Source organism: Lactuca sativa, chromosome 1, assembly GCF_002870075.4.
Source record: "Lactuca sativa cultivar Salinas chromosome 1, Lsat_Salinas_v11, whole genome shotgun sequence".
In the NCBI taxonomy this organism is placed as follows: domain Eukaryota; kingdom Viridiplantae; phylum Streptophyta; class Magnoliopsida; order Asterales; family Asteraceae; genus Lactuca; species Lactuca sativa.
In genome coordinates this window covers 76888499-77032677 of record NC_056623.2, presented here as the reverse complement: position 1 = coordinate 77032677, position 144179 = coordinate 76888499, and the positions used below count along the sequence as shown (strand labels likewise).

The following is a 144179-nucleotide window of genomic DNA, read 5'->3' as shown; positions in this document are numbered from 1 at the left end:
AGTCTTAGTACTAGAACTTAGAAAACAAAAAAAGGGTAAACGTACAGTCCGATTCGTCGGAAGAGGCGGCTGGAGATTAGTGCGACTACGAGAGAAGAGATCCATATTGTTACTGCTGTTGAAATTCTCAGATGCGTTAAGGTCGGCCATCTAATTTTTTTGAATTCGAGGTTTTAGATTTGGTCGACGCCATTGATGAGGAGACCTCGCAGATCAATTATGATTCACCTTCGCTTTATCTTCTTGTTCTCCTCTTGATAATTTCAGACTCCGTCTCTACGACTTTACATGATATTTTTTAGAAAAGGAGTCTTTGTGGAGCATTGGGGTTTTTCTTTATTTCATAACCCTCACACGTACTGGGTTCAGAGAAAACAAGAGAAGCGGAAGCTTGGAAGAAAATAAAACCCTAGCACGTGCTAGAGAGGAGGTGGCGATGGCTTAGGGTTTACAGAGAGACAGGAGGTAGAGAATGAAGGGAGATCTAGAGGAAAGAGTATCAGAGAGGGGAGAGTCGAATGTAAGGATGAAAGATGGATAGAAGATAGAAAAAACGAGGCGGGTTTTCAAAATTTTAGGGATTTCGTTTCCCCCCTTGTCTACTAAAAGCGCGTTTCATTAAAATTATAAAGCGACAGGTACAGACGACGTGCGTTTAAGATAAAGTGCCCTCCGTGCTTTTAATTTTTTTTTCTTGAGACACTAAATTAAGGGCACATAATAATGCGTGACGTAAATCCTTAAATTTTTTGGAGAGATGACACTATTTTAAGGGCACGTCCTTTTGCTTATCATTAATCAGTGCGTGTCATAAAAAGCGCGTCATTAAAGGTCTTTTTTCTAGTAGTGAGTTCAAGGAAATATCCCAACCACATGAAGACGGACTCGAGGAGTTCAAGGACAAACTCGGCGAGTCATAGACTGAACACCTTCATACGGATGAAGATGGACTCGACAAGTTCAAGGAAGAACTCAGCGAGTCAGTTGAAGAAGGTCCCGATGTCTTGTTAAAGGAGAACTCGTCGAGCTCTTTCTAGACTCGATGAGTAGGGACGAGGCTGTAGCATTTCGTGGAAGTGGGGAATCGACGAGTTGGTGGACCAACTCCGCGAGTTGAGTCAACCAGATGTTGACTTTGACCAAGGTTTTGACCTTTACTTTGACTTGGACTTGAGTGACCCTATTAAGGGTTATGAGTATGAATTGATAACTTAGAAAAGTTGTCGTGTAGGGATTGAGGAGTCCAGGAGAGTTGGTTCCATACCGAGAACGGTGCAGACACTACCCGACGTCGAGGTGAGTTGCCTTCTAGTAGAAGTGGGTCTAAGGCACCAAGGCCGACCCACTAGTAGTTGATTATAGTTGAGATGATTGTATTTGTGATAATTGTCTGGTTTGCTACTACCTAATGTGTTCTATATGCATGTATGATATGCTATAAGTGTTAGTGGTAGTAAGAGGGGAATAGTCCCTTGATTCGGTCGTTAGGACCGAAGGGTAGGTCGGACACCGTAGATATGTCTGACATCATGATTATGATATGTTATTATGTGATAGTGGTGGGGGTGAAATAGTGTGACCGGGTGAGATAGACCTGAGGGTAGGCAGGCACCCCAGAACGGCCTGAAATGGGTAGATCAACACCCCAGAATGGCTTGACATGGGTAAGTCCCCCCATAATAGCTTGACATGGGTAGGTCGGGCACCCTATAATTGCCTGGCAATATGTATGATTGTATGGTATTTTGTATGATGGGGGAACTTACTAAGATTTGTGCTTATTGTTTTCAGTTTTGGTTTCAGGTACCTCTTCATCTAAGGGGAAGGAGCCGGCAGGGTAGCAGTGCATCGCACACACATGATTCCGCATTTGAGAACCCTGGGATTGTACTCTGGCATTATACTATTTGACACTATGATTTTTGGAAACATGTAACTATGTTATGTGGTTTAATGTGATATTGGTAATGTTTTACTCAACTAGTTTTACAAGTATTATAATTAAAAACAAAAAATTTTGGTCTTGATTTTTGGGATGTTACAAGTTGGTATCAGATCCTTGGTTTGAGGGATTCAGGCACACCCTCGGGGGTGTCTGGACTCAAATTGAGGGCTTGAAGGATTTTTACAAGAAAAATAGTTTTCTAAAATTTGAAAATAAGGAGTTTTAAGAAAGAACAAGGTGTGTGATGCGTGCGACCGGCCGAGCTCAAGTAAGTTTTCCCCAAGATACCCATACATGTTATGTTATTTCATATGATATGATTATGAGATCTGCATGCTAGACTAGGGCTAAGGATCTAGGGAGGATGCCTTGTATGCCTGTTATGTTATTATGAGAACTGCATGCTAGGTTAGGGCTAAGGATCTAGGAAGGATGCCTTATATGCCTATTATATGAACTTATTGAGCTATATGTTAGGGTTGGTTAGTCAGCAGTATGAAAGCCTACTTAGGTTATGCTTGGTTACGGTTACTCAATGCACGAATGCTGCTTGCTTTGTGCTTATAGGGGTTCCAGCTAGCTTTAACTAACTAGTAAGCGAAAATGTAATAGTATTCGCAAGCTAGTTATGGAAAGATGGTAGGGACTCCTTGTGCAGCTGATGGTGGAGAGTAGGTTGGAGAGTGCCCTAGGACAAGCCTAGGATGAGATTAGTTTGGAAAGCAATATTAGTAGAAGGGACTTGGTAAAGTCGAAGAAATCCTTGAGGAAAGTACGGATAGATGTGGAAGGTAGTATGGGCACGTACTACTAGAAGCAAAGGATTCGTACTCGAATCAAGGAGGGATAAATAGAACCAGGAAACTTGGAGGGAGTGTGAGACCTCTCGAGAGTATGTATGACCCTGATGTTTACATGTTTTATTTCAGTATGGCGATTATGCGACATGGAGCAGGAGGTTTAGGGTCTGGATCAGGATCAGGATCAGGCTCGGGTGCAGGATCCCAGCAGGTTGATGACGGGCTATGTGAGTTCATCGCGTCTGAGATCAAGAGATGTATCCTTGAGGCAACCCCGGTCATTTTGGATCGATCAAGGAGGGGATTATTGAGCTGATGGAGGATCGCCTCTAGTCATTCAGGAGTGACGTGGCGTCTAGCCAGTCGGGTACACGCACACTGTCCTTTAAGGACTTCAGGGGGAGTGGTGCGCCAGAATTTCATGGGGCGAAGCACCCCATTGCTTCTAGGAGATGGATCGCAGACATCGAGTCTGCGTAGTTGACGAGCTTCTGCCCGGAGGGGTCAAAGGTCCACTTTGCTGCGGGATGTTTGAGAGACATGGCTAGGGATTGGTGGGAGTCGGTTGGTAACTCACTGGGAGCCCCAGCTATCGAGGCCATGACCTGGTCGGATTTTGTGACTAGGTTCAGGGCTGAGTTTACACCAGCTGTGGAGCTTCAGCAGCTGGCCAAGGAGTTTCTTGATATGAGACAGACTATAGAGATCGCCGCTAAGTTTCGAGGGAGGGATTTTTTGATACCTCAGTATGCAGGGGATGAGGAGATGCAGAAGACCCGCTATCATGACATGTTGAGGGCTGACATTCGAGAGCTTGTCAGCTACTCAGCCTACCCGACCCAAGAGTCCATGATTGCCAGGGGAGGGAGAGGGAGATTGATTTGGAGCACCTTAGTAAGAGGAAGGAAGAGGAAGAGCAGGTTACTGGGGTTTCGGGGAAGAAACCTAAAGGATCCAACACTAGCTCGAAGGGCTAGCCAGGCCAGAGTCGTTGCAGGAAATGCGTCAGGCCACATGAGGGAGCTTGTAGAGCGGGATCATCAGGCTGCTACAAGTGTGGAAAGACGGGGCACTTTGGCAGGGATTATACTGCTCCTGTCCCACTATTCAGATGTCATACCTGATTTGCTTACATTGTAGTCAGAGGGGCCATAAAAGGGCCAACTTCCCCAGGTTGACAGCAGCAGCAGGAGCACCGGTGGTGGCGCCAAATCCAGCGACTACGCGGGTTACGGATGGCCGGAAGGTCAAGTCAGAGGCTCCAGTGGTGAGGAGCCGAGCCTTCCAGTTCCCAGCAGAGGAGGCACGCACCTTACCCGATGTGGTGATGGGTATGGTTTAGGAACGTTCCATGTGAACGGTATCCCAGTTTAGGTGTTGTTTGATTCGGATGCTACCTGATCATTTGTCTCTCTTGCGCTTAGCAAGAGGTTCCCTGAATCTAGGCAGTTATAGTGGTCCAAAATCAAAAATCAGTCAAGATCCGATATTTGGGATATAGGTTATCGTGGTGGGATATCGGTATTTTTATATCATGCATAATTAATATATATAAACATAAAACATATATAAAAGTAATATAAAAAGTCAAAAATCAAAATTGTTAGTGTTTGAAACATAATCTTATGTAAGCCATGGAATCTTCCTCCAAGTCCACATCAATAAAGGCATCCAATTATTTTATCTAGATCATCCACATCAACTTTAATATCATCATCATTTAAGAATTATGTACTTAACACATCAACATGATCAAATCTATAGAAACTAGCAAGTTAACACTTAAGTATGTAACAATTAACATAACAATAAGATTGGATAATACCTAAAACATGATTCTATGACCTAAAACTAACAATTAAGTACTTAACATAGTAGCAGGTTCAGTTAAGTTAAGTCCATAAGACTTAAAGCCATGACTTAACACTAAAAAAAGCAAGTAAAATTACTTAACCGATATCCCACCTGGAAATCGCCTAGAAATATTGGTAAATATCGGTAAATATCACTGATATTTGCGGTCCGATATTTTGGACCGATATTTGACACCGCTATTTTGAAAAGTACCGATAACCGATATCCCACTTGGAAATCACCGATATTAACTACTTAGCCCTGAATCTTCGGCCATGTTAGATTGCCATCTAGAGGTCGAGATAGCGGACGACCAATCAGTGCGAGCATCCGAAGTTTTCAGGGATTGCGTTTTTATGTTGTTCGAGGAGCGCTACTTGGTAGACTTGGTTCCCATACCATTGCGGGGGAAAAGGTTATTATAGGCATGGATTGGTTGAGTCCCAATGGGGCGGTGATCGATTGTTCGCAGCAGTCGGTCCGGGTCAGGACCCCAAGTGGGGGAGAGCTGGGGATTCAGGGCGAAAGGCCACAACGTGCACCAGCTTTATGTTCAGCAGCGAGAGCTAGACGCTACTTCCAACAGGGGTGCACATGGTATGTCGCCTATGTCTTGGTTACCCGGGAGACGGTCGAGGCGACGGTGAGTGGCGTGCCGGTGGTACGAGAGTACGCAGATGTATTTCCAGAGGAGCTGCCTGGAATACCTCCGGAGAGGCAGGTAGAGTTCAGGATCGACCTAGTCCCTGGTGCAGCTCCGATAGCCAAGCACCGTATCGGATGGATCCTCCTGAGATGCTGGAGTTGTCTACACAGCTGCAGGAGCATTTAGACAAGGGATTCATTAGACCGAGCAGTTCACCTTGGGGAGCCCCGATTCTATTTGTGAAGAAGAAGGATGGGTCGCATCGGATGTGTATAGATTACCGGCAGTTAAATAACATAACGGTGAAGAACCGTTACCCACTCCCGAGGATTGATGATCTCTTTGACCAACTTCAGGGAGCATCTTGGTTCTCCAAAATCGATCTTCATTAAGGTTATCATCAGATGAGGGACAGAGAGGAGGATGTTCAGAAGACTACCTTCGGACGCGATATGGTCACTATGAGTTCGTGGTGATATCTTTCGGGCTCTCCAATGCTCCTGTCGCGTTCATGGATCTCTTGAACCGCGTGTGCAGACCGATGTTGGATCGGTCTGTGATAGTTTTCATTGATGACATCTTGGTTTATTCCAAGACACAGGAGCATCATGAGGAGCTCTTGCGAGAGGTGTTGGATACTCCGAGGAGGGAGAGAATGTATGCCAAGTTCTCTAAGTGCGAGTTCTATTTGCGCGAGGTGCAGTTTCTTGGGCACCTTGTCAACCAGAACGGGATTTCGGTTGACCCGGCCAAGGCAGAGGTCGTGATGTGGTGGGGGGTTCTGAGGTCTCCATCTGATATTCGGAGCTTCCTGGGATTGGCAGGTTATTATCGGAGATTCATTCAGGACTTCTCCAAGATAGGCGTGCCCTTGACCCTGTTGACAAGGAAAGTCGTGGTCTGTCGTTGGGGGTCTGAGCAGCAGACCGCATTCGAGATACAGAGATTGTGTAAGGTGCTAATCCTAGCCCTGCTAGAGGGTGTGGAGGATTTTGTAGTGTATTGCAATGTGTCCATCTTGGGACTGGGCACGATATTGATGCAGAGCGGGCATGTTATCGCCTACGCGTCGAGGCAGCTGAAGCCTCATGAGGCAAACTATCCGACACATGATTTGGAGTTGGAGGCAGTTGTTTTCGCCCTCAAGATTTGGCATCATTACCTTAATGGGGTCTGTTGTACCATTTACACGGACCATAAGAGTTTTAGGTACCTTATGGATCAGCCGAATCTGAACATGAGACAACTTCGATGGATTGATGTGGTGAAGGATTACGATTGTGAGATCCTCTACCACTCGAGGAAGACCAATGTCGTGGCCGATACGCTTAGCCGCTTGGCAGAACCGATCAGAGATATCTGCATGAGGATAACCGTGGTGTGAGCATATTATGGGTCAGGTTTCCTCCTTTGATTATGACAGTCATGGATTGTTGACTCTACACCGTAGGGTGTGGGTCCCATATCATGGAGCAGGGTGTGCGCCAAGTATTAATGGAGTAGGCATACAAATCTAGGTTTTCTATCCATCTCGGGGCGACGAAGACGTACAAGGATATTCTTCTTGATTATTGGTGGCCCTGCATGAAGATGGATGTAGCTTTGTTTGTTGAAAGATTGCTGACCTGCAGGAAGGTCAAGGCCAAGCACCAGAGGCCTCACGGCAAGAACCAGCCGTTGGATATCCTGCTGTGGAAATGGGAAGATATCACTATGGATTTCATCACGAAGCTTCCCATGACCGCACAGGGAGTGGATTCGATTTGGGTCATCGTGGATCGGTTGACGAAGAGCGCCCATTTCATTCCGATTCAGGAGAGAATTTCGGCCGAAAGGTTGGCCGAAATCTATATCAGAGAGGTAGTGGCTCGGCACAGGGTGCCAGTTTCGGTGATTTCCAACGGAGATGTGCGGTTCACTTCCAGATTCCGGAAGAAGTTTCACGATGAGTTGGGTACTCGTTTACACTTTAGCACCGCTTTTTACCCCCAGACAGATGGTCAGAGTGAGCGAAGCATCCAAACTCTGGAGGATATGTTGCGGGCATGTGTTTTATATTTAGGAGGTAGTTGGGATACTTACCTTCCTTTGGCATAGTTTTCCTATAATAACAGCTATCACGCGAGTATCGACCATCCTCCCTTCGAGATGTTGTATGGGAGGAAGTGCAGGACCCCGATATGCTGGGGTGAGGTTGGACAGAGGGTTATGGAGAGTACCAAAGTGATACTCAATACTACAAAGAAGATCCAACAGGTTCGGAGCAGGCTTCAGACTACTCAGAGTCGGCAGAAGAGTTATGTCGACAGGCGTCGTTCGGACCTGGAGTTCTAGGTCGAGGATATGGTGCTTCTGAAGGTTTCGGTGTGGAAAGGTGTCATTCGGTTCAGGAAGCAGGGCAAGTTGGGCCCCAGGTACATTGGAGCTTTCAGGGTTGTAGCCCGGGTGGGCAAGGTGGCTTATAGGTTGGACCTGCCAGCCAAACTCAGTCATATTCATAGTACTTTTCACGTCTCCCAGTTGTGGAAGGGTCTGGTGGACGACTCGGCAGTGGTGCCTTTGGAGGATATTCAGGTGGATGACAGCATGAACTACATCGAGCGGCCAGTGCCGATCCTCGACAAGAAGTCGAAGGATCTGAGGAACAAGAGGGTGGAGCTAGTGAAGGTCCAATGGCAGCACCGCAAGGGCTCATAATGGACTTGGGAGTCGGAGGACGAGATGAGGGAACACTACCCCGAGCTTTAGCTGGATTTAGCAGTAGACTTTGAGGACGAAGTCTAAAATAAGTGGGGGAGATTTGTAACACCCGGTTCCTGGTACATATTTTAATTAAATTAAACTCATGTTTTTCCCTGGTACTCGGCGAGTTGGAGGCCCAACTCATCGAGTAGACTCGACTTTGGATCGGTAGGATAAGTGACCTACTCGACGAGTCGGGAGACCGACTCGACGAGTAGGACTATCTGGATGAAACCCTAGTATTTGGGGCTTGCACCCTATTTAAATAACTTATAATGCCTCAACCCAGCCTCCATTGTTCCTCCCTTTCCTTAGAAAACCTTAACTCGAACCCTAAGCCTCTTTTGAGTGTTCTTGAGCTTTTCGGTGACTTTTGTGTGCATTTGAAGTTGGAAGAGAAGAAGGAAGCTTGGGAGCTCAAGTGGAAGTTAGTAGATCCAGAGGTTTTGCTTCATTCTCTATTCAATCAAGGTAAAATGCTTAAACCTTGACCATATATCTCTTAGATCTTGTTTTGGGGCTATTTTCTACCCTTTTTATGAGTTTGTGAAGCTATAATCGGATTTTGTGAGTGTGTTTGGAGTTACACTTTAGATCTGGAACCATTGAGGGTTCCCATGGCATAAAGGTGCCAACTTTATGGTCATGGGAGACCCAATCTTCTTATATGCCTCTTTTTATGGCTTTTTGAGCCATAAAACCCATGCATGGACATCAAGATTGGAACTTTACGTATAAAATGGACCTTAGGAGGTCAGATATATGGTTTTGATGCATTAAGACCCATTATAATCGACTGAATAGTTTTGGACAAAGAAGGACTCGATGATTCGTTTGGGAGACTCAGTGAGTCGGGTCACATTTTCCCCCGAATGTCTTCTGGTAATGGTCTTTGGTTGAGCGAAAGGGTCATTCAGCCTGTTAGGGGTTTGTTATGGACTTGAAGATCGAAGGACTCGACAAGTTCATGGAGGAACTCGGCGAGTTCAAGGCAATATCCCAACCACATGAAGACGGACTCGACAAGTTGAAGGACGAACTCGGAGAGTCATTGACCGAACACCTTCATACGGATGAAGATGGACTCGAAGAGTTCAAGGAAGAACTCGACGAGTCAGTTGAAGCAGGTCCCGATGTTTTTTTGAAGCAGAACACGTCAAGCTCTTGCTAGACTCGATGAGTAGGACGAGGTTGTAGCATTTCGTGGAAGTGGGGACTCGACGAGTTGGTGGACCAACTCGGCGAGTCGAGTCAACCAGATGTTGACTTTGATCAGGGTTTTGACCTTGACTTTGAATTAGACTTGAGTGACCATTGTAAGGGTTATGAGTACGAATTGATAACTTATAAAAAGTTGTCGTGCAGGGATTGAGGAGTCGAGGAGAGTTGGTTCCATACCGAGAACGATGCAGACACGACACGACATCGAGGCGAGTTACCTTCCAGTAGAAGTGGGTCTAAGGAACCAAGGCCGACCCATTAGTAGTTGATTATAGTTGAGATGATTGTCTTTGTGATAATTGGCTGGTTTTCTACTACCTGATGTGTTCTATACGCCAGTATGATGTGCTATAAGTGTTAATGGTAGTAGGAGGGGAATAGTCCCTTGATTCGGTCGTTAGGACCAAATGGTAGGTCGAACACCCCAGATATGTCTGACAGCATGATTATGATATGTTATTATGTGATAGTGGTAGGGGTGAAATAGTCCCCGTGACCGGGTGAGATAGACCGGAGGGTAGGCAGGCACCCCAGAACGGCCTAACACGGGTAGGTCAGCACCCCAGAATGGCTTGACATGGGTAGGCTGGCACCCCAGAATAGCTTGACATGGGTAGGTCAGGCACCCCAAAATTGTCCGGCAGTATGTATGATTGTATGGTATGTGGTATGATGGGGGGACTCACTAAGCTTTGTGCTTACGGTTTTTAGTTTTGGTTTCATGTACCTCTTCATCGAAGGGGAAGGAGTCGACAAGGTAGCAGCACATCGTATACACATGATTCCGCATTTGAGAACCCTAGGATTGTACTTTGACATTAAACTATTTGACACTATGGTTTTTGGAAACATGTAACTATGTTTTGTGGTTTGATGTGATATCAGTAATGTTTTACTAAACTAGTTTTACAAGTTTTATAATCAAAGCAAAAAATTTGGTCTCAGTTTTTTGGATGTTACATCGAGGACCTCTCTTAAGAAGTGAGTGTGTCATGAACTGGAGGATCAGGCGACATAGATGAGTCTCGAGCCTCTATATCCTCATTAAAAGGATCAATATGTAGGGGATCTTACTTTGTTACATTGAGGGTTGTAGCAAGAATCGAGTAGAAAGGAATATGTTCCAAAAAAGTGACATGTCGGGAAACGTATAACTTATGACTCACAGGAGCATAACAACGATATCCTTTCTGACCAAAACCATACCCAAAGAATACATAAATAGCAGATTTCGGTCCCATATTGTTCCTCTCAATATGATGATGAAAAACAAAACAAGTACATCGAAAGAATTGTAGAGCAGAGTAGTCTGGTAGGTGACCATATAGCTTCTTAATAGGAGACATTCCTAAATTCAATATAGTAGGGATACGATTAATCACATAAACAATAGTTAAGATTGTTTATCCACAAAAGGCACTAGGAACCTGCATACATAAGAGCAATGAGCAGGCTATCTCAACAGTTAAGCACTTTATCCCTTAAGACCTATTGTCTAGAGCTTAATTCTAGGTCCAAATTAACACATTAAATCATAAAGTTTCCAACTTTATGATTTTGCATGGCTAGGAAGAGTCCAAATCCAAAACCCTAACTTATCATAAGATTCTAAGCTTCATAACACATGCATGAATGGAAGGAAAACATCAAGATATTATTTTTATAACTTAATATCCTCATATACACCTGGAAATGCACCTCACAAGATCTGGAACAACCCACACTCAAATGGACCAATTTGTCGGAGAAAAAGACAAAACTTTAACACCTAAGCTAAATATATCAATGGGGGCATAAAGGTACAACCTTTATACCTTCTGGATATAAATAAGGGAGGAGAAATTCCAGATCCAAAGTTCCTTCAAGCTTCTAAGCACTATCACCATCTTCTTCTTCCTTCAAAGGTACCAAAAGGCACACTCTTTAACTTACAAGGCTCAAACTAGGCTTAAGGTTTCAGGGGAGGACCTTGGAGAGATAGAGGCTGAGAATGGAAGAGCTTTAGAGGAGTTAAAGAGCATAAATAGGGCTCAAAATACCAGATTTAGGGTTTGGGTTTTGATCGCATGCACCCTGCGTACGCTCTTGAATGCATGACTTTAAGATATTGGTATCGCCAACATACCACCCTCCTTCCAAATTCAACACACTTTCAAACTACCATAACTTCTTCGTTTCAACTCTGATTTTAGTGTTCTTCATATGCACATTAAGGTATTGAAGAGCCCCACATTATTATCTAGATATCTTGGACTAAAAACTTCTTGAACTAAAACTCGTAATTCATGAAAGAACCTGGTATATAACTTTTCCCTTTTCTACCCTTCGGCCCAAAACAAAATTCAAGGGTTTAGATCTCACAGCCATCACTATCACCTTCCAAAGGGGCTAACTTTACCCCTTAAGGCCCAAAGCCTTTAAACAATTGAATTTCATCCCATGACCATGAATAAATAAACGACTAGAAATAGGATGTTACACAATGACATTGGCAAAGGCATCAACATGTGTGTTGGGATTATTATTGTTGTATCAAATATGTCTCGTATAGGTTTTTTTATTCCGAGATGGGCTTGTCCATTCTCGTTTTGGTTTTTCTAATCTTAGCCTATACATAGTGCATGCATGTAACGTTAGGGTTAATGCTTTTTACGCCTTAGCAACCCTAACAGCCATTTTTACACTCTTACAAAGAAGTTCTTGTGAGCACTTCTAGAGTTGTTTAATTAAATCAGTTGGCACACGTTTGATCTTCATTGTTCTTGTCTTTAATTCACTCCATTATTATAGAATCTTTCGATCTTATTTATTGTTCCTATAATTGGTATCAGAATAGGAGATAGTGTAATTAATCATTACTCTTCTGTCGAGTTCTCTTTGGGTTTTACATGTTTCTTGGATCTATTCTAGATCTAGATCTTTGGTTTTTACCCCTAAACTTGATTATCATTTTACACATCTACTTCTATATCAGTTTATGTGAATTCTCGACATCATGCAAAACGAAGATCCTCATTCTATATCGTTCAATCTCTCTAGCAGTATTAGATCCATGACAAGGATTCCAATCCTCTTCCCGCAAGATTATGAAGTCTAGGCATTGCACTTTGAAGACTATGTTCTTGGTATTAAAGAACATGGTTCAACCATATGGCAAGCAATGACATAGGAGACATTCATGCATACAGCGACCAGGAGTGATCAAGACTCAGGCTTATTACAAGACACTTCTTGTTGAACACACTATATTTCCTCAGGATGAAAAAGATAAGCTAATGAGAAACATAAAGGAAATGAGAATCATACGGTTTGATCTTCCTCCAGACTTTATCACCAAGTTGTCGAAGAGGGCCAAGGGATTTGATGTTATATGGGTCATAGTGGATCGGTTGACCAAGAATGCCTACTTTTAGCCATCCGGGAGAGCTCTTCGGCCGAAACATTGGCCGATGTGTATGACCGGGAGATCATCGCTTGTCATGGGATTCCATTCTCCATTGTTTCAGAGTGAGATGTTTGGTTCACTTCTTGTTTTTGGTAGAAGTTCCACGAGGAACTGGGCACGAGGTTTCATTTTAGCACAACATATTATCCACATACTAACGGCCAGAGTGAGCAGACTATACAGAACCTTGAGGATATGTTGTGGGCCTATGTTGTTGATTTTGGTGGGAATTGGGATTCCTACCTACCTCTTGCGGAGTTCTCCTACAATAATAATTATCACTCCAACATTGGTGCTCCGCCACTTGCGCTCTTGTATGGTCGGAGATGTCGTGCCCCAGTTTGTTAGGGACAGGTTGGTCATAGGATTATGACAAGGACCGAAGTAGTCCTTCATACCATAGAGCTTATTCATCAGATCAGGCAGATACTGCAGACCGCTCAAAGTTGCCAGAAGAGCTATGCTGATCGGCCCCGATCAGAGTTGGAGTTTCAGGTCGGTGGTAGGGTGCTCCTAAAGGTCTCACCATGTAAGGGTGTGTTACGCTTTAGGAAGAGGGGGAAATTAGTTCCCTGGTTTATTGGACCTTTTTGGGTAAGATTTTCTGAGAGAGCTCAGTCAAATCCACAACACTTTCCACGTATCCTTAGTTGCGGAAGTGTGTGTTGGACGGTGAGGTAGTGGTTTCATTGGAGGATATCCAGGTCGATGAGTGCCTAAACTATGTCGAGAGGCCGGTAGCTATTTTTGAAAGAAAGATGAAGGCCCTGCATAACCAGGAGATACCTTTGGTAAAGGTATACTGGCAACATCGTAAAGGCTCCGAGTAGACCTGGGAGCCGGTGGCTGAGATGCGGGAGCATTATCCTGATTTATTCGTTGTAGCCGACTTCGAGGATGAAGTCTAGATCAAGTGGGGGGAGAATTTTAACATCCTAATGATAAGGTATTTCTAAGTTTGACCCTATAATTGAATTATATTGAATTTTGGTCCCTAAGTGTAAGAAAGAGTGCAAAAGGGCCCATAGTGGCATTTTGGTAAAAGTGGGACTTGTGGAGTACGTTGTGTGTGCATGTGTACGCTATGCGTACTCAGACGCGCCTTAGTATGTTGGGTGCACACCTCGTACACAGGGAGTATGTGGAAAAGCATGCAAACCCTAAGTTTAGGGTTTTAGCTCATGTTTAAGCATCCTTAAGGCCTCACATTTCATTCTTATCGAGTCTCCTTCTGTGATATCAACCCTCAAGCAACCCTAGAGCATGAGAGAGAGCAAATTTTGACCCTTTAAGTGAGTATTAGTTGAGTAAGTGTGTGTTGGACGGTGAGGTAGTGGTTTCGTTGGAGGATATCCAGGTCGATGAGCGCCTAAACTATGTCGAGAGGTCGGTAGCTATTTTTCAAAGAAAGATGAAGGCCCTGCGTAACCAGGAGATACCTTGGTAAAGGTACACTAGCAACATCGTAAAGGCTCTAAGTGGACCTGGGAGCCGGTGGCTGAGATGCGGGAGCATTATCCTGATTTATTCGTTGTAGCCGACTTCAAGGACGAAGTCTAGATCAAGTGGGGGAGAATTTTAACATCCTAATGATAAGGTACTTCTAAGTTTGACCCTATAATTGAATTATATTGGATTTTGGTCCCTAAGTGTAAGAAAGAGTGCAAAAGGGCCTATAGTGGCATTTTTGTAAAAGTGGGACTTATGGAGTACGTTGTGTGTGCATGTGTACGCTAAGCGTACTGAGACGCACCTTAGTATGTTGGGTGCACACCTCGTACACAGGGAGTATGTGGAAAAGCATGCAAACCCTAAGTTTAGGGTTTTAGCTCATATTTAAGCATCCTTAAGGCCTCACATTTCATTCTTATCGAGTCTCCTTCTATGATATCAACCCTTAAGCAACCCTAGAGCATGAGAGAGAGCAAAATTTGACCCTTTAAGTGAGTATTAGAGTGGTTTTGAAGAAAAAAGAAGGTGGTGAGAAGATCTTGGAGTTGAGTGCATTTTGGATATGGGATTTTTAGGTTGTTTGCAACCTCTAGAAGGCATAAAGCTTGCATATTTACCACTTCATCTTGTAGATCTAGGTTTTGTTCTTTTAAGTCACTTTTTGGTCCCAAAATGATGATTCATGAACATAGCATGTTCTTGACCCATTAAGCTGTTCTTTCAGACCTTTGGAAGAGCCTTGAGTCATAAAAATGGGTTCCAAATGGTTGGTTTTGCTCCATGCATCACTTAGAAGGTCTTACTAGATTAAGAAGTTGAGTTAAGCACTTAATGGACATGGAAAGTCATAAAGTTAGAAACTTAATGGACATGCAGTGTTCATGTAATGCTCCTGAAATAAGATTTAAGTATTGGATTAAACCCACGCTCAGTTGAATCACTTCATGGATTTTTATCTCGGGTGATTAGTGAGACGATAATGTCTTATATTCTTGGAACCGAGACATGTGAGTTGTAATTTAGAAGTCGGTTGCACATTGATAATATGTAAACGCACCGGTAACTTGGTGTCATTAAACATATTGTTTTGTGTGATTTGATAAGTAGATACAACCAAGCATTTGAGTCGAAGTTTATCCATTCCTTTTACCCAAATTAGATAAAAGCGATATTTGTGGGCCTCTCGATGATTTTGTGAAGACACCCCTAAGCGCTTGGCCAAGCCTAGACTAAGTTGATGTGTTCAATTGTAGTCTGTTGTCAGTCGTCTTAAATCAGAAATTGGGAAACAACACATGAATAGTGAGTATGATTAAAATCCATATCTCAGTTCATATGATATCTAGAATGGAGGAATATATGATCACTTATCTAAAGGACGCGGTGCTGATAAGATCAGAGTTCGACAGCGGCTTTTGAAAGCTATGATTGCTAATCAGGTTCTGAAGTCGTACTTGCAAAATAGTTATTAGACTTTTGGATTAGGTGTCTAAGCCCATAACTATTTTGGTATGTACTTGACCAAATTATGAGCATGGTCCTTTTAGGTTGCCTTCACCTTAGCAACTGATAGGACGAATTAAGGAGAAAGAGGATTAATTATGATTTATTAATATATTATATGAATAATATATTAAAGGAGAAATCATATTGTTTAATTAATATTGATCAAGAATTAATTTGTAATTAATTTTGTGGTCAAAAGAGATTAATTAAATTAAGGGGACTGATACTGTAATTATAAGATAGTTACAGAGCTGGGCTTAAGATCCATAAGGAAGCAATGGACAAATTATATATGGGAGCCCATATAGAAATCCTCCAAAGGGCCTTCTGGAAGGATCTTTGGGCTGCTTAGGGCCTAAGCAACTGGATTAGGGTTTCCAAGTTGAAAACCCTAGTAGCCTCAACTATATAAGGACCCCTAAGGCTCCCAAAAACGTGGCTAAGGATTCCTAAGAGGATCTTGGACGTTTTGGTGCCTCCTCCTCCCTCTCCTAAGTCATCTTGTTGCTAGTGGTGTTTGTGACACTATTAGAGGTGCAATATTTGAGGTACTAGGCTTTCAGAAGTCAAGATCAAGAAGGATTGGGATTGTTATTGCTACATAACAATCAAGGTAATGTTTCTAACCCTAATCATATGTCAATTTCGAATTATATACTAGTTCATAGGGTTTATTGCTTTGGTATTCAATGTTGTATGTTCAAATTAGAAAAACCTAGATCAAAGCAATTAGGGTTGCATGAACACCATAGGAATGATGTTATGCTCATAACCCATCACGATGGTGGTAAACATGCGTGTACGCCCATCATACATTTGGAGTACGCCCTACGTACTCACTTTGTGGTGACTCGACTGGGTTGACTCGGCTAGGTTGACACAGTTGAATCAGTTGATTTGACCAGTTTGGATTTTACTTCGACCAAGTTTGACCTTAGGGGATCTTGGTTATTTTGGGACTTTGATTGTGATGTGTTAATTAGCTAGATAGGTGACGGTTAGAGTTGAGATTCAGAGTTGAGACCTCATCAGCTTTTGTCTAGTCTGTGAGGTGAGTTTTCCTCACTGTACATGTGGGTCGAAGGCACCAAGGCCAGCCCATTGGATTAGATATCCAATCATGTGATAGTATTTTATCATGTTGTAGTGATTGGTTTGATCGGTATCCTGGTATATAGGATGGTGTTATGCTTAGTGATTTGTAGATCTTCCTGGTTGTCTGTTGACTGGTTATATGTATGTTTATCTGCTATGTATATGTCGACATGTTATGTGTGGTTGGGTTGAGGCAGACCAGTGTAGACTGAAGGCCAAGAGACCCAGATCAGGCCGGATAGACTGCAGGCCTGAGAGGCGTACCAGTCAGGCCAAAGGCCCAAAGAACAGTCCAGATAGGCTAAAGGCCCGTTGAGGCGTTCCAGTCATGCTGAAGGTTCTATGAGCGGTCCAGATAGTCTGTAGGCTGGTGCGACATTCGAGTCAGGTTAAAGGCTCTATATGCATGTTGTTTATTATTATTTTTATGTGGTGGTAGTTTGGGGGAACTTACTAAGCATTGGCTTACAGTTTTGGGTTATATTTTTAGGTATTTCGGATGACGGCAGGAAGGCGAAGGCATGACCGTACACATCCTCTTGTTTATAACTTATGATTTTAGGAGACTCTGATGTTTGGAAAATGTTTTGAAAATGATGATTTGTAAACATTTTATGAATTTTGGTTGCTTTTAAAAATTTAAATTTTTTGTGATTTTTATGGATGTTACACTTAGTGAGTTCCCCAAAATACCTCATACCAAACATATCTTCCAGCTCAAGGTTGTGCCAGGTCTATTTCACCCCCGAGTTTATTTCACCCCCGAATCTATTTTAACTCATGCGTCGGCTGAAGGCCGTACCGGGTCTATTTTACCCCCGAGTTTATTTCAACTCATATATCAACATAAGGTTGTACTGGGTCTATTTCACCTACGGGTCTATTTCACCCCCGACTCTATTTTAACTCATATATCAGCACAAGACTATACCGGGTCTATTTCACCACACATATATATAACAAACAGGCATATAACACATACAACAGTAGTCACAAAGACTACAAGCAGATAACGTATCCTAGTGTCCTATAATATAGTGAGCAAACTTGCCTTAGTCTATTGTCAGTCAAACAAATGATCAGGTTGTTGAATCGGAAAATCCTCGTGCTAATTAATCAAATAAAACTCCAATTAGTAATTAGGCCATAAATCATAATTGGGAATGTAGTTCATTTGTCCAACACCCAAGGTAAAAGACCATTTTACCCATTCCAAACTTGGCCTCTTAGCCAAGGCCCAACTCAATGGCACCCAAAATCCCACTATGGCCCAAATTCCTAAATGATGCCCAAACCCATTATGGGCCCAAATCCAACAAGGCCCAAAGCCTAATAAATACCCAAAGTTAGAAAGACTAATGGCCCATCAAGGCCCAAAACCCTAGTTGTCCAAATATGGCCCAGATCGCGAAAGTCAACAGAAGTCAACAGTTGCTGAGTATGCCTTGCGTACTCAGACTTATGCCCAATGTACACTACCTATGGCCAGTACGCGCCTTATACGATCTAGGTACGCCCATCATACTTCACAACATTCTAAACTTGCCATTAAGTGCTTAATATGTTAAGCCACTAAGTTCACTTCTCAAATTTGACCCTAAATGATGTCTTAATACGTAAAGTTGGCAACTTTACTTCTTTGCATGTCTTAATGGGACCTAATACTCAATAAATCCCATAATAAGAACCATAACTCATGCATGGTCCAATATAACACATTCAGATTGCATTTTTATGCACAAGGGACCTTAAAAAATGCTAAGATCTACCGTCCCTAGCTTCTGGAGTAGCTCATACTCTCATGGATGACTTAAAAGACCATAAAAAGCATAATAACAAACCCTAACTAGATCTTATCAAAAGAACCATCAAGTTAAGAGCTTTATACCTCCAAAAGCTTTCCAAGTTGGAGATGATTCTGGATCCACAAGCTTTAGCCACACTAGTGAAAATTCCAAGAGTTCTTCTTCCTTCAAGAAACATCTTCAAAGTTCACTTCCAAGCTCAAAAAACTCAAATGGCAATTAGGGTTTCGTTCTTAGGGTTAAGAGAGTTGGAGAATGGTCATCAGAAAGTCCATGAGCAACTTAAGGTGTTTAAATAGGACACATGTAACGACCCAAGTTTCTATACTATTAGTGAGAATAGTATTCTTTCAAGTTTATTTATTATACTAACCATTTCTTTTGGTTAACATTAAGTTATGGGGGTCAAAGTGTAATAAATAAAGTTTGATCTTATATATGGGTCATGGGGTCATTTTCTCACATTTTAGGGGCCTAAAATGAAAGTTATCAAGTATTTAAGGAGGCTAAACCCTAAAGTTCGAGAATCAAATCATTTTTAGCTACCAAACCCTAATTATCAGCCTCTAAGTGTCTTCCAAGTGAATCATTAAGTGTGGTTTCCATAAATGAAGATTTGGTGCTTTTGATGCGAGATAATTCATTATAGAGATCAAGACTTCTTCGTTGCTTCTTCTCCTGTAAATTCATCACATTTCAAGATGTATAAATGAATTTCTTACCATCTATCTCTATTTTTCTAGTCCTTGTCTTAATCCTTGAAGTATTTGGTGATGTTTGTGAAAGTTAGATATTTGGACAGAATTATTGATCTGTTTTGCAAGGGCTTTAGAGATCGATATGGTCCGAATTAGACGATCCTCTATAAAAATGAAATTGTTGGAAATCGTGTCTATTTTCCTGAAACTCCAATAAACCCCTTTTTGGAGTTGTAGATTCTGTTTTACGCTCAAAATACTAACAGGGGTCGGGTTGTGAAACTCCAAGATATGAAACTTAGACATTGTTTTCTATTTTGATTGCTTGTTTCTATGTGCGGTTACTTTTTCAGCATTATTGAGTGTGTTTTGGTTGTTAGGTGGCTTCCAAAATATTTTCATGAACACTCTCAAAAGTGTTATCAATCAAGTCCATGGATTGCTCAAAAATTTGGAATCATTACCTTCTTTGTTCTTGCAAAAACTCATGTTGAGTTTATCTCAATTATACTGAGTATTTTTATGTAGAAAGACCATGTGCTGCACCATCCAAAAGTTCTTCAAAATAGTCCCTAAGTGCCTTTTTATGTGTCTTAATGGTGAAGAAAACCCAAACCCAAATTGTGTTTTCTCTTTTTGCAACATACATTGTTTTTCCCATAAAAGCAATGTACTTTAAGTCATGGTTTAAGGTTGAAATTGTTATTTTAACTTCTTGACATGTTTCTACTGTTAATAACTCAATTTCCATCTTTCTAGTTGATTTTGTTTATAGCTTAGTGGGTTAAGTTGTCAATTAATCCTTAAAATGCATTGCTGAGAAATTCTGAAAAATTCTCATTCTGCCCATGTTTAAAAAACAATATAGAAAAATCATCAAGAGTTGGATTGGTGATCCAGAAAATATAAAAGTTGGAATTTTGAGTCTAGTTTGTCCATGATTTTTCCCAAGACCTGATATTGTCGGTAACCAAGTTGAAAATCGTCTTTTTCACTGACTGGTTAGAAATTAGTTGCACGGACATGCTGTCTTGTAAAATTCATAGAAAATTCTAGAAAAATCATATAGACTTGTGTGAGCACTTTATGAAAAGCTAAAAGTCTAGTATACTAGAATATAAAAAATAATTTCAACATATACAGGTTTAATTATGGCTAAACTAGGCTCAAACAGGCTGCTATTTTGGGTCAAAATATGGGAATTTGGCCTAATAACTAATTTGCATGTTTTGGGTAGTAGATTGCTATTCTTTGTTCATGTAAACTTCTAGTAACCCATTTATTTGTGATTTAATAGGGTAAGGTTTGATAACTCAGTTTCTACAAGAGTTGAAGTGTAGAGAGGGCACGTCTTTGGCAAAGGTGAGTTAATCTTGTGGATTTTTAAAGTACTTTGTTTGGGAATTACACATCTTAGATGGATTGGAATGAACCTAGGCTATTTAGTTTTTATGTTTCCCTATTATATGTCATATGTTTATGGTTACCATGTTACATTATGTGTATAAGAATTTTTGATGCTTAAATGATTGATTCTTATTCTTTTGATGTGAGAGGCGTGTTAGGGTTATCATAGAAAGAGTGTTTTGAGATGATTATATGGGATGGATGCATGCCATGCTTTCTTGGAAACACTTGTCTTTGATGATTAGGACAAGCATGCTAGTGATGTTTTCAAGCCACAATGATGATATATGCATGATCATGTATGTTATGTAAAATGTTTTAATTTGTAATTACTTGTTTATATGTTTACATAAGAAGTGACGTGGGAAGTAATATGCTATAAAAAGATGATAATAAACATGCATGGTTACTTATGGATGTTGTTGACGTATGTCATCAAGAATACACCGAAGGATAACACGAGCGTCAACCAGAGAGCAACCTGATCAAAGAGTGCCACCTAGGCGAGCGATAGATCTGGGCCATTGCCTAAGAGCCTTTGCACACTCATCCATCAAACGCCACAAATCATAGAGAACCCTACAAAATTAGTACCTATGTCTCCCACAGGACAGAAGAGTACTTCTGGCTCCCACGGAGAAAAGTGTAGTACTCTGAAACCTGCCTCTTGACGATGCTACACTAATAGCAAACAACTATGTCCAGGACACATCCCGCCAATGAAAAACCTCCACGACATGCAAGGCCTGAAAAGGTAAAAGATATTGTCAGGGATGTGTTCCCTCAAAGACAGGTATCAAAAGGTCCCTACTCCTCTAAGAGAAAGGATGAATAATCCTCCACTACCCTCCTCCTCTTAAATAGACTAGAAATCTCAATGAAAGGAACTAACTTGACCGTCGGAGCTTTGTTTCAGGATGTCCCCCGGATGAAGTCTAAAAGATTTCTTCTCTTGTACTATGATTCTCAGGCATGTCTTCTCCAGCCACCAAAGAAGATGGAGTCAAGACGGAGATTTTTCACAACATTTGGTGCCATCCGGACATGTACTCAGTGCTACACAACCCGATATACTACATTATATGTCTCGATGGTGAACACAAGACCTGTCTCATCGCAAAATGACAACACCGAATCTGCAAGAGAAACACTATCAACCATCAAAGTTGCCCGCTCAGCATTAAACATTGGGAAGACCGGTATCGTCATAGAATTTGCATCGAGTACATGGAGCTCATCGCTCGCCATCACAGATAACAACATTGCCACGTCAAAAAAGAAACAATACCATGAAAGAGTGCTCATGATCAACAGACCACGCAAAAAGCATACACAACACCAAGCAAACCACGATGTGGCAGTGCTGACCCAAAAATTCCAAAACATCAGCTACTCGTAGAAAGACCCGAGAGCTCTAGACTGGAATCCCAAAGACACACTTCTTATAACCACTTGTATATGCCACAAACAAATCCACGAGTCTACATAGACAATGGCAGCAACACGGACATTCCATACAAACATTGCTTCCGGTAATTACCGGATTCCTGGAAGGAGAATTTGAAGCCCCCAGCAGGTGGAACCTTGGTAGGTTTCACAGGACACAACCTGTGGCCACTTGGAACAATACACCTCCCACTCATGTTAGTCAGCCATGACGGAAGGGAGAGTGGGATGTAAATCATCAAATTCTTTATAATACGTCACCTGCCAGAGCAGAACATATTGTTAGAGCGTCCGACACTCTTCGAGCTGCAAGCTGTGCCGTCAAAAATCCATGGAATATTCAAATTTAGCATGTAGTCAGGATCGGAAATTATTGACGCCAGCACCCCACGCATGCAGATGTGCCACCAAATCGTCGCGGCATCAGATTTGGTCAGAGCTCCTAAGAAGTCTAAAGCAGATCACCCATTAGAAAAGCATGTAATACATAGTGGTCACCTAGAACAACCAATAAAGATTGGGGCCGATCTCACGGAAAAAACCAAAGCTCAGCTAGTTGCACTCCTAACATAGTTCTTTTGGGTATTCGCGTGGCAGCATGCAAATATGACTAAAGTGGATCGAAAGATCATCGATCACAGTCTAAACATTATACCGAGTAGTTCCCCAATAAAGCTAAAGAAAAGGGGGCGAGCAGGCAACGGAAAAAGGCAATTAATGATGAGGTTGCAAAGCTCGTGGACGCGTGCATCCTTCGGAAGGCAATATTCATGACATGAATAGCAAACCCGATAACAGTAAAGAAACATGACGGCTCGTGACGAATGTGCATCAACTATTCCGACAGTAATAATGCATGCCTAAAAGACCACTTTCCTCTCCCGGATATAGACCAGAAGGTCGAATCCTTGGAAGGTTTCCAACTAAAATGTTTCCTTGATGCCTACAAAGGCTATCACCAAGTCCAGATGTGTAGGGAAGATGAGGATAAGACAGCTTTCCATATAGACCAGTGAACGTTCTGTTTCCAAAAAATGCATTTCGTCCTCAAAACGCCGGTGCAACATACCAATGCCTGATGGAAAAAGTCTTCGCAGAACAGATTGGGCAAAATGTGGAGGTCTACGTCGATGACATGGTCATTAAAAGTCGAAACGAAACAGTGTTGCTCCAAGACATCGAGTAGACCCTCCACAACCTGGTGCAAGCACAGATGAAACTCAACCCAGGAAAATGCACTTTTGGGGTGGAAGAAGGCCAGTTCCTGGGCTACCAGATAACTAAAGAGGGGATAGCACCAAACCAGGCTAAGATCCATGAGTTTCTCGATTCTAAGGCTCCGCACAACATAAAAGGATCCAAGAAATCAACGAAAGGCTACCAGTGCTAGGCAGATTTATAGCCAGATCGGCTGAAAAGGCCTTACCAGTTTTCCATACTCTGAAAGGGTGTGTCAACAAAAACCACTTCAAATGGACAAAAGGGGCTTATACAGGCCTCCAATGTTTAAAGGAGGCTCTCCGTCAACTGCCAACAATGACGAGTCCTCTGCCAGGCGAAACTTTATAAGTATACCCTGTAGCGGCCAACGAAGCCATATCATCGGTTTTAACATTAGAAAGAAACAAGAAGCAGTTACCAATACATTTCGTAATCAAGGCATTGGAAGTCCCGGAAAACAACTACCCGGTTCTAGAAAAATTAGTGTTGGCCCTAATCTACACAACCAGGCGCCTCCGATGCTACTTTCAAGTGCACAAAGTTGAAATACTAACCAGCTTTCCAATCAATCAGATCCTGCTAAGACCGAAAAAGTTAGGGCGACTGCAAAAATGGGCAATAAATTTGGGGAGCGTGACATAGACTACCACCCACAGATCAGCATTAAGGCCTAGGCTATAGTATACTTCTTAGCAGAAATACCAGACAACCTCAGAGAAATACCAAAGGTTGTATCGGCAGATCCATTGGAGCCCGAGGCAAGCAAACATGTCTGGGAGCTACACACTGATGGTGCAGCAACTAAAGAAGGGACATGCATGGGCCTAATCCACAACAATCCCAGGGGAGACGAAAATAACATACGCTGTAACATCCTAATGTCAGGTACTTCTAAATTCATCCCTATAATTCTATTTCATGACATTTTGGTCCGTAAGTCAAAGAAGTTATTCCTTGAAGCCTTAGTGGCAATTTCGTAATTATGGCAGGAGGAGAATGCCATGCGTACATGTATGTACGCTGAGCGTACTAGGGCGCACCCTAGTACGTTGGGCATCCACTTATGTGCGCGGGGCATACTAGCTTCATGAGGAAACCCTAATTTTTAAGGTTTGAGTGGTATTTAAGCAACCTTATGTCTCATTTCTCCTCATCTTTTCAGCCACCACGTCCTTTGATATGTTTTTGCAAACCCTAAACCTCTTAGTTTGTGTTTTGAACTCAAGAGTGTGTTATTAGTGTGTTGAAGTGTAGCACCTGGTTCTTGGTACGTAAAATTTATCCAAGTATTTTACATTTTAGCCTTGGACTCGGCGAGTTGTAGGCCCGACTCGCCGGGTAGAGACGGGTTTGGGGGCACGTTTAAGTTGGCGACTCGGCGAGTCCACATTCTGGACTCAGTGAGTCCACGCTGTCTAAAGAAACCCTAAATTTCAAGGGTTTGCACCCTATTTAAACCCTCTTATCCGCCCCCAAGCTCACTCCTTTCACCCTCAGAGCTCTATACTTTGTTCAAGCCTTGTTCCTTGTGAGTTACCTTCCAGTAGCGGTGGGTCTACGGCCACAATGTCGGCCCACCAGTAGGAGTTGTATGTTAGATGGAGTTAAGGATTGACCTAGTTCCTGGTGCGGCTCCGATAGCCAAGGCACCCTATAAGCTGGCTCTTCCCGAGATGCAGGACTTGTCTACGCAGCTGTAGGAGCTGCTAGACAAGGGATTTATTCGACCGAGCAGTTCACCCTGGGGAGCCCCGATCCTGTTTGTGAAGAAGAAGGATGGGTCGCACCGGATGTGTATAGATTACCGAGAGCTGAATAAGGTAACGGTGAAGAGCCATTACCCACTCCCGATGATTGACGACCTCTTTGATCAGTTACAGGGAGCATCTTGGTTCTCCAAGATCGATTTGCGTTCCGGTTATCACCAGATGAGGGTCAGGGAGGAGGATGTACAGAAGACCGCGTTTCGGATGCGTTATGGCCATTATGAGTTCATGGTGATGCCGTTTGGGCTTACCAATTATCCTGCCGCGTTCATGGACCTCATGAACCGCGTGTGTAGACCGATGCTGGATTAGTATGTGATAGTTTTCATTGATGACATATTGGTTTATTCCAAGACATAGGAGGAGCACGAGGAGCATCTGAGAGAGGCTTTGGAGACCTTGAGGAGGGAGAACTTGTACGCCAAGTTCTCCAAGTGTGAGTTTTGGTTGCATGAGGTGCAGTTTCTTGGGCACCTCGTCAACCAGAACAAGATTTCAGTAGAACCGGCCAAGGTGGAGGCCGTGATGAGATGGGAGGTTCCGAAGTCTCCAACTGAGATTCGGAGTTTCCTAGGATTGGCAGGCTACTATCGGAGATTCATTTAGGATTTCTCCAAGATAGTCGTACCCCTAACACGGTTGACTAGGAAAGACGTGGTCTTTCGATGGGGGGCTGAGCAGCAGGCATCGTTCAAGATTTTGAGGCAGAGATTGTGCGGGGCGCCAATCTTAGCCCTGCCCGAGGGCGTAGAGGATTTTGTGGTATACTGTGATGCGTCGATCTCAGGCTTAGGCGCAGTATTGATGCAGAGGGGGCATGTCATTACTTATGCCTCGAGGCAGCTGAAGCCTCACGAGGCGAACTATCCGACGTATGATTTAGAGTTGGGAGCGGTGGTTTTCGCCCTTAAGATTTGGCGGCATTACCTCTACGGGGTTCGTTGTACCATTTACACGGACCACAAGAGTTTGAGGTACCTCATGGATCAGCCAAATCTGAACATGAGGCAGCATCGGTGGATGGACGTGGTGAAGGATTATGATTGCGAGATCCTTTATCACCCGGGGAAGGCCAATGTGGTGGCCGATGCGCTTAGCCACAAGGCGGCGCCGATCAGGGATATTTGCATGAGGATGACTGTGGTGACTCCCATGTTAGAGCAGATTCGGGAAGCTCAGTAGGAGGCTATGAAGGAGGAACATCGAAAGAGTGAGCGAATAGTGGGTCAAGTCACCTCTTTCGATTATGATAGCCGAGGGTTATTGACACTACACCGTAGGGTGTGGGTGCCGTATCACGGAGGCGTGCACCAGATCTTGATGGAGGAGGCGCACAAATCCGGATTCTTTATTCATCCAGGGCGACGAAGATGTATCGGGATCTTCACCTAGACTATTGGTGGCCCTACATGAAGTGGGATGTGGCATTGTACGTCGAGCGGTGTTTGACCTGTAGGAAGGTCAAGGCCGAGCATCAGAGACCGCACGGCAAGATGCAGCCGTTGGATATCCCGTTGTGGAAATGGGAGGATATTACGATGGATTTTATCACAAAGCTTCCACGGACGGCGCGAGGAGTAGATTCGATTTGGGTTATCGTGGATCGGTTGACCAAGAGCGCCCATTTTATTCCGATTCAGGAGAGTATCTCACCCGAAAAGTTGGCCGATGTCTATATCAGGGAGATAGTGGCGCGGCACGGGGTGCCAGTGTCAGTGATATCAGATCGAGATGTGCGGTTCACTTCCAGGTTTTGGAAGAAGTTTCATGATGAGTTGGGCACTCGTCTGCACTTTAGCACCGCCTTTCACCCGCAGACGGATGGTCAGAGTGAGCGGACCATCCAGACTTTGGAGGATATGTTGCGGGCATGCGTGCTAGACTTCGGTGGTAGTTGGAATACATATCTTCCCTTGGCTGAGTTCTCGTACAACAACAACTACCACGCGAGTATTGACCGTCCTCCATTCGAGATGTTGTACGGTCGGAGGTGCAGGACCCCGATATGTTAGGGTGCAGTTGGACAGAGAATCACGGGGAGCACTGAGGTGGTGCTCAAGACGACCGAGAGAATCCAGCAGGTTCAGAGTAGGCTTCAGACTGCGCAGAGTCGGCAGAAAAGTTATGCCGACAAGCGTCGATCAGACCTGGAGTTCCAGCTCGGGGATATGGTTCTCCTGAAAGTGTCGCCTTGGAAAGGCGTCATTCGATTCAGGAAGCGGGGCAAGTTGGGCCCGAGGTACATTGGTCCGTTCAGGGTGGTAGTCAGGGTAGGCAAGGTGGCATACAGGTTGGATCTGCCAGCCAAGCTCAGTCAGATCCACAGTACCTTCCATGTCTCCCATCTGCGGAAGTGCCTAGTGGATGATTCAACGGTGGTGCCGTTAGAGGATATACAGGTTGATGACGGCCTGAATTACATTGAGCGCCCAGTCGCAATCCTCGACCGAAAATCGAAGGATCTGAGGAACAAGAGGGTGGAATTAGTAAAGGTGCAATGGCAGCACCGAAAGGGTTCGGAATGGACTTGGGAGCCGGTGGAAGAAATGATGGAGCACTACCCCGAGCTGCTTCGGGATCGAGTAGCAGACTTCGAGGACGAAGTCTAAAATAAGTGGGGGAGATTTGTAGCACCTGGTTCCTGGTACGTAAAATTTATCCAAGTATTTTACATTTTAGCCTTGGACTCAGCGAGTTGTAGGCCCGACTCGACGAGTAGAGACGGGTTTGGGGGCACGTTTAAGTTGGCGACTCGGCAAGTCCACATTCTGGACTCGGCGAGTCCACACTGTCTGAAGAAACCCTAAATTTCAAGGGTTTGCACCCTATTTAAACCCTCTTATCCGCCCCCAAGCTCGCCCCCTTCACCCTCAGAGCTCTATACTTCGTTCAAGCCTTGTTCCTTGTGAGTTACCTTCTAGTAGCGGTGGGTCTAAGGCCATAATGCCAGCCCACCAGTAGGAGTTAAATGTTAGATGATTATCTTTGTGATATCATCTAGGTTGCTACTACCTGATATGTTATATGCTGGCATGATATGTATACGTGATAGTAGTAGAGTTCGGTTGTCAGGACCGAAGGGTAGGTCAGACACCCCAGATATGTCTGACAGTATGTGATAATACGTTTATATGCTAGCATGATGTGTTAGACGTGATAGTGGTAGTAGGAGGGAATAGTCCCCAAGTTTCGGTCGTTGGGACCGAAAGGTAGATCGGACACCCCAGATATGTCTGATAATATGTTATGTTATGATATATGTGATAGTAGCAGTCCCCGAGGATCGGTTGTTAGGACCGATGGGTAGTCAGCACCCTAGAATGGCTTGACACGGGTAGTCAGCACCCACGGGTAGGTCGGCACCACATAATGGCCGTATCGAGTAGGTCGGGCACCCCAGAATTGCCCGGCAGTATGCATGATATGTGATTGTATGATATGTGGTATGTTGGGGGAACTCACTAAGCTTCGTGCTTACAGTTTTCAATTTTGGTTTCAGGTACCTCTTCTTCGAAGGGGAAGGAGCTGGCACGGTAGCGGTACATCACACACATGCTTTGTATTCCGCATTATGATATCTTCCTGGGGAATTGTACTCTGACACTTTTACGTTTATGACAATGTTTTCCTGACATGCAACATCTTTTGTGAAATGATATGATCGTCGAATGATTTATTCCAAAATGTTTTGCTAAGTACCTGTTTTAAAAATGAAATTTTTGGCTCGTATTTTTGGGATGTTACATGAAGAAGGAAGAAGTTGCATTAAGGAGCCTTGAAGTGGAAGCAAGCTTGTGGATCTGGGATCTTTTCCTTCTTGAGAAGATCCATAAGGTATAAAGTCTATACCTTGATGTCTTGGTTGTTAGGTCCCATTTTTGGGTGTTTTATGTTGCTTTTCTTGTCCCAAAGGTCCCATATTGTGCATGGTTTGTTCTTTTCATTCTGAGTTGTCCTATCAGACGTAAGGAAGGGTCCTTAGCCATAAAAATGAAGTCCATTTGGTTAGATTTGCTCCATGCATCTTGTATAAGGTCTTAATGGATTAAGACCTTGTGTTAAGCTCCTGTTAGGCGTGTAAAGTCATAAAGTTGGAAACTTCATAACTCTAGGGTATGTCTTAGTCATGGATCTAAAATATGGACTTTAGTGCTTAAGCCATTAAGCTCTAAATGGAGTTTGGAGGCTTCAAGGGTATGCCCCACGTATATGGGAGTATGCCCCGTGTACTCGGTCAACCACCCTAATGATGGTCTTTTGCGAGGCTTCGCGTATGCTAATCATACCTCTAGAGTACACCCCACGTAGTCGCTCTGGGTCAGCTCGATTGTGCCAGGTGCAGCCCTGATTGCCAAGGTTTCGTAGCGCTTGGCATCTCCTGAGATGCAGGAGTTGTCATCACAACAGCAGGAGCTGCTAGGCAAGCAGTTCATCAGACCGAGCAGTTCTTCGTGGGGAGCGTTGATACTATTCGTCAAGAAGAAGGATGGTTCAAACCAGATGTGCATTGATTTTTCAGGATTTGAACAAGTTAACGGTGAAGAACTGTTATCCCCTCCCGTGGATCGACGACCTCTTTGATCTGTTGCAGGGTGCATCTTGGTTCTCTAAGATAGATCTGAGGTCAGGGTATCACCAGGTCAGAATGAGAGAGGAAAACGTGGAGAAGACTGTGTTCCGGACTCGCTATGGGCATTACGATTTTGTGGTGATGCCATTTAGGCTCACCAATGTGCTTGAGGTGTTCATGGATTTGATGAATCGGGTATGCTGTCCAATGCTCAATCATTCCGTTATTGTGTTTATCGATGAAATTTTGGTGTATTCCAAGACCAGCGAGCAGCATGAGGAGCATCTTTACGGACTTTTGGGGATTTTGAGGTGAGAACGACTTTATGCCAAGTTCTTGAAGTGCGAGTTCTGGTTATGAGAGGTCCAATTCCTTGGACACCTCGTTAACTAGGATGGTATTTTGGTCGATCCATCCAAGATCAAGGTCGTGATGTAGTGGGAGGTTCCGAAATATACCTCGGATATCAAAAGTTTCTTGGGTTTAGCAGGGTACTATCAGAGATTTATTAAGGATTTCTCCAAGATTGCAGTACCCCTCACTCGTCTAACTAGGAAGGGGGTAGATGTTTGATGAGGCCCTAAGCAGCAGTCGGCATTTGAGACCCTTCGAGAAAGGTTATGTGAGGCCCCGATATTGACCCTCCCAGAGGGAATTGAGGATTCGGCGGTATTCTGTGATGCCTCCATCACTGATCTGGGGGCAATCCTAATGCAGAGAGGACGGGTGATTGCTTCTGCTTCGCAGCAGTTGAAGTCGCACGAGACACGATATCCCACTCATGAATTGGAGTTAGGGGTAGTGGTATTTGCCCTCAAGATTTGGAGGCACTATCTTTATGGGTCCGTTGTACTATCTTTATGGGGTCCGTTGCACTATCTTTATGGGGTACGAACCTGAACACGAGGCAGCGCAGGTGGTTGGACGTAGTCAAGGATTATGACTGCGAGATCCTTTACCATCCGGGTAAAGCGAATGTTGTGGCGGATGCTTTAAGCCGCAATTTGGATGGATTTTCGGATAGGGAGATGTGTATGAGGATATCAGTCGATTCCCTGTTATAGATTGGGGTAATAAAAGGATTGGAAATTCTGAGAATCGTGTGTACAATTTTAGATCAAAGTATTTGGGTGGTACTCCCAACCTTTAATCGGGTAAGACTCAGAAGAGTTTCAAGAACAGAGAATATGAAGTATGATTTTCATGATTGTTGTACCAGCAAAATGATGACCAAAATGATTAAGTACTTCATTTGTCTGAAAACTGTCATGGTAGTTTTCTTTGTCCAAAAACTACTCCAACTGTCAAAATAGTCATAAACTGTCACAAAATCGGATCATTAATAAAGGTCAAAACGAAGTAAAAAAACCGAGTTCATTTACAAAAAATTCAGATTTCTAAGGCGCTTTTTTATATAGTAATATAACTCAAAATCGGATAGGCCCCAACTTGGGGCTCTGTCCCTAGGACCCCACTCCTAGGGGCGCTGCCCCCGGACCCCCGTTCGTTTAGGGGGTTCGCCATTAAATTACAGTATACTTTCAATCTTGAATGAACTTAAACAAGTGTGCACTCTGCACCTTCCTTGCTTGTTTAATATTCATCAAGATTGATTTTTGGTCAACAACTTAATGCATTACACTTAAATACACATTGATGATCCAAAATCACCAACATTCCCCGCTTTTGGGATTGATCAGGGAGGCTCAGGTAGAGGGTGTTTGGAAAGAGAATTGGAAGAAAGAGAGGATCGGGGGTGAGACTGACAAATTTGCCACAGATATTCGAGGGTTGTTGACTTGGTGTGTGTCACACCCCGAAAACCAAAGGCGGAAACGTTCCCGGGGTTGACTCCATGTTGTGTATCAAATCCAATGTACATAGTAATCACAGTAAACAACCATTACATTACATATATATGAAAGTTTACATTTGGTTCAAAAGTAAATTGTACAAAGTTATACATATATCACATGAACAAAAGAGACGAGTCTTCAGAGCACTCCATCTTCACCAAAAGATATCGTCGGGTACCTGTCTAACTTGGACCTGAGAATACAAGCGGTTTGAAAATCAGCATAAAGCTGGTGAGTTCATAAGCGGTTTTGTTTTGTGAAAATGTATCGATTTCCTTTAATTTTCTGAAAAGATTTGATATCCAAGAAAATCCCATATTTTCTTATGTAAAGTATTTAAATTATCTTTCATTACAGTTCTGTTACAGTTATAAGTTAACCCCAGGAAAATCCCATATTTTCCTAATTGTAAGATTGATTGAATAACACATAGTATAGTTTAATACATAAAACTATAATTTAGACGAACTGTAAATAGAAAGTATTTTGAAAACCTTGGGACTACATCCCGAACCAGTTATAAGATAATTCGATAAAAACCATGGGATCACTATCCCGAAAGTAGATATAAGATAGTTTGATGAACCATGGGATCACTAACCCGAAACTAGATATAAGATAGCTTGATAACCATGGGATCACTATCCCGAAACTAAATATAAAATAGCTTGATAAAATCATGGGATTATCATCCCGTATAAGATTTAGTTTCAAAACCATGGGATTGCCATCCCGAACGAAATATAGACACAAGATCATGGGATTATCATCCCGAACGAGGTATAGACATAAAACCATGGGATTACCATCCCGAACGAGATATAGATTACAAGACCATGGGATTACCATCCCGAACAAGATATAGATTCTAAACAGATCCTAGCTGTGAATAAGTTTATATTAATACGTATTGTGAGTCGGGTAACCATGCTGATATGACAACGAGACCTCCTTGACGTTAGTCAGACGTCGAATGATATCCAGAATTTGTCACCCCAGGCGTGCCCGCCTAACTGTAGCTAGCAGTTAAGGTGTGGGATTGTCAGTCCCGAATAGATCTATTCACAAACTCTTCGCTCTCCCTCCAGGAGACTCTGGTTACACTTCCGGAGAGGATTTACGTGATCATCCATAAAGGGTAGTGACTATCTCACAAAGTAGTATTTAACTATTCACAGGATTCTTATACGATTACAAACATACATAGACTTTAAGACATGATACAGTGAAGAAATAAATACATACAATGAAATTATCTGGCAAAAACATTCGAATAATACGGAGATAAACTGAATCAGACATAGTTTATCTAATAACTTAATACAGATATCAATACATGATATAAAGAGAAACATAGAACCCCAAATTATTCCCATAATAATTTGATTAGTTTGATTATTTTCTTAACTAAAATCCATTTAGTTGAAATTAATAAATCATTCCTTATGCTCAACATAATACATAAGGAGTAAAAGAGTTTATATATTTGCCAGATATTATTTGAAACACATCAATGTTATGATTTGAAAATAGTTTTGGTTTGCTTGTATTCCCCCCCTGAAAACAGTTAAAAACAGTGAAAAAGGCGTAGGGGTATGAACTCACCGGACGAGAAGTATGACGATTTGGATGCTAAGAGTGGATCCGGGGCTTGTAAATACACGAGGTTCCTAATTATAATGTAGAGATGCACATTTGTATCTAATTAGGACTTAGATTGATGGTTGGATAGGGACAATTGCTTCAAGTCGCGAAAACACTCCGATACGAGTGTTTGGAGGGACCCGGGTGGCGTTTAAGGACGTGAAATGACACTAGGGACTTGGGACTTGAGTTTACTCCCCATGAGTAAACTTATACAAGAGTTTTAGGTCCAAAACACCCATTCCCCATGAGTTTACGGCCGTAAACTCATGGTAGGGTGGTTTAGAGTGCAAATTTGGGTTATAAATGGATATGGACACTTGGAAATGCTTGGATTAATTTTTCTTAAGGCTTGGATTAATTTAAAAACATCATTTACAACACATAAAGGAGTTTACGGCCTAGGCATGGGTTCTTTGGCCGTAAACTCTCAATTCTCCAAGATTTAGTGTTTTTAAGTTGTTAAAATCAATCACATGTGATTCTAAAAATTCCCACAAGCCTAGAAATGAGTTTACAAGTGACATATGAGGCTTTTATGGAGTTTACGGCCTATGAGAACCCCCTCTTGGCCATAAACTCTATTATATGGTGCTACAAGGTGTTTCAAGGCCTAAAACTTGCATGAATGGACTTCTAAAATTCATCTAAGGGCCTTAGGGGTGTGTAGTTTGCATTCTAACACCAAAATTTTTGGAGTTTACGGCCCAAGAACATGTCTTGGCCGTAAACTCTTAGAAATCCCATAAAATATGTGTTTAAGGCCTTCAAAGTATTTTTGGTTGGTCCCTTGATTTATTCCAAGGCTTTTGGTGGTGTTGGATGGCTTTCTAACACCTTAGAATGAGATTTATGCCAAGTTTTTGTGGAGTTTACGGCCCAAGTACTCTCCTTGGCCGTAAACTCATCTAAGTCCCTCAAAATTAATGTTTCAAGTGTCCAAATGCAAGAATCAAAGTCCTATAATTCATATCTAAGCTGTAGGGGTGATTTGGAAGGGTTTAAAGACATGAAAAACACCATTTTCATGAGTTTAAGGCCCAAGCTTATGCCTTGGCTGTAAACTCCTTCAAAGTCCACAAAATTATAGTTTTAGGTGTTCTAAGTCCATATCTTGAAGTCCCTTAGCCATATCTAAAGTCCAAACAAGTCTAGGAAGGAGTTTAAGGGCTAAAAACCCTTCTAAATGGTGTTTACGGCCTAGGCTGCCTCCTGGGCCGTAAACTCACATATATGGTCCATTTTTATGTTTAAGTGACTAATTTGGAAGCTAAACATGCTATAGATTAAGGCTAGGAAGGTACCTTAAGGATTTGAGGCCTTAAAATTGAGTTTTGGACACTTAATCTTTGGATTTAGGAGAGAGGTTAGAGAGAGAGTAGAGAGAGAAGGAAAAAGCTTCAAATGAGTGTTTAAACACTCTTATATAGTCCCTAAAACTTGGACACGGAGGAATTCTACCCGATACCGGCCTTAAACGATGCTTTGGGTCGCACCCGATTGAGTTTTCGTCACCCGACGAGGATATTTCTAAAACTTAAGAAATAAATGTTTTGGGCTAAATTCATGAGTTCCTAAATGATTTGGACCCTCATTGAATAAAAATAAATATATAATTTTAGATAACTAAGCCCAAAAATGATAACGGGACATTTCGATTTCCGACGAGTTATACGGGTAGAACGGGTTTTCGGCGATGAACAACTTCGGGTTGTTACAGTGTGGTCGTGTTTGGGTTTCGATGTCTGGTGGAGTCAGACAGATTATGTTGGAGGAGGCTCATAAGTCTCACTTTTTATTCATCCAGGGGCCCCCAAGATGTATCAGAATTTTAGATTGAGCTATTGGTGGTCATGTATCAAGAGAGATATAGCCAGGTATGTTGAAAGATGCATGACCTGCATGATGGTCAAGGCTGAGCATCAGAGGTCGCATGGAAATTTGTAGCCTCTGGAGGTTCCCATATGGAAATAGGAACAAATTTCGATGGATTTTATCACTAAGTTGCTGAAGATGGCAAAGGGTATCGATGCTATCTGGGTCATCATGGATCGATTGACCAAGAGTGCCCACTTTCTGGTAATTCAGGAGATTTCTTTGACCAAGAAGTTGGTCGATGTGTATGTTCGCGAGATTGTTGCTCGTCATGGGGTTTCAGTCTCCATTGTTTCAGACCGTGATGTTCGGTTCACCTCTCATTTTGGCATAATTTCCCTGAGGAACTGGGCATGAGGTTGCACTTCAGCACTACTTATCACCCGCAGATCGACGGCCAGACAGAGTGGACGATACAAACCCTTGAGGATATGTTTCGGGCTTATGTTATCGATTTCGGTGGGAGCTGGGACTGCTACCTTCCTCTTGCAGAGTTTTTCAACAAAAACAGTTATCACTCCAGCATTGGTGCTCCGCCTTTCAAGCTCTTGTATGTACGGAGATGTCGTACCCCGGTTTGTTGGGGGAGGTTGGTCACATGGTTATGGGATGACCGAAGTGGTCCTTCAGACCGCAGAGCTGATTCAGCAGATCAGCCAGAGACTATAGACCGCCCAAAATTGGCAGAAGAGCTTTGTCAACCAACGGCGATCTGAGTTGGAGTTTCAAGTCGGTGACATGGTTTACTAAAGGTCTCGCCTTGGAAAGGTGTGATACGTGTCAAGAAGAGGGGGAAGTTGGGCCCCCAGTATATTGGGCATTTTCAGGTGATTGCTAGGGTTGGCAAGGTTACTTACAGATTGGATCTTCCTGGGGAGCTCAGTCAGATTCACAACACTTTCCATGTTTCGTAGCTATGAAAGTGTGTATTGGATAAGGATGCAGTGGTTTCCTTGGATGATATTCAGGTCGATGAGCGCCAGAACTATGTTGAGAGGCCGGTGGCTATCCTGGAAAGGAAGATGAAGGTTTTGCTTAACAAGGAAATACTTTTGGTAAAGGTACGGTGGCAGCACCGGAGGGGCTCCAAGTGGAACTAGGAACCGGAGGCTGAGATGCGGGACCATTGTCCTGAGTTGTTCACCGCGGTAGACGAAGTGTAGTTCAAGTGTTGGAGAATTGTAACATCCCGATTTTCAGTTACTTCTAAATTCATCCCTATAATTCTATTTCATGTCATTTTAGTCCCTAAGTCCAAGAATTTATGGCTTGAAGCCCTAGTGGCAATTTTGTAATTATGGCAAAAGGAGTATGCCATGCGTACATGTGTGTACGGTGAGCGTACTAGGGCATGCCCTAATACGTTAGGTATACACTCATGTGCACGGGGCGTACTAGCTTCAAGAGGAAAACCTAATTTTTATGGTTTGACTGGTATTTAAGCAACATAATGTCTCATTTCTCCTCACCTTTTCAGCCTCCATATCCTTTGAGATGTTTTTTGCAAACCCTAGTCCTCTTGGTGTGTGTTTTGAGCTCAAGAGTGTGTTCTTGGTGTGTTGAAGGAAGAAAAAGTTGCATTAAGTATCCTTGAAGTGGAAGCAAGCTTGTAGATCTAGGATCATTGCCTTCTTGTGAAGCTCCTGAAGGTATAAAGTCTATACCTTGATGTTTTAGTTGTTAGATCCTATTTTTTTGGTGTTTTATGTTGTTTTTCTTGTCCCAGAGGTCCCATCCTATGCATGGTTTGTTCTTGTCATTTTGAGTTGTCCTTTCAGACCTTAGGAAGGGTCCTTAGCCATAAAAATGAAGTCTCTTTGGTTAGATTTGCTCCATGCATATTGTATAAGGTATTAATGGATTAAGACCTTATGTTAAGCTCTTGTTAAGTATGTAAATTCATAAAGTTGGAAACTTTATGACTTTAGGGTATGTTTTGGTCATGGATCTGAAATACGGGCTTAAGTGCTTAAGCCATTAAGCACTAAATGGAGTTTAGAAGCTGCGAGGGTACACCCTGCATACATGGGAGTATGTCCTGCATACTAGTTTAACCACCCTGATGGTTGTCTTCTGTGACGCTTCGTGTACGCTAAGCGTACCTCTGTAGTACGCCCCGTATACTCGTACTGGGTCAGATCGGTTGGGTTGACTTGGTTGACTTTGTGGGTTTGATTAGTTGAATTGGTTTCAGAAAGTTTGGCCTTGAAGGCATTTTGGGTATTTTGGGATTTTGATGGAATTGGTCATTTGGTGGAAATAAGTATCAATTAGAGAGCTAAGATTCGGAGTCAGGCCACATTAGTTATGTTCAGTTTGCGAAGTGAGTTTTCCTCACTGTACTTGCGGGTCGAAGGCACCAATGTCGGCCCATTGGATTGATATACTGTTATGCATGTTATCATACTGTAGTGATCTGTTAGATCAGTATCTTGGTTAGGGGTGTTCACGGTCCGGTTTTTTCGGTTTTTATGTCAAACCGAAGCCAAACGGTTACTAATGGTTTTTGTCAAGCAAAAACCGAAGCCGAACCGTTGAAAATTTAAAACCGAACCAAACCAAACCGTTACTAACGGTTTGGCTCCGATTTAGTTTCACGGTTTGGGATTTTTAGGCCCATTTTAGTCGAGTCCATTAAAGTAATTTAATAAAAAAAAAAGTGAACTATTAAAGGTATTGAAGCAGTTAAAATTCTATCAAATATTGTTAAAAATACTGCAAGATTAAAGTTACCAATACAAAAAAATTTCTGCCTAATACTGTTAAAAAAACTGCAATATTAAAGTTGTCAAAATAGCAAAAAATTGCCTAATATTGTTAAAAAAAAAACTACAATAATTAAACATTGTGGGTTTTAAAGTTTATTATTTGTATATAAAAATTTAATATATAATACAACAAAATACAATTACATATAAAAAATTAATTAATATATATACAAATCCTACCGTCCGGTCCGGTTTTTATACGGTTTGAAATCTTAAAAACCGTAAGCCAAACCGTTCAATACGGTTTGAAAAGTTCACAACCCCAAGCCAAACCGTAAAGAAAAATACAAACCGTAAAACCAAACCGATGACCGGTTTGGCCGGTTTCACGGTTTTAAACCGAATCGCGAACGCCCCTAATCTTGGTATATAGGATGATGCTATGCTTAAGTGATCTATAGATTTCTTTGACTTGTGTATACTGTTATATGATTATCTGTTATATATGCACATGTTTGGTCGGTGGCTGATGCTTCACTGCTTTGTGCGTAAGCCAACAGGTCGGGGCATACCAACTCGATGGTTGATTGGGCCCGAGGGTATTCCATCCCGAGGATGATTGGATCCATAGTATGTTGGCATTCCAACCTAATGATTGAGGGCCTAGGGTATTCCAATCTAATGGTTGATTGGACCCATAGTTTGCCGACATTCCAACCCAGTGGTTGAGGGCCAGGGGTATTCCAACCCGATGGTTGATTGGACCCATAGTATTTTGTTATTGTATGTGTGTTATTTTTCTTTGTGTTGGTACTTTGGGGGAACTCTCTAAGCTTTGGGCTTACAGTTTTGGGTTATGTTTCAGCTACCTTAGATGATCATGGAAGGGCGAAGGCGAGATCGTGCACCTCCTCGTGTTTTGATTTATGATTTTGGGGAAAACTCTGATATTAAACATGTTTTGAAAACTAAATTGTAAACAATGATGATTTGTGGATTCGTTTTAAAAGTTTAATTTTTTCATGAATTTTTTGGATGTTACATACGCCTTAAGATTCGACTTCCAGGTTTCGAATAATGAATCCGAGTACGAACCACTCCTTGCGGGCCTCATATTGGCACAAGAAGTTGGAGCAAAACAACTTTGGGCCTTCAGCGTCTCGCTGCTAGTAACCAACCATGTCAACGACACATATGAAGCCGAAGACCAAAGGATGCAAAAACACTTGGAAACAACATGGAAGCTACCACACTTATTCAAAAGCTTCGAAATTAGGCAAATATCTAAGGGGAGAATACAAGATTTGACGCTCTCATCAAGTTAGCCTCGACATCTTTCGACCACCTAACTAAGAAATTATTGGTAGAAGTCCTCGGGGAAAGGAGCATCGAGAAAAAACAAATCAATGTCATGGCAGAACCACCGAACTAGACAAAACTGTACCTAGACTACCTGCATCACAGGATCCTCCCGGAAGAAGCCAGACAGGTAAGGATCAAAGCCCCCCAATTCACAGTAAAAGGCATGCAGTTGTACAAAAGAGGATACCTAGCGTCATGACTCAGATGCATCTCACACAGTGAAGAGCAAGCCCTCTTGGAAGAAAGCCACTCAAGGGATGTGGGAGCACATGAAGGGGCATGGGTACTCATGGGAAATATACTTCGTCTAGGTGTATACTGGCCCAACATATATAAGGATGCGGCCAAAGTTACCAAGAAATACCCAGAATGCCAGGCGCTCGCCCCATTTCAGAACCAGCCGGCAACGATCCTGACCAGCATTAGTAGCCACGACCCTTCCACCAATGGGGAATTGACATCGTAGGACCATTCTTGGATGCCTTGGGAGGATTGAAATTCCTACTAGTCGCAGTTGATTACTTCACGAAATGGATTGAAGTGGAGCCCTTATCCACATTCACGGGTAAGCAAATGATCTGGTTTATGTGTAAGAACATCCTAACCCGGTTCAGCACTCCCAAATCCTTAATAAGTGACAACGTCACCCAATCTGAGGGAAGTCCCTTCAAAGGGTGGTGTGAGGAGAAACTAATCCACCATTGCTTTACCTTAGTCGCGCAACCCCAGGTGAACGGCCAGACCAAAATATCAAACAAGATCATCATCAATAGGCTCAAATAATGTCTAGTGAAAACAAAGGGGGCCTGGACGGAAGAATTGTCATTGGTGATGTGGTCGTATTGTACCGCTGCAAAATTAGGAAGAGGAGAGACACCCTTCAGCCTGACATACGACATAGAGGTGGTGCTCCTACTTGAGATCCTAAGCGAGTCATCGTGGGTAACCGGTTTCGACGTAGAGTAAAACGAGGCAGAACGATGACAAGAACTGGACATGGTCGACAAGAAACACGAAGCCACCCAGCTACGAAAAGCAACCTACAAAGCCCGTACATAAAGCTTTTACAACAGGCGGGTGTGGATAAAGAACTTCAAAATAGGAGAATGGGTGCTAAGGAAGAACGAACACAGCCCTCGGAGCCAATAGACAAGCTAAGTGTGGCCTGGGAAGGACCGTATAAGGTGGTAGGGGTGCATCGGGACAAAGCATATACGCTAGAAGCACAAAACGGGAGGCCAATACCTCGAACATGGAACACATACAACCTGTGCCATTTTATTCGTAAAAATGGGGAGATGTAGTGGTGCCCGGGCAGCTCACCCAGGAACCACACCTCGACCATGCTCCAATGCAGCTATCTCCCAGTTATCACCAAAATGTTCCGGTTAGCAAAATTTCATGAACCCTGAATAAAATAACAGTGACCAAGTTTATGTGCCAACATACGTATGTACGGGGGCACACATATAAAAAACAGAGAGAAAAGGTTGTGCGTTTTACCAAATGACAATATGGGCTGATCACCCAACTCACTTAAGCAACACAAACCGCTAACATGTAACCACAAGTCTCAGAAATTATAACCCCTCTCTGTAAACATGTTGATTCAAACAGCAACAAAGCCTCCAGGCTCTTGAATCAGACACACCCGAAGGGTTCGAAGGATCATAACCTTCCCCTCACAATTTAATGTACAAAAGTCCAAGGAGCCTAGAGGTGACGACCTCGACTCACTTTGGTCACCCACAAAACAGATGCAATTGGTTGCTTGACCAAAAGCCAAAAGCAAATATACATACCATAAAGGGGTGAACGCTACGAAAAACCAATCAATCTTTAAACACACAACATTAAAATCCACAAAGAGTCGGATACATAAATATTTTAGGAAATACATATAAACACAAGACAGCAAAAAATACACAGAAACATATAAACAAAGATCAATTATGGCGAGGAAGAGCCAAGGTAGCACCATTGGCCCCATCGTCTGAGGCAAATTCCTCCTTCTCGGAACATAGCCGGTGAAGGTCAACGAGACTGAGCTTGCCCAAACAAAGATAGGACGCAAAATCCTTCTCAGAAAAAGATTTGATGGCAGCTTGCATTGCTTCAATAGATCGTGCTACAACATTTGGCTCTAAAAAGACAGGATCGCCGCTAGCTAGCCAACCTCACGCCACCTGCTTCCTACTCTCTATACCAGCAGCTACACATGGCCTTCACACATCGGATCCCAAGTACGAACTCACTGCTCTCAACAACACAGTCAACCACGTGAACCACCCCCTTTTGGAGGACCCGAGCCAGATCAGCCTCCAAGACCTTCCTCCTTGAAATCTCAGCCACCAATTGATCGTACCGTTGCGCCGAGTGCTCTGCCAATGCATCTTTCTCCGAGCTCAAACTCTAGACCTGCTGGGATAGTCGATTGACCTCCCCATCCAGAGTTGTCAACTAATCCTCAGCAGCAGACTTTTCCATGGAAAATACAAGGATACATTCATCAAACTTGCACCGCTCCTCCTCGAGGAGCCAAATCTTCTTTGTAAGCTCGTCACTTCTGATTTGACGGCAACTAGTTCCGTTAAATTGCCCCCCACGTAAAGAAGACGTCCAACAGGCGCCACTAAGTAAGGGGCAACCTAGACAGCAACATACTGAAGATTGTGTCTCCATATGAGAGTGAGAACGAAGGTTAAGGGACTCTAAGGTAGCCGAAGGAAATGCGTGACGACACCACTCACGAGCAAGGCCCTGTTATGATAGAAGGGAACCATGAGTAAGATTCCAATCATGAAGATATACACCAGGAGTGCTTAAAGGCGAAGGATCAGCCTTCGTGTGGACATCACCCAAAGTAGAAGGTGGGTTGGAACAAGCGCCCATGCCCCCCGGCTCCCGGCTAATGCAGTTCCACCGCCTCCATTTTTTGTGGTATGTCACCATCAGCAGTTTTAATGACAACATGTAACTTAGAAAGCAAATAGTCGATGTTGCGCCTTCAACGTAAGCGCCTATCGATGGTGTTGCTACCAATGTCCTCCACAAGGGTAGCATCCATATCAGCTAACCGACGTTTGGAAGACACTTAGTTGATGGATGCGCCTGGTTCTCCATCTGAGGGACACATTGAGAAACCCATCAGACAAGGCTAAACCTGAGAAACAGGCCTTGACCCAGTGTCAACGGCTAGGGCACCGGTCGCGAAAGAGTGTCTCCACCAGAGGGACCTCATGATACTGAAGATCCCCTTTAAAATTCCCCTGCGGCACTTTTTCAAGAGATAGAAGCTTCTCACTACCTGCAACAGTAACAAAGCAAGTCCACATTTGCTTCAGCAAAGAAATTTTACGCAAACAAAAGAGAGGGGGGGGGGGGAAGAAGGTAACACTTACCGTCACTTTCTACGAAAAAACTGAGGCATCATCCCACGCGACCTCCAAGCAACACTCATTTCATCCGCTGCCAACATGCAATCTGGCCAATCCTCGCCGTTGAAACAAAATCCCTCTAAACACGCAAGCCATCGACAGACTGGCCACCGACAATTGGGGCACCCAATCTGAAGACATGGTCACACGAGTATAGCTAGGCCCGACTGAATCGTCGTTAACCCACAACCACCGATCCTTCCAGTTCTTTCGCGGCGCCTATTGATTAACTATAAATGTGTGTGTACTGCGACGCTAAGAAAAGGTGTGAACACCCGAATGGGTAGACGAATTGAAGAAAGATTGGAATGCTCAGAGTTAGGGAAGGATGCCCAACGCCCAACACCCTAACTCAAACCCCACTATCTTATTCACATCGTTAGGGGTCAAGTTGTGAATGGAGAATCCATATTCTTGCATAACCTCGTCAAAGATGTCTGAAACAGGAGGACGAAACCCGACCTCAAAAATCGCCACCGAAATACCAACTTTCCCCGCCGACAGTTGATAACTCGTAGACCCCTCTAGCAGGAATTGAACTCCATGCTCGGGCGTGAACCAAAACCAGAACTGAAGAGACTCAAACTCCTCAGACGTAGGGTGGATCCAGATTTGATGGAGGCCATCGAGAATCAGAAAAGAAAGGCACAAGAGAAAGAAAAACCGACAAAGGAGAACAAGATAGCTAGCATACCGTCATAACCGTTAGGGGACCTCTAAATAAGTTGCGAAGTGATGGAATCAAACCATTCCGACGGTGGAAAATGTCTAACCAAAATGACTATATTACATCAGAAATGCATCACAAACCGTTCGCACTAAACACGTGCCCAAATCCACTCTAGAACAATTCAACTAGCCCGAGCAAATGCTAGAATTTACTATCCTAGGGGACTTGTTGACGTATCTAATCAAGAATGCATCGAAGGATAATAGGAACGTCAACCAAAAAGCAACCTGATCAAGGAGCTCCACCTAGGCGAGCTCCAAATCCGGGCCATCGCCCAAGAGCCTTTGCACACTCATCCTCGAAAGCCCACAAATCAAAGACAACCCCCCAGAATTGGGGCCCATGTCTCGTATGGGACAGAAGATTACTTCCATCTCCCATAAAGAGAAGGTTAGTGCTCTGAACCCCGCATCCTAACGACGCCACACTAATAGCAAAAAAGCATGTGCAGGATACGTCTCGCCGGTGAAAAACCTCCACGACCTGAAAAGGTAAAAGATATTGTCATGGATTTGTTCTCTCAAAGATAGGTATAAAAAGGTCCTTTCTCCAAGAAAAGGAACAAATAATCTTTCACTACCCTCCTCCTCTTAAATATATACTAGAACTCTCAAGGAAAGGAACTAACTTGATCATCGGAGCTTCGTTCCGGGATCACCCCGGACGAAGTCTAACGAATTTTTTCTCTTGTATTGTGATTCTTAGGCTTCTCTTCTCCAGCCACCAAAGAAGACGGAGTCCAGCCGAAGACTTGTGACAACAGATGTCATATGTGTAATCCCTTAAAAGATGAATTAATAATTAATTAATTAAAAGGGAAATACACTAGTGGGGCGAAGGGTAGCAACCTAGACTTAGGTGTGTATCCTATTCGGATAATGTGACGGCCTTGTGGGTTGAAAGACAACTATATGATAAGAGCTTATCCAACTTTGACGTCGAATGGTTTTTCTAGACAACCACTTGGGACATGGTCCTGGTGCACATTAGTATACCGGGACTGGAGTCGTGTTGACGATTTTTGGAACATCTGTGCAAACACCAGGGGGATTTGGGAGGTGTAACTTGATGGAATTGGCATCGCTCGTACCAATCCTTAACGATAACACATGTACTAGTATATCCAATGTCAGAGTAGCGAACGCAGCAAACCGGGAGCAATGGGTGAGAGTCGCGCTTCACTTAGTGCATTAGGCCGTGTCGGTCATGTTAGTAGCGAATGACATACTTACCTTGGGTTATTGAGGAATATATAGACACATAACTAGGAAGTATTATGACAACAATTACAAAGATGAATAAGAGGAAAGTAATTGTTAATGATGAAAATGAAAATGAAAATGAAGATTAATATTATTTAATAATATTATAGTGATTAATGATGTAATAAAAAGTTAGTTACAAAGATGAACAATGAAGTTTAACTAAATGAACAAGCACTAAAGATGAATAATATTAATTGAGCTTAATTATGTTGGATATGTGATGTATGTGATGTCATGCTACGTGACTTTTTGGATGCATGTTTTCATGATGTTTTGTTTGACTCATTTGAAATATGTGCGTTCCATAACACTGTACTTATGATTAGCTCACTTAGCATTTGCTGACACTTGTTTCTTTGCTTGTTGTTTGCATTGCATTCGTACAGGTAGCATACTTTGATGACTTGATGTGGATGGGGTCTAATGGGTAGCTACTTTTAGTATTATTTTAGTGATGATACCATTTGGACATTTCGTTAGAGTTTTCATAACACTAGTTTTAAGAACTTGGTTTGGATTGGTTTATGAACTTTAATTTGGATGAATGATGTATTTCGTAATAAAAGTAACATTGGTGATGTTTCTATAAAATTTGAAATAAGACTTCAACTAATGTATTTTGCTAAATAAATGTTTTAATAATAAAAAAATTTAGGTGAAAAATCACGGTGTCACTGCACAAACCCTAAAAATTAGGGTTTGCCCCTAGTGATCATACGCCCCGTATACCTCCATGTACGCCCCACGTATGTGGGTGCCTTCGCGACCAAGCCGTCGAGCCAGTACGCTCAGCGTGCTCCTAGCATACACCCAGAGTACTTGGCTAGGGACTAAAATGAAAAAAATAAGTTAAGGGAAAAAAAGGAAAAATACCTGAAATGCAAATGTTACAATTCTCCCCCACTTGAATCAGACTTCGTCCTTGAAGTTCATTGCTGCGAATAATTCCAGATAATGCTCCCTCATCTCGTCCTCGGGCTCCCATGTCCATTCTCAACCCTTGCGGTGTTGCCATTGCACCTTTACCAAATCCACCGACTTGTTCCACAAAGCCTTCGCCTTCCTGTCAAGGATGGCAATCGGTCTCTCAATATAATTCAGGTGATCATCCACCTAAATATCCTCCAATGGAACCACCGTTGAATCTTCAACCAAACATTTCTGTAGATGAGAGACGTGAAACGTGCTATGGATCTGACTAAGCTCCTCGGGAAGATCACTATGATAAGCAACCCTGCCTACTTAGGCCAAAACCCCGAAAGGACCGATATACCCTGGGGCTCAACTTGCCCCTCTTCCAAAATCGGATGACACCTTTCCAAGGTGACACCTTCAGGAGAACTATATCCCTAACCAGAAACTCTAGATCTGATCTACTCTTATCGGCATAGCTCTTCTGCCAACTTTGTGTTGTCTGAAGTCTACCCCAAACCTGTTGAATCAACTTAGTAGTCTTGAGTACCACCATAATACACCCCATGACTCACTGACCGACCTCACCCCAACATGTCGGGGTCCTGCACTTTCTCCCATAAAGCATCTCAAAAAGAGGTCAATCAATGCTTGTGTGATAACTGTTGTTATACGAAAACTCCGCCAAAGGGAGATACGTATCCTAACTCCCACCAAAATCCAATACACATACCTGAAGCATATCCTCCAAGGTCTGTATAGTCCGCTCTCCTTGTTCGTCATTCTGTGGGTGGAAGGGCGTGCTGAAATGCAGATTAGTACCCAGCTCCTCGTGAAACCTCTTACAGAAACTGGTAATAAACCGTACATACCTGTATGAAACCACTAAAACTGGTACCCCATGTTGTGCCACAACCTCCCTGATGTAGATGCCAGTCAACTTCTCCGTAGAGATACTCTCCTGAATCAGAATGAAATGCGCGCTCTTGGTCAATCGATCCACAATGACCCATATTGAATCCACTGTGCGCTATATGTGGCAACTTCGTGATGAAATGAATAACAATCTCTTGGGATGTCTAACAGCTACATCTTGTCGTGAGGTCGCTGATGCTCGACCTTGACTTTCCTGCAAGTCAAGCACCTCTCCACATACCAGGACACATCTCGCTTCATGCTTGGCCACCAATAATCGGGACGAAGATCCCTATACATCTTTATTGCTCCGATATGAATAGAAAACCTCAATTTATACACCTCATCCATCAATACCTAGCACACACCACCCAAATATGTAACCTACATACTTCTATGAAGGGTCAATAACCCTTGATTATCATAATTAAAGGAAGCCACATGATCCACTATGCACTCACTCTTCCCATGCTCTTCCTTCATAGCCTCAAACTGAGTCTCTCGGATCTACTCTAAAAGTGGAGTAATCACTGTCATCCTCAAACACATATCCCTGATCGGAACTGTGACCGCCTTGTAGCTGAGAGCATTGGTCACCACGTTGGCCTTCCATGGGTGATAATTATGTAACACCCGAGTCTCGAGGTATGAAGTAATGATTTAATCTATTTGTTTTAATTTAACTTAAAGGTGATGGAGTTTGTGAGTATGATGCGTGTACATTTGGTACGCATGATGTACTCGTTGCATGTGTGCCATCGGGGTGATCCCGACGTACGCTGGGCGTACTCAAGCCAGAGGAAAACCCTAAGTTTTAGGGTTTGCACCTTATTTAAGCATCCCAATCCTTCACCTTCCTTACCTTATCAGCCACATTACCCCCTTTTAGTGTCAACTTTGAAACCTAGCCGTTTTTAGTGCATATTGAGCTTAACTTGAGTATTTGGGTGATCTTCAGTGGTTTTGAAGAAGAAGGAAGCTTGGAAGGAGAGAAGGATAAGAAGGAGCTTGAAGATCCAGAGTTTGTGTAACATTTCTTGTCCATTGAAGGTATAAAGTCTGAACCTTGATCATTCCAAGCTTAGATCTAGGTTTAGAGTAGAATATGGCATCTTTTGGTCCCATAGCTTGGTTTCTTGGAGTTTGAGCAACTCTAGGCCTTTTGAATTGTTTTTTACCCTTGGGAGTGTTTTGAATCATAAAAATCGTATCTTGGTGGTTTAGACCCAACCATGCAAGTGTTACTGACCATCTAAGTGAGTTAATGGACTTAATTCATGGTTTGAGCCCCATCCATGCATGCAAAAGCATAAAATTTTCAACTCTATGGCTTAAGACGTTATTTTGAGCTTGGATATAAGATTTAGACGTAAAGGTTGAATGGATTAAGACTTGGGAATGAAAATGGGTTGACTGACCGGTACGTCGGGCGTACTCTAAAGTACGTTAAGCATACTGGGCCAGGGTCCCGACTCCAGATGGACATCAACGTACGTTGGGCGTTCGAGCTGTCTACGTTGTGTGTACGCAGTCTGTGGGCTTAGATGATTTTAAGCTCGATTAGTGTTAGGATTTGGAGTTGTTTAAGTTGGGCCTCGGGCCCACCTGAATGTAGCAGGTCATTTTTAGGCTTAAGGCCATGTTAGGTGTTCTTGGGCCATATTTATTGGGTTTTATGTACTCTAGCATTCCTATGGTGCACATACAACCCTAATGCTTTGGATCTAAGTTTTCTCTAACTATACATGCAATAAACATTTTTCCAAAGCATGAAGCTTAAACTAGCATGCAAGGTAACATTTAAATCATAAAAACAGTTAGAAGAATGCCTTGTGTAGTAGCTTGCTTGTCTTTGACCTTTAGGAGCCTAGCACCTCAAGTTTGATGCCTTAAATGTCTTATAACAATCCAAGAACAAGAGAACGGATTTGAGAGAGAGGTTTGGGAGAGCAAAATCGGCTAGCTACAACTAGTGTGCATGGGGGTGCCGATTTTAAGTGTTAGGGTCTTCTTATATAACTTAGGACTACAACCATGCAAACTCTAATGACTCTTCATATTTCTTAGTCTTTTGGGCTAAACCTTTATGGACTTTCACATAGGTTTAGTCCAACTCTAATCGACATGAGTCATGAGCCCAAATAAGAAGTCTTACTGGTTTACTTAATCAGTCCCTATAACTTTAATTAGTTTCTTTTGATCACTAAATTGATACCAAATTAATTCTTGATCAATACTAATTAAATAATGTGATTCCTCAATTAATATATTATACTTATAATATATTAATAAATCACAATAACCTCTTTCTCAAGTATCCATCCTATCAAATTGTTCCAGAGTATTACAACCCAAATGGACCATGCTATTATCGGGTCAAGTACATACCAATTATAGTTATGGGCTTAGACACCTAATCCAACAATATTGGGCCTTAGTGGCCTTGTAGTTGGGCTTGGATGCCTTTTTGGGCTTTTGTTAGATTTGGGCCTTAGGGGAAGGGAGGCCCATTAAGGCAAGGGTAAAGGAGCCATTTTGTCTTAAGTCAAGAATTAGGGTTTTGGACTTTCGAGTTAGAATGTGACCTAATTTATAATTAAGGTTTTATGCTTGTGCTATGGGGAGAGGATTTCGTGAGTCATCTGCTGAGTGCGATTTGATACCTACAGTCTGAGGTGGGTATTCCTTCATAGTATTCGTGAGTCGAAGGCATCAATTCCGGCCCACTAGTTCATGATTTAGAATGATGATTGTCTTTGTGACAATTGTCAATTATGCATGTGTTTACTTGATGACTCTATGATTTCTGTTATGATATTATGTGGTAGTAGTAGGGGTGAAATAGACCCGATATCCAGTTGAAATAGACCGAAGGAGATTGCAAACACCCAGGTATGTTTGATAGTATATGGTTGAAATAGACCGAAGGGGACTGTAAGCACCCAGATATGGATGATGGTATCCGATTGAAATAGACTGAAAGGGTAGGCAAGCACCAAAAAATGCTTGGCAATATGTTTGTTTAGTATGTTGAATTTTGGTGGAACTTACTAAGCTTTGTGCTTATAGTTTTCAGTTTATGTTTCAAGTACTTCCAGTTCGAAGGGGAAGGGCCCGGCCTGATCACAACGCATCACCCTATGATTTCTACATTTAGAGATTGTGGGAATTTATACTCTGATAACATTTTACTATGATACTATTTTGTCTATTTTGATGTTAGTATCTTATGATTTGAATGAATTTAAAAAACAAAAATTTATCCATATTTTTGGGACGTTACAAAAGGATCTCACAATTATAATCATTCACCACATCTAACCATCTATGTTGCCTCATGTTCAGATTCGGCTGATCCATCAAATACCTTTGGCTCTTATGATTCGTGTAGATAGTATGACGAACCCAATAGAGGTAATGTCGCCAAATCTTGAGGGCAAACACCATAGCCCCCAACTCCAAATCATGTGTAGGATAATTCACTTCATGAGGCTTTAGCTGCCTCGAAGCGTAAGCAATCACATGAACCTACTGCATCAACACTACTCCCAAACATGTGAACGACGCATCACAATATACCACAAAATCCTCAACACCCTCCAGCAAGGTCAGAATCGGAGCTACGCATAATCGCTACCTTAGAGTCTCGAATGTTGCCTGCTGCTCAGGCCCCCAAAGAAATATGACAGTCTTCTTCGTCAACCGAGTCAGAGGAACTACTATCTTTGAGAAACCATGAATAAATCTCCGGTAGTAACTTGCCAATCCAAGGAAACTCTGAATCTCAGATGGAGAGCTCGGAACCTCCCACATCATCACCGCCTCGACAGTTCGACCAGAATACCGTTCTGGTTGACAAGGTGCCCCAGAAACTGCACATCATGCAACAAGAACTCACACTTTGAGAACTTCGCATACAACCTATCCATCCTCAAAGTCTCCAATACCTCCCTTAGATGCTCCTCATGCTATTTTTGGATCTTGGAATAGACCAAGATGTCATCAATAAACACAATCATAGATCGATCCAACATGGGTTTGCATACGCGATTCATGAGGTCCATGAATGCGGCTGGAGCATTGGTGAGCCCGAAGGGCATCACCACAAACTCATAATGACCATAACGAGTTCAAAAGGCCCTCTTTTGCACATCTTCATCTCGCACCCTCATTTGATGATAACCCGAACACAGATCAATCTTGGAAGACCATGATGCACCCTGAAGCTGGTCAAATAAATCGTCAATCCCCAAGAGTGGATAACGGTTCTTTACCATTAGCTTATGCAGCTCCCGGTAGTTGATACACATCCGATGTGATCCATCCTTCTTCTTCACAAACATGATCGGTGCTCCCCATGGCGAACTACTCGGCCAGATAAATCCCTTGTCTAACAGCTCCTACAACTGTGTAGATAACTCTTGCATCTCAGGAGGTGCTAATCGATAAGGTGCTTTGGATATCGGAGCTGCACCAGGGACCAAGTCAATCCGAAACTCTAACTTCTTCTCCGGAGGCACTCCAGAAAAATCATCTGGGAACACATCTGGATATTTCCGCACAACCGGTACATTATCCACTATCGCGCTACCCTTCTCCCGGGTATCCATCACATAAGCAACAAATCTAGAACAACCATACTGAAGGTAGCACCTGGCCCTAGCTGCTGAACATAAAATCGACCCGTGTTGAACACCCTCTCCCTGAATCACCAACTCTCCTCCACTTGAGGTACGGATACGCACCAACTGCTGCTTACAATCAATCATTGCTCCATTAAGGCTCAATCAATCCATCCCTACGATGACCTTGCTCTCACGTAGGGGGAATAGGAACCAAACCAATCGGATTTCGCTCGTTGAACAACTCTAAGACACAACCCCGATGAACCCTAGATACTCATACATGCCTATCATCCACAATCTCAACCTCTAATGGACAATCCAACTCCTTTAGAGCATCGACAAACCTCTTGTTAAACGCAAGAGATACAAAGGATCGGGTAGCCCCCGAATCAAACAATACCAAAGCAGAGATACTGTTCACAAGGAACGATCCCAAACTCGCCATTAAGTGCTTAATCTGTTAAGCCACTAAGTCTAATTCTCAGATCTGACCCTAAATGATGTCTTAATACGTAAACTTGGCAACTTTACTTCTTTGCATGTCTTAATGGGACCTAATACTCAATAAAGCCCATAATAAGAACCCTAACTCATGCATGGTCCAATATAACACATCAAGATTGCATTTTTTTTGTTTTTGCACAAGGGACCTCAAAAATGCTAAGATCTACCATCCATAGCTTCTGGAGTAGCTCATACTCTCATATATGACTTAAAAAGCATAATAAGAAACCCTAACTAGATCTTATCAAAAGAACAATCAAGTTAAAAAGTTTATACCTCCAAGATCTTTCCAAGTTGGAGATGATTCTAGGTCCACAAACTTTAGCCACACCAATGCAACTTCCAAGAGTTCTTCTTCCTTCAAGATCACCAAATACACCTTCAAAGTTCACTTCCAAGCTTAAAACACTCAAATGACAATTAAGGTTTCGTTCTTAGGGTTCGGAGAAGTGGGGACTGGTTGTAAGAAAGTACATAAGCAACTTAAGGTGTTTAAATATGGCACAAACCCTAAAAATTAGGGTTTGCCCCTAGTGATCATATGCATTGCGTACCTCCACATACACCCCACGTAGGTGGGTGCCCCTGTGACCAAACCATCGAGCAAGTACACTCAACGTACTCCTAGCGTACGCCCAATGTACTTGGCTTGGGACCAAAATGCAAGAATTTTTAAGTTAAGGGCAAAAAGGAAGATACTTGAAACGCAAATGTTCCAGAATTTCTTATTAATGTTACTAAGCTTGCTCATGACTACCAACTTAGAACGGAATCTGCCATTAACTCCAACCCGAAGGCGACTCCACACGACGTTATGTGCATAAATGGGCGATAAGCAAAATCATTTCCTCATATTGTGGTGTTTAGGGAAAAAATTTACAAGAACTAAGGAAGGACCAAACTTGTTAAAATTATACTTGAAGGGCTTTTGTTGATATATACTAAGGGCAAATGATAACTTCATTCATTACTTTATTAGAGAACGAAAGTGATTGGATTGGGTTAGAAGCATTCATGCCTCCAACGCAATCTTTTTCAAAATCTTCTAAAAAAATCTATATCTCCACACCTCCTCAAATTCTCTCCAACAAAGAATCAATCCCTCCTTCATTTCTGCCCCCCTCTTCGATCTTTCATAAATACCCGATGTATACAACTCGACAACTTGGTCGGGTCGCTGTTGCATTTTAGTTATTCGGTAAAAGTACTGAATTCAGGGAAAGCAAGTGGGAGAGAAGAGAGAAGGAATGCGGGCATATTTTCTTGCCGGAAATCCGGTGAAGTTGATCATAACCGGCACCGCCGTCGCCATTTTATTACAGGCGGCATTTGTTCTTTCTGGGTTTCCCACGACTCTTACGTTGGAGAGAGCTTTTCCGACGAACCATCTTGTTGAATTGAATCAACTCAGAGTTAGAGATAGTTTCAGGCACCCTAGAATCTTGCAGCAGCAGTCTTCTGTAGCAAGTGTTGTTAATTTCCAAGTTCAAGGAACATATGATCCCTATCGTGTTGGGTAATTCCTTGATTCACTCTATTTTATCTGAAAATTAATCGAATTACAGAAGTGTATATCTTTAATATTCGGTTGAAATTCTAAAAAATTAGGTTGCTGTGTATTCAAGCTGTGTTGTTTTCATAATCGTTAGTTGCCTCAATTGAAAACCAAAAGCAAAAGATTCTCACTTTGCTTCTTGAATTTTTGGGCTTCCTGTAAACTCCTATCTTGTTCTTGTTCTTGTTCTTCCTGATTACTATGTATTACCTTCTTCAATTTCATCTGTAAATGACTAAATTCCATTCACCATGTAGGCTTTACTACACAAAGCTTCATTTGGGTTCTCCTCCGAAGCAATATTACGTCCAAATCGACACCGGAAGTGATGTATTGTGGGTGAGTTGCAGTTCATGCAACGGTTGCCCTAAATCCAGTGGACTTCAAGTATGTTTTTCACCATTTCTTATCACAAATCTCATTCTCGAATACTATTTTTATCTTTATCTTTTCCAATCAACAGATCCCAATTCAGTTCTATGACCCTTCAGCCTCATCAACAGCTTCTTTAATCTCTTGTTCAGACCAACGATGTCTTCTCGGAACCCAATCTTCCGATTCCAGCTGTTCCGGTTCCAATAACCAGTGCAGCTACACATTCCAATACGGAGATGGCAGTGGAACATCCGGCTATTACGTATCAGATCTAATCAATCTCGAGACAGTTGTCGGAAATTCAGTAACATCAAACGCTTCCGCATCTATCGTATTCGGGTAACTTCTCGCCTAATCGGTCACCCCCTTCAAATTTTCTTCATAAGAACCCTAATTAACTTCTCAAACTTACGAAACAGTTGTAGCACATCTCAAACCGGAGATTTAACCAAATCCGATCGAGCAGTTGATGGAATTTTCGGATTCGGTCAACAAGGATTATCTGTAATAGCGCAACTATCTTCACAAGGGATATCCCCAAATGCATTCTCCCATTGTCTCGTCGGAAACGGCGCCGGCGGTGGTATTCTGGTTCTTGGTCAAATAATCGAGCCCAACATGGTGTATACTCCATTAATCGCGTCACAGTAAGTTCTCTTTCATGGAATTTCGATAATCTATCAATAAAATTAAATAAAAAATCAAAACTTGATTATCTTTAAAGGATCCAAATTCATCATCATCATCCAGGCCACATTACAACATAAATCTGTTGAGCATCTCTGTAAATGGACAAACATTGTCCATAGATCCTTCAATGTTTGCAACATCAAGCAGTCGAGGAGGAACCATAATTGATTCCGGAACTACCCTCGCATACCTTACAGAAGAAGCTTATGATCCTTTCGTGGATGCCGTAAGTTCAAAAGGGTGAAATCGTCAAAATCATCAAAATTCGTTTTCACTTTGAATCTTGAACTCATTGTTGAAATGAAAGGATTTTACTTTTACCATTGTTGCAGATTACACAGTCTGTTTCACAATCAGTTCAACCTCTTGTATCCAAAGGAAGTCAATGTTATATCGTCGCCTCAAGGTTTTTCTTCATTTTCCAAAATTACCAAAATCCCAGATTAATTTTTTCACGAATTTTTTATTTTAATAATATAAATAATCTCAGTTCGCCTGAGATATTTCCCACAGTTAGCTTGAACTTTGCTGGTAGTGCTTCGATGCTTTTAAGACCCCAGGATTATCTTTTACAACAGAACTCTGTGGTAAATCACTAAATTCTACATTTTATTAATTTAAATAAAAAAAAAATGTGATTTGATACTAAAAACAAAATAAGATTATATGTTGAAAATTACTTTATGATATTCTTTGTAGGCTGGGGCTTCAGTATGGTGCATAGGGTTTCAGAAAACTCGAGGTCAAGGAATCACCATTTTAGGAGGTAAAAGAAATTTAGCAAAAATGGCATAATCAAGATTATTTTTTGTGTATTTTTTTTAAAAAAATTTGAATTATTATTAATTACATTATGAACAATGCAGATCTTGTTTTAAAAGACAAGATTATTGTTTATGATCTTGGTGGTCAGCGAATTGGTTGGGCTAATTACGATTGTAAGTAATCTTATAACATTAATTTTTATCTTTAAAAATGAAATAGTGGATAATTATTATTTGACTTTGAAAAGTCAAATACGGATGGATTATTATTTATTACAAATTTGAAATTTGTAATCTTGTTTTATTTATGTTGTTAGGTTCGATGTCTGTAAATGTGTCGACTATGTCAAGTGGTGGAAGAAGTGAGTATGTGAATGCTGGTCAAATTGGTAGTAGTAATTCATTGCAAGATGAATGTAAGAAGATGATATTCATGGTTGTTGTGTTACAATTATTTGTATTTTTTGTTTTTTCATAATGAAAATTTGAGCAAAAGTTGTTAGAGGTTTTCTAGGGTGGTTTATTCTTTTATATGTATATTGGGAAAAAAAAATGAAGTGTTTATTGTTAAATTATTTTATGCCATGGGAAATAGACTAATTGGAACCAAGATTTATACATGTATATGTACAACTTGAATGTTGTACTCATATATATATATAGAGGAACTGCATGTTCAATAATATAATGCTTATCATCACTTGAGACTTTTGTGTTGTGGATGTATAATTTTAATGCAATTATATATAATCAGTAATCACATGGGTAATGCCATAGTGAAGAAGTAAGGTTTTCATTTTTCAAGGGCGACTGATATTAGTAAAAGAAGTGGGGTTTAGCTAACTATAAAGATTAGATGAGATCCACTAGTTATGGAATAATGATTTAAAAGAGAAAAATAAAGTAACGTGGTTGTTTTTGTCATTTCCATTATAAAGTTACACTTTTTACCTTTGTTGTGTTCTAGCTTGTATTATTGAAGCCATTTGTGGCAACAAGCGGGTACCCATGATGATAAGTTGTTCTTCCCCTACAACAAACGCATCAAGTGGATATACAGCTATGACGAACAACTTATTCACACGCTTTACTATAAAAGAAGCGACCTCCATCAAGATCATCTTCTTAGTTCTTACATTCATCTTGCAATGAATTAGAAAGAAGCACTAAAAGCTTGTGGATGACAAAGAACTACGGGGTCCACACACATCTTAGAAAGATTTCCAAAGTGAGTGTTAGAATAAGAGTCTATTTTCATACTAGTTGAATGAGAGTTGCTCCACCCATTCCCATTGTATATGTATATGTTATCTGAAATCACAAAGATAATATTTAGGGATGTTAATAAAATTAACCATTATGAAGGAAGGTTTTAATTAATAACCAAGTTTTTTGTATTTTACAAAATGACCATGTTATCCTAAATGAGGTCATTCCGGATAAAAAAAATATATATATAGTGTATTTTTTTCTTATTTGCACCAAAAAAAAACTTTATACTTATGTCCGAAATATTTATTTCAAAGGGTCTAATATCACTGTTTTCAACAAAATGATATATTTAATCCCATGTATAGTATACACTTCCTATTTGTTATGTATTTACATTTTTGTTAGATTTTAGTTAAAAAACAGAGTTTTTTTAAATTCCAGAAATGTTGATCAATATTTGGACTTGTTCATTAAATTCTGGAATAATTTTTTACTGTTTGAAATCTGGAATGTTAGTTTGTATTTTTTGTTTGAAAAATATTTTTAATTTGACATAAAATAGTTTAGAACGCCCCATTTGGAAAAGTTGTGTATTTTGTAAAAAACAAAATTGATTATTTTCTCATGTATTAAATTCAAAAGTTGATAGTTTTATAAACATCCCCTGTTGATCTATAAAATTAATATGAACAATCATAACGCCAATCAAATTAAATAGGTTTAAAATTTTGAGCAAAAGATCGACATGACCCGTTTAAACAACTTATGTCCCCTTCTTAAAGCTTGATATCACAGACTCAAGTTTAGCACTACTTTTTGCCATTGTGGCGTCTCGAGGTCCCCCATAAAACCTCGAGAGAAGCCCTCCCAGATTACGCATGACGATTGGTTTCTCTCTGCCATCAACTCACAAGGGAAGCGACACTAGCTCCCGACTAATTGTGTCTAACCCGCTATTATCCCTTCATTGCCAAAGTGTTTGGGACTCAGCTAGATGAAAACGACTAAACTAAGAACGCCCTTAGTCTAAACGCCCCCTTTTTAACCCAATAACAAGTTAATCTAATGTCATGATATTTGTCTTCTCAGTCAACACCGTCACGAGTTATTTGATATGTGATATTATGTAACCTCCCAAAAGCCATGATATTTGTCTTCTCGGTCAACACCGTCACGAGTTATTTGATATGTGATATTGTGTAACCTCCCAAAAGCCATGATATATATATATATATATATATATATATATATATATATATATATATATATATATATTAAATTTAAGGGTAAACAAAACCATTCCCATAAAAACCAATATCACAAAACACTTGTTTTCTCAAACTCATAAGACATAAAGCAATATATCATCAAAACAAAATCATAAATCCCACAGTCGTTGAAGAATGTGTATAATCACACCTTCTTCTTTCCTCAATCATCTAAAGTGTTTGAAACATTTAAATCTACAAATTGTAAGCTAAAGCTTAGTGAATTCCTCAACATACCAGATGTCATTATATATACGCAATGCATACACACAATGGCTTACAACACAAAGTTGGTATGTCTGTGGCCTTCAACATAAAGATGGTCCGCGCATTCATCATACAATTGGTTTGTCTGGGTATCTTGGCCTTTAGCATATAGCATGTATGCCCTCAACTCACCCAAAATATATTGATATACAAATAAAATGAGAATCCATAGCAATCCAACAGCACAAGAAAATGTCCAAACTAGTCTACTTACTTGGATACACCATACAACTACACAACCATGTTGAACATATGAAGAACTCATACAATACTCTATGTTATTTTTGGAAACCACTAGATGAATGCATAATTATACACACCCAATGACCCAAGGATAAGATAGGTAGTCGAACAAACGATCCCACCCTAGAGCCACAACCAAACAACGAACATGCCATAAGGCCTAGATTCATGCTATCTTATTTGACTACATATTAAAGATTGGAATATGTAAACACGATTGTTTTAATCAAAATAACTCTTTGATTATATGAGAAACTCTCTCAAAACTCACAATATTACAATGCTTTCCAATGATCATAACTCGACCTAAAACCATGTGTATATATACTCCTAACTACCGACTTGTAATTAGATTACAATTAGGAAACTAGAAACCTACTTGTTTATGATTTCCTAAAAACTAAGTTGCTATTACTTGGTCTCCAAGTCCTACTCGACTTAGGATTCCAACACATATAACTCCTACGACATTCGCTCGATGATTACCAATACCGTCTACTTTCCAACTGACATAGCAACATACAAAAGAAGCTTATGATCCTTTCATGAACACCATAAGTTCACAAGGGTGAAATCGTCGAAATCATCAAAATTTATTTCCACTCCGAACCTTGAAATTCTTGTTGAAATTAAAGGATTTTACTTTTACCATTGCTGCAGATTACACAGAATGTTTCACAATGTGTTCAACCTCTTGTATCCAAAGGAAGTCAATGTTATATAGTTGCCTCAAGATTTTCTTCATTTTCCAAAATTACAAAAATCCCACATTAATTTTTTCATGAATTTTTTATTTTAATAATATAAATACTATTTTATTTCTCATAGTAAGCTTGAACTTTGTTGGTAGTGCTTCGATGATTTTAAGACCCCGAGATTATCTTCAACAACAGAACTCTGTGGTAAATCACTAAATTCTACATTTTATTATTTTAAATAAAAAATGCTATTTAATACTTAAAACAAAATAAAATTATATCTTGAAAATTAGTTTATGATATTCTCTATATAGACTAGACTAGGGCTTCAATATGGTGTCAGAAAACTCGAGGTCAAGGAACCACCATTTTGGATGGTAAAATTAGCAAAAATGGCTATAATCAAGATTACATTTTTAGTTTTTTTTTATAAAAAAACTTTAATTATTACAATTTTACATTATGAACGATGCAGATCTTGTTTTAAAAGACAAGATTATTTTTTAAGATCTGGGTCTTCAGCTAATTTGTTGGGCCAATTACGACTGTAAGTGATCTTACAACATCAATTTTTTTTTCTTAAAGAAAGAATAGTCGATAATTATGATTTGACTTTGAAAAGTCAAATATGGATGGATTATTATTTATTATAAATTTATAATCTTGTTTCATTTATTTTCTTAGGTTTGATGCCTGCAATTGTGTCTACTATGTCAAGTGGTGGAAGAAACGAGTACGTGAATGCTGGTCGAATTGGTGGTAGTAGTTCATTGCGTGATGAATGTAAAAAGATGATCTTGATGATAGTTGTGTTGCAATTATTTTTACTTCTGTTTTTTTCATAGTGAAGATTTGAGCAAAAGTTGTTAAGAGGTTTTCTAGGGTGGTTATTCTATTGTATGTATATTGGAAAGAAAATGAAGTGTTTAGTTATTTTATGCCACGGGAAATAGACTAATTGGAACCGAGTTTCTTACATGTATATGTACAACTTGAATGTTGTACTCGTATATATACAGAGGAAATGAATGTTCTATAATGTTTATCATGACTTGAAACTCTTGTGCGTTTTGAATGTACAATTTTAATGCAATTATATATAATCACATGGGTAATGTCATAGTGAAGAAGTAGGGTTTTCAATTTCCAAGGGTTGGTTGACATTAGTAAATATTAAATAAGTGGGGCTTAGCTTAGTATCAAGATTAGATGGGATCCACTACTTATGGAATAATGATTTAATAGAGAAAAATAACGTAATGTGGTTGTTTTTGTCATTTCCATTATAAATTTACTCTCTTTACCTTTGTTGTGTTCTAGCCTATTAATCTATTATTGAAGCCATTTGTGGAAACAAGCACGTTCCCATGATGACAAGATGTTCTTTCCCCTACGATAAACACATTAAGTGTGGATATACAACTATGATGTTACTATAAAAGAAATAACCTCCATTGATCGTATAGTGCATCACGCATCCAAAAACAAAGAGAGTTAGAAAGAATCACTTAACACTCCTAGAAGGCAAAGAACTACCGGGACCATATGCATTCTAGAAAGATTCTTACAGTGAGTGTTAGAACAAAAGTATGTTTTTATAGTAGTCTCGTGAGAGTTGCTCCTCTCATTGTACATATAAATGTTATCTAAAATTACAAAGATAATATTCAGAGATATTAATCAAATAAACCATTATGAATGAAGGTTTTAATCAAACAACCAAGTTTTTTGTATTTTACAAAAATGACCATGTCATCTTTAATGAGGTCGCTCCAGACCGATCAAAATAATATGTATTTTTTTTCTTATTTGTACTGAAAACTCTCTAATTTTCTACAAAATGCTTATTTTTGAATCGTTTAATATCATCATTTTCAATAACATGACACATTTTAATCTTACATATCGTGTGTGTGTGTGTGTGTGTGTGTGTGTGTGTGTGTGTGTGTGTGTGTGTGAATGTGTGTGTGTATATATATATATATATATATATATATATATATATATATATATATATATATATATATATATATATATATATATAAGGAAATGATCAAATGAGAACACCTAAAAGGTTGAGAACGCGAGAACAAGTATATTCATTCGTGATTCCATGTATTCATTTGTGAAGAAATAATAATTTTTACACACAAACAACATTATATGTTTTTTCTCTTCAATTGAAATTAAATGCGTAAAAATTTATCATTTCTCCATAAATGAATACATGGAATCTCAAATGAATATACTTTGTTCTCGCGTTCTCAACCTTTTTAGTGTTCTCATTTGATCCTACTCATATATATATATATATATATATATATATATATATATATATATATATATATATATATATATATACACACACACACTTCCTATTGTTTCTTTACATTTTTGTTAGATTTTAGTAAAAAAACAAAGAATTTTTTTTGAAATTCTGGAAATGTTAATCAAATTTTGGATTTGTTCTTTAAATTCGGAATAGTTTTTTTTTATGGTTTGAAATCTGAAACATTCGTTTGAAATGTATTTGTATGTCTAAAAATATTTTTAATTTGACATAAGGTAGTTGAGAATGTCTCATTTGGAAAAGTTGAGTATTTTCTAAAAAACAAAATTGATTAATTTCTCAAATAATACATTCAAAAGTTGATAGTTTTATAAATATCCCCCTATTGATCTTAAAAAATAAGACAAACATTCATATTGCCTACCAATTTAACTCGGCTTAAATTTTTGAGCAAAAGATCGACATGACCCGTCCAAACAAATCCTGTCTCCAAAATCCATTATATATATATATATATATATATATATATATATATATATATATATATATATATATATATATATATATATATATATATATATATATATATATATATAAGGTTAGATTATAATGTGGATGAACAACTATTGTATGAACATGTGGACAATGCTATTTTATGAGAATTATTAAAAGAATAAGTTGTTTAGTAATGTGAATACGTTCAACTCAAACAATTATTGTCATTTTCATTCATTCTCACTAAATCTTATTCATTTTTGTTCTCACACATCGTTTTACACTCATTTCATTCTTACATAATATGACTCAATAAACCCTGACAACATTCTGACAGAATGTGAATAATAAAAAAATTTATAATAACCTTATAGATAATTTAATTGTTGAGAATGTGTGATAATGACAATAGTTATGTAAGAGTGAACGTATTCACATTATCAAACAACATTTTTTTTTTTTGTTATTTCTCACAGAATAACATTGTTCATACGTCCGCACAATAGATGTCAATCCACATTTGAACCTCTATCTCTCTCTCTCTCTCTCTCTCTCTCTATATATATATATATATATATATATATATATATATATATATATATATATATATATATATATATATATATATATATATATATATATATAAGCATAAACAAAACCATTTTATAGATCCATAAAAGCAATATCACAAAACATTTGTTTTCTCAAACTCATAAGACAAACCAATGTGTCAAAAAAAATCATAAATCCCAAGGCTCCTGAATAATGTGTACGGTCACATTTTTGCATTCCTTCCATCATGAAATACCTTAAACATTTAAATCCACTACTATAAATCAAAACTTGATGAATTCTTCAAAATAACACATATTATAATATACATATAATGCATACACACAATGACCTACAACACAAAGTTGGCTTGCCCTCTAGCCTTGAACATAAAGCTGACCCACCCCATTGGCTTTTAGCATACCGCTAATCTGGTTGGATATATTGGCTTTCAAAACATAGCAAATGTAACTACCCAAAATACAATGATATAATTTTTTTGTTTAAAAACCTTAAGCCCCAACCCAAAGGCGAATCCACATGACGTTAGGGTGCATAAGTGGGCGATAAGCAAAATCATTTCCTCGTAATGTGGTGTTTAGAGAAAAATTTTACAAGAACTAAACGAAGGACTGAACTTGTTAAAATTATATTTGAAGGGCTTTTGTTGATATATATCAAGGACAAATGATAACTTCATGCATACCTCCAACGCAATCCTTTTTCAAAATCTTCATAAAAAAAATCTATATCTCCACATTTCTTCCTTCATTTCTGCCCCCCCTCATACCCTCTTCGATCTTTCATAAATACCCGATGTATACAACTCGACAACTTGGTAGTGTCGCTGTTGCATTTTAGTTATTCGGTAAAAGTACTGAATTCAGGGAACGCAAGAGAAGAGAGAAGGAATGCGGGCATATTTTCTTGCCGGAAGTCCGGTGAAGTTGATCATAACCGGCACCGCCGTCGCCATTTTATTACAGGCGGCATTTGTTCTTTCTGGGTTTCCCACGACTCTTACGTTGGAGAGAGCTTTTCCGACGAACCATCTTGTTGATTTGAATGAGCTCATAGTCAGAGATAGTTTCAGGCACCCTAGAATCTTGCAGCAGCAGTCTTCTGTAGCAAGTGTTGTTAATTTTCCTGTTCAAGGAACCTATGATCCCAATCGTGCTGGGTAAATCCTTGATTTACTCTATTTTATCTGACAATTAATCGAATTACAGAAGTGTATATCTTCAATAATCGGTTGAAATTCTCCAAATTTTGGTTGCGTTGTATTCAAGCTGTGTTGTTTTCATCATCATTAGTTGCCTCAATTGGAAACCAAAAGCAAAAGATTATTACTTTGCTTCTTGAGTTTTGGGCTTTCTGTAAACTCCTATCTTGTTCTTCCTGATTACTATGTATTACGTTCTTCAGTTTCATTTGTAAATGACTAAATTCCATTCACCATGTAGGCTTTACTACACAAAGCTTCATTTGGGTTCTCCTCCGAAGCAATATTATGTTCAAATCGACACCGGAAGTGATGTATTGTGGGTGAGTTGCAGTTCATGCAAAGGTTGCCCTAAATCCAGTGGACTTCAAGTATGTTATTCACCATTTCTTATCATCAATCTCATTTTCGAATACGATTTTTATATTATCTTTTCCGATCAACAGATCCCAATACAGTTATATGACCCTTCAACCTCATCAACAGCTTCTTTAATCTCTTGTTCAGACCAACGATGTCTTCTCGGAACCCAATCTTCCGATTCCAGCTGTTCCGGTTCCAATAACCAGTGCAGTTACACATTCCATTACGGAGATGGCAGTGGGACATCTGGTTATTACGTATCTGATCTAATCCATCTCGAGACAATCGTCGGGAATTCAATACCATCAAACGCTTCCGCATCTATTGTATTCGGGTAATTTCTCGCCTAATCCGTTACCCCCTTCAAAATTTTATCATAAGAACCCTAATTAACTTCTCAAACTTACGAAACAGTTGTAGCACATCTCAAACTGGAGATTTAACGAACTCCAATGGAGCAGTTGATGGAATTTTCGGATTCGGGCAACAAGGATTATCTGTAATAGCTCAACTATCTTCTCAAGGGAAATCCCCAAATGCATTCTCCCATTGTCTCGTCGGAAACGGCGCCGGCGGTGGTATACTGGTTCTTGGTCATATAATCGAGCCCAACATGGTGTATACTCCATTAATCGCGTCACAGTAAGTTCTCTTTCATGGAATTTCGAGAAGATATCAATTAAAATCAAAACTTGATTATCTTTAAATGATCCAAATTCATCATCATCATCATCCAGGCCACATTACAACATAAATCTGTTGAGCATCTCTGTAAATGGACAAACATTGTCCATAGATCCTTCAATGTTTGCAACATCAAGCAGTCGAGGAGGAACCATAATTGATTCCGGAACTACCCTCGCATACCTTACAGAAGAAGCTTATGATCCTTTCGTGGATGCCGTAAGTTCAAAAGGGTGAAATCGTCAAAATCATCAAAATTCGTTTTCACTTTGAATCTTGAACTCATTGTTGAAATGAAAGGATTTTACTTTTACCATTGTTGCAGATTACACAATCTGTTTTACAATTTGTTCAACCTCTTATATTCAAAGGAAGTCAATGTTATATAGTCGCCTCAAGGTTTTTCTTCATTTCTCAAAATTACCAAAATCCCATATTAATTTTTTCATGAATTTTTTATTTAATAATATAAATAATATTTCAGTACGCCTGAGATATTTCCCACAGTTAGCTTGAACTTTGCTGGTAGTGCTTCCATGATTTTAAGACCCCAGGATTATCTTCTACAACAGAACTCTGTGGTAAATCATTAAATTCTATATTTTATTAATTTAAATAAAAAAATGCGATTTGATACTAGAAATAAAATAAGATTATATCTTAAAAATTAGTTTATGATATTCTCTGTAGGATGGGGCTTCAGTATGGTGCATAGGGTTTCAGAAAAGTCAAGTTCAAGGAATCACCATTCTAGGAGGTAAAAGAAATTTAGCAAAAATGGCACAATCAAGATTATTTTTTGTGTATTTTTTTTAAAAATTTTGAATTATTATTAATTACATTATGAACAATGTAGATCTTGTTTTAAAAGACAAGATTATTGTTTATGATCTTGGGGGTCGGCGAATTGGTTGGGCTAATTATGACTGTAAGTAATCTTATAACATCAATTTTTTTTTCCATAAAAAAGAAATAGTCGATAATTATGATTTGACTTTGAAAAGTCAAATATGACGGATTATTATTTATAGTCGATAATTATGTTATTAGGTTCGATGCTTGTAAATGTGTCGACTATGTCAAGTGGTGGAAGAAACGAGCATGTGAATGCTGGTCAAATTGGTAGTAGTAATTCATTGCAAGATGAATGTAAGAAGATGATATTCATGGTTGTTGTGTTACAATTATTTGTACTTTTTGTTTTTTTATAATGAAGATTTGAGCAAAAGTTGTTAGAGGTTTTCTAGGATGGTTATTCTTTTATATGTATATTGGGAAAAAAATAAAGTGTTTAGTGTTATATTATTTTATGCCACGGGAAATAGATTAATTGGAGCCAAGATTTATACATGTATATGTACAACTTGAATGTTGTACTCGTATATATATAAAGAGGAACTACATGTTCAGTAATGCTTATCACCACTTGAGACTCTCTTATGTGTTGTGGATGTACAAATTTAATGCAATTATATATAATCACATGGATAATGTCATAGGGAAGAAGTAGGGTTCTGATCCCTATAGCTATGGTGAACAACTTATTCACACGCTTTACTATAAAAGAAGCAACCTCCATCAAGATCATCTTCTTAGTTCTTACATTCATCTTGCAATGAATTAGAAAGAAACACTTAAAGCTCGTGGATGACAAAGAGCTAGTGGGTCCACCACGCTGTGGTTTAGGGTAATCTACGTGCTTAGTCCCTAACAACTTTTTTTAACTCGGACAATCCTACTACAAGTTTTTGTTGCGTCTCTGATCCCTATTAGACATAAAAAGATAGTTTTACTCTTATAATTTTATTTTCATATTTATTATAGTTTTTTGTTATTCAAAAAATATTGAAAAAGTTCATATGGGTCCCACCACCAAAAATCACTCATTTTACTCCCCTCTCTTGCACCTTCTAATGATGTAACCTGCATCATCTCCATAATTAGCTCTCACCATTGACAGTCTCATCCCTCCATCTTCACCGGCGAGTTGCATATCCATTTTCCCTTTTCCTTTCTCTCCTATGAAACTCAACATGACCATCTTCCCTTCCTATTTAAAGATTCAACAGGAATTATAAGCACTGCCACCCATATCTTAGTACAGGATTGTATACACCACCAGAATCCAGAATCCGCCATAGACACCACCAACAACCACCACAGGCACCAAATCAAAATAAAATCAAAGACAAAGTTGAAAATCATACTTGAAAATCAAAATAAACCTGAAATCAAAGCTTAAAACCGACCTAGAATAAAACGTGAAATCAGAGCGCAAAACCAAACCATAATAACACTTGAAATCTAGTAACAGGGTCAGGAGGTTGCAACCATAGTGACGATCATAAAAATGAAGAGACGTTGATGAGTTTTTTCGTAACAAGGATGAACAACAACTGATTTCTATGATATGGGTTTACAAACAATTTTGAAATCCCGATTCCAAAATCAAATCAAAATCAATCGTAAGGAACCGACCATTGATCTATAAAACAAAAACCAAAAAACATATGGGGTTTTTGAAACGACAATCAATGTCTTGATAACATCTATTTCAAAAATCGCTAACGACTGTTTTTGTGGCTCTCCTTCAAACAAGTGTGTATGAATTGTATTTTTTTTTTTTTCTTGACTTGTAATCGAGGCTCATTGAAAACAAAAATTAGGATGTAATCGACCAAGGGAGAGATGTAGACAGCCGTGAAAAGGGAGAAGGATGAAGGGTGGATGGTGGTGGCTGCGTACAAGACCGACGTTGGGTAAAAGGCAAAAAAGAAGGAGGGTTACAGGTTGTTCTTCAATGTTGGTGGTATAAATCGAGAATGAGAAGGATAAGTTGATTGTGGAGAAAAATCAATAATCGATAGTCGATGGTGAATATGGAGGTGATTTCGTCAGTTTAGATGAAGGTGGAAGAAGAGACGAAGTGAAGAAGAAGGGGGAAGAGTTCACGTCGTGCTTAGGCTTTTAGGGCATTCTTGAATAATTTTTTTAATATATTAATAATATGAAATTAATAAAAGAATATTAGAAAATATTTATTAGGAGCAATATAGTCTTTTTATCATGGACAAGGATCAAGCGTGCAACAAAAATATAAAATAGGGATGATCCGAGTTAAAAAAAAAAGTTGTTAGGGACCAAACACACAAATTACCCTAAACCAGAGGGACCATCCGTGTAAATTACCCCATTTTAGAAAGATTTCAGAGAGTGAGTGTTAGAACAAGAGTCTGTTTTTATAGTAGTTGAATGAGAGTTGCTCCTCTCATTCCTATTATATATATAAATGTTATCTAAAATCACAAAGATAATATTTAGGGATATTAATAAAATTTACTGATGACGTGCCTGGGGCAGCACGGCAGAAGCACGAGCCGGGCACGCCAACCGGGCCCAGCTCATTAGGCTTAGCGTCCGCTGGCGCCCCCGGGAGCGGAATGCACAGGCGAAAGGCTCGCGTCCGCCAAGGGACACTCCCAGCTTCGATACAAAAGATACGGTCAGGAGACAAGCAGGAGGATCAGACCATTACCGTCAGAGCCAATAAGAGTGCCCTAACGGTTGAAGGCGCATGACCCTCCAATCAGCGCCCCTGATCTTGTCTCCCCAAAAAGCGATCTTGTCTGGTACGGATCAGGTAAGGGAGCTAGGTATAAAAGGATACGCTCTCAGACCTACGAGGTAAGCTCTATGGACTCTCTAAGAGCGCACACCCAAAGATTCTAAACACTCTCTAACTTGACCGTCGGAGCGTTCTTCCGGGAGCTCCTCCTGGAAAGCGGCTGATGACCTTCTTTCTTTTTGATCTTGCAGAGGCAGCCGAGAATCCAAGTGAACAATATCAACCGAGCCAAGCCAAGGTCGCATCATTTGACGCAAGCCGAGAATCCTATGATCCCTATACACCCTTTCCCCTCCAGTTACTCCCTCCAACTACCATTCCAGCCGTACCCCTTTTACGGACCAAGCCCTGGCTATCAGACGTTGCCACCATACGGATCAAACACTCAATACCAGCAGTCGGGAGCGTCCACCATCCCAAGCCACGATTGCCTTTCCCGTAGTTTGACATCTCCGTTTGTCAAAGAAATTTTGGACTACGAAATACCAAACACAGCCAAACTACCGACGCTCAAGACATATATCGGAACCACTGACCCGGATAGCCACATCGACACATATGAATGGACGATGACGTCATTAAAGCTTGATGAGAGGTTTTGGTGCACGTATTTCCCAACCACACTTGATGGCAACGCCGACACATGGTTCAAGACGCTACGACCGGGCAACATTTCCAATTTTGCCCAGCGTAAGTATCTTTTTCTCACCAACTTTATGCAATTACGCAAGTACAAGGGAGACTCTCATTCAATCATAGGTTGTCAGCAAAAGGAGGGTGAAACCGTGCGGGAATACTTCACAAGGTTCATAAACGCCACGTTAGACGTACCGGGGCATGATGAGGGACTCATAGTCGGCGCCTTTATGTGGGGACTTCTACCAGGCCCTTTATCGCAAAAGCTCATGGGAAAGAAGCCTCTAACACGAGCCGAATTGAAGGAAAGGGTGGAACGATATCTGAGAAAGGAGGATGGTGAAGCAGCAAAACAGGCCTACTTGAATGCTATGACTGCCAGGCACCACAACTCGGGTCACATGGATTTCTGAGTGGGAAGTAGGCACTACGGCCAAGCAAGAAGACCATAGGCACGGTTCCGACCGTTTACCAAGGATGACAGGCGTGGCCATCGCCCGGAGGTGTACATGGTGTCGGAGAAGCAGCAGCCAGCCAAATTGCCAAAGAACCGGTACTGTGAGTACCACAAAAGTAAGACGCATGATACAACTAGCTGTTCAGTATTAAAAAAGAAATGGAAGAGAAACAGCTTAAAGGGGACTTGGTGGAAATAGCGCGAAGCTTGCATGCCAAATTTGACGCCAAAAACGCTAAAAACACACCTCGCGAAGGGGTCCAGCCTAAGGAGATATTCATGATACGGAGTAAGAGAAGCAGGGGGGAGCAACAAAGGGAGCAAGGGACCACGAGACCCTCGATACGTACACTCACATTCTCTGTTCAAGACCCTCGCCCAGAAGGATGGAGGGGCGATGACCCACTAGTAAACCAAGCCTTCATCAGGGATTAACCATACATAGGGTCAACGTTGACACGGGAAGTTCGACGGATATCATCTATGAGCACTGTTTCCGGCTTCTCCCAGACCGCTGGAAAGACAACCTACGGCCCACAACGGGGAGGCTGGTCGGATTCACCGGCCATAGCTTATGGCCGCTAGGTACAATTCACCTTCCCCTGACCATAACTAGCCACGATAGGCAGCAAAAGAAAACCGCCCTGATTGACTTTGTGGTCATTCGGCATGCGGCGGAACACAATATCATTCTGGGGAGAACAACCCTCTTAAAGCTAGGGGCGGTCCCATCAACCATGCATGGAGTCATGAAGTTCGACACTCCAACGGGCGCAGCTACAGTACTGGCCACTCCACCTAAAGAATTGCAATGTTGTACAATCATGAAACCAACAGAGATAACTAAAGAGGCCAAGAGGCTGAGACGTGACCCCGCAAAAGGAAATGAGGTGATCAACGAGAGACACCCTGACCAGCCAGTCAGTATTGGATGCGATCTCCCGAGTCACATAAGAAGAGCGTTGGTCGATTTGCTCAAGCGGTATAAGCACGTGTTTGCATGGACCCCTACGGACATGGTGGGGGTAGAAAGAAAAGTCATTAAGCACCAACTTGTAATTAAACCAGGAGCAAAGGAGGTTAAGCAGAAGAAGAGGGTCCAAGGTGGGGACCATAATAGGGCAATCAACGCAGAGGTGGACAAACTAGCGGAAGCGGGAATAGTAAGGGAAGCAATATTCCCGACATGGATCGCCAACCCAGTTATGGTCCGCAAGCAAGATGGGTCATGGCGAATGTGCATAGACTTTTCCGACTTAAACAAAGCATGCCCTAAAGACTGTTACCCCCTCCCGGAAATTGACCAGAAGGTAGAGTCATTGTGAGGATTTAAGCTGAAGTGTTTTTTAGATGCATATAAAGGGTATCATCAGATCTTGATGAGCAAAGAGGACGAGGAAAAAACAGCTATTTACACGGACCAAGGCGCTTTCTGTTACACCAAGATGCCTTTCAATCTAAAGAATGCAGGGGCTACGTATCAGCGCCTGGTCGACTCAATCTTCGCCAAACAGATTGGGAGAAACATTGAGGTGTACGTGGACGATATGGTGATCAAGTGTCCACATGAAGACAAGATGTTACAAGACATTGAGGAGACTTTTCAAACCCTAGAGAGGGTAAATATGAAGCTAAACCCAACAAAATGCACGTTTGGGGTGGAAGAGGGGCAGTTCTTGGGGTATTATGTCACCAGGCAGGGCATCCAATCTAGCCCAACCAAGGTGGACGAGTTTATCGAAACGCCAGCCCCAGGTACCCTCAAGGACGCGCAGGGTCTAAATGGGAAGCTTACAGCTCTGAGCAGGTTCATCTCGAAATCCGCTGACAAGTCCATGCCGTTGTTCCACACGTTGAAAGGCTGCATCAAGAAGAGCAACTTCCAGTGGACGAACGAAGCAGAAGTAGAGATCCAGAAAATCAAGGAGGCATTACACAAGTTACCCACGCTGGTCAGTCCCGTCCCGAGAGAGACATTGCAAATGTATCTTTCGACCTCAAACGAAGCGATATCCTCAGTATTGACTGTAGAAAGGGAAGGAGAACAAAGACCGGTATACTTTGTAAGCAGGGCACTACAAGGACCAAAACTCAACTACCCCACCCTGGAAAAGTTAGTCCTGACACTCATCTACGCGACACGTCGACTGAGGCGGTATTTCCAAGCACATCAGATCGAGGTGCTAACAAACTGCCCCATCAAACAAATACTGCTTAAGCCAGAGACGTCGGGCCGACTAGCGAAATGGGCAATCGAATTGGGAGAGCATGACATAAGTTACCACCTGAGAACAAGTATTAAGGGACAATCGTTGTGACAACCCGAAAAATTTCTAACTTGCATTCTTCATTTCTTATCAATAATAGACTCGTTTTGCTATCTTGTAGTACCATTTAGGGTCTATTGGAGCGTTCTAAACGTGTTATAATCAAGGTTGGAGTGTGGAAATGGGTTAACTCAAAGTGTAGGAATCAAAAAGAGGCCAAACACTCCAACACATGGAGTGTGCGGCCACACACTTGAGTGTGTGGCCACACACATGTGTTTGCGGCCTCACACCCTTCCCAACCGCACACTCCACCTATATATACCACACTTAGTCATTTTTGAACACTTCTTTCATTTCTTCAAGCATAGAACTCGAAATCCTCTCAACTATCATCCTAATCTCCTTTAGGATCTTCATAAAAGGTAACATCTTTCACCAAGAACACCAAGAACACCATGTTTTCTGGCAGCACACCTGGCCGCACACATGTGCTGGCAGCACACCTGGCCGCACACCTGGCCGCACACACACATATAGTGTGTATTTTGGCCATACACTCCCTTGTATAGCCTTTTAACCCTTCATACAATCATTTATGGTTGTAACACTTCAATATAAGTGTTCACTAGTCCCTAAGGTGGTCCCAATTCATTAATTAGTTGTTCATAACACTAATTATATTCATATATGTGTCAATATATGCTAAATAGGATTCGCGTGCGTACTCAAGTCACCACTTGATACTTAGCAACTGATCCAACATTTTCATCAGAACCACTCACTACATGTGAGTTCATACCCCTTAATCAATGTTTTAAATTGGTTTTAAATGTTTTATAGGGGGGATACAATTAGAATTATGCTAATTATTATATCAATCACATGTGATAATAAGCAGCATTCAAATGATTGGCTACTCGTTAGCCGTTTTACCAAACAGTTTCCTTCAAAAGTTTTTCATAAACACTTTATGTGTTTAAAAACTCCTTATTACACTGTACATTTTACTCTGTATATTACATTTCAAACTTATTTACAATTGTGTTTCAAACTGTTCTTTATACTAAACTGCTTTATCAAATCCATGCCTTCAAAACCATTTTATAGATCGACATCAAGTCGGTCTTTTCTTAGAAAATATTTATGTTCAAAAGTTTTACAAATATTATTTTATGCTTTTAAATTATAAATTGCATGCCTCTATATGTATAGTTATATAAGAAATGTTTAAAAGACTTAGGAAGGCTATCCACCCTATTTCCTTTTCGCGCTTGAGATGTAGTCTGGTGGGATATCGGGTACTCGTCCGAAGGTCGTTTAAATATTAGTTATATATCATGTGTACATATATAGCCATAAAGGTCCTTCGAGTTCATCAAATGCCCTAGGTAGCAAGGGCATACATCCATGTTCATACGTGCCAGTTAGATTACTAGTAAACTACCATGGAGGTAGTTTAGGAAGATACTAGAACTATTACTAGAACGCGATATCATACTATGAGTCAGTTCATTCATGAGTCAATACTTACTACTAGAAGAACATATAAAACTATACTAGAGAAGAACATATACAACTATACTAGAGAAGAACATATACAACTATACTACTAGAAGAACATATACAACTATACTAGAGAAGAACATATACAACTATACTAGAGAAGAACATATACAACTATACTAGAGAAGAACGTATACAACTATACTAGAGAAGAACATATACAACTATACTAGAGAAGAACATATACAACTATACTAGAGAGAGAACATATACAACTATACTAGAAAGAGAACATATACAACGATACTAGAACGAGTACATTACTATACTTGCTAGGTAGAGAGCATATACAATACTAGCTAGAACATTACAGTACATTACCATACTACTACATAGATATGGTCACATGATCATATTTACATGAGTACACTTACAAGAATTACTAGTACATTTTATATGTATAGATTCTGTTATATAATCCTCATTCTTATCTTTACCTTGTGATTTAATCACATGATCGACGAGATAGATTGGATTTAATATCCTAGTACCCAAGGATACATTGCGGGACTGACCATTCCTAAAATCTCTGTTAGCTACAGAGGTAAAAGTACATCCACGGATGTCATTGGTTGATACCATTACAGGTATACTTTTGGGGACTGACTATTCCTATACCCAGCTGTTAGCAACAGAGGTAAATGTACATCTATGGATGTCTTCAGTTAACATTGTTAGTGGCCCTTGTTCCAAAGAGTAATACTAATACAGTTAAGTCTTGGTAGAAGACTACATTCAGAACAGTTAGGTCTTGGTAGAAGTCTACATTGAGAACAGTTAAAGTCTTGGTAGAAGACTCCTTTTGTTACTAATAGGAATCATAGGGATTTCTAGGACTTTTCAAATGTTTACAGTTGTTTTACAAACATTTTCATACATACAGTTCAGTTACATTTTTAATACTTATAATTCGTATACATACAAATACTTACATTTCAAATACATACAAGTAATTACATACAAATTAAGACACTAAATTACTTATGATCTCACCAGCTTCAAAGCTGATACTCGCTTTCAAAATTACTTGTATCCTCAGGTCATCATAGACAGGTACCGATGCAAGGAATAGGGAAGATGGAGGTCGTTGAAGACTTATCTTTCATTTTGATTTATGCTTTAGTGTTTATCAAAATTTGACAGAACACACTTGTATAATAATTATATTATTAATGCAATGGATGATGTGGTTGCTTGTTTACTACTTTACATTGTTGTGATATTGTACATGACGTCCTCCACCCCAGAACGTTTCCGCCGTTCTTGGTTTTGGGGTGTGACAGATTGGTATCAGAGCATTGTTTATAGTGAATTAAGTATATCAACCCATAAAAGATATACTAACTATAAATACATAAGGGATAAAAATACTCTGACCAAGAGTTTATACTTTAAATAATAAAATATTTAAGTAAGTATACGTGCCTGCATTCATGCTAAAATCAGTGTCACTAGGACAATACAAAAGAATTACGATTGTTGGGCAATGCAAGTGGGCTTAGAGACATATGGTCAAAACTGGGAAGATATAGCTTGATCACCTATATTATCCGAGGGTTGACTAGCACGTGCCTAAGTTTAATTGTGTGGTTGCAACAATGCTAAAATCTTACCAACCCTACCACAATGAGAACAATAGAACATAACATTAAACTTAAAATACTATAGGAGTATGTGGTGTTACTATAAGTACTTTATACTTGAGAACTAAAACGGGATCTTCATTACTAAGTTGATAGTTGCTAAGTGGATACACTAAGGATATATGTAATTAGGATGTTATAGACTTAGAATCTGTGAAATTTTACTTTACCCCGATTCTGTGTGAATTTGGAGTTAAGGTCACATATTCGAAGGTCTATCCTATTTAGATTACACATAACTGGTATGCACTTCACAAATAGCAATGTAACTAATGAAGGTTTTCTAAATAATTATCTAGATAGTTCGTCTAATAATTATTCTCTTACCCTAAATTCTCGCTTAGAAAACATGGTTGGACTCCATCCCCACGGCAACCAGTATCTTCCGAACGAAGTCATTGCTGGTTGGTTTGGAGAAGAACCAAAGAATGATCATCCTATCCTTTTGAATGATCACCATGATGAAGACCTTTATGATGATGCTAACTCCGAACCAGAGGTTGAGAACCTACCCCGAGCAGCTCCATTTCCAACTCCTAACCCTCGTCCGACTTTTCATGGCCCGACGCCTGAGTGGGTGAAATGCTTGGAAACATGAAGCCAAGGACAAGATCAACCCATGCCATTTAATGGTAAGCGAAGCTTTTACGACCTGAGCAATGGGGGCTTAGTAGACAGAACCTTGCCAATCTTGGTCCACAGAGTGGCCCGAAATGAGATTCAAGGCAGGACAGCCCTACATCAGATTACCGAAGTTGTCGCCAATGCGAGAATGCATACCCTCCGTACCATACGTCTAGAAGATGCTCGCGAGAGATCATAGAGAAACCATGAAACCCTACTTCAAGCACTGACTGAATCACGAGCCGAAGTCATAGAGCTCCGAGTATGCCAGAGGGTGTATGAAAGACACCTACTTGATGTGGAATGTCAACTGGCTGAACTGAGAGTTCACCAGAGGGATGACCGTCGCCAGTAGTAGACGCCTTACTTTATTTTCCATATTAAAAGGAATCGTTTTTCTGTCTTTGGCCGATGTGGCATTTTCTATGAAATTACCTTATACTGTAAGTACTTTGGGTTAGGTCCTTATGCTGTCAAGAACTATCTTCTCTGGATATGATGTAAGACCTTTACAAGCTCATTTTCCTGAATCTTTACGTCGTGAATATCAAAGATATTGACAGCCGGCTAACTATTGTGTCATTCTTTATTCAAGTACTCTTATCATACTTTTATTGGAGTCTAGATGAAACCTACTTTAGTCAAGTCATTGGACTATAGTAATTTAGCTCCGGAGACAATTCCAAGTCTCTTTCAGCGGTTGGATCTTGTTATTCACCAACCCACGATACCTCGTCTTGAACGACAAACGTCTTGAGACCACTCTACGAACTTACTTCTACTCATTACTAGGACTGCATCATAGGGATGTAGGTCAACCTTTCGAGAACATACTCTTACTTCTTTCTTGAGCAATGGAAGCACATCTAGGGTCAAAACCAGAATCGCTCACAAAATCCTTATCTTTCGTGTTACAGAATCATGTCGTCATTAGGAAACAATCAGCCGAGCAACGAAACCCCTATCCTCCATATCGACACCGCTACATTACAAGCTGCAGTAGCAGCTGCTGTGACAACTTTCCTTACACACATCAACTCAGTCAACACCAACAAGACTGAAAAAGGAGTCGGAAGTACCGATGGTAGTACCAAACCGGGAAACCAACAAATGGCAACAGTCATGGACTTGCGAAGCCTAAAGACCGAAAGGAAGAGACGATATCGTAAATCCTTAAGGGAGTGCAAGAGAGCCCAAAGACTTGCCATGCCACCGCCACCAGTGGCAACTCCGGCCGAACGCTTTAAGAAGCAATTTTCAAAGTAGAGTAACGAGGAAGGCACTCGTGTCCACATAACACTGGCTAAACACCGCAATCCCGTCACCAATGCAAGTACTAGCCAGTCATGCCACCAATGCGGTGAGATAGGGCACGACAAGAAGGATTGCCCTATAGCAAAGAACTCTGACGCAAATGAGAGGATTCTCAGGATCACAGCTGCAGGAGAGCCTACTCCAGAACCCTCGTTAATGTAACTTAGGCGTGTTGTTGTAACAGACTTATAAACTATCCAGAACAAGTGCAACTAGAGTCTTACCTTTTGCGAGATCCTTTCTGTGTAGGGATTCTCGTGCTGTGTATACTTGTCTTTTGTAGTATATCTTATTCGCAGCAATAGTCTTGTGGTAAATCTAAAGTACTGTAACTCTGTTCATGGTTGCACGGTTGTGTTTTGTCTGTAAACGTCTTATGTTCAAATCTAATGTCTTTAAGTTTCAGTATGATTTCGACATTATCATACGACTCAATTCAATTTGATCCTCACAAAAACAGCTTCATACGTACATCTCTTTCTTCTAGATCACTTTTCCAGCGAAGCCGTCATATCAGAACACCGAAGTACTCATGCCAGGAGTACCTCTTAGTTATTTTCTTTCCGAAGAAATCCCCGAAGTACCACTCATGCGGTATGTCAAGTTCAATCCGAGGATTTATACGATTGATCTATCACTGAGGAATGTATGAATAAGAGTGATATAATCAAGGTTCTACAGGTTTAGAATTGATGATTCCACTTTAACTTCTTTTTCCCCGATGGAATGTGAGCTTAAAGAACAATCAGTTATTCGACTACCTTTTCAATCTTAATTATATACGACTCGTATACACGAAATTGTGATTGTGAAACCAGGTATGAATTCTAATATAAACTTCAGGACGGAGAACTGCCTAAGCCTACGAGTATTCACATCGTCATGTGAACAAACTTAGAACCCAGTACGACTCTTGTAAACAGATCGCCCTATAGTCTAAACACCTACGGAGATACCAGAACAGTACAAACAACTTAACGAACTGCACAACGATAGAATAAGAAGACTAGGCTTCTCACCCTGGAGAACCCCTAGTATTATTCTCCCAGAGATCGACAGATTGCATCGTATGTGCCTCGGATATCGAGGACTCCGTCAAGATTTTCATTAGAAATCGTTATCTCTGCCTCGCATAGATGAAATGGTTTAACAAACACAAGGAAAGAATTACTTTCAGAAATGGATCTGAGATCTGAATATCACCAGTCTGAGTGTTAGGGAAGGATGTCCGGAAGACTATCTTCCGAATTCAATGCGGACACTTCGAGTCCGTAGTGATACCCTTCGGATAGGACCAATACGCTCATAGCTTTCATGAGCTAAACGAGTAGGGTACGTCTTTCTTACTTGGATCATTTCGTCATTTCTCCATGTAATGACTTGGTTATCTACCCTCATAGTAAGAAGAAAACCCATGGAAACATTTCCTACAGAGGAACTTTTAGCGAAGTTCTCTAGGCACGAGTTTTGAAATTGAAGAGTCGAATTTCTATGACACACTGATAGTAATGTGGGAAATTTTGAGTACTTTTCAATTTGTCAAAACCGTTGAGCATTCGTCGACATCAGACACGCTGACAGTCATTCGCCAAATTCTAGGTCTTTCAGACCTACTGTCATAGTTCATCCAGAACTCCTCACAAATTACAGAAACCTTTACGACTTTGACCCAGCAAGGGGTGGCCCTTGACTGGGAAGTTAAACAAGAAAAAGAAACCTTGGAAATTCCAAGTGAGAGACCAAGTTCTTTAGGGAAACTCACTCTAGGAATGGCTTAATACGCTTCGTATCGCGTGGAAAGCTAAATCCAAGATAGAGAGGACCTCCGAGATTCTTACCAGAATCGGTCCTGTATCTCGCAGACTAAACCTACTCCGCGAACTCGGTAACGTACATTTTACCCTTCGCGTCTCGATCTTGAAACAGTACCTTTCCGTTAGGACTCTCGTAATCCACTCGACGAGGTCGAGATTAACGAGATCCTCGCCTTCGTACTAGAACCGTAGTGACCCTCGACCGAGAGGTCAAGTGGACGAAGCAACGCCACCGCCCGTTAGTGAAGGTTCATTGGGATACCAACCGAGAACCTGATTTCACATAGGAGTGCTAGAACCAATCGATTAGGGAGTTTCCTCCTCATAACTCGATCATTCGTACCTACTTCCTTGTCTAAATTCTAATTTCGGGACGAAATTCCATTTAACAGGGGGATGATGTAACAACCCGAAAATTTCTAACTTGCATTCTTCATTTCTTATCAATAATAGACTCGTTTTGCTATCTTGTAGTACCATTTAGGGTCTATTGGAGCGTTCTAAACGTGTTATAATCAAGGTTGGAGTGTGGAAATGGGTTAACTCAAAGTGTAGGAATCAAAAAGAGGCCAAACACTCCAACACATGGAGTGTGCGGCCACACACTTGAGTGTGTGGCCACACACATGTGTTTGCGGCCTCACACCCTTCCCAACCGCACACTCCACCTATATATACCACACTTAGTCATTTTTGAACACTTCTTTCATTTCTTCAAGCATAGAACTCGAAATCCTCTCAACTATCATCCTAATCTCCTTTAGGATCTTCATAAAAGGTAACATCTTTCACCAAGAACACCAAGAACACCATGTTTTCTGGCAGCACACGCTTCTGGCAGCACACCTGGCCGCACACATGTGCTGGCAGCACACCTGGCCGCACACCTGGCCGCACACACACATATAGTGTGTATTTTGGCCATACACTCCCTTTTATAGCCTTTTAACCCTTCATACAATCATTTATGGTTGTAACACTTCAATATAAGTGTTCACTAGTCCCTAAGGTGGTCCCAATTCATTAATTAGTTGTTCATAACACTAATTATATTCATATATGTGCCAATATATGCTAAATAGGATTCGCGTGTGTACTCAAGTCACCACTTGATACTTAGCAACTGATCCAACATTTTCATCAGAACCACTCACTACAGGTGAGTTCATACCCCTTAATCAATGTTTTAAACTGTTTTTAAATGTTTTATGGGGGGATACAAGTAGAATTATGCTAATTATTATATCAATCACATGTGATTAATAAGCAGCATTCAAATGATTGGCTACTCGTTAGCCGTTTTACCAAACAGTTTCCTTCAAAAGTTTTTCATAAACACTTTATGTGTTTAAAAACTCCTTATTACACTGTACATTTTACTCTGTATATTACATTTCAAACTTATTTACAATTGTGTTTCAAACAAATGTTCTTTATACTAAACTGCTTTATCAAACTCATGCCTTCAAAACCATTTTATAGATCGACATCAAGTCGGTCTTTTCTTACAAAATATTTATGTTCAAATGTTTTACAAATCTTATTTTATGCTTTTAAATTATAAATTGCATGCCTCTATATGTATAGTTATATAAGAAATGTTTAAAAGACTTAGGAAGGCTATCCACCCTATTTCCTTTTCGCGCTTGAGATGTGGTCTGGTGGGATATCGGGTACTCGTCCGAAGGTCGTTTAAATATTAGTTATATATCATGTGTACATATATAGCCATAAAGGTCCTTCCAGTTCATCAAATGCCCTGGGTAGCAAGGGTATACATCCATGTTCATACGTGCCAGTTAGATTACTAGTAAACTACCATGGGGGTAGTTTAGGAAGATACTAGAACTATTACTAGAATGCGATATCATACTATGAGTCAGTTCATTCATGAGTCAATACTTACTACTAGAAGAACATATACAACTATACTAGAGAAGAACATATACAACTATACTAGAGAAGAACATATACAACTATACTAGAGAAGAACGTATACAACTATACTAGAGAAGAACATATACAACTATACTAGAGAAAGAACATATACAACTATACTAAAAAGAGAACATATACAACGATACTAGAACGAGTACATTACTATACTTGCTAGGTAGAGAGCACATACAATACTAGCTAGAACATTACAGTACATTACCATACTACTACATAGATATGGTCACATGATCATATTTACATGAGTACACTTACAAGAATTACTAGTACATTTTATATGTATAGATTCTGTTATATAATCCTCATTCTTATCTTTACCTTGTGATTTAATCACATAATCGACGAGATAGATTGGATTTAATATCCTAGTACCCAAGGATACATTGCGGGACTGGCCATTCCTAAAATCTCTGTTAGCTACAGAGGTAAAAGCACATCCACGGATGTCATCGGTTGATACCATTACAGGTATACTTTTGGGGACTGACTATTCCTATACCCAGCTGTTAGCAACAGAGGTAAATGTACATCTACGGATGTCTTCAGTTAACATTGTTAGTGGCCCTTGTTCCAAAGGGTAATACTAATACAGTTAAGTCTTGGTAGAAGACTACATTCAGAACAGTTAGGTCTTGGTAGAAGACTACATTGAGAACAGTTAAAGTCTTGGTAGAAGACTCATTTTGTTACTAATAGGAATCATAGGGATTTCTAGGACTTTTCAAACGTTTACAGTTGTTTTACAAACATTTTCATACATACAGTTCATTTACATTTTTAATACTTACAATTCGTATACATACAAATACTTACATTTCAAATACATACAAGTAATTACATACAAATTAAGACACTAAATTACTTATGATCTCACCAGCTTCAAAGCTGATACTCGCTTTCAAAATTACTTGTATCCTCAGGTCATCATAGACAGGTACCGATGCAAGGAATAAGGAAGATGGAGGTCGTTGAAGACTTATCTTTCATTTTGATTTATGCTTTAGTGTTTATCAAAATTTGACAGAACACAGTTGTATAATAGTTATATTATTAATGCAATGGATGATGTTGTTGCTTGTTTACTACTTTACATTGTTGTGATACTGTACATGACGTCCTCCACCCCAGAACGTTTCCGCCGTTCTTGGTTTTGGGGTGTGACAATCGTTGGCCAATTTCCTACTAGAATTCCAGACGAGGGGGGCCCTGTTAAGGAGAAAGTGTGCGCAGTTGAAGGAGCCCTGGCCGACGATAGTTCGTGGACACTATATACGGACGGAGCATCCAACAGGGAAGGCTCAGGGGCGGGGTAATCCTGACTAGCCCAGAAGGAGAAGAAGTGACTTACGCCCTCCGTTTTGATTTTCACACATCAAACAACGAAGCGGAGTATGAAGCTCTGCTCGCAGGATTGCGACTAGCCAAGCAAATGGGTGCAAAGGCTGTAACGGCCCTGACTGACTCAAGGCTAGCAGCGAACCAGGTGAATGGAAAATTCGAGGTAAGAGATCAGAGAATGGGAAGGTATGTGAAGATGGTGAAACAACTAGTCGAATCGTTCAAGCAGTTCACAATTAAACAGATACCTAAAAGCGAAAATAAGAGGGTGGATGCCTTAAGCAAATTGGCATCTACGTGCTTCGACCACCTATCAAAGAAAGTCTTGGTAGAGGTACTCCGAGAAAGAGGTATAGATGAATGGTAGGTGAATGCCCTAACGACCACTGGACCCACGTGGATGACACCATTCAGGGAACACCTACAAAGGGGGGTGCTGTCGGACGACCACGGCAAGGCCAGGAAGATACGTACAAAAGCACCCTCATATGCATTAATAAATGGAGAATTATATAGGAAAAGGGTTCACAGCGCCATGGCTGAAGTGTGTAGACCAAGCCAAAGGGAAAGAGATGCTACATGAAGCACACGCAGGCCAGGTGGGTGCACACGAGGGGGCGCGGGCCTTAACAGGCAAAGTACTGCGAATGGGTGTATACTGACCCACAATACAGCAAGATGCGCTAGAGGTAGCCGGGAGATGTAGGGAATGCCAGTCTTACGCCCCAGTCCAAGAAAACCCCCCAGTACCATTGCATAACATATCTAGCCCGTGGTCGTTCTACCAATGGGGTATAGATATAGTGGGCCCATTCCCGGAAGCACCAGGGAAGCTGAAATACATGGTGGTGGCCGTAGATTATTTCACAAAATGGATTGAAGCGGAGCCGTTAGCATGCATCTCAGGGAGACACATGATAAAGTTCGTATGGAAGAATATTATAACAAGGTTTGGGACGCCTAGAGTACTCATCAGTGACAATGGCCTACAGTTTGCCGAGAACCCGTTCAAGGAGTGGTGCGCCACCAAAGGGATAAATCAATGGTTCACATCAGTAGCACATCCACAAGCGAACAGACAGACGGAGGTGTCCAATCGAACTATCATGAATGGGATCAAGAAAAGGTTGGGCAAGGAAAAAGGGAACTAGGCAGAGGAGATACCAACAGTGCTATGGTCATATAGGACCACACCGCGAACGAGCACGCAAGAAACCCCGTTCAGTTTGACATAAGGGACAGAAGTTATGCTCCCAATGGAGTTAACGGTGAGTACGCTAAGGGTGGCTAGCACGGATGAAGAAAGCAACGCACAGGACCTGAGGATAAACCTGGATATCCTAGAAGAAAAACGCGAAAAATCAGAAATGCGCCAGGGTGCATACAAGCATGCAACAGAAAGGTATTATAACCAAAGGGTAAATGAGAAAGCATCCAGAGTAAGTAAGTATGTTCTAAGGAAAAACGAAGCAAGCCGAGCCCAACCCCAAGGCAAATTGGGTCCAACATGGGAGGGCCCTTACAAAGTCACGGAAGCAAATTGGAATGGTGCATATGTCTTGGAAACGATGGAAGGAAGGCAGATTCCAAGAACGTGGAACGCTAGGAACTTGAAAAAGTTTTTCTTTTGAAAAGAAAGAAGTGTAATCCCAGTCGACCGATATGCTGCTTAGTGCGGCACATCCCAAGTACTTAGTGTACATAAGTCCATGCTTAGTGACATGAGTCTCATACTTAGTGTATTTATAATCCACGGTTAATGTAATGGGATTATTCAAATGCTAATGTTTAATACTTAGTGTATTAACTCTTAACGATTGAAAATGTGCATGAAAAGATCCATCCGTTGGGTACTAAGAGCACCCGGTACCGATACTTAGCGTGTCGGAGATGACATAGGCGAAGCAGAACGCCTAGCGCATCAGAGCGCTATGTTTAAAAAAAGAGCAAGCAACAAACAAATAATGCTTAGAGCATATGGTTACATACATAAAATAGTGAATATTGTTTAAAAGCTCATGGATTATACAAACTAAAGGCATCATATGGCCACCAAAAGAAACATGCAAGATAGAAACCGAAACAAGCAAAGAAATTTTCACGCCTCAAGAGGGGTAGCACACGATGCCGGAGCATTCTCACCTTCGCCACGATCACCATCACCACCCTCATTATCTCCTCCAACATCAACCTCAGCCACCTGCACAATATCATGACCCATCGCACTTTCCGGAGTACCCTCTGAACCACCGAAAGAGCATAACTCCCGGAAACCCCCAACACCCAGTTCCCCTAAACCCAACAAGGATGCATGATCCATACTGGCAAAAGACAACGGAGCATCGTTCACACTAACCACGGGACCGACAGAAGTAGCACCAACACCGACATCTCCACCACCAGCACCAGCAGAAGTTTTTTGAACGGACTCAATCCCGACCATAAAAGCAACATGCCGGATGAGACTTATCGCGTTAGTAAAATCCGGATGCTCAATCAGTTTATCAACAATGCAAACAACACCAACGTGCACCAGCCAATCCAAGTCTCGATGGGAAGCGTCCAAATCCGATTGCAACGACGAAATAAGCTTATCACGATTAGTAGCATCGCGCTCAAGACTTTCCACCTGGATCATCAAACCTTCATTCACTTGAGTCAGGGAGTTGATCTTAGCTTCCAAAACGGCTCTAGTTTCGTCAAGGAAGGTTTTCTCAGAGGATAGCAATTCACACTTTTGCTCAGACAAACGGAGGTCCTCGCCGAGGCGACGTTCCAACCCTATCATGCGTGACTCACAAGTAGCGTGGACGGCCTCCATCTCGCCAAGGGCATGAACACGCCGGGAACCCGCGACAAGGTAAAACATGGCCTATGCAGCATCGTACGCCATGTTATGAGCATGGGCAGGATTACCCATAGCCTCCATATCGCCAACGGCAGCCGGGGGAAAAGCATGGCGGTAAAATTCCAAAGCATTGCTACGAACAGAGAGTCAGGAATCATCACGGAGCTCCTAGGAAGGAAAAAAACAGGAGACCCAGTAGAACTGTCTCCAGAAACACCACCTAAAGAAACTGAAACTTGACCAGGGCCGCTAGAACCTTTAACCGGGGAGAACTTCGGGGAAACCAATGGAACACTTGGAACAGGAATAGAGGAGAAGATAGGAGCAACGAGTTGTTCAGTCGCCATGTCGATCCCTTCAGACTATTGTGTGTCGTCATCAGGGATCACGAACACACCGGCCAGTGTGGAAGTTATAGAACTCAGCAGACGAGAGAAGCTACGCCGGGTATGAACTCTCTTGGCAGCGGTAGGTGCGTCGGTAACCGGCTCACCCATGGCTAAGACATCTTTTCTCTTCGCCTGCATTCGTCGGGCATCCGTGATAATGCCTTCTTTGCTGTCTTCGCTACCCTCCACGGAGGAGGAATGAGTGCTACCCAGGGGCATGACTGTAGAGATCGGGCGGGTGTGTAAAGGATCCTCCTCTGATACTGACGAGCCTGCAGGTGGGACGGAAGGGGAAGCAATTAAGGCAAGCTGATCCATTCGGCGAGGTGGAGGAAGCCGATCAACTAGATCCACCTCACGATACTCTAACTTGCCCCGATAATGCTTCTGTAACACCTCATCCATGGACATGGAAGATTCAACACCTAGAGATGTCAGAACAAGGAATATCAATCATACAGTAGTAACAAGGGGGGAAGGAAAAAAGAGGGGCACAACACTCACCGTCAATGACGGAGAAAAACACCGCCATTTTGCCGTGACGCCTCCAAGAAGGGGTCATCCCTACACCAGAAAGCAGAGCCTCGGAATAATCTGGAGGGGATACTTGCACACACTTCAGGTAATCAGCGACACTTTGGTTGTGACTTGTGAGGGAAGGGTTTGGGGATGGTATCAGCAAAAGCATTCGCACAGTACCGGCCGCTTCCGACCAACTCCTGGTTTACCCATAGCCACTTTTCCTGCCAGTTTTTAGGGGTCCGCCTGTCGGGAACTAAGGCATGCCCCCCTCGTCGGACCGAAAAGGTGCACTTATCTCCAGTAACGCAGAATCGGAAGAAAAACTTGAAAACGAAGTAATCCGGAAGATACTCGTTGGCTCTGCAGATCATCTCAAATGCAACCACCTTGTTGACTGCATTGGGGGTCAGTATCTGAAGACTGCAACCGTCTTTCTGGAAGACCTCCTCTTGAAAATCAGTCAAAGGAAAACGGATGCCAACATCTAGGGTTTTCAAGTAAACCCCAATTTTGCCAGGGGAGGGGATGAGATACTAGAACCAGGTGCAAGAAACTCTACACCTTCCAGGGAAGATAAGCCATATGTGACCTCTAGTTGACGATACTCATTGGCGGAAGGGAGGATACCGGGAAGGTTTGCCATGAGAAAGAAAAAAGAAGATAAACCCGAAAAGAGGAAGACGGAGAGAGAAGGAGGAAAAGAAAAAGAGAAACCGTTTAAATGCCCTTATAAAGAAAAGGAAGAGGCAGGACATTTAAATGTCTGACAGTGACGTAACTGCCAGTCATCAAGCGCAGTCACGTCGCCATTAAAGACGGAACGACGAGTAAAGAAAAACCAACACGCGTAAGCTAGCTAAGTCTAGAACGTCGTAACTAGTGTTGCAACGCTATGACTACTAAACTTGGGGACTTGATAACGTGCCTAGGGTAGCACGGCAGAAGCACGAGCCGGGCACGCCAACCGGACCTAGCCCAACAGGCTTAGCGTTCGTTGGCCCCCCGGGAGAGGAATGCACAGGCGAAAGGCTCGCGCCTACCAAGGGACGCTCCCAGCTCCGAGACAAAAGATACGGTCAGGAGACAAGCAGGAGAATCAGGCCATTGCCGTCAAAGCCAATAAGAGCACCCTAACGGTTGAAGGCGCATGACCCTCCAATCAGCGCCCCTGATCTTGTCTCCCCAAAAAGCAATCTTGTCTGGTACGGATCAGGCAAGGGAGCTAGGTATAAAAGGATACGCTCTCAGACCTACGAGGTAAGCTCTCTGGACTCTTTAAGAGCACACACCCAAAGATTCTAAACACTCTCTAACTTAACCGTCGGAGCGTTCTTCCGGGAGCTCCTCCCGGAAAGCGGCTAACGGCCTTCTTTCTTTGTGATCTTGCAGAGGCAGCTGAGAATCCAAGTGAACAATATCAACCGAGCCAAGCCAAGGTCGCATCATTTACCATTATGAATGAAAGTTTCAATCAATAACCAAGTTTTTTGTATTTTACAAAAATGACCATGTTATCCTAAATGAGGTCATTCAGGCCCGATCAAAAATATGTAATGTATATTTTTTTCTTATTTTAACAAAAAAACTCTCTGTTTATGTCGAAATTTTTATTTCGAAGTGTCTAACATTATTATTTTCAACAAAATGATACATTTAATCCCATGTATAGTATATATATATACTTCCTATTTGTTATGTTTCTTTACATTTTTGTTAGATTTTAGTAAAAAAAACATTTTTTTTTTCGAAATTTCGGAAATGTTTATCAAATTTTGGAATAGTTTTTTACTGTTTGAAATCTGAAATGTTAAGTCTTATTATTTTGTTTGAAAAATACTTTTTATTTGACATAAAGTAGTTTAGAATGCCTCATTTGGAAAAGTTGTGTATTTTCTAAAAAATAAAATTGATTATTTTCTCAAATTGATAGTTTTATAAATATCCCCTATTGACCTATAAAAAATAATATGAACAATCATGACGCCTACCAAATTAAATCGATTTAAAATTTTTAGCAGAAGATCGACATGACCCACCCAATGACCCAGACAACTTATGTCCCCCTTTTAAAAGCTTGATATCACATACTCAAGTTTGACACTACTTCTTGCCCGTGTGGCGTCTTGAGGTCCCCGTAAAACGCCAAGAGTAGCCCTCCCAGATTACGCATGACAATTGGTTTCTCCTTGCCATGAGCCCACAAGGGGAGAGACACTAGCTCCGGACCAATTGTGTCTAACCCGCTATGATACCTTCATTGCCAACCTCTTTGGGGATTCGGCTAGATGACAACGACTAAACTAAGAACCCCCTTAGTATAGATGAACCCCTTTTGGACCCAATAACAAGCTAATCTAATGTCATGATATTCGTCTTCTCGGTCAACACAATCACGAGATATTTGACCCGTGATATTGTGTAATGTCCCAAAAGTCATTATAATTTTTATTTTATTTTTTAAATTTAAGGGTAAACAAAACCATTCCAATAAAACCAATATTACAAAACATCCATTTTCTCAAACTCATAAGACAAAAACCAATCTACTCTAATAAATGAACGTTTTTTCTTGCCACATGTTACACTCTCATTCAATTTGTCAAATGTCATTTTGTGGTTATTTTGAATTAATTTCTTCTCCAAATATCATTTTATAGGTTTTTCTATTTTAATAAATTTCACATAATACTTTAATGTAATAATTAGAATAAATATAGTAATAAATGAATATCAATTTCATTAAGGAACTTACCTTTTTATTTAAAATTCCTAAATTAAAGTTCATTAGTTTATTTTATTTATTTATTTATTTAAATTTAAAAGAAAAATCAATTTTAATAATTCATTATTTTTCTTATTTTCTTATAAATCCAAAGTTTTTATGTAACGACCGAAAAAATCCAACCAATTTAAACTTTTCAAAAACAACCCGATTTCATTAAATTATTACAAAAAGGTTTTCAATACAATTTATTTAGAGTATTCCCAGAATCACATCACAACATAAACATGAGGAGCGGTACGATCACGCCTTCGCCTTACCACGGTCTCCTGAAGAACCTGAAAAACATTAAACCACAACTGTAAGCCCGAAAGCTTAGTGAGATATCCCCAAAATACCAACCACATATACCATACACACATATCATGCCATATCATATCCGATCACAGAACAGCCATGCACTCCGGGTCTACTGTGAGACTAGTCCGCCGCACCGACCAACAGTCCACCTGGTCCACCCTCCGAATCTAGCCATATACATCGAGTCTACAGTGTAATTGGTCCGCCCGCACCGGGCCTTCAATCCACCCGGTCCACTCTCTGAGTCTACAGTATGACTGGTCCGCCCGCACCGGGCCTTCAGTCGGCCTGGTCCACTCTCCGAGCCTCGGCACGTCTGCTCCGCCCTCTTGGGGCCTACAGCCTATCCGGACCACTCGCTGGGCCTTCGGGACAACCGGTCCGCCCTGGGTATCTTGGCCTACAGCACAAAGCAGGACCCGCCTCAACCCAACTCCAGTCCAAACAACCATGTGCACATAAACATACAATCATATAAGCATTTATAGTCAACAAGCCGATCAAACAGATCACATAACATATCATCATCCTAACCAGGATACCGACCTAACCAGGTCTCTAACATATACCATCCTAGCTACCAGGATGCAAACATATCAAAGCAATAACATAACAACAAATACCCGGATCTCAATCCGATAAAGGGCCAACCTTGGTGCCTTAGACCCTGTCGATATAGTGAGGATAATTCACCTCGCACTGCCGAAACTCTGAACTGAGGATGCAGATTCTCGAATCACCAACTCACCGAAAATCCCGAACTAGCCAACATAGCACAAATAAACATTAGGCCAAGCACAATACTCTTCTAAGGGTAAATTGACCATTTTACCCCTAACTCAATCCGGCCCAGCACTAAGTAAGCTCCCAAGCCCACCAATGGCCCAAAGTCCATAAGTCCAAAACAAATCCCATTATTGGCCCAATTTACTAAATTGGGCCCACCTCACCAAATGGGCCTAAACTCATGGTCCATAACAACCAATGGGCCCAAAAGACTTTATCCATAATGTCCAGTCACGGCCCAAAATCCAGCAGCTCAAATAATAGCCCAAACCCTAAGGCCCAAAATGAAAACCCAACAGAGGGAGTACGCTGTGCGTACCCTCCTTGGTACGCTGGGCGTACACGCTGATTCGCAACAGGGGATCGGGGCACTGACTCGCTATGCGGGGCGTACTCACATGTTACACGGGGAGTAACTTCGCTACTCATTAAGTCCTTATAACTTCTTAATGGCTTAAGCTCTTAAGCTCAAACTTCAGATCCCTAGGCCAAATATGCCTAAGATTCATAAAGTCTCAAACTTTATCATTTGGGACGTCCATAAAGCTCTTAATCCATTAAGTCCCACTTATCTCACACATAGAACAACCTCAGCCCTTGGGACCTCATTTTTCTCACTCAAGACGTCTCCTAAGGTCTGAAAGGACAGATAATCTTGACCAACTCGAAACATGCAACAAGATGAGGACTTTTGGGACAAGAATGGTGTCAAAGCTTCACAACACATAGATCTATGCAAAATAAATGGCAAGCAAGAAGCTTTATACCTCAAATAAGCTCCAAAGGATGATATCTCTTCAGATCTACAAGCTCCAATCGTTCCTTTCCTTCTTTGACAATTTCTCATTTCTTCTTCTAGCTTTTCTTTTGCCAAAATGAGCTTCCAAAGCCAAACACACCCAACAATGGAGGGGATACGGTTTTCTAGGGTTTCTGAGGTTAAGGATGAGCATAAGGAGGCTAGGGTATCAACCAACATATTCCTTATATAGTGGCTGACCCTAAATTTAGGGTTTTAGAACTCTGAGAGTACGTTGGGCGTACTCAGCCTTGCACCCGCGTCCATATACGCCTTACGCTGGGCGTACTCGGCGAGTTCCCAATTTCATGCTTGCCCCTCATTTTCCACTTTTCCCACAAGATGACCAAAATATCATTTCTCTTAAATCCCGGGGACTCACAATTAGGTACTCTTAGGAACAGGGCATGACATTTTAAATATTTAGACTTATATATTTAATTTTTTTTAATTAACTCATGTAATGTCTTCATTCATCGACCGTTGTCTATCCTCCATCGTCCGCAAAGATCTCCTACTCAACCTCAAGTTGCACCTCATTGTCTTCCTTAAAGATTACTTCATATCGTTTTTTCCTTGCCGGAAGTCAATACAGAAACAGAAAACACCCTAGCTCGCTTCCTCGAAACACTTTGCTCTGTCATCAATTCCTCGTTTGACGATGTTTTCGTCACTTATTCCCTCAAAGATCAACTACTCATATCAACTACATCTATATTCATACGTTCTATCGTCGATAACAGTGAGTATAGTAAAACATATTATTTGACTTACACAAGTCAACTTGAGGGTTTGAATTTAAGTGTTGGTGACAGTTGTAAACCACCCAAAACCATGGTGTAGATCAACAGCTAAGCGATCTCAAAGGTAAATGTTTCAATTCTTACAACTTCAATTTAGTTGATACCATTCTATGTTCCTCAATTTTTGATCGGATGAGGTTCGGCTAGAGAGAATTCTGTTTTACCGATTAAGAAATTAAGAAGGGTAATGTCTTTCTTTCTTGAATGACCTCCATTTTTTACATCTTTTGGGTTATTTGAGTTCATGTCCATTATAATGTTGGTATTTGAAATTCCCCGAAGCTTTTAGTGGACTAGAAAATTTCTCTCTAAATTTCAGACTGAAATACCAAGATATACAAGAATTTCGGGATCTAGATTCCCCTGTAAAATCTCATCATCTAACTTGGCATCGTAACCTCTTATAAGGGGTCAAGTGACATTTTCAACTGATCACATTTTACTTCATTCCTTTTTAGGGATGAGCATATAGACCGGGGATCCGGCCAGAACCGGTACTGGAACCGGAACTGGAACCCAATGGAACCGGTCGGGCCGGGACCGAGACGATATTTTTGTGGATTTTTGGAACCGGGAACCAGTAGAACCAGATTTTACTATTTCTTGAGGACCAGTTCCAACATTTGAAGACACGGCAAGAATCGGTAGAACCAACGTTCCAGTTCGGTTCCTATTTTCCACCAAGTTTGGTTCCAGCTAGATCGGTTTCTTTGCTCATCCCTACTTTTTAATGCAAAAAATAATAATAATAATAATAATAATAATAATAATTGAATGCCTTTTAAAACAAATGAAAAATTTAGGGTTAAATGACATTTTCACTTAATAATAGGTTAGAGTCTACAATCAAATCAAATTCAAATTTCACACCTACAAATTCTACTTGGACCCATCACCAATGCAACAAAAAAACATATATACGAGTTGTATATATACAAGTAGACTTTACAATGTACAAATAAGCATACATGTACAAATTTCAATTCAAATTAACCTATATCGATGCACATGTATAATTTTACTAGGAAAAAAAACCGCAATTACTAAAATATGTGGCACAAAAGCCACTACAATTAAGAACAATTTGTAAGGGTTATTTTGTAATGAACTACCACTACTACTACCACCGATCTGACCAGCATTCACATATTCACTTCTTCCACCACTTGAACTCGTCGACACATTTACAGATGACGTACCTAATAACATCAACAATCGAAACCAAAACCCATCAAATTTTGACTTTCAACAGTCAAATTTAGAATGTAGAGCATTCGAAAGATCAAATTTTGACATTTTGTTCATATGATTGAGAAACTTACAATCGTAATTCGCCCAACCAATCCGTTGACCACCAAGATCATAAACAACAATCCTATCTTTTAAAACAAGATCTGCATCAAATTAATAACAATACAAGTTAAAAACCATAAAAAAAGTAATCTTTTTTTTGACATTTTTGTTTATTATATATACCTCCTAGAATGGTAATTCCCTGTCCACGAATTTTCTGAAACCCTATGCACCACAGTGAAGCCCCACCCTATAGAAACAAGATCATTATTTTGCTACGTTTCAAGATTATAATCGTTCACGTAATCTCAATTTCTGTATAATTTAAAGTGTTAGATATGAATCTAGAACTTACCACCGAGTTCTGTTGAAGAAGATAGTCTTGGGGTCTTAAAATCATCGAAGCACCGCCGGCGAAATTCAAGCTTACAGTCGGAAATATCTCCGGCGTACTGAAACATTATCAAAAGGTTTTCCATGTTACTTTCATCGCAATGTAAAACATAGATTAAAGGAAATGTAGGTTATGGGTAGTTGATTGATGAAGAAAACCTTGAGGAAATTACATAACACTGATCGCCCTTTGAGGTAATAGGTCGGACGAATTGTGAAACAGACTGTGTAATCTGCATGAACGGAAGTCGGAAGTAGTTGTTTAGATGAAAGTGACGATGAATTTGACAAAATTTTCTCCAATTTCAACTTACAGCATCGACGAAAGGATCATAAGCTTCTTCCGCGAGGTATGAAAGAGTAGTTCCACAATCGATTATCGTCCCCCCTCGATTCCCTGATGTTGCAAACAATGACGGATCGATTGACAATGGTTGTCCGTTCACAGATATGCTTAACAGATCTATGTTGTAATGTGGTCTGCATGGATGCGCATGTTAGCATTTGTAATGTTTAATGATAAGAGATAAGCGAAAGAGAACTTACTGTGACTGGATTAATGGAGTATACACCATGGTTGGCTCGATTATCTGACCTAGAACCAAAATCCCACCACCACCACCGTTTCCGACGAGACAATGAGAGAAAGCATCTGGAGCTATCCCTTGTGAAGAAAGCTGCGCGATTACAGAGAGTCCTTGTTGACCGAATCCAAAGATTCCGTCAATGGCTCTATCGGGTTTGGTTAAATCCCCAGTTTGGGATGTGCTACATCTGGTTCATGAACTTACCAAGTCAATTAGGGTTTTTTTTAATGAAAAATTAAAGGGGTTAATGGATTGGGGATGAATTACCCGAATACGATGGATGCTGAAGCGTTTGATGGTTTTGAATCGCCGACGATTGTATCAAGATGGATTAGATCGGAAACGTAATAACCTGACGTCCCGCTACCATCTCCATACTGGAATGTGTAACTGCATTGATGATTGGAATTGGAACAGCCGGAATCAGATGATTGAGTTCCTAAAGAACAACGTCGATCTGAGCAAGATATCAGAGAAGCTGTTGATGATGTTGAAGGATCATAGAACTGAATTGGAATCTGTTGATAGACGAAGAGAATATAAAAATGGTATTTGAAAATCGAGAATGAGATTAGTAATAAGAAATGGTTAAAATAGTACTTCGAGTCCACTGGATCTAGGGCAACCGTCGCATGAACTGCAACTGACCCATAATACATCACTTCCGGTGTCGATTTGTACGTAATATTCCTTTGGAGGAGAACCCAATTGAACTCTTGTAAAATAAAGCCTACAAAGTTAATGGAATTGATGATCTACATTACAAACATTATACTATAAATCGAAGAATGTAATTGCAGTTTACAAAAAAGCTCAAGAACTCAAGAGAAAATGAATCAAGAAATTACCCAACACGATAAGGATCATAAGTTCCTTGAACAGGGAAAACAACAACACTTGCTGCAGAAGAAGACTGTTGGTGCTGCTGCTGCAAGATTCTTGGGTGCCTGAAACTATCTTTGTATCTAAGTTCATTCAACTCAACAAGATGATTCGTCGGAAAAGCTCTCTCCAACTTAAGAATGGTGGGAAACGCACAAAGGACGAAAGCTGTCTGCAACAATACGGCGACAGCAGCGCCGGCAATGGTCGACGTCACCGGCATTCCGGCAAGAAAAAACCCCCGCATTCCTTTTCTCTCTTTCTCTTTCTTTCCCTGTATTCAGTAGTTTCAGTCTGAGTAAAATGCAAGATCGACTCGATGAAGGTGTCTGTTTGTATAAAACGGGTGTTTATTGAAGTTTGAAGAGAATGACGGGGACAAAATCAAGGAGGGGTTGATTCTTTGTTTGAGAGAAATTTTGTGTTAAGATCAAATTCAATCCTTTTGAATTGAGTTCTTTATATCATACGGTAGTTTTTTTCCTCTTAAAATGGAAATTCTGAATTCTAAATGATTATTTAAAGAGGAAATTGTAAATATAGACGAATTCCTTAATTATTTTGTGAAAAAAAAAATTACAAATATAGCCATGAAAGTCATGAAAATTGCAAATGGATTAAGCCCTGCGATTTTAGCATTCCATTTGCAAACGTACAAGTCGCTAAAGCACAGTCGTGACTTATTAGTTCGCCGGTGGTTTTTTTTAGTTTTTTTAATTTTTTCCGTATAAATACTTCCGTCTCTGACTAAAATCACAGATGAACTAAGTTCATCTGTAAATTCCTCTCACTAGGTGTGAGACCCGTGTATTACACGGATTGATTTAAAAAAAATAATAAACATTAAATTAAAATGTAAATAGAAAATATTTTTAATGTACAACTTTAAAATAAGAAATGAATAAACGTATTTATTGCAATTTAATATCATATATATGATATTTAATACGTTACATGTATAGTATATGATTTTAATTTTAAAAATTGAAACAAATTAAAAATTGACAAGTGGATAATAGTTATTTTTAAAATATCACAAAATGACAAATGTCAAAACTCATGAGAGATTGACATGTGACAAAAAACTCTTCATTTATTAAGGAGGATTTCATCTGCGATTTTGCATTTTCTTTTTTTAATTTTTTAATTTTTTTTAATTTTGACTACAAAATTGATAGGGTTTAACTATGAAACTCCCTTATTATATATAAAGTTTTGCAAAAAATTATCAGTTTAGTTCTTATTTCTTTGGAATATTTGTTTAAAATATTTCTAATAAAATGAATTTTCCAACAAGAGCTTTAAAAAATATTTGAAAAATGAAATCATCTATAGTACCTTTAGAGAGAGTCCAAAAAAAAGTTTGAAAAATGAAAGAAGAAAAAACGGTTACGTTTTTATACCCCTGAAAAAAATGAAATCATAGATGGACTGAGTCAATCTGCGAACGTACAAGTCGTTAAAACACAGATGTGTTTAGCGACTTGTACGTTCGCATATGGACAACTAAAATTGAGTCCATCTGCGATTTTGATGGTTATTTTTGTAATTTGAGTTTTTTTTGGCTATTTTCCACAAAGTAATTAAGGGATTAGGCTATTTTTGTACTTTTCTCTTATTTAAAAGTTCACTGAATTAATTTTGGTTTAGTAGATTTAGTATTATTAGACTAAAGGGTGTTATGATGTTTTTTGCGAATGGTAAAAAAGTGTCACATATGCGTCACATAAGCTTTTACAATTTTTGCAACACTTTACCTATTTATGGACATAAGCTTTTACAATTTTTGCAACACTTTACCTATTGATGGAGTGTGGTTGTAACGTCCCAAAATTCAAGACTAAAAATTTCTTTTAATAAAACATTACTTAAAACAAAGTTATCAATCCAAAACATAATCAGAGTATTAATTTCCAAAACACATATTCGTTATCAGAGTAAACATTCCCAGACTGTCTAATCTATGGTGTGTGTCATGCGATCACCCCGAGCTCTTCCCTCCGCTACCAGAAGTACCTGAAACCAAAACTGAAAACCGTAAGCACGAAGCTTAGTGAGTTCCCCACCCTACCACATACCATGCATAACCACATACTGTACATACTGGGCCACGCCCGCTATCTTGGGCCTCGCCCCCTGCCTCGGGCCTCGCCTGCTACAACGGTCCCGCCGCTCCAGGCCCCGCCTAGCTTCGAGCCCCGCTCGGATACAGATCTGTTTCGTTTAGGCCTCGCCTGTCACTGGGCCTCGCCCGCCAACATATACTAACACATAACATTTCACAACACATAAACTAATCATATGCTACCGAATCCTGCTCTAAAGGCCTCCCTATATTGGGCCTCGCCCATGTCTTGCAACTGGTGAGTCATGGAACCCCGTCCACACTCCTATTGGTAGTGAGATACGGGCCCAGCCCACACTCACTCTTTCCCTAACTTGGGCCTCGCCCCTGTTCTGCTGCTAATGAGATGTGGAACACTATCCACCCTCTGCTATTGGTGAGGTACGGGACCTCGCCCACACTCACCTCCCTACTAGGCACATACATGTATCACACAGACAACAAGTATAAAACTATCATATAAACCATTCCTTGGGCACCCGCCCGCTATCATTGGACCTCGTCTTGAATATCATACTAGCATATTGTGCCTGGGGCTAACCCCCGGGTCTTCTACTCATAACTACATGGGTCGGCATTGTCGCCTTAGACCCATTCACACAAAGGGAAACTCACTTGCACTTGCTGAACTTGTTGGAAACCCTCTCTAGTTGTTGCCCGGCAACTCTCTGAACTCCCGCTCCACTAGCTCCCCGAGCTTCAATAACAATGCAACACTTAGTCTAACTGTCCCCCGAAAGTCGACTAATCAACTCTGATCAAAGTCAAAGTCCTGGTCAAGGTCAACCTTCGAGGTCAACTCTACTCGTCGAGTCAACCTACTGACTCGTCGAGTTCATATGCTCAGAGTCCTTCCATTCGCGACTCGACTCGCCGAGTCTACCGATTTCCGAGTCCTGACCTGTCCAACTCACCGAGTCTCCACTCGACTCACTGATTCGAGTCTCAACTCGAAGGGTTTGGGGTTTCGCGTCCTGACTCGCCGAGTCCAAGGCAATCTTCATCCGACTCGACGAGTTGTTCATCCCACTCGTCGAGTTGCTCCTAATCTTCATGCTACTCGCCGAGTCCACTCAAAGGACTCGCCGAGTCCATTCAGATCTTCATACATGTAGAGGGCTTTTGAGTCATGCATGGACTCCGAACTATAGATCTATCCTTCCCAAGTCTATTCCTCACGTAAAGTTGCAAACTTTACGTGTAGAGAAGGAGATCTAGGCTAAACACACCATGAACTCGGGTTTTAGGCAAGGAGGCTCTAAAATCAACTCAAGGGCAGTTACTTTATGCTTCACAAGGCCAAAATGTGTTTAGATCCGAAGTAGCAACCTTAGATCTGGTTTCTAACTCATATGAATATCTAAACATGGCTTAAAAAGCCCCAAAACTCACAACTAGAATAGATCTAAATGAAGGAAATGACTTAATACCTTTAATAACTCAGAAAGGTTCCACAAACTCCAGATCTAAGGCCAATCCTTGAAGCTTCAATGATTCCCCTCTTTCTTCTTCCTTCAAATCACCCAAAAATGGCTTGGAAGCTTGAATGAGCAACAATGGAGCTTAGGGTTTGGTGTTTTGGGTGAGAGAGGCAGTAAAGGAACCCTAGGGGAGAGAATGAGACGTTTAAATAGGCCCCAAGTCCCGGATTTAGGGTTTTCCTAGCTCAGACCAGACTCGCCGAGTCGGTCACTTACTCCTTGACCCGGATCCCGCTCGGAATCGCCGAGTTCCTCCTTGGACTCGACGAGTCGTCCCTTAAACTTAGGGTTTCCTTTCCTTTCTTGGCCTTCCTGACTTTGGGTGTTAGAGTGGTAGTTTTTTTTACCGAATGGTATATAACTATATATAATTGTATTTATGTTAAAAAGAAAAAAGAAAAGAAAATTGTATGACCAATAATAAATAAGAAAAGGTTTACCACCGAAATTTGTCATCGGTGGAAGTTCACTTATGAGATTTACTATTGGCATACAAAAAAGGAAGGGTTGGGGTGTTATTACAACAAAGTGTCATATAGGCTTTTACTAATGGTAAAAGTCTCCCACACCGTATAGTCTTATAAGAGAATCTTTCTTAACAAAGCTTTTAATCCATACACAAAAGTTCGGGTAAGTTATTACAACAAAGTTGACTTACAATCCACAAAATCATATAAGCACAATTACAGGGGTGTTGCACAATTCGTATAAATCATACCAAAATCTCACTTGTTAGTGTATGTCACGTCAATTTGAAACTCTAATCAATCCAGTGTAGAATGTGTCACACATTATACCTTACTAATATTCCATCGCATGTAGGATAACATGAATTATGGAATCTTGGTGATAAATTTAGAAAAATGATCGTTGTGTTCATGACGCAAAGATTATCTAAGATAGGAAATCAACCATTTGGGCTTTTTAGATATATTCGTGTTAACAATTTGGAAAGGGTGATTGCACAAGTTAGTGATTTTTTTATTACGAACTTCAAACTGTGTACATCTACGACTAAGCTCGATCGGAATATAAATAATCCAGAAATTACTAAATACGATGGCAACATAAATATAAGGCCACACCATAATGACTACATTAATAAGCAACAAGTAACTGAAACTACCAAGAACTAATAGGTCTTTGGCATAGCAATCTTCAGTAAACCTTAGACTGTTCTTTGACAGTTGTTTTATAACAGTCATACCAAGTTCTAGTCATTTTTCCTTCTCAATACCCAAGGCATTTGGAAAAATCAGAACAACTGAATATTATAGCATATGTAAACGATCATATATCTGAAGCATACGAGACTCGATACATAATGTCTTACATAAAAGCATGATATCTGATCAGCCTCTTGCAATAATATTTCCATATAGTATGAGTGTCCTTTCCCCTAAATCTTTTTGTAGCAAAACAATTTCCAAACTTTGCAAATTGCAAATTTGTAGACTTTGTTTCCTACAAATAGTATTACCAAGTTGCAACACTTAGCATAACAATTATGCTCCCACTAGCTTTGACATGTATCTGGAAATCAACTGGACTTCTAGAAATCAACACTATTGACTTTCTTACTAAAGTTCAGATTTCTGATACGTGGTGCTTCGATAAGCTCCAACTAGACTTCTCAAGCTTATACACCTTCATTAGATAGCATATGTGTGTGTTTAAACTATTTCTATCATTTCTCACAATTCGAACTATGAAAAGGGATGTCGTAATCATATGCGAATTTGAGAACGCAATTATCACAACTGTTAACCATAATGACACTACCACAAACGATAAAATTAAGAATCAAATCCATAATTAATATTACTAATAATAGAAATGTAACCACAAATATTCATAAATGCCATTTTAAGGAAATATAAAGTAAACGAACTAGATAAATCAAAATTTCATTTTTATTAATAATAAATGAAAGTTTTCAGAACTTGTCTTTACAATGCATAAAATGAAAACTATGCTTCTAGACATTTCCTAAGAAATCCACTAATCTAACATAACTCCTAAATAGTAGCTTCAAAAATCTAATCATCAAACCTTGTGATCAAATCCATCTCTCACTATCAGATTCAGCTTACTCTTCTTAAGTTTCCTTCTTTCTCTTAGATCCTGCAAAACATCAAAATGTGATTATCACATCATGTATTAAGAATCTATGATTAAGAACTGAATGGAGTAAGATAATGGATGTATCTGAAGTAGAGTCACACAACTTGACTTTACTATCTTTAAGATCTTTCAGGTAATCTGGGTAGCTTCGCATTCAATGCCCCTTTAATCTATATTCTAATAAATGAATAAGTTTATTCTCCTACTGACAAGTGTCATAATATTAGAAATCTTCATTAATATTATATGTCACCTATCATGCCACATGTCAATCTATTAATTCTCTGTTTCAAATTTAAAATTTAATATTTCTCACTCTAATTACATTAAATTAATAATTGATTTTTCATTTCAAATTTCAAATTTTAAATTTCACACTCTAATTACATTAAATTAATAACATTAGAATAAAAAATAAAATAAAATTAATATATATTATAAGATGATATAATTTCATGTATTTATTTAAAGCAACGATTATATTTTTATATAACTAAAAAAAATATATCTTAATTAATAATTTATTTGAAATAATTTTGAGTTTTACTATAAAGTTTTAATTAATTTTATAATTGTGGTTCTCACGGGTATAAACTAGTTGCACAAGTTTCACTCTATATAATGAGTTTAGTCCGGTTATGTCCGGTCTACTCTAGTTCCATCTAATCGAGGCTTACTGTCAACCACTACTTAAGAACAGACCTATTAGTAATATACCATGCCAATATAAATTTATTGGAAACTATTGGCTAATAGGCTTGTTAAGGTCATCAACAATGTCATTAGCCCGGAACAATCGGGGCTCATCAAAGGTCGTCAAATCTTAGGTAGTCTGATGATGTTGAATGAAATTGTTGTTTGGCACAAAATCAGTTGTTGAAACTCATGGTGCTTAAAATTGGGTTCGAAAATGCATACGACTCTTTATGTTGGGAGTATTTGGAAGAAGTTCAAAAGAATATAAGTTTTCGTGGTGAATGGTGTAGTTGGGCTCAATGTACTATGACGTCGATCCTTGTTAACAGGTCACCTACTTTCGATCCAAATTAAACAAGGTGTTCCTTTTCACCATTTCTTTTTTAATTTAGATACGGACAGTCTCCACATAGTTATTCAAGAGCCGATTAGTAAGGGTTTAGCGGGGATGTAAAGTTAGAGGTACATTGATGGAAGTCTCATGTTTTTCTATGCAGATGATTAATGGTCAAAAAAAATATTGGAAGTATTGTTCAACTACTGTTATGTTTCTTTTTTGCTTCAGGGATCAAAGTTAATTTACATAATAGTAAATTAATGGAAGTTTGAGTAAATGGTCACTAGTGAAACAATTAGCCCGACTATTAGGTGTTCGATTATGAGGATGTCGTTTATCTATTATCATGTTGAGGGGTGAACGTTGGAAAACAGTTGTTGATAAATTTGTAGCCAACTTTCTAGTTGGAAGGTGAAATTGTTTTTTGTTGGGGTATGGGTGGCTATGCTTAAATCCATCTCGGAGAGTATTTCAGCTTATTACTTATCTATTTTTCGTACTTTCTAGTTGGAAGGTGAAATTGTTTTTTTGTTGGGGTATCGGTTGGAATCGCTGAGAGATCTCTTGTATATGGGTGGTCAAATTGGTAAATGAAAACTCACTCGGATACAATTGAAAAATCCTTAAGAAAACATTTTTATATAAATGAAAATAGAGTTTCTTGAATTCTCCCAAGTTCTATGGGTCTCTTTGATTAAGGTCATTTACAGGGACAGTGGATATTTAAATAATTGAGTTTTTCAAGGGAATGCCTTAACATCGCAGAATTGTATTCTTGAATCTGTAAAATAATCTAAAAGACATATGTATTGATCTTGATGAGTTTTGCGTAAAAAAATTGGGAATGGTAGGTTAATGCATTTTTGGGAGGATGCGTAGCTTGGTGTCACGGATTTAAAAAACTCAATTTCGTAGGGTCTTGTGTGGACCAATAATTTGCGCCGCAGCCAAGTGAAGGGGCTGAAAAAGTGAAAATCGAACCATGTCCTCGCGCTTGTGGAGCTTTTGAACCAAGTCACGTTATCCAATGGTCTTGGAGTTTATACGGTTTAGGTGAGTTCTTGATTTCTTCGCCTCAGAGGTATATTGATAAACTCACATTGATTATTCAACAATCATCCATGAGACGAAATATTTTGGTTCCTATTAAGGTGAGCGTGTTTGTTTCACGTTTTCACCTTAATAAAGTTTTGAAGAAAGAAAATTTGGACAAGAAAGGAATTGAACTATTGAAGTGGATAATTTCTTGTGTGTTATTTGAGTTGCATGTTTAGATTTTACATCTTTTTTTATTGTGTCCGGTGGCGAATTCTATTTAGAACCAAATCGCTAGATGGTGGAATATTGATAAACCGACTCTTTATAGTTTATATATAGGATCTGTTTGAGGGGTGGAACATGCAGGCTTACAATGTTGCAAAAAAAAAAGTCTTGTTTTGATTTCCAATTTGTGGGTGTTGTGAAGCGACCAAATGTTTGGAGATGTCAAGCCACGAAAAGCTCTTATATTAAGGCTAACCGAAGTGGAGGACTAACCCACACGTCTTGCTGATGTGTCCGGCCTAAGGACGCGTGAACACCACCCCTAAGGCCGGTGGTTTGGGTGTGACGTGGGTGCAAAAACAAACAAAGACAACGAGTAAGAAAGCAGTAGCAGTAACGGTCACGTATTTGACCTTTTTTTTCCTTTTTTCTTTGTATCCATCAAAGTAAAAAAATGATATTGAGCAATGACCCGTTTTTTAAAACCGTGTGAAGAAGGCTATTCATATTCGCTTTACTTAAAGTTACAAATTTTATCCCTAAGATTGTGTTTTTTTTATCTTATTATACCTTCTCACTTTTCTTTCAATTAAGTTAAACCCTCAACTATATATAACTATATATGTTTTTTTAATTTTAAAAATTAATAATATGTTTATTTGATTTTTTTTATTAGTAAAATGATTACGTAAGTTTATAATTATGTTTTTTTATGTAATCTAATGCTAAAAAAACAAAAATATAAATGATATGGAGTGGTAACCATTTTCAATGTCTAATGAGTTGGTGGTGGAGCTGACGTGACATTGAGTTGGCAGCGCTTTTCCGGTGGCTTGAGTGTGACTACTCCCCATAGCCTAATTATATTGTAGCGCAATCAAGACATCTCATCAAATGTAAATGAAACCAATATTTATCTCATATGTTTTATTTCAGAACTTTTTTATTCACATATAACACACCAATACGTTGTTTTTAGTACTCTAGCGTAAAAGGAATGAAGATTATAAAGTTAAAAAGATATAGAATTCATTCATTAATTCAAGCAATTAATAACATTGTTCAAGATTAGATGTAAACATCCTAAAAACTAACGAAGCCATGTGAAACCAAAACCTTAGGCACTTTAAAAACCAACCTATCTACATGTGCGTGTACTTGACACAAAAATAAAAACTATTTACTACTTGTCTACTTCCATTTTATTATTTAATTACCCAAAACCAAATATGCTACTTGCCATTATCTACCATTCCCGAAAGAGCTAAAACCTCCAACAAGTTAACAGTAGTACATGACACTCTTGACATTCTCATGAATCATAGGGATAGGATGCAGCCAAATGTGCATAGTAAACAGGAGTAACTGCAAACACACAAACAACTTTAATTTATATATGACTGAATGATCATCAGCCGATAATGTGTTGACTCTTTCTATTGTTGAGATTGATGAAACGCGCAAAGACCCGTAAGTATAGTTGAAAACAATGTCCTCAAGCGGGGTATTTAAAAGGGAATAGGTAGAAAAAGACTTTTTAGAGCGTTGGAGAATTCGAGTCACTAAAATTTTATATTCATTATTTGGAGTTTGGATATAAATGAGCACTTACTACTCATAAGACCGGTCGTGTTCCAAGGGCTAAACTATATCAGTCTTTATGCTTCGGTGTTGATAACCTTATTATTTTTTTGTTTTACACAAGTAGCTTCGGGAGACGTGTTCGTGTGTGATTAAATTGCTTCAAGATTTTTAATGAAAAACGAACAAGTTCTGATCTCAAGCCCGTGCGATTTTTGCATGGTCAATGCGTTTGTTTTTTGAGATAGGGGAGTTACGTCGACAACACACGGTCCAAAGGTAGGCCGTGTGATTTCAAGTTTTGCCCATTCGTTTTTAGCATGGCCCCTGAGTTTTGCGCACAGTCTAAAAAATTAGGCCATGTGTTTTTGAGTCTTGCTCATGCCAATTTCATATGCCCATGCTTTTCTTTTCTGTTAACCACAAAAATCACATTTTTTTAACCACACAAAAAAAAAATTAACATGACTCACTCTCAATCTTTGAGTTTTTTTTGGAACTCTAAAAAACTCAAAAACATTGCAACATAACAAAATACAGTAAATAAAAGAAGAATGGAAAGAAAATACTCCTCAAGTTGCCTCTCGGTTAGCCGCCCTTGTTTCAAATCTTTGGCTCGACTTGTCCCTTGGAATATGTTATTCTTTGAATATTGGGGCTTTCCAACTCAGTGAACTTCTTTTTATTTCCTCAAATTGGCCACTTATCTTGTACCTGACTTTCTTTTTGATTGGGAACCATACTGGACCTAGACCCTTGATGATAACAATCATCCAACTGACCCCTTTCATGTACTTGTCCAATAAAGTAATCGACTCTTCTTTCTTTGATAAGGTGGTTGAGTTGATGACTGATTGGGTGTCTTCCTTCTCGGGATATGTATCCTTTAAAAGGTCCCACAGATTTATCATTTCCGACTCTAGTAGTTGGTCTACTAGTGATATGATTTTCTCATTGGTAGTGGGTGGCACAGTCTCTTTTTCGTCAACCTCCAATACATCCTTTACAACTTCCATGTCATCCTTCTCTATTTCTACTTCTTCCTTGACAACCTTCTCCACTTCTACTTCTTCCTCCTCCTCCCGGTCTTCAAATTGCAATCTTGGGTCATCAAAATTTTTCCCATCGTTCAAGGTAATGGCAGAAACGGTATGCCTTGGGTATTCTTCAGTCTGCGATGGTAATTTTCCTTGAGTTTCCAATATACTCACAGATTGAGCAAGTTGTGCAATTTGTTCCTCTAAGCTTTTGAGGCTAGTTTTGGTTGTTTCCTGGAAGATTTGGGTAGTAGTGGCAATACTTTTCACAATGTCTTCCAAGGACATGCTCGAAGTTTCAGCTTGTTGGGGAGGTGCAGAATATGGTGGTTGGAACCGTGGAATTGGTTGGTATTGGTCATTTCCCCAAGCTTGGTATGGGTTTTGTCATTGGTTGTTACCCCAAGCTTGGTTGTTTTCCCACCATTGATCATGTTGAGTTTGATCATAACTCCATTGATTTGGCCAGTAATAGCTTCCCCTTTCCTGCACTTCCTCCCATTCCCTTTGTAAATATGGACACATGTTGGTGTCATGTCCATTTTGAGTGCAAAAATCACAAGGACTAGGTGTGGGTTGCATAATTTGGTTATTTCCAATCATCATAACAATTTGGGCTGGCTCAGAAAGTTGGTATTTAATGTAAGGAGTGTTCACCTTCGACCCACACTTTTTGTTTTTGTTTTGTTTTTTTTAATGTTTTTTTTCGTTTTTTTCACAAAAATCTTGGTATAAACAATTAGTAACACCGTGTCCCTGGCAACGGCGCCAATTTGTTAGGGGTGTCAAACCCAACAAATAAAGGGGTACAATAGACTCCAAATACACTACTTTAATGCACTAAAAAGTAGTACAAGGCAAGCAGGGTCGAACCACAAAGACACGGGACAAAAGTCTATACCTCTTTGTGCAAGGTAATTTGGTCACAAAGGGGGGGGGGGTTGTTTGCAAAACGTCAAATAATGAAAATATTAATCTACTTTAGAACATGCAGAAAATGAAATAGATTTGTAAACAAGTTGTAAAAGTGTTTCCAGTTCTAGTTCTCAATGTTGTCATTTAACTTGATTGTGACTTGATGTAATTTGTGATTACTATTCTAAGTTGGTACTGAAAGGTATTATCACGCTCTAATACTTCTTGCTTGCCAAATTATCTAACCAAAACACGCTCTTTGACTAGACCTAGCTTTACTAATTCAACCTAAACATGCTCTTAGATTGTATTGAAAAACTGCATTAAGTTTTGTACAAGCTTCCCAACAATGTTCATTCCTTCTCATACGCTCGGAAGTGTGAAAACATGTGATAAATGTTCTACAATAAGAAAACATATTGCTTGTTACCAATCATTAACTTTGTAGAACGATTAGGTGCCCTAAAAGTTAATTAACTACACAAAAATTCAATTCATGAAAGTGTCCAATCAAACACAAATCAAATTTAAGGATTCTAGTTTAAACAAGAACATAATCACTAGAATAGAATCACAAATCAAACATCAAATCACATGCTTCAAGTCAAGCATTCAACATGTTTTGAACAGGAACTAGAAACTAGGGTTTCTTAGTCACACATGGCTAAGAACAAATCAAACAAGAATAAAGATGAAATCGGAATGTTTAATGCTTACAAAAATTAAATCAAAATTGTTTGAAATGATTAGGTCTTCTCAAAAGCTCCAAAATTTCTCCTAGAATCGTCCAAGATCGCCCCTAGTTGCTCCAGAAACCGTCTTGCTTCCCAATGGCAACATCTCCTATTTTAATTAATGTTCACATGCATGCCATAAGGCCATGCGTTTTTGGCATGGCCATGCCTTTTGCCCATGTGTTTTTGGCATATCCATTTGTCTTGACCATGTGTTTTTGGCATGGCCCATGCTTTTTGCTAAAATTCCAAAAAGTCTTCACCGTTGGCTCCATCTTCAGTCTAGCTTCACCACGAGTCATGTTACTCAAATATAAGATGAGAAAGGACAAACACGACCCTTGTCATTGTGACATGAACCGTGTTTCAAACGTAGTCCTTTGTTGTGATGACAATGCAACAATGACACGGGTTATGTCTTCATGCTTTTCCTCCATGGAATGACCGGTTCATCTTCTCTTCATGCTCTAAAGCTTCATACTCCAAGTTCCATGCTTCCAAGCTCGAAGCTCCATGCTCCATATTGTCTGCAAAATAAATCAAAAATAGTGAAATACCAAACATTCTTGATGAAACGTGTAGTTGCCCAAATAATTAACTAAATGCAAGGATTATGAAGTAGAATGCTATGAAAGGACGGAAATAAACATACAGAATATGTGCATAAAATGCACATATCAACATCCCAAAAACTAATGAAGCCTAGTGAAACCAAAACCTTAGGCACTTTAAAAACCAGCATATCTACATGAGCGCGTACTTAATTACTTGACACAAAAATAAAAACCCTTTACTACTTGTCTACTTCCATTGTATTATTTAATTACCCAAAAACAAATATGCTACCTTCCATTATCTACCATTCCTGAAAGAGCTAAAACCTCCAACAAGCTAACAGTAGTACATGACACTTTTGACATTCTCATGAATCATAGGGACAGGATGCACCTCAGCAACCCGGTCACTGTCAGACAACTCACCACCTTCCATGTAGCAGGGTGCATGAATCGCAGCCAAATGAGCATAGTAAACAAGAGCAACTGCAGACACACAAACAACTTTAATTTATATATGCATGAATGATCATCAGCTGATGAAAAACATGTTGGAATTTTGTTTATTAATTTACTTTGTGGGACTTGTCCCACATTGGAAACAAGAAAGAAAAATCTTTCCTTATAAGTCTAAGCCTCATTAGTTTATCAGTATGGATCAAGCATTGGGCTAAGATGGATGGGCTTGGTTGGTTGTGTTGGACTAGCCTAATTGGACTCCAAATCTTCTCTAATATCAAGAGAATATTTAATGGTCAAAAGATGGGCCTTTTGGGGTCTTCCTGATTAATTACGAAATTAATATCAAGAGAATATTTAATGGTCAAAAGATGGGCCTTGGGCTTTTGGGGTCTTCCTAATTAATTACGAAATTAATTTTTATTTTTATTAAATTCGTAATTACTGAATGACAGGTATTATGGCAGTTTTGGAGGGTTACAGAGATCATCACCACAAATTCTCTTGCATTTTTTTTTCTCTGAAGATGAAGGGAACATAGAAATTTCTGTCTTAGGACACTACAATTCGCAAGCCTCAATCTACATAATTTCGTTTCTTGTGTTTCTGTTGTAAACATCAACATTCAAGTATGTTTTCTGATTATGATTCTTATATATAAATTTGATTTAATTGTGTCTGTTTGTTAGATTTCGTGTTTTGATTACGTTTTTCATAACAAACATCATACCTATGGACATGGATCTTGTACACCTTTAGTACCTGAAATTGAAAAACCAATTATGTTATGATAGGAAGAAATTTATCAAAATGGTTAAGAGGGTTGGCTGGTTGGTTGAATTACATGCATAAAGCATAAGTTGTATGTAAGATTATGCAACCCATCTGCAGTTAACTTGTTTTCATCATAGAGCACGTGATAATGTGTTGTCCTACTCGTTCCCCACAAATAAACACACCCAAACTGAATTATCCAACGCAATACACCTTTTAAACTCTTAAAAATTACTTAATATATACATGTAATAAGCACATGACATTTCACCTGAATAGCAGCGTGGTTGCGCACGTAGAAGTCAAATTGAGTTGGGTGGCATATCTTGGAACAAAATTTTAATTTAACAAGAATATCAGTTGAAAACCCATAATCAGTAATCATGAAACCTGGGAAAATGTTGCCACTCGTATAAGTAAAAATCATTACAAAGAACTAGTTTTAATACACAAACACATTGAGACACAAAAGGTTCAAGTTTTATATCATAAAAATTAAAGCAAATGCCTTTCTGATTTTGTCCATCTCGTTCATCAAAACCTCATTGAACTGTCCTTTACCAGCTTCATCCCTGTGATACAAGTATCGGTAATGTCATGATTAAAATACTAATAATTATGCCAGAAATGAAGGAAATTAATGTGTTGTCATATATACATGTAGAATATTATTCTATGCGGTTTACGACCTGTTGAATTATAGAATGAAATCAGAAGCTCCGTAATTAGTCCTGAATGAACCACATCACCCGTTGCATCGGTAGTTATTGAGTAGAGATCCTCAATGATCTATTTTCTCTCTTTATTATTTAAGTATTGTTTGTTTTTTATCTAGAGATCTTATTGGCCTCTTTTGTCTATGCCGCGCAGACATTAGCATTCGCAAACTGTTTGTTTTTTTGAAGACTGCATGTTGCAGACCTAAAAATGTTTGCTCGCTCTCTTCTTAGCATAGATGTGGACCAAAGTCTTCTAATATCTTCAGGCATCTTCTAGCCTAAAAAACACATATATCTTTATTTTTTTAGTTTTTTTTAATTTATATTTATTCCAACTTTACTAATGATAAACAATTTTGTTTTTTTTAAGTTATAATACTTTATAAAAAAGGTTCGATGACACAAACATGATATTTTTGACAAATTTATATATAAATATTTATTACAATAATGGTTGTTGAAGTTGTTATATAAATATGAAAAAAAAATATCATAATATATTCTTATATTTTTTGTGTCAAATTTTATAAAACATTATTTCATACAGTTTCGTCAATTCCTTGTGAAAATATTTATGGTACGTTTTTAATTGATTTAATTGAAAGAGTCGAATTTTATTTCCATCCATTTATGTATCAAAGTCTTTGATTTCTAATTACAATTTTTAGGTATAACTTTGCGACCAAAATTGTTTATTGTTATCAAATATACATATTCATACCATTTTATTTTCACTTTTTATACAATAATACATAAAATTTGATCTAGTTTTGTTAATTATTTATAACAAAGTCATAAAAATATTAAAATCAATTTGAAGTTTAAAAAAACAAGTTTATTTAGATTTTAGTTTATTTTAATAGCATGTATATGTTAAAAAACAAAGTCATAAAAATATTAAAAAATCACCTTGAAATAATAAAAAATCATAAAAATATTTGATTTTAGTTTATTTAGATTTATAACAAAGTCATAAAAATATAAAAAATCACTTTGAAATATTAAAAAATCATAAAAATATTTGATTGTAGTTTATTTAGATTTATAACAAAGTCATAAAAATATTAAAAAATCACTTTGAAGTTTAAAAAAACAGTTTATTTAGATTTTAGTTTATTTTAGTAGTCTGCAGATGTTAAAAAAACAAACAATCTTCTTTTTTCAGACTGCATACGTTTGGTCCACCTCTTTTACTGCAGAGGTCTACAGATGTGGTCCGCAGACTGCAGACATTTTGCTTCAAAAAAAACAAACAACACCTTAGTAATTCTTGGCCTAACCGCAACTTCCCCGTGACGTGAAAAGTTGATGACAGCCCAGAAATCCAAACTACCTCCTGCAGAAATAAGAATCATTATTCATTAAAGAATGGGAAAAGATTAAATTACCCAAATGCAACAACGGTAGAAATGGTCACTCACACACCATCGGCCGGCTGCTGGAAAGATATTTGATAAAGGCTCACATCCTTCATACCTGATCTGAAAGATAAAATAAAATTTATAAAAATAAAAAATAAGAGATAAATGCTTGTAAAAAAAGGTGTTAGAGAAGTTAGTTACATATGGAGGTGGGATAATGTGTGCTTCAATTGAAGCAAGCTGCTCGTGTACATATGCATTCCAAAACCTTAGACTACAAGCTTATTTTATTGTAATTACTAGTTTATAACTCATGAAAACCGTGGTAACAAAATTATTTTAAATAAACTATTTTACATAAATAATTAATTAAAGATATTTTTTTAGGTATATAAAATTATAATCATTGGTTTAAAGAAATATATGAAATTATATCACCTTATAATTTGTATTAATTATATTTTAATTTTTATTCTAATATTATTGATTTAATATAATTAGAGTGGAAAATTTAAAATTTGAAATTTAAAATGTTGAATCAATAGGTTGACAAGTGACATAACATTAATTAGGAAGCCTAATATGATGACACATGATAAAAGAATAATAAAATTATGCTTTTATTAGAATAGGAAGATTACTCTCCATAGTCTACAAATTAAAACATATGCACCAAATAATAAATAAATAAATGGATTTCAATCTATGGTTGGAATTTATAAATATCTTATGGATGCTTTTCTCCCTGTCTATTGGGCGCTGACACGTGGCCTTGAGATAGTCTATTACTTGTTTTCCATTCAACTTTTGTACAACACTTACAATGCTACAAATCTTTACTCTAACAAAATTACATTTGAATTTACAATATTTTTTTAATTAATCCTATACAAAAAGAATGTGATTTTCCATTCAAGAAATTGATTTATCCATAGTAGAAATCAATTTCTTAAGTGGAAGAATCATGATCTCTCATAAATTATAACAAGAGACCTCCATTGGTAAATAGATCGGTTTAGCATTTGTGCCAGCTTGGATTGTTGGAAGGTGTGGAAACCAAAGATTAATGTTGTATTTCTCCCGAAAATACTCCAAAAGAGATACTGTCGCTCTAGTGTCATGAACAATAAATCTAACAAGATTTAACAACAATAAAGTTAAAAAACACAAAAACTTTTTTAAAAAATGTTTATTTGAATTGAAGCTTACGTTAGTTGTTTAGTTGGTTGAACTGTTAACCAATGAACCTTGTAATGTCTCATGTAATCCTGTCTCCTAATTGGTTGAACTGTTAACGAATGAACCTTGTAATGTCTCATGTAATCATGTCTTCTAACTTCCACTCTTACACCTCTCAATGTTGTCTTTACCTGAAAGGGAAATAATAAATTATCATTAAAATACAACTTTTTAAGATTAATAAAATGGTATTTTTTTTTATAAAAAAGAAAGAAAGAAAGAAAACCTTTCCTAATTCGTACCTTGATATGATCTTGGTCCGATAGTGGTCTCGATATATCCTTATGTAGAAATTCACCAACAAACTCAGTAACTAACTTAGGTTCATAAAAAGCACAAACTGACATATATGTAAGATTTATATTAATTTATAATGGTTGATGATTAAAATATATACAAATATATAATCAAAATATATACAAATACATACCAAGGTTAATTGACAAGCCCATTTGAGTTGGTCTTAGAGTTTATTTGAGTTGGTCTTAGAGTTTGATAAAACCCTTTTCCAAAACTCAACACCATCACCAAGAACACTTGTCCCAAATTCGGGACTAAACAATGATCTATCAAGTGTTTTCCTCCTACAAACAATTCATGTAAAAACAATTAGAACCTATTGAGAGCTTAATGAGAAAAGATATATTATGACACTTACTTGTTACCCTTGTAAACAATCACTTAGAACAACATCAAGAGCTTGGATAGCTTCATGGGGATTATCATGGTGTCCACGAACTAAGAATTGTTTCAGATGGTTCATATCCTTTCTAGCTGCAAATTTGATGTTGATTTTGAATTCCTTTTTCCCACCTACAATATCTGTGTATAAAATAAATTACAATTTGAAAAGAAGTTTTTAAAAAAAAAAACAGATATTAGAAAGTAAGTAATAATTATACCCATTTTGTTGGGTGAGTTTAACATAAAACTCTTGGGATTCAAATGGTAATGGCCCTGCAGAAAACACGTGGTTTTGTTTCCATCATAAGCTAACAACATGTTTCTGAGATGTGATGCTCCATATGAAGGAAAAATGACTTATAAGCCCAACGAAGTTTCCAAACCGTTCAAAAAACCTCAATTATGTTTTGTTTGTTCAAGGCAACCCAACGAACTTAACCATTTGTCTAAAAAATCCTAACTAACTTTTACACTTTTGTTCAATTCTCATTAGTGTCAACTAGCTAATGAAAATCAATGAATGACATGGCTTCTGACGTGGACTTAAATATCGAAAAAATGACTTGTAAGACCAACAAAGTTTCGAAACTGTTCAAAAAACTCCAATCATGTTTTGTATGTTCAAAAAAACCCAACGAACTTAACCTTTTTACACTTTTGTTCAATTCTCATTAAAGACAACCAGATTCATGAGGTATACAATTAGTTGGCAAATGACATGGCATTATATTTAATTACATGAAATAAACATATTAGAATTGCCCTTTATATATCAGGCGTGGAGAAGAGAAAAACGAACGATGTCTGTGTTCAATCTCTTGTAATGGCTACTTATTCTTCTTCCTTTAAGAAAATATTTGAAGATGCAAATCTTTGTGAATGTGGACACCCTTCTCAGACTTTGACATCTAGAACGAGGGATCATCCGGAGAAAAAGTTCAGGGCTTGTTCGAACGAATCAATAAGTATAATTCAAAGCTTTATCGTGTCCATCTTCTATTTATTTGGTTAAATTTTGAAGACCACAAACTTTTCTAATAAGGGACCAAAAGTATAAGAATGAAAAATTTTAATGGAAAATATCTAAAACAAAAGAACTTTATTATTCTTTAAGCTTTTGAGAATATATATATATATATATATATATATATATATATATATATATATATATATATATATATATATATATATATATATATAGGGAAAGGTGAATATACCCTTAAGGGTATATAAGCTTAGGTACTCAAACTCACCATACTACATCGTTTTGTAGCATATGATACATTTTAATTGTCCAATGTTCTTATAATTTAACTTCTAACTTGATTTACTTCCATGATTTTTATAAATTACATGTTTATCTTCCTCTTGCATATTTTTCATTTTCAACTACAATATATATAGTCTAGTAGGTGTTAGTCAAAAAGATGTGGTGTAAGAGAAAAATAATAGTGAAATTTCGAAAATCTTGAAAGTAAATCAAGTGGGGGTTGAAATTTAAAAACATTTTAATGAATATATCAAATAAAACGACATATTATGGTGTTTGGTACCTAAGCTTATATACCCTTAAGGGTGTGTATATATATATATATATATATATATATATATATATATATATATATAGAGAGAGAGAGAGAGAGAGCTAGGTTCAAATGTTTAAACTAAGTATTGTGTTATTGTATGCACCAATCAGATTTTAGATAAATAAAATCATTTAATAAATAAGATAAGGGTATTATAGTAATCTTATTATTTGTTAATTATGGTAAAATAGATATATAATTGGATATTTGCTGTATTCCTAGATTCAAAGCCCTAAATTGAAGCCAGTATCGTTTTTTCCTTCTTCACTTCTCAAATCCGATCAACACCTCCCAAAATTGCACCTCCTCTTCTTCGCGTCTCCTCCCTCCGGTCGACAGAAGCCAAATGATTGCAACTCCCTTCTCTATTCTCCAATCGATCGATGAAATTAACAGCTCCTTAATCTTGTTGATTGATCGGACGTAATGGTCTCCCTTTTCCTCCTCTATTTCTAATTCGAATAGAGGAGCCGGAGTCGATGACTCTAAAATCTATGGTAGATGGAAAGACGAAGGATAACCTATTTTCTCGACTTCAACATCTGATGCAACTCATGGATCGATTTATCGCTTGTCGCCCTACAAGTTGCGTAATAATTATATTATTTCTTCTCCTCCTCCATATGAATCACCGTTTACCATGACAGAAAACTTATTCTATGAATGTTGAATCGTTCAGGTCCGACGAGGAATCACAGGATTGTGATGGTGGCTTTGTACCCGATTGTGAAACAGAGCATCTATATGTATTACGACATGACCGATGCCCAGAGTATTTTGATAGGTCAGTTTAGAGAGATTGAGATTTCAGATTCCGTCAAGGTTTACGAGTTTTTGAGACGAGTAAGAAAGCAGTTCGACGAGCTTGACAACTTTTACGATTATTGCAAATCTATCAGTCTTGCAAAGACTCTCTTCAGCTGTTCTAAATTCCATTACTTCTTCTTATATGATAAAAATCAATTTGTTTCTGTAGATGATTAAATGGATGATATTGGTGCGATTCCAATTCTTTTGGAATGGAATCACGAATTCCAATTCTGTTGGAATGGAATCATGAATTCTAATTCTATTGTAATTCTTAACAATTGTTACCTGTATTCTATAAGAAGTAATGCATTTTTTGTTTTTATTCTTCAATTGATTGTTCAAGAATTGTTGTTCTACAAGAAGTTTTAAAGTCATGATCAAGAAATAGGTTCAAGAATATTTTTATATTTATAATTCAAGAATATTTTTATTTTTAAATATAGTTATAAACATATTCTGTCAGAATCTTCGAATTAAAAGAATTAAAATTCGTAAAATCGGGTTTTAAAATTAATAGATTATATGATCCCTTCAAATATTCAATTTTTCTTTATTAAATGTATATTAATTGACTAAAATACCCTTGTAATTAAATTAGATGATGTTTTTCAATTATTTTTAATTCAATAATATGTATTAATCACTTTCTTAAAATAAGTAAAATTGATTGACCCACATTTATACATATAATAACACAATAATTAGTTTGAATAGAATAACCTAGGCCTATATATATGTGTATATATATATATATATATATATATATATATATATATATATATATATATATACATACATACTAGCAGTGTACCCGCGCAAAGCGGCGGGGCACGTAGGTTCTTTCGGTGATATGTTTCCTTCACAAAAATATTATGTTCCAAAAGAAATTGCATGTTGAAGACAATATAATCAAACTATGGTGTTATTTGTTACATGATACATCAAATAACCAATAAAAAGAAATCAGTCAAAACGGCACAAAATATTAATCGTGCAATACTTCTTTGTACACACAGTGATCTAAATGCACTTGTTATATATCCCAACATGTCAACCTATAGCATACTCAAAGTCAAAACCTCTTCAGCACATACATACATTCTTAATTTAGGGGATAAATAAAAGAAATAACAATGTACATTTATTTATGTGTTTATTCTAACATCTTACATTGATTTTGTTACTATAGCATTGTATTTTAATATATTTCAATCTAGTTTTAACACCATTTTAACCCTAAAACCCATCAAGTGACCCATGTTAACGAAAGAATGAGGAAAAAAAATAATGTAATAAAAGAAAAAATGATATTACCTAAGCCTCTCAAAGTATGCAATATATAGGTACTTGTCCAAAATATGTCATTTATATAGCTAGATTTCGAAAAGCAGCCACCATGACTTGCTTTTTTCCTGGAACTTCATCATCTACAAAAATTAATGCAAAAAGTACTTTAATTATTTAAAATTTGTCAAAGCAAGAAAATGGCAACCATCTTGCATCTACCACTCAAGAGTAACATAATAACATTCTTATGTCTGGATATGAAGCTACACAATGCAAAAATTAAGGCAAATGATCATTACTCGATCAAACAATGAACAAAATGACAACTACATGATTTACCAATTAAAATCAATGATCAATATATGATAGCTTGAAAATGAAATAAAAAGAATTTGGTATGAATTTCAAAAGGTCCACCTGGAAACTAAAAAAAATAATTAAAATTTTCAAATAACATAAAACTGAATTTAAAAATATATTATTACAATTTTGTGTTTGCTTACTTGGTTAGGACGGACATCAGCATCCATGTTTGCTTTCATGAGAGAACCCTTTCTAAAGGATTTGGTGGTGCATCTACTTTAAGTAGATTGTCAAACTTATTAAGTTCCATTAACAAACATAGTACTCTTCTAATTGAACCCCATGTATAGGATAATATCATATTGAATTTTTTTAATTTTATCATTTTTTGTAACATACCTAAGATTTTGAAGCATGAACTGGCATCCAAAGCCTCCAAAATACAATCATGTAAAGAATTACTTCATTTTTGTCTGCATAAGATTTGCAGTTAGGAACTCTCTTATTGTGGACTTTCTTAATTTCTTTGTTGTCAACAACAACTTCTAACCTACACAAATAATACATAGATTGATAAATTAAATGCCTACAAAAACCAAAGATTAGCACCTATAAATCCTAAGATTTCTTATATATGCTGCAAAGAATAACATGAGACCATCTAATATAATGTCAAACACTCAAACGCACTCAAAATTGTAATTAAAAGTCAAAGTCGGCTCAGGATTGGATAAGGGTTAGTAAGAGTCAGCAGAAACAGACCAACGGATGTTGAATTGGTCCTAACTTGGGTACATCTGTCAACATCGATTTTCAAAAGGGATATGCCCCAAATTGAAATAACTTGAGAAGGTAAAGTAATTTAAAAAATGAATACTTTTGATTTAGGTAAAAAGGTAAACTCTTAAGACCTAATAACCATAAACATCAATTTAGACTTTAGATAACACTAACAAGAAAAGTGGGAAATGAGTGGTAATACGAAAAGATAGATTAGGGAATTATCGAGTTCCACAGGATAGAAATCACCATGAGTGTCGAAGGTAGAACGATGAGGAAGATCTTCAACACGATTCCCAAAAGAACATGTTGGACGAAAGAATTGGTAAATTTCCTACAGGAAATATGGTCACTTATTCACCTAATGCAAAAAATGGGAAATGAACTTACACTTGGAGGAACCCTGATTTGAGTCGTGGCCGAACTGTCAAACCTCATACTCATACAATTTTGTTCGATTGGCGTCATAAATTCAGAACATGTCTAACCCACTTACAAGAAAAGTGTGTTTGATGGTGGTAAAGTGCATACCGGAAATCGAAGAAGACCCTACCATGAAGCATATTGACAGTGGTAGTGAGGTGGGCGACTGCAGTAAGCCGTGATGGTGGTGGCGGATGAGACGATCGATGGTGGTGGTGGTGGCGGCAGCTTAGGGTTTGTAGAGAGAAGAAAGGGAGAGTGAAAGTCAGGGTGGGAGGAAGATGAATATACGGAGAAAGGCGTTGAGAGCTAGAGCTCAAAATATGGAGATGGAGAGGACCGAGATATCAGGCTTTGATTAACAATGTGAGACCGAGTTAAAATCGACAAAATTGCAAGTTTGGTCCGTGTGGTATGTCAAAAATTGGATGTTTGGTCCAAAAAGTTTTGGGGTTGCACCGGTGGTCCAAAAGGTTTGATTTGTTGTGGAATTGGTCCAAAGGCTTAACAGCCGTTTGTGTCCTCCGTTTGTGTGAGGGTATTTCTGTCAATTCACACCCCTTCTTTTAATATCTTATTAAATTAAACCCTAATTAATTGATACCTACCGCTAAATCATATGTGCAGTTCCCCGGAGCAAACACGAGAGGCGACAAGCCCCTTTTGATCCCTCACCATTGTACCTTCCAGTCGAGACAGAAGAGGCGCCCTTAAGCCGCCATTGCTGCTTTCGTATTCTCCTCTGCGAAATAGTGAAGCATCGGAGGTGCTTCTCCCAGCCAACGACCGATCGCCTCCACCTCCCCTCCTCGTGGCTGCCTGACCACCAAACACAGCCTCCACTGGCGCCAATCGCTACTACCGTGCCCTTCGTTTTTCCCCATCGCACCTCAAGACTGGAGTAGAAGAAGAATGAGTCGTCGACTACCACCTCCTAACACCCCTCGTTGCCTCCTCCTTTCCTTTCCTCTTCTTTGGCCTGAATCAAATCCCAGAGGCCATCACTGATTGCGAATCAATTGAAGAAAAATCAGAAGCCATCGGGCCCCCTTCATTCAGCCATAAGAACGATCGAACCTTCGCTGACTTCGTTTTCCTTCTTCTTGACTGCCTTCGGTTCATTCTCGTTCCAATCTCCTCTTCCTCCCAATCGATTTAGCTGCATAAAAGAGGGCTTTTACTTGAATCAGATTTGATACATCGACTTTGAAAGAAACAGCTTGTAGGGATTCAGATTGAAATTTGGAATTAATTTATGAAACGACTAGATCCGCTTTAGAGGAATTGGAAGTGTAATTGACGATGAGTTTTGCTCCAAGGGATGCTAGGTGGAGGGAGATGGCTTTGCTGATACCGCAAGAGACGCTGATGACTATTGCAACCCGGTCTTGCTGTTGGAGGGGCTGAGATTGGGTGGCTTTCGGTGGTGAGACTGTGCTGATTTTACTAGCCATAGGTGTTGTTGAGTCTTGAAGTTTGAGTGGATAATTGGAAGTTGGACAGAAATACCCTCATACAAACGGAGGGCACAAATAACTGTTAAACCTTTGGACCAATTCCACAACAAATCAAACATTTTGGACCACCGGTGCAACCCCAAAACTTTTTGGACCAAACATCCAATTTTTGACATACCACAGGGACCAAACTTGCAATTTAAATTATAATATTTTTATTCATGATCAGTTGTATTTTACGTTTAGAGAGTGAGAGTTGAACGTCTTAAAAAAATATTATTATTTTATTGGATCTATTTATAGAAATAGTAGGATTTCTTTTATAAGGTAGTATATATATATATATATATATATATATATATATATATATATATATATATATATATATATATATATATATATATATATATATATATATATATATATATATATATATATATATATATATATATATATATATATATATATATATATATATATATATATATATATATATATATATATATATATTAGTGCATTATCATTATCTAATCTGGTTGGTAATTTTCGAGGCCTCACCGATGGCTAGTGGCTCCTTCTAGAATTTTCAGGACTAATCTTATATTCCTTCATCAAACACTACATAACGATTGATAATGACCTTCTTTTTAGGATTATATATTTGTATGCCTTTGAACTTACCTTTTTTGGATTATATAGTTGTATGCATTTGAATTTGAGCAATAGCCAAACAACACTTTTCATGCTTATCATCCAATTTCTTCCGTAGCTACTCTAGTACATAACACATACACAGGGCCGGAAGTTGTATATGGAAACAATCTTTGCACCCTTGGATGGGGGGTCCACTATCTACATCCCACCTCTAACTTACCCATTCCGATGAGACTTGGGCTTCGTTATTCTTGTTGACATGCCGTAATACAAGTCCTCATGTGTAACATTTTCCCGAGTAGACCTCTTTTTATAGCATACTTTGGACTGACATTACTCCTTCGAGTAGCTTATAACATTTTCTTTACTTATGACATAAATTTATTATATTTCATCACTTGATTAATTTTCCAGATAAATCTTACTCCAACCAGCTTTATCGACCTGATAGAAAACCATCATATCATGCTTAACGAACTTGAGGACACTCCAAAATCATCTATTGACGATTTGAGTATTATTCTACGTTATGATAAAGTTCCATTCAAGCAACATACATATTTTCCTCATGTGCCCTTTCTAGTAATGTTTTCGTTTTCCATGCATATCTCCATCTTATCGTGATACATATACAATCATAAAATATCTTTTTCAATAGCAACCTAGTAACTTTATTGAACACTTTAATCATAGATCTGAAATGTGAACGCTTTTAGAAAGAGAATAAGAAAAATGATGGAATGGATGAAAAGAAAGGCCAAAGCCAAATTGAAGTAAGAGAAAGGCCGAATTAGGGAGTGATATGGGAATGTAAACACTAAGTTAAGAAGAAAATTTTGCGTGTATAAAAAAAGGACGAAATTGAGAATCCCTTTTATTTGAGAATGATTCCCAACATGGTTTACAAAATAGGTTGCGTTGGGTGGGTTGTTCCATGCCAAAAAGCATTTGGGTGACATGTGATTATATATGGTAGCAAGAAAGAATGCAAAAAAGCAGAAATAAATAGCTTTGGAAGTAAAAAGATGTAGAATTCATTCATTGATCCAAGCAAATAACATTTTTCAACATAGATTAAAACCAACCAACCACCATAACAAAGGGAGGGAGTGGTGTTAACATATGCCACAAAAACTATGTTATGTGAAACCAAAAGCTTAAAGCCAGCTAGCCTATCTACATCCATGCCACAAAAGCCAAAAACCTACTACTTTCTTTTACTTACTTGCTCTTTTTCCTTCCATTGTTGTATGATGATTTAAAAACCCAAAAACTACTTACTTTATCTCATTTACCCAAAAACAGATGCTACTTACTTTACTACCATATTTCCCAAAACAAAGAGCTAACAGTAGAACATGACGCTCTTAACATTCTCATGAATCACAGGGACAGGACGCACTTCAGCAACCCGGTCTCTTGTTGCACGCCCCCCAGCTCCCCCTCCATGTGAAGAACCACTGTCAGACAATTCAGCCCCCTCCATGTAATACCGGGCACGAAATGCAGCCAAATGCGCATAGTAAGCAGGAGGAACTGCATTTTGTTTATTTGAAATATATCATATATATAGTTTTAGCATAAAGATAAACAAGTTATTTATAATTATACCTATGGACACAGATCTTGTACACCTTTGGTAGGTGTAGCATAGACAGTTTGTTAGATTTTGGAGACCATCAGGAGTGAACTTATTCTCATCATACAACACATGGTAATGTGTTGGCCTGCTTGTTCCCTGTGCAAATCAGATATACATCAGCTTGCTTTTAAACTGAAACATTTATTAAGCTCAAGTAGTTCAGTTGGTTCACCTGAATACCAGCATGACTACACAGGTAGAAATCAAACTCCGTTGGGTGGCAAATCTTGGTGTCAACAACAGTCCCTGCCAACATAACAACATTTAACATTCATTGCTATGTTAATAATTATTACAAATAATAAAACTGTTGAAAACCTGGAAGAATGTTGCCACTCCTGTCAGTGCTAGCTTTATCTCCATGCTTCATAGGAAAGAAACGTGTGTGATGCCTCTTTTGCACAACAATGAATGTTACAGGTGGCATATACCCCTCCTCCAATGAGGCACAAGCCTGATCCATATAAATATAAATATAAATAAACATCAAAACATAAGTTTTTTCAAAAAGTCATAACCTCTGCTCTGCACAAACAATAAATACCTTGCGGATTTTATCCATTTCACTCATCAAGACTTCATTAAACTGCCCCTCACTCACACCATCCCTGTGAGTGATAATAATACAAGAATGAGAAACTTTATAATACAAGTTTTAGAAGGAAAAAGAGGAAAGTGTGTGTGATACCTGTAGAATATGATCCTATGTGGTTTATGACCAGTTGATTTTTTAAAGGAAATCAAAAGTTCTCTGATTAAGCCAGTATGAATCACTCCCCTTCTTGCATCAGTCGTGGTTGAGTACAGATCCTCAATGATCTCTTGTCTGTGGGGCTGTGCGGATACTAGGGCTTTATACTTTGTCACTTGAGGCCAATCCATTGAAGCAACCACCTATATTAATTATATTATATTAATCAATAACAAAAATACAAAACTAGATTTTTCTTTAAATAAACAAACAAAGTTACCGCAGCAATGGAAGGGCTTGAATCCTCTCCAGGTGAAGGATGAGTTACATCAGCTCCAAAAATTATTGTTGGGCGTTCCGTGATGTAGGGAAGTCTATTAGCAAGAGCTGCAGCCAAGACTGAGTTTCTTCCACCAACCTAAATATAATTATAAATAACATAATACAATTCACTACATTACTATTATTGTTATTGTTATTATGTTGCTAAAAGAAAAAGAATAATGGTAATTGGTGAGTTGATACCTTAACATTGATCTTCATTGCCACATTTTCAAAGTACTGATTACTAAGCTTCATGACATTTTTTGGCTGACAGCATTGGGAAATGATTCCCAGCTCGGTCTCACATACCCGTTTGATTCTTGCTGAAAGAAATAATCAACAATAAATAAATTTAAATTAATTAAGATATAAATTAAAGACTTACGATAAGTTCCTTTTGCATCCGGAAGAATCACAAACAATAGTTGAAGTGAGTTGCCAGGTGCAACCTTCTGAAGTTGGGCTGTACACTGGGTGTGAATTTCAACCAAAGCTTTTTCAATATAGTTTGGAGCAGAGTTGTACATTGGAATCAGTGGTTGGGGATTAAACACCTTCAAAGAGTAACAAAATATGTTGTTAATAATATTACTAATTACCATGTTATTGTTATTGTGTGTTAATATATAAAGAAAAAGTGAAAAACAAATACATACAATGCCTCTGTTCTGACACATGGTAACCAGTCCATGAATAAATCGCCCAACAGCATCTTCCCTGTGGCGTGAGAAGTTGGCAATCGCCCAGTAATTCACTGTGCCTCCATTGATCATTTTCTACACAAACAGAACAAATGTGAGACAGACAATAATAAAGAGCTGTAAATTACAAAGCAAATGAGAAGTACAACTTTACCAGGTTCATCATGTTCCATTGACCAACTGATGGATTGATTTCTGAACCAGCCCCTGTCCCGTGGTACTTGAGCTGAATAACAAAAGTTAATCCAAGTCTTTAAAAAAAATATATGAAATAAAAAAAGAGGCTAAAATGCCAAGTTACTTACATGTGGAGGTGGAAGGACCCGGGCATCTATCATTGTCAGCTGCTCTTTAACAGCCAGTCCAAAGGCTTGGCTCACAAGCGGATTGGCATTGTAATTGTTACTTACCATAGTCTACAAACAACATAAAAAAAAAATAGATAACATTTTTTAATCATACATTAAAAAAATTATAAAACTTTTAGTTTATAATATTCATACATTCTTGATGCTAGCTTCCCTGTCAAGTGGACGCTGGCATGTAGCCCTAAGAAAGTTTGTCACTTGCTTCTCATTAAGCTTCAGAGCATATCGCTGTCCACCAGCAATCCTACAAATCTTTAATCACAAATTGCTGTTACTGTTAGCACAACTTATTTATTCATTCCAAATAAATATAATAATAAAAATAAAAAAAAAAACAAACCTCCATTGGCAAATATGTGGGTTTTGCATCAGAACCAGCTTGGATTGCAGGAAGATGTGGATACCTAAGATGAATGTTGTACTTCTCTCTGAAGTACTGAACAACAGACATGGTTTTTCCAGTATCATCAACAGGGAAACTAACAAAAGAAAAAAAAATTGATTAACAAAACATAAAAACTTTTTTAAGAAAAGTAATTAAATGATCATTTGAAGCTTACGTCAGTTGATTGGTTGGTTGGACTGTTAATGCTTGAACCTTGTACCTTCTCATATAATTCTCACGCCTCACTTCCACCCTCACACCTCTCAATGCTCTCTTCACCTGTAATTATCACAAAAGACACTATTACCCCTTGCTAATAGAATGTAATAGTAACAAAGTTTTGCTACCTTTATACGCTCTTGATCTGAAAGGGGTCTCATTAAATCTTTCCCAAGAAACTCCCCAACAAATTCAGTGACTAGTTTTGTTTCATAGAATGCTCTGGCACTCATGTCTGCAAAATCAGATAATTCAGAATGACTGATTATTTTTAAAACTTTATGAATAATAACAAGAAGTATAGAAAGAAATACACACCAATGTTTAAGGATAAACCCATTTGAGTAGGGCGCAGACTCTGATAAAATCCTTTCCAATATTCAATTCCATCACCAAGCACACCTTTCCCAAATTCAGCACTAAATAAAGATCTACCAATGATTTGTCGGCTGTAATTACAAGAAGATATTAACAACCTCAGAGAAATTTTAATAAGTAGAAAAGTAGAAAACAGAGAGAAAAATGTAAAATATATGTTTTACTCGTTTATTGAAGCTGCCTCCCTTAGAACAACATCAAGAGCTTGAATGGTCTCTTGTGGATTATCATGCTGTCTACCACTTAAAAACTGTCTCAAATGGTGCAGATCTTTTCTGGAAACAAACTTAATGTTCACCTTGAATTCCTTTTCACGCCTACAATATTACATACCAACATTAACATAGGATAATTGTTTTTGAAAGAAGCAAGAATTAAGAAACAGATAGTAAGAAATATAAATTATACCCATTACTCTCATTGAGTTTCACCACAAATTCTTTTGATTCAAATGGAAGAGGTCCAGCAGCAAATGCACTTTTCTTCCCATCATAGGCTAATAACATGTTTCCCAGATGAGATTGCTTGTATAATTCACTGAGAAGCTTCAAGATCTCACGACTTCTAGTCTTTGAAATAACCTCAGGTGTGATTGTCACCTAACACATGGAAATAAAATAACACAAAGTTCATTATAACCCACATATCTCGTGTTTAAAATAACTACATTGCATTTCAAACCAGCAAACAAGAGGAAAAAAATATATATATATATACAGTAAAATGGCATATAATAAGTAACCAGATAAGACAACTGTGTTATGCTTACATTGCAACATCGAAAACGAGGGTACTCTGTCTGGAATATTAGTATACACTAAACCCAAATATGGTAATATGTACGTAGAGATTCTATAGACAAGATACAAATACATTGGGGTGTTTGGATTAGATTTTTAGCTTATTGCTTATAGCTTATTTGTGGTGGGAATAAGCAATAAGCAAGGGGAGGAATGCTTATTAAAATTAGCTTATTTAGCCTAATAAGCTGGATTTATCCAAACACTTAAATTAGCTTATCAATTTACTAGAGTCTCAGAAAGAATTGAAATATTTGCTTTAAATAATAAACAAAACTGTAGTGGATTAATGTGCTAAAAAAGTGACAGTAGTCTGAAATCACTGTGATACTATACTGGTTAACCTTATTCTAAAATCGGTGATAAATGGGGACCTGACTCAGACACACATGTGAAAGCCAACAGATTAATGACCGAAATGGAAAAAACAACGAACAACCCTACCTGAAGTAGGAAGAAGACATTACAACGAAAAGAGAAAGAAACTGAAACTCTTTTATTATAAGCCTAATTGATTAAATAAAGGTTGAGATACATAAAGGATGAATGTATGAAAATAGAAATCAAAATAAATGATGCAACATGGAGATTCTGGTTCTCTAATGAGATACGTACAGAAACAGAACCACAAAAAATGAATGCACATACCGATGAGTTGATGAACCCATTTTCTGATCATAAATGAACAAAATGAAGAACGATGTACATTTTCATTTAACATGTTAAAATTAGAGTTGATTTGCTTTGAGAAAATAAGTTTTCACTGTATAATTGTTGATGACATCGATAGATACGAAAATCCGGACAAAAATACACATAATACATCTCTGTAAATGCTTATGTACGATTCTCCCTAAAATTGAAAACACAATGACGTATGTGTATACACGCATTCTAAACATGTAGTGAAAACACATACCGTATACGACTGAGGAATAATTAAAAGTAATCTATAGAGAGAAAACTTACATCATACTGATAGGGATCCTTTTCGCCGAGATCGACGAGAAAATGATTCGCTCGGATAACACATTTACGACCTAGAGTTCCGTACCCAGTCCTTGGCGGTGCCTTAATGATTCTCGATGAAGTAGGGGCCGCCGATGAAGCCTGCGGAGGTTGTGCTGCTTTCGTAATCGGTTGCTGAGCGGAAACCACTGGCGCAGGGGGAGTTTGAACCGGATTTTGTTGCATTACCGGTTGCTGCGGAACTGTACCAGCAGCAGTTGCCCTAGCGGCGGCGGGTGCGGTTGACGGCGACGGGGTCGATGAACCAACAGAAAGGTTTCCGAACTGAGTCACAGTCGAAGCAACCGTCTGTGGAGGCACTCGAGGGGCGGCATTTCCTCTACCGCCGGCGTCCTGAGAATGCGATTGCGACGGTTGTCCGCCGCCGCGCCCTCGCCCACGGCCACCACCACCGCCACCACGGCCCCTTCCAGACATCGGAAAACAAACTTCGGAGACGGTTTTAGAGAGAGAACGTGAAGAGACGAGATGTTGATGAGCGCATACAGTGTGATGGTGAGTGGGAGGGGGAGGAGTTGGTAGCGCGTGTTATATAATCACAACAAGACGGAGGGTAAATTGGTAAAATCGTTTACCAGAAACACGCGAACGTCAAATCTTACTAACATGCCGCCCGTTTGATTTCTTTTCGCCTCTTTTACCCATATCTTGTACCCGATATGTGCTCCGATACTTTTTCTTCCCAATTTTAAAAGGATTATCTTTTTAAAAAGTATTAATATGAGAAAATTATTCATAATATTACTCATAATAAGATAAATAATTAATTCATTGATTATGATTTAATTACCTAAATCGTAAAAGTTTGTTTTATTGTGCATATTCAAACAAATCTTTTGCAAATATGTTTTTATATTAAAACAACTCCAAAATTATGGTATTTTTATAAATAAAAGTCGTTAGATCCCGATATTACTGATATAAATTATTCAAAATAAATTTTAAATAATATATGATGTTATATTACAACTATATTACAACAATGAAATATAAGAAAATATTTTATTAATTGTCTGAAAAAAAGTAAATGTTATAAAGTTAATTACTAAAATAACTAATATTGATGAGTTCTTATATATTATCATTTTTTTAATTAAATATAATATATTTGCTATGAAACTTTATATTAATGGTTCTCACTGTTGAAAATTTAAAGAAAACTTTTTTGCTTTAAATGAGGTGATTAAAAAAATGAGTTTGAATTTGATTTTACAAAATCTTGGTGTGAAATGAGATAATTCTTTTATAAAGGATGATTATTTTGTTGTAACCCCATCTTTTTATCATCTATTGATTACTACATTGGGTATATTTTATAAACTTAAATCATATCTTAAGTAAGATTTGAATCATGTTTCATAATATCTATATAAAATCTGATAAAAAATTATAAAAAAAAAAAAATACGTATTTTCCATATTTAATATTTAAATTGTAATCCATTTTCATAAAACAACAAGGTGGCTATCGTAATCCCCAAACCATGATGATGAGATATGTTTTCCACATTTAATATTTATATTCAACATTAGGCTCATTATTTACTCATTTACTAGCTTTTACAGTGATTTATCACATGACATAACATTATTTTACTTTTTTTATTACCATTTTAATCATGTTAATGGTGATGCGGTTATGTTTTCCACATCATTATATATATCTTATGACAAATGCTGTAAAATTTTGATTATATTTATTTTAAGCAAAATCTACCAATTTAAAGCTAACAATAATATTAAGGAATTTTTGGCGGGTTATGGAAGCAACGTACAATTGAGGCGATGCGTTTTATATGGATTCTCTTACCCACGTCCTTATCATGGACATGCCCACATCATTCAACTGCCGCTCAGAACAAACTGTACCCAAAATCTCGCTTCCATATATTGCAGTATTTTTTTTTAAAATATTTTGATTTTTGAAAATATAATTCATGAATATGGTCTCAATTTATTTATATAATTTATCTAAATTTTGTTCATAGACAATTATATACCTAATTACCTATCAAATATCATGGAAGTGTAATTTGTCAATTACCTTTATTCTTTGTAAAGCACATGGAATATGGTACGAGTACAAAAGCAAATGCCCGGAAATTTCGAGGTTTCCAAAAACTTCTTGGGTAAGTTAAGCGTCACAATGGGTATTTCCGTCATTTTAAATGTGGGGACCTACATCATGTTTAATTTATGTTGATTATTGCATGACGCATAAAAAGGTTTCATTTATTTTAGATTAAAAGTTAAAACATTAAATATGATATTTAATGTGACTGTCATGATATTTAGTTGGCGATTTTAATTAACAAATAATATTTTTTTTTCAACGAGTTAAGTCTTAATAATGACATCCGGTTTTTATATAAATTTTAATTTGACGATAGAAGTTTTTAAAAAAAAATAGCAAAAGGTAAGCATAATAAAAGTTAGAGTACACTATATAGATTGTTTGGTATGTCCAAAATTACATATCATCGACTCCCTTACTAGAAATTTTAATGTTTTCCTTCCCTATAATATACTTGTAACTCTTATCATTCAATGATCATTTAAATTATCATCATTATAGATTTATCCTTTTTTTTAGAACTCCATTACTAGAAATTTTTATGTTTTCCTTCCCTATAATATATTTGTAACTCTTATCATTCAATGATCATTTAAATTAACATCATTATCGATTTATCTTTTTTTATAACGGTAAATCAGCACTACTTTTAAACTACTCTTAATACCACATATGTCTCCAACGAGACTTGAAACTTCAACATGTAGGAGGAGGGCAACATCTGGTACCATTGGACTAGAAGTTTTTTGGTGCCATTATCGATTTATCTTAGTAAAATAAGTTTTTTTTCCTTGCAAATACGGATGACAGTGGGTCACGTTACGTTGGTTCAGATTGAATCCGTTTATTAAACATGAGTTGTGAGACTCATGCATTACATGAGTTAATTTTTTTTAAAAAAAAAAGTTAAATATAAAAGTCAAAATATTTGAGAACTTAAAATTTTTAAGAAAATAAGAAAAATAATGAATTATTATAATGCAAATGTTTTTATCTTTTAAATTTAAACAAATCATTTAAATAAAGAAAAAAAAACTAATGAGCTTTAATTTTAGGAATTTTGAAATTAAAAGATAAGTTTATTAATGAAATTGATATCCATTTATTACAATTATTACATAAAAATATTATGTGGAATTTAATAAAATAGAGAAACTCATAAAATGATATATGGAAAAAAAATTAATTAAAAATAACCATAAAATGACCTTTAGCAAATTGAATGAGAGTGTGACAAGTAGCAAAAAAAAAATTTCATTTATTAGATAGGGTGTGAAAAATCTCAATTTGAAATTCTAAAGAGTTCTATTAAAAAAAACAATTGAAACTAGACGAATCTATGTGCTTTGTGCGAGAATATATTCATATAGATAACTAACTGATCTTGCATACAGAATTGTCAGGAGCCACCTCCTGATCTTTCATGCAAATGTAAAGGGTCACCCCCTAGTCTTCCTATAATACATAAACCAAACGGGCCATCTTTGGTGCCTTCAACCCATATAACAGTGAGGATACTCACCTCAATAGTTGAACCCATGAATAAAAACTATGACTACATATCCGCTAAAAATCCATGCCCTACTAAATACCAAAATGACAACCTATTAATAACTAGCTCATGACTCACACCATGAGTCCAAATTAGGGTAAAAGACTTTTTCACCCTTCCTCCAACTTGGCCCAAGGCTAAGGCCCAAACCATATGTCAAAAAGCCCAAATCCAAAATAAGCATCTAAGGCCCAAATGTGGCCCAATTTTCCCAATTGGGCCCAATTCCTTTCATGGGTCTTCATCCAAGAAAGTCCAATAAAGTCAAAAAAGCCAAATCATAAAATCCAATAGCCCAACATGGCCCAAGACATCCAAGCCCAAAATGAAGAAGTCCAAGCCCGCTGAGTATGTGGGGCGTACTCAGCCTATACGTTTAGCGTACTGCATGAAACGCTTGTACACGCAACGTACAAACTTGTACGCCCAGCGTACTCACCAACCATGGCCAACTTTCCAAATCAACTCAAAATCCACTAATTAGACTTTGATCCAAACTCATATCTGACTTCCCCAAGGTGGTTAATGTGACATCCCCAAAATGATAGCCAGAAAAGATCGGCTTTCATTTATGCTTTTAAAATAATTTCAGAGTAAATCCATTGATTTAAAAGAGTTGCGAAAATTGTCCCCAAAACATTACATGATAAAATAAGATTTATCAAAGCATTTCTTAAAGAAATGTATTTTCATTACATATCAAAACTCGGGATGCCATGTTCCGATACAGACACAAAAGCATAAACAATTAAACATAGACCTTACACAGTTATATACAACTACTGGTCTATAAACAAAAAACATCTTCACAAGTTCTCCAACTTATGCTCTCGCGCCACTACCTGTAATACAAAGAAACTGAACGGGTCAGGCTTGGGGGCCTGGTGAGCATATAAGGTTTTCAACCCACAATAAATAGTTATATTTAATTTCACCAACCAACAATAACCCGATTACCCATTCCCGTCATCCTCACTTTACGTCCCTATGACAACAATTATTACAAGGGACCTAATATAGGATTTTCATCGAGACGGACACTACTGCAAAGGGATTTCCTCAGCAATGAATGTCCTAAGGCAAGCATGAGGGGGATAGAATACAACAAATGAACACCCAAGTTCACTACACCTACAGGTTATGAGTCTGTCATCGTTCCACTGAACTGTCTAGAAAAGTCTGTGGTCGTCATCCATATTCTGCTGGACGACTAGATCACAATCACATCGAGGACTCTCGTCATTTTTATTTCATTACACATCACTATCTACCCGTGTTCTACCCAACATATTTGTAGATAAAATATACTTGTTTATATACAGCTTAAAACTTGTATAACATATTCATTCAATACTCATACCACATAACAAATAGTATATAATCATATAACACATATTTCATAAAGTATAATTCATATATGTGTATTATCAAAAAGCAACTACACACTTACTCATATCATATATCTAATACATTCATCAATACTTGTATTAAAATCATGTATGTGAAAGGGACTATGCACTCACTTGATAATACGATAATCGGACAACACTAGGGCTCTAAATGTAGTATTCTTCGGTGAATCCAGGATATCTTCACACACCAGGCGTTTCGCGGGCAGAGCTTCGGCTCGGAAACTCTTTTCCTCTCGGGATCTTCGGGGCTTCGGGAGTCGGGATGATATCGGGGCTTCGGGGGTATAATTTGCACGTAAATCAAGAGAATAAAGGCGATTGAGAAGAATTTGAGCAACTAAACTCGGTTGAACTTGTGTTCTATTTATAGGGGTTGAACCCTGGATTTACGTTGGACATAAGTCTTCGTACGTTGGGCGTACGCGTTCGTCAACATGTACGTTGGATGTACACCCAGTACGTTGGGCGTACTGCCTTGTCGACATGTATGATGGGCGTACTCCTCTCGTACGCTGGGCGTACTCCTTTCGTACACTGGGCGTACTCTTCGGATCAAATCGGGTACGTCATGGTCTCAGACCCGAGACACTCAAGTGATGGGTTAGGTCGACGTGGCTCATTTCGATCCACGTATACGGGTACGCTGGGTGTACTCATGTACGTTGGGCGTAACCCTATACCGAAATTCAAAAATGCGTAACTTTCGCATACGAGCTCCGTTTTTGACGTTCTTTATATCCACGCGTAAGTGAGATTATGCTCTACAACTCTCGTTTAGGCTAATTTTGACTTTAACTTTTATTATATTATTTTTAGTAGGCCGGGACAGGAAAACTCCGTTAGAAATTCATAACTTCTTCATCTGACGTTCGTTTTCGTCTGTCTTTTCACCGTTGGACTACTATCGACGAGATCTTCAATTCTCGTAAAGATTGTTTCGGCCAAATATCACTCGCTCTCAATTTCAAGATTTGGGCTGAATACCGCTAAGGCGAAACTTCGAAAAATCATAACTTCCTCATACGAAGTCAAATTTAGACGTTCTTTTTATGGATGCTCTCGGATTAACGTATTCTACGACTTTAGTTTAAATCACTAAGGCTAAATATCGCTCTATCGTAAATTCACTATTTACGCCGCGCAGTGTCGTGTCGGTTCTGTCGCGAAACTTTGACAGATCATAACTTCTTCGTTATAACTCAGATTTCGGCATTCTTTATATTTTCGGAAACCTTGTCACGACCACTACGTCTTCATGTATCGATATTGGTTTTATCTAACATTTTATTTTTACGCTTGTTTTTATTCTTAATTCATTTAAGCCACACAATTAAGCATAAAACACATAATATTATAATATACATTCTTATTATTTCAAAATGAGTTACAAAGGTTAACCTAGACTATTACAAAGGTTATCCTCTGACGATACCCTCTTTACTACGAGGTGTCCTTCTTCTACTCGATGTCTAATAAAGTGATATTTTATGTCGATATGTCGAGATCTACCATGATCCCTCGGTTCCTTGGTCAAGGCAACTGTTCCTTCATTATCACAGAAAATTTCCATAGGCTCCTTTATGGCAGACACAACTCCAAGATCACCAATGAAGTTCTTCAACCACATCGCCTCCTTTGACGCTTCGCTCGCCACAATGTACTCTGATTCGCAAGTTGAATCATCTATTGTTTCTTGTTTGGAACTTTTTCAGGTCACTGCTCCTCCATTAAGGGTAAAGACCCAACTCGACTGCGACCGGTAGTTGTCTCTGTCGGTCTGAAAGCTGGCGTCACTATACCCTCGCATCTTTAAGTCATCACTCCCTCCGAGGACTAAGAACCATTCCTTGGTCCTCCGAAGGTACTTAAGTATATTCTTGACCGCAATCCAATGAGCCCTGCCAAGGTTCCTTTGATATCTGTTGACCATGCTCAAAGCAAAGGTCACATCAGGGCGAGTACAAGTCATAGCGTACATGATCGAGCCAACTGCGGAAGCGTAGGGTACTCGGCTCATCTCAACTATGTCGGCTTTTGTACTCGGACTTTGAGTCTTACTCAATTTGGCATTACTCTGTATCGGTAGTTCTCCCTTCTTCGAGTTTTGCATACAAAAACGTTTTAGTACTTTATCCAAGTAAGTATTCTGACTAAGTCTTATTAGTCTCTTATTTCGTTCTCTCACTATCCTTATTCCTAAAATATAGGAAGCCTCTCCGAGGTCCTTCATAGCGAAGCACTTCCCGAGCCAGGACTTAACCTCCTGCAAAGTCGGGACGTCATTTCCTATGAGCAGTATGTCATCAACATACAAAACGAGGAAGCTAACTATACTCCCACTGGCCTTGACATATACACATGATTCATCTTCACTTCGTACAAATCCAAACTCTTTGACTTTCTCATCGAAGCAAAGATTCCATCTGCGAGACGCTTGCTTAAGTACATAAATGGACTTTTCAAGCTTGCACACTCTATTAGGATGCTTCGGATCGACGAAACCCTCTGGCTGAGCCATGTAAACATTCTCAACCAACTTCCCATTAAGGAAAGCGGTCTTGACATCCATCTGCCATATCTCATAATCATGAAATGCAGCAATGGCTAGCATCACCCTAATAGAATTTATCTTAGCAACTAGTGAGAAGGTCTCATCATAGTCAACTCTGGGAGTTTGAGTAAAGCCCTTTCGCCACCAATCGTGCCTTATACGTGTGCACATTCCCATCCATGAAGGTCTTCTTTTTGAAGATCCATTTACACCCAACCGTCTTACGTCCGGGCACGATGTCAACCAAATTCCAAAATTGGTTGTTATACATGGACTGAATCTCGCTGTCCATCGCCTATTTCCATTTTACAGACTCTATGCCTGCCATGGCTTCCTTATAGCTATTAGGTTCATCTAGATTTATTAGTGTACCATCACTAATATACGTGTCCCCTTCGGTAGTAATATGAAAACCATAAAACTGGGGTTGAACTCTAACTCTTTCAGAACGTCTAAGAGGTAAGGACTCGTCAATTGGTTCGACCGGAGTTTTCTCCTCGGGTTGAGCGCCAGTGTTAGAGGTTCCTTCATCACTCGACTCTTGAATCTCTTCAAGATCGATTTGCCTCCCATTGTCCCCTTGTCTTATGAGTTTTCGTTCTCGGAAAAAACCCTCTCCTCGCAACAAAGACAACATTGTCACTCAGTCTATAGAAGAGATATCCAAAGGATTTCTGCGGGTAGCCGATGAAAATACATCGCTCACTACAAGGTTCGAGCTTGTCGTGAGTCTCTCGTCTTATGAAAACCTCACAAACCCAAACCTTGATATGTGCCAACGCGGGAGCTCTCCTTGTCCACATTTCATGAGGTGTTTTGGCAACCTTCTTTGTAGGGACTCGGTTAAGGATATGGGCGGAAGTCTCTAATGCATACCCCCAGAATGAGATAGGTAGTGAAGCACGACTCATCATAGAACGAACCATGTCTAACAGGGTTCGATTACGCCTTTCTGCCACACCATTCAACTGCGGTGTCCTAGGTGGCGTCAATTGCGAAACTATTCTGCATTCCTTAAGATAGTCGTGGAATTCAAGACTTAGGTACTCTCCTCCTCGATTGGATCGAAGCATCTTGATTTTCCTGCCCAATTGATTCTCCACTTCATGTTTGAATTCTTTGAACTTTTCAAACGTTTATGACTTGTGCTTGATTAAGTAAATATACCCATATCTACTATAATCATCGGTGAAAGTCACGTATAAGCGGTTCCCATCCTTTGTGGTAGATCTAAAGGCCCCACCCACGTCGGTGTGTATGAGATCCAATAAACCCTCACCCCTCTCACAAGTGTCAGTGAAGGGTGTCTTGGTCATCTTTCCAAGTAAACAAGATTCACACGTGTCATCTTACCTAAGGTCGAATGACTCCAACACTCCGTCCTTTTGGAGTTGGGCTATGCGCTTCTTGTTGACATGTCCAAGACGACAATGCCACAAAGATGCTTTATCCATACTATTGGAAGAATCCATACACAATACATCATTTCCTAGGTTATCTACAACCATAACAATTTCATAAATTCCATTACAAGGCATTGTTGTAAAATATAAAACACCATTTAGATAAGCATAAATCGAACCATTCTCATTATTAAACGAATATCTAAATCCTTGTCTAAATAAAACATGAAAAGAAATTATGTTTCTTGCCATATCTGGCGAGTAGCAACAATTATTTAAATCTAAAATCAATTACTAAGTACTAAAGAATAAACTCCAACCTTGGTAACAGCCGACGTTCTTCTGTTCCCCATGATTAGATTGATTCTTCCAAGCTCCATATCCCTATTTCCTCCTAGTCCCTGCAAATCAGAACAAATGTGGTAACCATACCCTGCATCAAGAACCCAAGAAATAGCATGAGATTAATCATTAGATTTAATTGTGTATATACCTGCATAATATGGCTTGATCTTTCCATCCTTGATGGCTTGCAGATATTCCGGGCAACTTCTCTTCCAATGCCATATTTTGTGGCAATGATGCTACTCTGCCTCCTTTGGGTTAGGGTTGGGCTTAGCAGGATCAAACTTGGTCCCACTAGAAGATGAACCATCTTGGGACTTTCCCTTGCGGTGGCTCTTTGACGGAGCCTTCCTCTTCTTGCCCCTTCCCTGCCCTATAGCCAAAACAGGAGCAGGGGATGGATTAGGAGTTGGTGCAACAGACTTGTCCTTTAGGTTGCTCTCACCAGTCCTTAGGAGCCATTGGAGTTTGCTTAGGGTGACCTCTTCCTTATTCATGTGGTAGGTCATCCTAAATTGGTTGTAGCATGAGGGCAAGGAGTGAAGAACAATGTCGATGGCCAAATCTTCCCCAAAGTTAACATTTAACTTGCAAAGACGATCAGCATATCTTTGCATCTTTTGCAAGTGCACGGTAAGAGATTCTCCACTTCCCATCTTAGCAGTGATCATATTCGTGATGATCTCATAACTCTCTTGCCTCACCCTTTAGTGGTACCTCTCCATTAAGTCTTGATGCATTTCATACGGATACATGTCCTCGTAAGACTTTTGGAATTCTTGGTTCATTGTGGCTATCATGATGCAATGGACTTTCGTTGCATTACGTTCGTGGGTCTCAAAGACAGCCATTTCCTCAGGAGTAGCGACTTCTGGATTGATATTTTCGAGCTTCTCGTCGAGGACATACTCTTTGTCCTCGTAGCGCGCAATCGTGCGAATGTATCTTATCCGTTCACTAAAGTTCGATCCATCAAAAGTCACTTTTTGACAAAGACTCATTAGCGTGAATGAGTTAGCAGCAGCGTTGTTTGCGTTAGCCATCTACAAATAGAAAGGACAAAGTTTGATTAGAATTGAATCCCTAATTAAACACCCACGATGAAAAATTAGGGCTAGGACCCAACAACATTATTTACATATTAGAAAAGGGATGCTGTAATCTAACACGCAAATAATTTGGAGGTAAGTGAATGACGATTCACTAATTCTTCACCATGAAAAACATAAGCTTAAGTTTTAAATGTTTTTTGAGAATTCCTAGATTTTCTTGGAGATTCATTGAACATTTCAATGGCATGTTTAAATCTCGATATGCCCCTCTCGTTTGTGACTGCGATGCCGAGGATCACAAAGTGGGTGTGAATAACCATGCAAATCTACATGGTGCCTTCATTGTTACAATTATCTATTCGATGTGCCGGTAAACCATACACGCTCCATCGAACTATGATAAACAATGAATCACCCTCCGCCACCTTTTCTTAGAACCAATTAGTGTGTCGGTAAACCACACACGCTCCACTAACTTCTTAGCAAGGGTGCAAAGTGTAATTTCATAGGATTGCATCAATTTCACTTTTGCCTAAAGTAACTAGGATTAGGAATTTGTAAAAACGTTTAGTTACTTTGTATAGATTCATTATACTTATTAATGAATAGAGGATTGCCCTATCCTACCCGTTCGGCTAACGACGCTCCACCAGTCAAGCAAGCGGTGGGTGTGCGTGTACACCCATTAAGCGTCATTTTATAGGCAACAACCTTATACCCACCTTATAGACCGGCTGCGTGAATGAGACCTACTAACGGTAAGACTAGCATTTTAATTATTCATATATATTCATTAAGCTTGTAATAATATAATAGTATAGGGTGTATTTTAAACATTTCAAAATACTAGGGTTTTAATTTTTGATTTAAAATTTTTGAAATTTAATACCATTTAAATTAAAATTCTAAATATTAAAACTCTTGATTTAATAATTATCTCAAATTAAACTATTAATTTATATTATTAAATCATAAGGGATAATTAAATCTTAAAGGATAATTATCATTTAAACAATTAACTTATCCTAATCCCCTTTATCCCTCTAAATTTCGAAAATAATGGGAGGGGATAATTCAAAATCTTTAATTACCATATTTAACCATTAAAAGATAATTACAAGATATGGGATTATCCAAATCCCTAAAATTTGGGATCTTATCTTAGGGAAGGAGGCTAATTTGAAAATCCTAGGGTTTGCAAACCCTAGATTTCGAAATCTTGCACTAAAGGAAAGGATTTAAAAAACCCTTTCATAAATTTCGCAAACTAGGGTTAGGAAACCCTAATCTTGAAATTTCTTGCCTCCTAGGGTTTATTGGCTATAAACCCTAATTGTCAAGTTCATACAATTGTAAAATATAATTGAAAACAAGTTAACCAAAGGCTCTGATACCACTGATGGGTTTTATACATACAATCCTATGTGTGCATGCAACACTAGATTTGGATCTATGTTTTCACTATTAGATACACAACATTATGAACACATGAATAAAACCCTAATGTAGCCTACTATTTTCGAAATTCACATAGAAGGTTAGATCACATACCACTTGTTGTTATATTGTAATAACAACTTAAATCTTCAAACCCTAAGTCTTGAAAGCAAGTACCACAAGTGTAGTACCTCTAATGGCTCACAAACACCACAAGCAATTGGAGAGGCTATAGATAGAGAAGGGGAGAGGTAGAAATCGGTATTGGGATCTCTTAGAAGCCAGTGAACGAATTCTCAAGGCCTTAGGGGTCTTTATATAGGGTAGAGATTAGGGTTTCAGTCCTTATCCTTATCTAGTTGCTTATCCATCAAACAATCATAAAATAAACCTTGATAACCCTTATCTCTTGGACCTTTGGACGATTTCAAGGATATCTTATCCCTTGAATTCGTCCATCCTACAATAAGGATAACCATTGCCCTATTTTGCAACTATCACATAATTACAATTTAGTCCCTCTAGTTTAATTAATTACACTTGATCACAAAATTAATTCTTAATTAATTATTGACCAATATTAATTAAACAAATATGATTTCTCCTTTAATATATTATTATTATAACATATTAATAAATCATAATAACCTCTCTCTCTATTTATATCTCCAGTCAAGTTGCTTTGGGGAAGGCAACCCAAAAGGACCATGTGTTGGATAAGGTGTCTAAGTCCATAACTTATTTGGTATATATTTGACCCGACCCGGCATGGTCCATTTGGGTTGCATCTCATCCAAACTATTTATGGATAATTTTATGAGAGTTATACACATATGTTTATTAATATATTATAAATTATAATATATTAATATGAAGTTATGTTATTTAATTAGTCTTAGTCTTAAATTAATTATGAATTAATTTAGAGATTAGAAAGAAGACTAATTAGATTATGGGCTATTGATTTTATATGGTGTGGGCTAACACTCATTTGTTAATGGGCTAGGCTTGGATGGAAGTCCATGGATGATCCATGGAGCTTTTTACCCATGGATCCTTGGAAAGGAAAAGACATGGGTTATTAGGGTTTCACCCTAACCATGCATACTATATAAGCATGCTTATGGAGCATGAAATGGTGGCTAGTGTAACTAGTGAACTAGTGTGTGTGTGTGTGTGCTTGTGTGTGGCCGAAAATACAAGTGTGTATTCTCTCTCAAAGTTTTCCAAGAGTTTGTGGTGTTTTGTGATTCCATTTGAGGCATTCACACTATTGGTGCTTGGCCCTCAAACTCCTTAAGAACCAAACTCATCAAAAAGGTATGTAATCTCTTCTAACTCTTTTATGTTGAAATGTTCCCCATACCATGTTAGATAGGTTATAAACCTTGGAAAATTATTATTTTGCATGTATTTAGACAAACATAGATCCAAGGTTTATTAGGGTTGCATGCACACTTAGGAAGTGTTAGATTGCTCAAAACCCAACAGTGGTATCAGAGCATAGGCTTGCTTGTTTGATACTTGATGCAAAATAGTGAAAAAAGTCGAAATTTTTGCTGTCTGCATGATGGACTCCCCGAGTCCATGGAGGGACTTGCCGATTCCAAGGCAAAATTCATCCTACTCGCCGAGTAGGTTCGTGCACTCGGCGAGTAGAATGATCAGAATGCAGAATTTCGACTTTTGCTGCTGGAAATGGACTAGAAACATTACCCTAAATTGTTTTGGTGTTTTAAAACTTATTTTAGTTGGTGTAATGGTTGTTCTAATCCATTTACAATAGCATATATCAAAATTTCATGCTTTTTATGAGTTCATATAATTCTTGAAATTTTGATGATCATGTTCATGTTCTTATGAATTTAGAAAATGATAGGAATTATTTGCTAAATTGTTTAGGATTAATTCTTGATCATTTATGTGTTTTAATGGAGTCTATAATTTGTCCTCAAGTTATGGATATCCAAAGGTCACTTTCTTTAACACACACTTAAAACACATAAGTTACGTGAAAAAATGAAGAGTCTTCATTTTTATGAACCTTTAATTCATAAGTTATGAAATGAAAAGTTTTGGATGGTTACAAAAGATGAAGAGTCTTGTCCTTAAGTTATGGAGGTTCAAGAGTCACTTCATTAATAAATATATAAATAAAGTGTAACCTTAATTAATTTTATAAGTTATAAAATAAAGAAAAATAATTCTTTTATTAGTTTAAAGTCTTCCATAACTTGTCCTCAAGTTATGGAACTTGAAGAGTTTTTGGATTAAAACTACTTTAAACACAAAAATCATGGAATTAATTAGTTTTGAATAGTTTCAAAACTTGCCCTCAAGTTTTGGAATTTGGAAAAGTTTCACACACTTTAATAAACTTTAATTCCAACACTTAGAATTTTAAAAGTTAAAATTCAACCCTTATACTATTTATAACATTAATGGTTAATTATTATATATATGTATAAGAACAGGTCGTTTTACCGTTAATAGGCCTCATTCACGAAGCCGGTCTATAAGGTGGGTATAAGGTTGTTGCCTATAAAATGGCGACTTAATGGGTGTCCACTCTCACCCACCGCTTGCTTGATCGGTGGAGGGTCGTTAGCCGAACGGGTAGGACAATGACTTTAAATTCTCATTAAAAGTATAATGAATATTATAAAGTAACTAAATATTTTTTTTATTTAATTCCCAATCTTAGTTACTTTAGGAAAAATTTGAATTTGGTGCTAGCCCATGGAATTCACACTTTGTACCTTACCAAGTCGTTGGTGGAGCGTGTGTGGTTAACTGGCACACTAACTTGGACTAGTAAGGATCACGAAGGGTGACTTAATATTTGTCATAGATCAATGGAGCGTGTGTGGTTAACCGATACATTGATTGGGTGATAATATTAAGGGTACCAAGTGAATTGGTATGGTTATTCACACCTTGTTTTGTGATCCTCGGCATCCCAGTCATAAAATTTGAGAGGGCACACTCGAGATTGAAACATGTCATTGAAAAGTTCAATGAATCTCAAAAGATCTAGGAATTTCAAATCCAATTAAAACCTAATAAATTATTTCGTTTTTCATGGTGGAAATTGGTGAATCGTCATTCGCCTACCTTCAAATATTTTATAGCTTGGATTACGGCATCCCTCTTCCAAATTATAAAATATTGTGTTGGGTCCTAGCCTTAATATTTCATATTGGGTGTTATATTATGGACTTTGAATCAACTAACTTGATTTTCTCCCATTATAGATGTCTGGTTCAGACAACTATGATCTTCCCAAATCTCTTGAAGATGGTGTCCCTCAACATCATGCTTCACTTCCTCTACCTCCTCCAATTATTCTCCCTCACCCACAAGTTCTTGAAAAGTTTAAAGTCACTCAATCCCCATTGGCAAGCATAGTCTATCTGTGCTCACATCTTGGAGATAAAGTCACATATTGACAAGCCGGGAGAGTTGGGTGTCAAAGTCTTGTGAAAGTTGGATGTTAAATCACTTTCTTAGTAACATAGTGAGTCTCTTTGGGACTACTATGAGGCAGACTATGACATGACCCTTAATGATCTTGTCTATTTGCTTGGTGCTGCGGAATTAGCAATGATTTGGAACACCAGTAAAGCAAATTTGATTAAAAGAACAACTTCCCAAGTCTTAAATGGACATTGACAATGGTAGCATTGGATATCTAGAAAAGCATTTCTCTTCCCAATGGAAAGGGATCGGCCATAGTCAACTCGGTTGACCAAATGGTAAAGAGAAAGGCTAAGTCTGAGATAGTCTCATGTGTCATTACCAAAGGGTCCATGTTTTTTGTTGCCAAAGGAAGGGGCATTGGTTGCGAAGCTGCCCTATTCACCTGAAAGGTCATAAGGTTGATCAAGTCAAGAGGTTTGACTCTACTTCGGGTAAAGTCCACTGACTAAGTCTATTAAGTTTCTATTTGGAGATTCTTATTACATAATGTGAATGGGTCACATGTTGATGTTTTTAAGAATCAAAAGAAAAGATAGGAAGCTTAAAGAAGTATATGTTGATTCTGATTGCGAAGATGGGTTTCGATCGCATGGTTCGGTAATCAGAATTTTGAGCTGTTGCTTAAGAGTTATAATATATTGCTTATGAATAGATAACAACAAGGTTTTCATGTGGGTTGTAAGGATAAGTTCTCCGCATAGTTTTTAAAAAAAGAAAAAAAAGGGTTTTAATTTTATTTATTTTAAAAATATCCTTACAATGGCATCTGTGGAAAATTGTTGCTTATATGATTCCAGTAATAGCAATATTGGAAAGTGGATTTGATTCCTTCATTTGTGGTAGTGTCTGAATTTACCAAATGCAGAAAGTTTTTCATCACCCAAGTTTCAATTGGACAAAAACTTGGAATCATACAAGTTGTATTGTATGATGAATGAGATTTTTCATCTTTGAAAATTAAGACTAATTCTTTGATCACATGTATATGTGAGTCAATTGAAGGACTAAGGAATTAGGTACACTGGGTGTGCGCTGGTCAAGGTCCACCACAAAGAATGATTTGTCATGATTTACTAAAGATTAGTAAATATGATTATACTTATGAGGTTTAGTATAATTCTATAACATTGGAAAAGTTACAATGTATGACAAAGCAAATGAGAAGAATCAAATTAGGCAGAAAGATAAAAGTTTCTCAAATCTGAAAGGATGGGAGAGTACTTTAGTATCATATTGTAACGCCGGTAGATCAGAGCTAGTCAATTTAGAGACGATAAGCATCAAAAATGACTTTTTGATGGAAGATTATTTAGAAGGATTAATCTTAACCAAGTTGTAGTATATGTCACAAGTTTTCCGTGCATATAAAGAACGCCAAAATCCGAGTTATAACGAAGAAGTTCTGACCTGTCGAAGTTTCGCGACAGAACCGGCACGACCCAGCGCGACCCAGCGCGATGTAAATAGTGAACTTAAGGTAGATAGATATTTATCCGTAGTGACTAAACAAGAGTTGAAGATTTATTCGATAGTAGTCCATCGATAAAAAGACAGACGAAAACGGAGTTCAGATGAAGGAGTTATGAATTTCGAACGGAGTTTTCCTGTCCTGGCCTACTAAAGATAATATATAACTAATATACTTATAATATATTAAAAATAAAGTCAAAACTAGCCAATGGAGTCTAAACGAGAGTTGTAGATCATAATCTCACCTTCGCGTCGATATAAAGAAGGTCGAAAACGGAGTTCGTATGCGAAAGTTATGAATTTCTGAAGTTCGGGGCGCGAAACCCCAAAACTGTCAGAGCCCACGACGTGGAACAAGGTTGCCACGACGTGGCAAGTGTCCTGACACCTCCGGGAGGCCCCCAGATGCAACTTGGGATGACGCATGCAGTGACGACCAAGCCCACGACGTGGAACAAGGTTGCCACGACGTGGCAAGGGCCAAATTTGCCCTATAAATAGATTTGAAGGGCCAGCCGTTTAGGGTTGCCAATTTCTTCTCTTCTCTCTCCCGTTTTGCATCGTTTTGCGTGCCAGAAATACCCCAAATCCCCGGTATTATTCTCTAGCCCCGAGGCAAGTCCCGAGATCCCGAAGATCCCGAGAAGTGCGGTTCCCGAGCCGAAGCTCTGCCCGCGAGAAGTTCGATTTTTCTGGAGATCTTCCAGATCTACTGTGGATTACTTCTTCTGCAATTTGTAGTGCTGTCCGATCATCTTCTGATCAAGTGAGTGTGTGGTTACTTATTTCTAACGCATAAATACGAAGTATTTTATACGAAATATGTGTTATGTGTATATTTTGTTGTTATATGTGTGAATGTATATTCACTTTCTTCTACCGCATAGATATGAAGTATTTGCTATGAAGTATGTGCTAGATGTTTATACATTGTTTGTTTACTTGAGATAAATGTTGAAATAATGTGTTATACATGTTTTAAAAGATTTAAACTTTATATGTGTTTGCATCTACAAATATGTTGGGTAGAACATGGGTAGATGAAATAGTTGATGTGAGACGAAATAATAGGTGTTTTGAACTCAATGTGTTCATTAGGTATTTTGAACTATATGTGTTCACTTGGTGTCCTTGAACTCAATGTGTTCATTAGGTATTTTGAACTATATGTGTTCATTAAGTATTTTAGAACTCAGTGTGTTCATTAGGTATTTTTGAACTCTACGTGTTCACTTGGTGTTTGAACTCAATGTGTTCATTAGTTATTTCCGAACTCTATGTGTTCACTTGGTATTTTTGGACTCAATGTGTTCATTAAGTCTTTTTGAACTAGATGTGTTCACTTGGTGTTGTTCAACCGAGTGTGTTCACTAAGTATTTTAGAACTAAGTATTCACCAGATGTTTTGAATTAATGGTTCACTAGGAGTGTTAGAACTAGGTGTTTGTTAAGTATGTTGAACTAAGTGTTTACCAATCGTAATTTGTGGACCTTGGCAGTGGTGGACTTTGTGTCAATTCCTTAGGTCAATCCTTATGAATAAATGGTTAAAGGATAGTTGATTCTTAGGATAAATCCTTAAGAAATAAAGGAGATAATGGGAATGAGTATTTGGGTTGAATGTTTGATAATTCAATATAATAAATGTATTATTGTGGGTTGAAAAGCCTACATGCTCACCAGGCTCCCAAGCCTGACCCACTCAATTTTCTTTGCATTACAGGTAATGG

At 38.8% G+C, this 144179-nt stretch overlaps 4 protein-coding genes and 1 pseudogene across 4 annotated transcripts; 2 read left to right on the top strand and 3 right to left on the bottom strand.

The window, feature by feature from the left end:
- The first annotated feature begins 52446 nt into the window (after positions 1-52446).
- On the top strand, positions 52447-55411 carry LOC111886025 (aspartic proteinase 36). Its single transcript, XM_023882265.3, has 10 exons — positions 52447-52968; positions 53265-53394; positions 53471-53721; positions 53802-54029; positions 54133-54298; positions 54405-54478; positions 54563-54659; positions 54772-54838; positions 54939-55010; positions 55154-55411. The coding sequence occupies exons 1-10, from the start codon at positions 52700-52702 to the stop codon at positions 55312-55314; spliced, it is 1515 nt and encodes a 504-aa protein (XP_023738033.1). The 5' UTR covers positions 52447-52699; the 3' UTR covers positions 55315-55411.
- Positions 55412-62590: 7179 nt separating this feature from the next.
- On the top strand, positions 62591-65435 carry LOC111886115 (aspartic proteinase 36). The gene is made up of 10 exons (XM_023882350.3): positions 62591-63041; positions 63325-63454; positions 63530-63780; positions 63861-64088; positions 64184-64349; positions 64456-64529; positions 64615-64711; positions 64821-64887; positions 64987-65058; positions 65181-65435. The coding sequence occupies exons 1-10, from the start codon at positions 62773-62775 to the stop codon at positions 65339-65341; spliced, it is 1515 nt and encodes a 504-aa protein (XP_023738118.1). The 5' UTR covers positions 62591-62772; the 3' UTR covers positions 65342-65435.
- Positions 65436-91510: 26075 nt separating this feature from the next.
- LOC111886068 (aspartic proteinase 36) lies at positions 91511-94273 on the bottom strand. The gene is made up of 10 exons (XM_023882310.2): positions 93721-94273; positions 93473-93602; positions 93140-93390; positions 92832-93059; positions 92600-92765; positions 92445-92518; positions 92248-92344; positions 92076-92142; positions 91922-91993; positions 91511-91798 (listed from the first exon to the last, which is right to left on the bottom strand). The coding sequence occupies exons 1-10, from the start codon at positions 93999-94001 to the stop codon at positions 91584-91586; spliced, it is 1581 nt and encodes a 526-aa protein (XP_023738078.1). The 5' UTR covers positions 94002-94273; the 3' UTR covers positions 91511-91583.
- Positions 94274-106467: 12194 nt separating this feature from the next.
- On the bottom strand, positions 106468-112327 carry LOC111886042 (protein argonaute MEL1-like; annotated as a pseudogene).
- A 7851-nt stretch (positions 112328-120178) lies between these two features.
- LOC111885992 (protein argonaute 1) lies at positions 120179-126182 on the bottom strand. The gene is made up of 20 exons (XM_023882234.3): positions 125615-126182; positions 124254-124444; positions 124010-124162; positions 123786-123916; positions 123596-123702; positions 123424-123527; positions 123204-123342; positions 122999-123115; positions 122801-122911; positions 122650-122721; positions 122451-122570; positions 122180-122348; positions 121996-122117; positions 121751-121888; positions 121468-121673; positions 121324-121387; positions 121098-121233; positions 120952-121025; positions 120749-120875; positions 120179-120673 (listed from the first exon to the last, which is right to left on the bottom strand). The coding sequence occupies exons 1-20, from the start codon at positions 126089-126091 to the stop codon at positions 120483-120485; spliced, it is 2949 nt and encodes a 982-aa protein (XP_023738002.1). The 5' UTR covers positions 126092-126182; the 3' UTR covers positions 120179-120482.
- Between the last annotated feature and the right edge of the window lie 17997 nt (positions 126183-144179).

What these genes read in the sequence shown, in the direction of transcription:
- LOC111886025 (XM_023882265.3), top strand. Translation starts at nt 52,700, where the DNA reads ATGCGGGCATATTTTCTTGCCGGAAATCCGGTGAAGTTGATCATAACC. An exon ending in ACTCCATTAATCGCGTCACA is followed by an intron (nt 54,030 to 54,132) that starts GTAAGTTCTCTT and finishes ATCATCATCCAG; the next exon opens with GCCACATTACAACATAAATC. An exon ending in TTTTACAACAGAACTCTGTG is followed by an intron (nt 54,660 to 54,771) that starts GTAAATCACTAA and finishes TATTCTTTGTAG; the next exon opens with GCTGGGGCTTCAGTATGGTG.
- LOC111886115 (XM_023882350.3), top strand. Translation starts at nt 62,773, where the DNA reads ATGCGGGCATATTTTCTTGCCGGAAGTCCGGTGAAGTTGATCATAACC. An exon ending in ACTCCATTAATCGCGTCACA is followed by an intron (nt 64,089 to 64,183) that starts GTAAGTTCTCTT and finishes ATCATCATCCAG; the next exon opens with GCCACATTACAACATAAATC. An exon ending in AGGAATCACCATTCTAGGAG is followed by an intron (nt 64,888 to 64,986) that starts GTAAAAGAAATT and finishes TGAACAATGTAG; the next exon opens with ATCTTGTTTTAAAAGACAAG.
- LOC111885992 (XM_023882234.3), bottom strand. Translation starts at nt 126,091, where the DNA reads ATGTCTGGAAGGGGCCGTGGTGGCGGTGGTGGTGGCCGTGGGCGAGGG. An exon ending in GAGGCAGCTTCAATAAACGA is followed by an intron (nt 123,917 to 124,009) that starts GTAAAACATATA and finishes TTGTAATTACAG; the next exon opens with CCGACAAATCATTGGTAGAT. An exon ending in TACAAGATCTGTGTCCATAG is followed by an intron (nt 120,674 to 120,748) that starts GTATAATTATAA and finishes AACAAAATGCAG; the next exon opens with TTCCTCCTGCTTACTATGCG.
- LOC111886068 (XM_023882310.2), bottom strand. Translation starts at nt 94,001, where the DNA reads ATGCGGGGGTTTTTTCTTGCCGGAATGCCGGTGACGTCGACCATTGCC. An exon ending in TGTTATGTAATTTCCTCAAG is followed by an intron (nt 92,345 to 92,444) that starts GTTTTCTTCATC and finishes ATAATGTTTCAG; the next exon opens with TACGCCGGAGATATTTCCGA. An exon ending in GGGAATTACCATTCTAGGAG is followed by an intron (nt 91,994 to 92,075) that starts GTATATATAATA and finishes AATTTGATGCAG; the next exon opens with ATCTTGTTTTAAAAGATAGG.